General features: G+C 42.8%; 7 protein-coding genes across 8 annotated transcripts; 4 read left to right on the plus strand and 3 right to left on the minus strand.

The window, feature by feature from the left end:
* The first annotated feature begins 9,088 nt into the window (after nt 1–9,088).
* Nucleotides 9,089–19,324, plus strand: mpp1 (membrane palmitoylated protein 1). The gene is made up of 12 exons (XM_041951990.1): nt 9,089–9,470; nt 13,397–13,525; nt 13,617–13,695; nt 14,227–14,312; nt 14,427–14,495; nt 15,796–15,992; nt 16,140–16,243; nt 16,326–16,406; nt 16,662–16,742; nt 16,836–17,038; nt 17,333–17,407; nt 17,493–19,324. The coding sequence occupies exons 1-12, from the start codon at nt 9,348–9,350 to the stop codon at nt 17,667–17,669; spliced, it is 1,404 nt and encodes a 467-aa protein (XP_041807924.1). The 5' UTR covers nt 9,089–9,347; the 3' UTR covers nt 17,670–19,324.
* Nucleotides 19,325–21,191: 1,867 nt separating this feature from the next.
* On the plus strand, nt 21,192–32,848 carry vamp2 (vesicle-associated membrane protein 2). The gene is made up of 5 exons (XM_041952068.1): nt 21,192–21,455; nt 26,285–26,387; nt 26,677–26,835; nt 27,437–27,488; nt 27,767–32,848. Coding segments are annotated over exons 1-5 (333 nt in total). The 5' UTR covers nt 21,192–21,453; the 3' UTR covers nt 27,784–32,848.
* Nucleotides 32,849–37,183: 4,335 nt separating this feature from the next.
* Nucleotides 37,184–42,902, plus strand: pcolcea (procollagen C-endopeptidase enhancer a). Its single transcript, XM_041952541.1, has 9 exons — nt 37,184–37,448; nt 39,681–39,789; nt 39,884–40,142; nt 41,265–41,389; nt 41,493–41,629; nt 41,721–42,043; nt 42,130–42,210; nt 42,286–42,456; nt 42,559–42,902. Exons 1-9 carry the CDS (start codon nt 37,360–37,362, stop codon nt 42,687–42,689), a joined length of 1,425 nt encoding a protein of 474 aa, XP_041808475.1. The 5' UTR covers nt 37,184–37,359; the 3' UTR covers nt 42,690–42,902.
* Nucleotides 42,903–44,583: 1,681 nt separating this feature from the next.
* On the minus strand, nt 44,584–47,876 carry tmem88a (transmembrane protein 88 a). The gene is made up of 3 exons (XM_041952549.1): nt 47,365–47,876; nt 45,731–46,051; nt 44,584–45,131 (listed from the first exon to the last, which is right to left on the minus strand). Exons 2-3 carry the CDS (start codon nt 46,037–46,039, stop codon nt 44,844–44,846), a joined length of 597 nt encoding a protein of 198 aa, XP_041808483.1. The 5' UTR covers nt 46,040–46,051; nt 47,365–47,876; the 3' UTR covers nt 44,584–44,843.
* Nucleotides 47,877–52,109: 4,233 nt separating this feature from the next.
* Nucleotides 52,110–70,846, minus strand: kdm6bb (lysine (K)-specific demethylase 6B, b). Its single transcript, XM_041952300.1, has 22 exons — nt 70,761–70,846; nt 68,351–68,475; nt 65,857–65,913; nt 65,125–65,248; nt 63,754–63,810; nt 63,423–63,642; nt 63,053–63,298; nt 62,777–62,932; nt 62,417–62,695; nt 59,462–62,103; nt 59,236–59,362; nt 58,141–58,246; nt 57,131–57,336; nt 55,759–55,910; nt 55,598–55,666; nt 55,371–55,519; nt 55,182–55,296; nt 54,907–55,094; nt 54,624–54,765; nt 54,407–54,533; nt 54,146–54,316; nt 52,110–53,193 (listed from the first exon to the last, which is right to left on the minus strand). The coding sequence occupies exons 4-22, from the start codon at nt 65,241–65,243 to the stop codon at nt 53,170–53,172; spliced, it is 5,295 nt and encodes a 1,764-aa protein (XP_041808234.1). The 5' UTR covers nt 65,244–65,248; nt 65,857–65,913; nt 68,351–68,475; nt 70,761–70,846; the 3' UTR covers nt 52,110–53,169.
* Nucleotides 70,847–75,405: 4,559 nt separating this feature from the next.
* LOC121617731 (endonuclease domain-containing 1 protein) lies at nt 75,406–76,619 on the plus strand. Its single transcript, XM_041952950.1, has 2 exons — nt 75,406–75,733; nt 75,838–76,619. Exons 1-2 carry the CDS (start codon nt 75,434–75,436, stop codon nt 76,444–76,446), a joined length of 909 nt encoding a protein of 302 aa, XP_041808884.1. The 5' UTR covers nt 75,406–75,433; the 3' UTR covers nt 76,447–76,619.
* Nucleotides 76,620–84,770: 8,151 nt separating this feature from the next.
* Nucleotides 84,771–117,558, minus strand: nlgn2b (neuroligin 2b). Of its 2 annotated transcripts, XM_041953058.1 has the most exons (8): nt 117,042–117,558; nt 109,210–109,263; nt 104,163–104,312; nt 91,469–91,654; nt 88,791–89,056; nt 88,486–88,639; nt 86,620–86,986; nt 84,771–85,686 (listed from the first exon to the last, which is right to left on the minus strand). In XM_041953058.1, exons 1-8 carry the CDS (start codon nt 117,556–117,558, stop codon nt 84,771–84,773), a joined length of 2,610 nt encoding a protein of 869 aa, XP_041808992.1. The 2 variants fall into 2 exon arrangements, with proteins under 2 accessions (XP_041808992.1, XP_041808993.1); XM_041953059.1 differs by lacking the exon at nt 109,210–109,263 and having other exon boundaries at nt 117,042–117,215.
* Between the last annotated feature and the right edge of the window lie 26,621 nt (nt 117,559–144,179).

The following is a 144,179-nucleotide window of genomic DNA, read 5'->3' on the forward strand; positions in this document are numbered from 1 at the left end:
CTCTCTGATCTGGCAGTGGATGGCAGATGGGAGACAACAGATGAGACATTGCTCGCCCACTGCCGGATTTCGAATCCTCCCAAAGCTAGACACTGCCGCATCTTGTCCACAAGGAGCTTAGCAGACTCTGGTGTTGGAAGACTTTGGAGACAATTGTCCACATAGAACGACTGCTCGACGGACTGCAGGACGTCTTCATTTCCCTCTGAGTAGTCTTTGACGTGCCTTTGCAGTGCAAACGTTGCACAGCATGGGCTGCTGGTTGTACCAAATGGCAAGACCTGCCATTGGTAGATGTCGGGTTGCTCCTCCCTTCGCAGGTTTCTCCAGACGAACCTCAGCAATGGACGGTCCTCAGGTAGGAGATGAACCTGATGAAACATTGCCCGGATATCTCCACTGATAGCAACAGCGTACTGCCGGAATCGCAGAAGGACCCCGAGGAGTGACGGTCCGAGGGTTGGACCCGGGAGGAGTTGCTCATTCAGGGAGAGACCACAGTAAGTGAAGGAGCAGTCAAAGACCAGACGATCCTTGCCATTGTGATGGACGAGGTGATGGGGAATGAACCATGATTCATTGGAATTGTCAACCTCCTCTGCACTGAGTTTGATGACACACCCTCCATCGATGAGCTTTTGGATTTCTGCTTCGTAGATTTTAGCTCTGGCTGAGTCCTTCCCTAACCGTCGCTCTGTGCTGCGGAGCATTGGCATAACAGCGTCGGCTTTGGCATTTAGCAGCGGAGCATCTTTAATGCGGAGTAGAGGTGTGGCGTATCGAAGTATGTCAGAGACCTTCACCCTCTTGGTTCGTGCTTCCAGGATGCTCACAGCTTCTTGGTCCAAACGGGATCGCACTGCTTGCCGTTCACTTCGAAATGGGAGCACATCGAGCTGCCAAAGACGTTCGACATGTTGGTAGAGATCGTCTGACACTGGCTTGAGAGCAGTGAAGTAGCATGAAGTAGCTTGGGATTCGAGACCATCCGGACCCTGGAGTGCCCAGCCAAGTGCTGTGTGAACGGCTGCTGGACCACCTCTGGTGCCAAACCTGACGGGCTCTTTGGCTGTGATCAGGTGGGTGCAATCTGCACCAATTAGCAGTAATGGCTGCACCTTACTGAAGTTCTGTAGCTGGAGGCCCCTAAGATGGCGATAACGCCTTTGAAGTGCCGTCACAGGGTAAGATTGCTCTGACAGGGCTAGCCTACTGGCTGTAAAGGCACCCTTCAACAGGTGTTGTTCTGAGGGTTTAGTGAGTGAAGCCACATGGAAGTCAACTGATGCACCAGTAAGGTGTGTCGTATCCTGACGGATTGTCCGCAGAGTGAGGGACTCAGCATGGCCTGTGAGTTCCAAGTGTCGAGCAGCAGCTGGCAGTACTATTGTGCGCTCTGCCCCATCATCCAGGATCGCGTAGGTTTCTAGGGACTTGCTCCCATGGCTAATAATAACTGGCACGACCTTGAGGTATACTTTCCCTCCTTGCTTAGAGTTGGCAAGTGAGGCACGATCTTTTGGCGTGATGAGATAGACACGAGGACCCGGCTTGGCATAAGCATGGAGGACTCTGAGGTGAATCTCCTGGCATTCACTGCATGGTTTCTTCAAGGTGCAGGCCTGCTGTTCATGGTTGGTGCGACCACAATTCCGACAACGCTTGCCATCTGTTAACCACTTCTCGACCTCTTCTGGTGAGCGCTGGACGATGTCTGGACATTGTGACAGGTAGTGTTCAGCACTCTTACAAAAGAGGCACATCCGTTTGGACTTCTGCTGCTTGACCTCTGACCGGAGTGTCCCCGGAGGCTGGCCGTTGTCAGATTTTGGCTTGTCGGAGCCGTGATAAACTGATACGGGCTGGTTACGTGGCCTGGCTGCGGGAACCTGTCTATCCTTCTTGGGGAATTGTGCTCCTTCCGTACGATGGCGCTGCGCCATTTTAGCAGACAATCTTTGAGCTTCTGCCTTTACCTTGAGCCAGTCAGAGAGGTCCCGAAGGTTGTATGGGTTTAGACTGTTAGTGTTGAGGCGGCCATGAGCCTGCAGGTGTTCCACAAAGCCGTCCCTTAATTGTTTGGGGAGCTTGCTAAGGAGCCGATCAACGTGACCAGTTGACATCACTTCCATCCCGTTAGGGCCTTCCAGTGATGTCAGCATTCCCACTAGCAGGTCGACACTAAGGGCGAAGCTCTGGAAGGCTTTGGAGTCCCCTGCTTTGAGGTCGGGAGCGTTGAGGATTGCTGCAATCTCACTTTGTGCAAGTTGGTGTGGCTGCCCATATTGCCGCTGAAGAGCCTGCATCGCGGCAGTGTAGGGTGTAGTATAATGCCTGCAGGACTGAGCTATGAGCCGAGCTTCATCCAGGACCAACTGCTCCACAAGAACACGGTACTTGTAATGTTCAGAAAGTTCAGTGTGGGGACTAAGTAGGTAGTCTAGTGCCATCTTCAGGTCGGCAAATTCCCTCTCGCTGTCATGGACCAGCTTAGGCAGTTCAGGTACTGGAACTGGTTGCCTGGGAGCCTGGAGTGTGTATGGTACCTGTGGTGATGTATACTGAGGCTGAAGGGCATACTGGACCTGCGTGGGGGGCACAGGCTGATACAGCGCTGGACCAGGTGTTGGAGGCGCTAGGTGATAGACTGACTGGGTTGGTGGAGCAGGCTGGGGCTGGAATACCACTTGTGGATGATGGGTCAGCTGGTATGAGGGCAGTTGATATGCTGGCTGTGTGGAGATGACAGGGGGAGATTGATATACTGTCTGGGGCACAGCAGGAGTGTATGGTGGTTGATAGCTAGACTGCCAAGGTGTGCCTGCTGGGTGTTGGCTCACTGGCTGAATAGCAGCTGCAGTGGATAGCTGGTGTGCAGAACATGGGGTTGTTATGGCCTGTGTTTGAGATGCAGGCTGTGCAGATGTATACTGACATGTAGAATATGTTATTGGCAGGGATTGATACTGGGCCTGTCCAGCTAATGACATGCTGCCATGTTGGATCTCTACAGGCGATGACACAACTTGGTTTGGTTGGTAGGCTGGCTGGTACCCTGATGCTATTGACATTTGTTGACCCATGTGACCCACTGCTTGCATGGCTGGGACATTAGATGGCACCACGGTCATACCTGTCACTGTTAGGGGTGGTGGCCTGGAAACTGCTCCGAACCGTGGTGCGGAGGTTAATGTTGGTGGCAGAGACTGAGTTAACAACATGTAGTTGTCCTGCCTTTGGCTTGGCATATTTGCTGAAGTTGCTTCAGCCTGTAGTGCTGCAGTTGTTGTGCACAGCAGCGATGTTAGCAGCATATTATCGTGAAGCTGGGTAGACGGTCCTGGCTGGAGGGATAATGGCTGCTGTAGACGGGCACTGCTGTCTGTTTGAGTGTTTGTCCCAGGTGAATAAATCAATGGGATGCTCAAAGTATGGTGTGGTGATGGATGTGACGTAGGAGGATCAGATCCACTTGTGTTGTAGTCGTAGTCTGATAGACCTCGACTCTGGTAGCTCTGCTCTGAGGGGGCTGGTGATGGGGGCCCTTCACACACGTTCAGCTGTCTGGGCAGATTACTAGCGTGAGATGCTACGTCCCATTGAGTTGCCTCATCAACTGCTGCTGGCAGGGAGAGACGGGGAGGGTGCCTGAACGCAGTGTATGGCTGGTCACCTGTAGCGGCAGAGTCGGCCTGCAGGCTAAGTGACCGCAGCTGTTGTGCGCTGGTGCTCTCACCGTCATCCCTGAAGGGGGCAGCATGAGGCATGAGGGACTGTGGTAGACTAACCTTATAGCCTTGCAGATATGCTGGAAGCTGTCGTGATCTTGCTCCTCCCTGTGCTCCACATTCACCTGCTGCAGTTCTCTGCGTGTCCATGGCACCGTCGTGGGTGAAGTGAATCCGGCTCGAAGGACCAATATTGTAGATGTTAAGAAAACTGTGACTTGTTTCACTGGAACCACTTTATCCACCACGGCAACTCCGGTCAGAGAGTAGACACAGACCCAGTGAACAGTTCAGGTTCTTTATATAGGATTGAATGGTTGCAGCATTACAGGCAAATCTTTAGTCTACTGAACTGACTTTTAGGATAACGTAGGATGTAGAATGTAGAATGTAGAACGTAGAATGGTTTCAGAATGGTTTCTGTAAACAGAATAAAATATTCAAATAATATTTACTATATTGAAATGCTGAATGCACTGTGCTTACTCCTCCAGCAATTACATACAAGTGCTATGTCAACAGAAATGGCTAACAAATTAGCTGAGTTGGTTTTACACATACGCACACAATAAGCAATACAACACAGCTAGCTGGCTAGCATTAACTCCACTGGTTAGCGAACAATAGCTTAGAGAATGACTCTGAAAATATACATCAGCCTCAGCAACTTAACAGAACATAATATGGGCTTCACATATTATTTATCTCCCATAAACTACCAGCAAATACATTCTTTTAAGCAATTAGTAACTTACTTTCTTCATGAACGCACTCTGTGGGATGAGAAGCAGCCTCAGTGCAGCATGTGCTCGTTAACTCCACACGCACACAGGGTAAACATTATGAGGACCCTACAGCACACCTGAGCTGTCCAAGAAGGTGCCTGACTAAAATAAACAACATAACACCCTGGTTTAATTAAATAACATGGAATTTACAACACATAGAGTGTTCAGAATGAGTAATGGAGACAGATATCTGGAGTTTACCCAATTAGGCCGCTTGTTGCCACACCTATTCAGTGCAGACATTGTTGGAAATATCTGCACTGAATAGAGAGAAAGAGATGGAAGTACTGAGGGTCAGGTCCAAGAGGGGGCAGAGGCATGAGGAAGCAGGAAAGAAAAGGTTCAAGAGGTAAGGGAGGACAAATCAGTTAGGAAACATGATGAATACTGCTTTTGTAAGGACAAGATTGAGGTCTTAGCATTTCTGGCTGATGGTGATTAATTGTGCTGCTGAAATCAGAGAGAACAGAAATAGGTGCTTTGAGAAGGCTTATGAGGACTGTGGTCAGAGAGGCTTTCAGGCTCCCTCAGCCGAGACTGAGCGGGCTGTTAGAGATGGGGGGAGTTTTCTTCATGTCTTCTTTTAAGATATTTTTTTTGATCCAGTGGTTGGCGGTAATGGAACATTTCGGATGCAAACTGCCTATAAATACCAACGAAGAGAAAGAATTTAATGTGACATTCCTGACACTTTGCAGTCTGAGACCTACACTCATTGGCCAGTTTATTAGGCACACCTAGCTAAAGCTAATGCCACAGTCCTGAAGTAAATCCTGCCTTCATGAAGGTTAGAATGTGTTGAAGCTGCGTTAAAGAGCTGCTTATTCAGTTGTATGATTGTTTTGGAGGCTGTAGTTTGCGTTTGTGAACTGAGTTATAGTGAGAGGTGTTTCTGCCATTTAGCCTACCCTCATTTTTACAAATGGAGTAGACAAAATAATGGAAACACCTGTCAGTAGAATGTGATACAATGAATATGTACCTTCCCACACAACCCAGTGAGGAGGACTAATCAGTCAACATAGCATGTGTACAATAGGTATTGAAGTTGTGCTGTTGAGCTCAGACAATGGGATGCATGAGTGGACCCAACAGACAAACAGTGGAGGATAAACCAGCCTTTGCGTGGTGTAAACTCAAGCTGTCATTCAGCAGCAAAGAAGTGGACAGGCAGGTAACGCACACAAGCCGATAGGTGACAGACGTGCTGGCAGGTGAGTGACCAGGTGACTGCAGGGTTTCCTGTTCAGCGAGGGTGGAGTACTGCTGGATCAATTATATTCATCAACTCATGATCATTGTAGTTTGCAGATGAGAGCCTAAACAATATGATCTGTTTACAGCAAATTTAATGTGTCATGTCAGCGTTTCTACATTAGGTATCAAAGACCTTAACCGCAGCACTGTCGAGCATCAAACTGAAAAAGAAACGTAAGCTTTAACATATCGCTGGTTTGCAGAGATGTACAATACCAACCTTTATTCTGGCCATTGGGTTGTGACTTGTCAAAGCAGGTCACAACATTAACAAAAGCTCTGTTCTATTCAAGTGTCCCAGTAAGCAGCATGTAAATTACCTGGACCCTGAAACTGAAGCAGCTATATGGAATTCAGCCATCATTCATTTCATTAGTTGCACCTATGTGACCCAGGACTACATGTATTAAACATATGCTCTAAAAATGAACAGTCAAGAAGAACTTAATTTGTCCCCAGAGGGGGAAACTGATGGTGCAGCAGTAAAAACAGTAACACAAACAATATGAATGACAGTCAGGGCTAGTAAATACAACATATGATTAGAAGCAAAAACAGAGTTCATCAGGACTCTATGTTTAAGTACTGAGATTAAAGCAATATCAACCAGGTGTGGTTGGGTGGCTGATATTAATGGAATGGCTGAGGGTATGACAGAATGTTTGTGTCTGTTGTTGTTGGCTCGTGGGTATTTGAAGCAGGTACCTGAAGGCAGCGTCTGACTCTCTAGGTGCAGGGGAGGGTGCTGTCAGACAGGATGAATTCTGCTATCTTTATTGACTGTTTGTTATATAAGTCAGACTCTTCTGCTGAGTATCTGTGATGCCGCTGGAGGCCTTGATCACCTTTGTCAATGCACTTCTCCTTTTATGGGAGAGGCATAGATACAAAAAGAAAAAGTAAAGATTAGCTCAGTTACAGATCTGTAAAACGAGGTCATCAGGGACCTGGCAACACCGATACCTGTGCTATCACAAATTGTCACAGCTTCCACTGTTTAGGGAACTAATTTCAACGCTAACACTTTTCTTGAGAAGATCGGCTCTACCAGGCTAGGTATGTTGTCACATGTTATTGGTGAATGGCTGATACAAACCTGCATGCTGGCTCCCTCTGGAGTCCCCTCTGGAAACTGTCTGCTTATCAGGGAGCTGGCACTCATCACCTGGCTAACACCTCTTCCCTTTGCCCTCAGGTATCAGCCTGTTTTCTCAATGAAGAGCAGTGGGGCTCAGCTGCCTGTACAGCACAGCCTCAGCCTGACTGCTTTTCCAAGATTAAAAAAAAAAAAGAATCATCCAAACATCAAGGAAGGGACATCCCATGGTCATTATTTCCACCATGAGTCAACTGCTCTGATTTTAGATGGATAGATGAAAAGTATTGTACAAAAAATAGAGTATATACAGCAAATGGCAGTGTGTAGAAAATAAAGTGTACCGTGACTGTAAATTATGACCTGAGATTTTTTTTTTTTTTTTTGGCTGTTATTGTACAGTGTAATGGTATGTGGCAGGAAAGATTTCCTGTATCTGTCCCTTCAACAGCGGAGCTGTAGCAGCCTGTGGGAGAAGGTGCTGTCTGTCTACTGTGTGATGGAGAGGGTGCTGATCATTGTCCATGATGGATAACAGTTTATTCAGCGTCCTCCTCTCCACCACAGTCTCAAAAGACTCAAGTCTGAGTCCAAGTACAATGCCAGCCTTCTTGATGATCTTATCAAGTCTGTTGGTGTCGCTGGCTCTGATGCTGCTGCCCCAACATACAACAGCAAAGAAGATGGCGCTGGCCACAACAGACTGGTAGAAGATCTCCAACATTTTGCTGCACACGTTGAAGGATCTCAGTTTCCTCAGGAAGTAGAGTCTGCTCGTCCCTTCTCGTACACAGTCTCTGTGTTGGATGTCCAGTCTAGTCTGTTGTCGATCACCACTAGTCCTCCACCTCCTCCACCACCTCCCCTCTGATCTGTAGTGGCTGTGAAGGCGTCTTCTTCCTCCTGAAGTCGATCACCATCTCTCTGGTCTTGCTGATGTTCAGCCTCAGGTGGTTTTGTTCGGACCACTCAACAAAGTTGTCTATCAGTGTCCTTCTTATGAAGTTGTCACATAAAATGAAGGTTATGCAGATACAGGCTGTGTAAATGTATTTTTTTTTTTTGGTTATTTGTATCTGAGCTATACAGGAAAGCGGACTGGAACCATCAGGGAAAATAAACTGCTTTTTATATGTAGCCTAAATATGTATCCACCTACTAACACCCCTGTGGACTTGCTGTCAAAATAGTGTATGCATGCTTTCTAATGTTATACCTGTACACATTAGTATACACAGGCCCATGTAAAAACCTCAGATTTATGACCCTGTCGTTGACTTTAATGTTGCACTTCATCAATCTATCAGTCTTAGAAAAACACAGCTGTGCACGTTGCGACAGTGTTGCCAGCTGCCCAAAACGCCAGTAGATGAGTGATGTGATCGAAGTGCTCTCCCTCCCGATGAATGTTGCATCCGTGCGTGTGAATCAGCACACAGACACCGCGTATGGACGCCTTCTCAAGTGATGGTGCTGGGTGCACCGTCAGTAGGACTACCGCTATTCTGCTTCCTTGTAGCCTGTTAGCGCAGACCAGCTGAGAGAGCTGCGGTAATGCTGCATTCAGGTACAGTCGAGATATTTTTTTAGCGTTTGCTTTGTGCGAGAACGAGCGAGAAATACGAGAGCGGAATGTACAATGATTAAAACCTCATGCGACATGGTAGCGCTTTAAATTAACGACGCAGATGATGTATCATTGTTCGGCAATTCTTATGTATAATTACCGTATTTCGTCATTATTCCTTGTCGGCTCGCACACTTAAAATAAGATAAGTGAAAAGTTTAGTTCAGCGGGGCAGATTGTGACCTCAAAAGGAGAGGATATGTGCTACAGATACACAACAAAACAATGTAAAAACGTAAAATAAGACACGGTAAAAGACAGCAAAGCAATCAAACAATAATGTATGTATTTGCATCCAAGGTTTCTTAGACTACAACAGTCTTAATTACTTTATTGATAAACACAAAGAATTAAATAGACATGTACGAAGCATTAGCGAACATAAAAACAAATGCTAGGTTACAAAATAAGCACAACAGTTTAGCTAGTCTATAAATGCAGCCCTAACTAAACGAAATATACACTGTAATAGGCAAAAACACGTATGTTACACGGTCTATTGTGCTTTAACTTCCGTGTAGGAACAGTTCGCTAACGTAAACAACTGTGAGCGCTAATATTTGGGAGCTTCCAGGGGGCGCATGAACGCAGCATGAGCCTGCCCCTCCGAGCAGCAGTCAGTTACATGTTTACTTGCTTTGTCAGCGGTGTCCCCGCAGCAGATATCTCATGTACCTCACCTGCTGATGAGCCAAACCTTGGACTTTTATCTCCGAGAGAGACTTATCACAGCGTCGGTGCTCCTTATCAGCCGTTTCCTCTCTCGCAACATTTCGTGGCCGGCCTCTTGCGGACCTTGATCGGGGGCACGTCGGGTTCACAGGTTCATTTTTTTTAGCTAACAGGGAGAGATGACGTTAAAATCCAATAAAAACGAACCGGCCGTCATACTGGAGTCTGTCAACAGCGTCCGGACAGCCCTCTCCGATCTGTACCTGGAGCAGCTCCTTCAAAACAAACCAAAGTCTGAAAAGGTAGGTGTGCTTTTTACCTTTATTTATTTATTTTTTTCTTTGCCCCCCATATTTTGGTGTACTGCATGTTTGCTTCCGGGAAGCAGAGATGGGACACATGACCGTTGTTTGTTCCACGAGCAGATCTCTAAAAATAGACGTAGCTGCCTTTTCATAACGCAACTAACAGGAGCTGGATGTGTTGATGTGTTGATGTGTTAAACAAAGAACTATACATGTAGGTCTTCTCAGACCAGCAGCTCTGTGTCAGTAACCACTGTGGTGCTCAGTCAGCCTGATTTGGGAGCCAGTAGACGTTGCATTAGCAATTTCACTTCTGCATTCCCTCAAAACTACACATTTGACAAATTGGGGGAAAAGGCCGAATGATCACATGTCACACTTTCCATATTTCTAGCTGTGATCAGGAGACCGTGATGCTGGAGGTCAGTGGCATTGCATTGATCTCATGCTGTGGCAGTAAAATCATCTTAAAGTAAAAGAAATAGGCCTGTTTTCTGGGGCGATGTTATGCAATGTAAAAGAAGGCAGATATGTGGGAGATCGGTCACTGTTAGCACAGTGTTTAACAGTGCTGTGTAATACTGCCTACAGCTACTGCAGGGCCGCCGCTGGAGAACAAGTGTCAACAGTCAGCTCAGACCAGGCAGGCTGTTTACCACGACACACTGTACCAGACTGCTGTTACAAGCACAAACTTCACATTAACTCCAGATTATGTCGTGAAACCACCGACCTCGCCTCTTACATATACAGCACGACCACAGAGCAGTTAAAACAGCTCCCACTTAAATCCTCCGCGACCTCCAGGCCTCGGCTTGGCAGCCTGTGATACCGGGGGAACTCTTTGTGCTAAACTTCTTCTCTGAAATTGAAAAGTCAGCACTGAGCGACTGAGGGAAATGGTGAAGGGAGGAAACTCCTTTCCTGACATCAGCAGTTTGCCGATCAGTCGCCTCGAGCTACAGTCTTGCCAGTGTGCTCCTTCGCTCAACGCTGATTTGTGAAATCAGTTTCTTTAAGCGAGGTCACATGGGCCATTATCTGACTGTGCAGACTGCTGTGTGTAATGTTGGGCACGCTGTGGTGTATGGGTGTGTATTTTACATGGCATCTGGCTGATTTACTGTATCTTATGGATTCTTTATCTTGAGCTTGGTATTGAGTAAAGTGAGCAGGCCTGTTCCCGCTCTGTGCATGTTCCAGCTCAGCCTTACGTTGAGTTACGCCTCTCTGGAGAGCCTCGTCCAAACCGGCTCTACATAAACAGCCATTCATGTGACTCAAGTCAAGGACGACTGCGCTGCCTGTTATGTTAGCCACACTACCTCGGGCTTGAAGCTCAAATGTGAAGACCCAGACAAGTTTAGGCAAATCAGAGAGACGGAGGACTGAGCGTCGTACTTCAGGGCTGGTTTTCAGCAGCACCTCCAGCTCTCTCTATAATCTATCCAGATTCTGTCCGCCTGTGCTCAAAGAGGTTGTAGTTGTGGTTGGTGCTGAGTTTGTCTGATAGGCTCGTTACCTACACTGTTTCTTTTTAAAAAAACGACTTTCATCTAGGTCAAATATTGATCTGCGACTGTGCTCCTCCAAGAAATCAATACTTCTTGGCCTGTTGCCGGGAGATCCACCCTAAATCCAACAGGGGGAAAGGATTAATAATTAATATCGCTTGATTGAGAGGCAAATCATCTCACCAGAAAGAGCAGATGAGGAGGCAGACTGTATTGCAATGTAATCAGTCCTGTTAGCTCACAGTGCTGCAGTAGATGGAGTAAAGCAGGTAGAACAATAGGTACTGATTTGTGTTATCAGGAGATGCACGTGTCACACTCTGATTGTAAATACAACCAAACCTCGTCTTCAGATGAGCTGAGCAAATGTCCACAACAGGAAGTGCTCTCATCTTCCGTGAATGCCTTTTTGCCCTCCACCCAGCTCTTTGTTTGTCCTGTTGCTTCTCCACACCCACAACTGGCATTCAAGTGTTCGAGAGGGCTTCCTGACCCCGGTTATGGTAACACGTTAACAGTGATTAGGCCAGATTGTGACAAACCAGATGAATAGCTTTTAATCATGCGCTTATCTGTTCGCACTGTAGTGTGAGTGATATGAGGTGATGATGAGACGCGTTTAATTAAAAAATGCCTTGTGGTGGCAATCCAAATCTAATCATTTTAACATTTAGTGGGAAGACATACTTCCTCTGTTACTCAACTCTGTTGTTCAGAGGCAGATAATCTCAGTAATAATGTCTGACCTTAACACTGAACCTTTTAGCACTTGGAGAGGAAATCAAGCCTCCTGCTACCCAATACTTGTGAATATGGGCCCACAAAATAGTCTCCCTAAATTGGGAAAACCAATAAATGTCATTATGTCATCGCACAGCTGGTACTTTTTCTGGCACTTTGACGCACTTTCATCAAGTTCATTTACACTAGTCATAATATCACAAACATAGAGTTTCACAAAATTAATTTCCTGTTGTCCTTGGAGTAGCTCCAGGTGGAAATAATAACTATAAGACCTTTGGATTTCCGAAATAAAAATGAGTATGTGGTGTTTCAGGATTAAATGTGTATGTGGTGATTTTTATCTGGAGCAAAATTGCTGTCCAGTTTCCTTCCCTCAGAGGATGTAATTTCATCTATTCACCACAGGACGCCGTCCAAATACTCCTCCTGGTACTGTACAGTCCTGGCATGCTGTATTACATCACAAGGCTGGTAAATAATGATCATGTTGCACAGAAAAACAAGTGCTTGACTTTCATGACTCATGCATTCAGTTGCCTTTGACCAGCAGTCTCTAAGAGTAAGTACCGCAATAGGGAAATAGTGTTATTTTATGTATTTCTGTAAATGATTCTTAAGTTTACCAGAGGAGGCATGAGTCAAAATAATGTGAACACAGACATGTTAAAGAAAATAATCCCACCAAGAACACATGTTTTTAATTAAGTGGACATAAACTAGAGAAATAAAAATGTAGTATAAATTCCTGCCTGTGTTGCACACCAAGCTGCAGCTCTGCACAGTGTTTTAAGGCTGAGGTTATAGGTGAGGAGGAGCAATAATGATATTTATTGGTTTATTGTAGTGCTGATGCTGAAAGAAAGATAGGTATTTTTTTTGCTGAAGCAGCACTGATGTGTCACTTTCATGCAGGAAGTTTGTGCTGACGCGGGTAATCGTGTCCCTGATGTCAGTTTAGTGACCAGCTTATGTGCCAATTTGATATTGTGCATTCATTGTTCCTAATAACACATGTGATTTCTCAATGACAGTGATGTCTTAGTCAGAGGAGCTCTTTCTCATAAAGCTTTGAGAAAACATGGATCTGTCTCTGACGGTGATCTGGACTAGAGACCATCTTTGTTGACACTATGGAAGTAGGCTGGAAATTTCCTGGGGATAGGGATTTCCTGCATTTGAACTCTTTGGGTTCATTTAAGTGTAAAAGCACAGTATGAATCAACAAAGCCAGCCTTTTGTCTGTTCTTCGCAAGCTTTGAAAATTCACTCAAGCGCAGCACTTTGAAGAATCGTCGTCCTTTCATTAATGCCATTCTTTGACGTGATCACCTGATGAGACTGGTGGTATCCATGACCACATGAACCTGGCAGACCAGATCACTGGACGTGGTTAATGAGGTGTTATAGCACTGGGTTAATTTTCAACCTTGAACATATGTTGAAACTGCAAATGAAACATAGCTGTTGGCACACATTAGCAAAAAGCTTTCACTGCAGGTATTGGAAAGCCCAGTGTGATAATGATCCGATCCGTCCCTACGGACCGACCGTAAGAACAGTGACAATTCTGTGCATAAAGGAAGGTTTAACCTTCATTTTGAGCAAAGCTGATTTCATTTGGTGTGAGATAAAACAATAAATGTTGTCTTTTCTTTCTTTAAACAGGCGGCTATGCAAACCTATGAGAATAAAGGAGCTGAGGTTTACACCAATGGTAGTGCTGGACACATGAATGGTGCAGAACTGACCAGGATGAAAGAAGTAGCCTTTGAAAAGAGTCCCTCAGAGCCAATGGTACACCATCTGCCTCCACACACACACACTTTTTATATTTTTACATTTGTGTTGCCGATTCCTCCTCATTGACTGCGGTGTCTGTCTGCAGGGGGTCACTCTGAAGCTGAACGATAAGCAGAGGTGCACTGTGGCCAGAATATTGCACGGGGGCATGATCCACAGACAAGGTAATTAATCACATTTATGTGAGTGTTAGTGGGAAGTGTGCTGACCTAGTGTGTATGTGTGTGTTTGTGTGTGTTAGAAAGAAAGATTTCTGCTCAAAAGGTCAGTTTGTTCCAGTGGCATTGGAGCTGTCTTAGCATTAGCATCTGTGTGTACTGGAGGAGGTCTGTCCTCATCAGTGCCTGTTGAGCAACACTAAAATGTATTTCACGCAACAAATCATCCCATACACAAGCCATACAATGATGATTAAACTCAAATCAAACTTAAAATATTCCCAACACATTTAAATCTGTAAAAAAAAAAAAAAATCTGTGTTTACTGCAGTGGTCATTTTGATACATGGCTCGCGTGCATGTCTGATTTTTAAAGGGGGGGTTTGTCTATAGCTTATCTCTCAGGAGAATGAGTGTTAGCTAACTAGGTTCTAGCACATGTTAGGACCTCAATAAATGCGATCCAGAAAGTGAGCAGGAACACAGAAGAGCACATCTGGAGTTACCACACGTCTCCTGGTTTCTTCTTCTCTCCAGGCTCCTTACATGAAGGGGACGAAATAGCAGAAATCAATGGAAAAAGTGTGTCGAACCAAACTGTGGATCAGCTACAAAAGATCCTGGTAAGTTGATGGCTTCTACCTCAGATTTGTTACTTAAGTCAACGAGAGTCTTCTTGTACTTATTGAATTGGTACTGCAAAACATTGATCAAAGCCGTGTCATCCGTACAAACAGAAAGAAACCAATGGAGTCGTCACAATGAAGATCATTCCCAACCTGCAGAGTCGGTCCCAGGCCTGTGAGGTAATACCATGAGCGGCAGAGTGTGCGCTTATTTGCTCTTGTGCTGCCTGGTATTTCTGTTCTGAGCAAACTTAGTGTGTCATATTTGTTTTCTCTAAATTTGCATGAGTAAACGGAGAAAATTAGCCTTTCATTCAGATCAGTTGTAACTTCTCGTGATGTCATCTACAAATATGGGTTTGATTGCATTTCTTTCCATCTTTCCCTCTACAACTTACTTCTTAAAAGGATTTTGTTCTTATTAGGTGAATCTTCTGTTAGTCAGTGAACAACCCAGGTGACTATACAATTAGCTTAAATCTAAAGAATGTCACTCGCATTAGTGTTTGCTAGTTTGACTTGAAACACTGCGGTAGTGTGTTTCATTCTGCCATCTACTGGCCACAACGCGTCACACCTTCTCCGGCGGCCATTCATGTGCCATAAAAATGGCTGCTGGCTTGTCAGGTTTATACACTTTATCTTTGCTGTGGTCAGCGATGGCAGTCTACTCAAAAGCTTGTAGTCCATTAATATGTAGGCTTAGTTAATTTGCTTTTCATACTTAATGCTCAAAGAACATGATTTTTGGTGACCCAGACCACTCCAGTAGTACACGTTCTGTCTGTGTGCGGCTACCACTGGAGTATGTTGGGGAAGCCACAAATGTTCTTCAACTCTACTAACAATAGTCATAATTTACCCTCGGGAGAATTTACACGTGTTCCTGCTGTGATCTTTGACAGTTTAGTTAATGTCTGTATATAAACTGATCTCATAAATGAAATCACAAGTCCCAGGAAGAGGTAGTTTTCTAATCTTGAGTTTGAACAAACTGTATTTTCTGCAGCTTCTCAATTGGATGTTAAAAGGACACCATTTTCCAGACATCTGTTCTGAAGCTGAACCTCTTTTGGGCTGATTTTTAGCTTCAGTTTGCTCTCCTGTATGTTTTCTGCAGATCAGCTGCAGGAAGTAAATTGATGATAATAAATTAATAAATTAGATCTCATGCCTGGATATAATATGAATTGAGCTGTCCAAGATCATATCATGAACTTGTAAATTCTGTTGAAGGGTAAAGTTTACCAATTAACCTTTGCAGAATCTAACTAAATCCACTTTTTAAACCTTAAACAATAAATACACAATTGCCAGAGACTGATTTCCCAGCTAACGTAGGTGATGGGAGATCACATCGGTAAGGTCTGCAGGTTAGCAGTCCCGTCCCGTTACAAACACCAGACACACGCTGCAAATGTTTATGAGCTCTGTCTTTTCTCCAAAAAGCAGAATCAACATATATTCTCTTAATCTACAGATGTACATGAGGGCCCAGTTTGACTATGACCCCACCAAGGATGACCTCATCCCATGCAAAGAGGCAGGCCTGAAGTTTCAAACCGGTGACATCATTCAGATCATCAATAAGCAGGACCCGAACTGGTGGCAAGGCCGAGTGGAGAGCAATGTCGCTGACTTCGCTGGACTCATACCCTCCCCAGAGCTCCAGGAATGGTAAATAGCTCTGTCATGCCCTCTGATGATAAATCCTGCAGCATGAGGTCACACTTCCCGTGACATGCCAAAGATTGACATGATGTGCCACATCAGCATAGACCGCTTAAATGCTCCCAGCTTGACCGAAATCTCCTTTCCCCGCAGGAGGGTGGCGAGTAAAAGCAAGGCCAGAGAGGGCAGTCAGTCCTGCAGCCCGTTCGGAAAGAAGAAGAAGTGCAAAGACAAATATCTGGCCAAGCACAGCTCGAGTGAGTGCATCCCTGGAATCATGTTTCCTGGAAGTTTCCGCAGTTGGACTGTTTGTCTAAAACAACATTTCTTGTTTTGCAGTTTTTGACCAGCTGGATGTGATTTCTTATGAGGAGGTTGTTCAGCTCCCTGCTTTTATAAGGAAAACACTGGTGCTTATTGGTAAGCGGCCTAGCTCGTCTACATTATGAGTTTGCTGTATCAAATTCTTAAAGGTGTAATAAGACAATTCTCATCATCCATATTGATGTACAGTAAGTGTTCAGAGAGCTGCTGGAACGTCCTTCTCACAATACGTCTCAAAGTTCATGTATTTTAAGTGTCCAGACAATTTAAAGGTAGTTTAATTGTGTATATTTCTCTGCAACTTCAAACCTCAGACATCAAAATTAATGTTTGATTAAAATATCTGTGTAGGTGCACCTGGTGTAGGACGGAGCCATATCAAAAATGCACTATTGACTAAATACCCTGAGAAGTTTTCCTATCCTGCACCACGTAAGTACACCTGCAGACTTTTTTTTCCCGTTTCAAGACAACAGCCAAGTTTTCAGAGTTGTCCTTTGGTTAACGCTCCATCCTTCTACACAGACACCACCAGGCCCCAGCGTAAGGATGAGGAGAACGGACAGGAATATTATTTCATCTCCAACGAAGCCATGACGAAGTGCATCTCCGGAAATGAGCTACTGGAGTACGGCAGCTTCCAGGGAAATATGTTCGGTACCAAAATTGAGACCATCCAGAAGATCCACGAGCAAGGCAAAATCGCCGTGCTGGACGTGGAGCCACAGGTTAGCAATCACAAGTTGACAGGAACATTTGAAATATATAATTTCTTTCATTAAAAACAAATGTGTAACTAAGCAATATGAATTCATAAATTGAATTGTGTAGGTAAGGTACACTGTCTATCTGTCTGTGGTGAAATAAAGTGTGTATTCACCTCCACTGAGCTGCTGGTAAATCCTTTACAATTAAAGATGCACCCGCTGTAGGTTAATGTTATCCTATACAAGCTGTTTCCACACAGTTAATCATCTAACTCATTCTACATTTCTTTCTTTCTTTTGTTACTATGCATACAGACCTTGAAACTCTTGCGGACTGCTGACTTTGCGCCTCTCGTGGTGTTCATCGCTCCGACCAACACAGCTGCGCAGGTGCTACATCTTTACCTGAATCCACACGAGTGCTTTGAAACACCAAACTCCATCAGCCGCTAACCTCCTCTGTCTTGTCTCCTAGACGGAAAACCTGCAGATGATCCAGAAAGAGTCGGACGCCATTTCGACCACATATAGACACTTCTTTGATGTGGTTCTTGTCAATAACGACGTGGATGAAAGCGTGAAAGGCGTGGAGGAGGCCATGGAGCGCGCCACCTCCACCCCACAGTGGGTGCCTGTGTCATGGGTGTACTGACAGATGTCCGGCACCACTATAATACCTTATGTTTGTTGAAAAGCAGTGCAATATCACTCCTTACACGAAACCAGTTAGTGATGTCCCAGGTGTGTATGGGTTTACTTTTGGTTATTGTTAATTATCACTGAGATTTTTTTTTGCACAAACGCATCCAAAAAAAAAAGCAATATGTAGAAAGGTTTATTTTACAAAGTCCACAACCTCACCAGGGCTGTTTTATTTGGTTGTTTAGACATTTGTGCTTGAGGCTCTCGAGGGACTAAGGGATAGTTTTGGTGCCGCACACCTTTTGTGATTGTTGGAACGTGAGCAAATGCAAAACAGGACCACAACTGTGAATGAAATCCAAACTTTTACATGACAGAGTTTTATCATGTAAAGCATCATTTCTGGACTCGCTGTTCTTTTTCTCTGCTCTCACCAGACTGGGCCATGAAACTGAGATTCTGAAACTGTTTGTTCGTACAGTGAGTGTAGCTCCATACAACCATAATGTCTTGTACACAAAACCTTTCGGTCGGTCGTTAAGAACCTCACGTCTCATCTCATCAAAACTGTATACCTCATGGGGTACTGTAAAGGCACTTTTAAACAAAAAAATAAATTTCCCAGCTCTGTTGCAACCGTTTCTCTGGCTGTGTTTTATGCGGGAACCTGTTCTCCAGAGCCCTCGAGGAAAACTGGCAGTTTTATGTCAGCAGGAAATCTCTAACTGCACAAAAATTCCTTCCACTTGATCCACACAAGACAAGAAAACACATGGCGATGTCAAGAAAGAGCAAACCCTCGAGACTTAACTGAAATATAGAGTCGATATTTCTACTTTTTTATAGTTTTAGGTAATGTTTTGCTAGTTTGTCCAGACTAGACTTTATGTTTTATTTGTTTCGTAATGGCTGAACAGAATATGCCACACTTTATATGTCTCTACTTCAGGAAAATTGTGGTGGCGGGGGGGTCATGTCTGCATGTGTTTTTTAGAAGAGGTCACGGCTCAGGGCTTTGATCAATTATAGATCAAGGCTGGCGTGTTTGAGCTGCACAATACGAGTAATATACCTGTATCTCCACATTACAATTCTTCCCTCATCCACCGTGTGGGAGAAGTAGTAACAGGTTATACATGACAATAAATTTGTTCACAGCTTCTATCCAGAACGGCTTTCCTGGTCGCATCGTCGGGATTATGTACCGAATGAAATCAAAATATATCAAGTGAAAAACGTTTCTTTGTGTTCTGTTAATTCCTAATGACAAGTACACAAACATGTAAATCTGCAATCATTTCATTTGTAAGAATTTGAGATATTTAAACCACATTTTGAATAGACTGTGGTTTAAAAATGTGCATTCAATATGGCACATTGAGTAATGGAAGTGAAGACATCATAGAACGACTATACATGAAAACCTTGGACAGGTATGAAATGACTGTGATCATTCTTTTATTAGCATTTCTTTTTTGTCTCTAGATTTCTCGGCAAAGAGGGGTGATAAGGGGAAACTACATAACTGGGAAAAACATCAATATGGCCCACACATTTAAGCTGTATTTGTACAGACCTGTTTGGACGCAAAGATTTGCAGAATAAAAAAAGGAGTTAAAGGATGCCAGAAATAAAACATTAGAAAATGTTAACTTTGCATAGTTTCACACAATGAACACCATGTTTGTATAAATAAAAAATGTCATTTTGCAGTTTCAGAAACACTGGTCTGCATTCTGCATTCACTCCTTGTGACTTCTCTGCTCCACAGAGTTGGAGTATACTGGGTTAGGGCTCTGCAGCTGAATAATATAGATAATATAACTCAGGGATGATAACCGACTAGTATGCCAGCTGTACATTCTCCAACATGTTGAGGCCACAGCCATTAGTGGGGGCAGCCATCCCCCAAAGCTGTCCTATTGCACCACCGTGTGGGCTCCAGGAAAACACAGCAAGTCCACACCGCCCTGCTACAAGATCGGACCTACGCCCTGAACGGAACCACACATTATATACAAGACTTCTGCAAACAGTGTTCAGATGACAATCTGTCACCTCTGTGGCAAAATGATTTACCCTGCAACATGTTTAGTAAATAACTGCAGTGAAGATGTGGAATTAAATGGGTTATATAGCCTATCATCACCTTCCTCTTTGAATGTTTATCTTGATTTGACCAGCATGTGAAGCAGCTGGGAATGTTGTTTTGCAAGCCACTGTATGAAGACAATGTAATAGTGTTTTTAGCATTAAATAGGTAGGGTGTCAGGTATATATGGGCATACGTGCTGCGGTCTAGCAAGAGTTCAGTGCTGAGACTGAGTGGATTTACAAACTCACATGAGATTTCAGCCGGTGTAAGTTGCTTGCACCTTTGGAACTAATGCTGCAGAGAAAGCCAATTGATGTGTCAAGTGCGGTCAAGTTGGGTTTAGTAGGTTCAATATTTAACTGGACGTTTGAGTGATTGGACTGATCCTGATTAGAGGTTCCTTCAGTGTTAGTTACCAGCACAGCAGTAAATGCTTGAATGTAGAAAATAAATATACGCTGTAAAAAATATCTCCCAACATCCCTGTGACTATAATGCAACATTTTTTATGAGAGACACTGCAATGATGCGTTTAAAAACCTCTCTGAACAATGGACTTTTTAATGTATCCTTATTTATTCCTGTTACATATGTTGACCATTGATGAAACCCTGTACTACGTGACAAAAGCTTCCACTCTTTTTGGATTTATTTACACTAACAAAGAAAAAAAACACTAGGTAGCATTTGTGTGCATTTCCTTGCTGGTTTAGCTGAAAAGATGCTGTTAAGGGCCATCAAATACTTACCATAATTTAAAAAAATTCAGCTTTATTTGTTTATTGTGTCAAAAAAGTGAGCATCAGTCATCTAATTAGAAGCAAAATGTTCAATCCAGCCTTTGATCACTTTGTAATGACACATAGATTGTGTTTTTACTGAGTTTGGGAAACTCCAGAATCCCCTTTAGTCAACAGGAGGGGTCTCTGGGGCCTTCACAGCCCCCATCCTCACATTAATTATGTAAGATTTATACAACAGTACCATACTGAATGCAGTGCAGCCTGAAGTCATACTGAAACCTTGCTCTTCAAACCAAAGGCTGGTGAAACGCTTTCAGGTGGGTTTCCTCTCCACTACATATTTACTATAAGTGATAACCAGGCACCTACTGTGAAGCTCGCCACACCCCCTCTCGTGGAACGCCATTTTGTTGACATACACACGTACAATCAAAATAATCTCTTTTAGAGGAGCTTTAACCCCAAGCACGGCCACGACATGTAATGCCTGTGAGTGAAACATGCTCAGGGTGCCAAAAGCAGCGTCCGCACATAAAAACAGCGCCGTCCCGGCCATTAACACGGTGTGTTTGAAGTCTCCGGCCACCCATTTCAACATGAAACTCGCCGCGATTGACGTCACCGAGCCATCTTTGTCCACCTAATCCAGGCGGCTGTTTATTACACCTTCATTACTGCGCGGACTCCGACAGCGCCCGGCACTAGTCATAGCCTGCAGGTGCCGCATCGCCGTAGAAGTAGGACGAAGAAAAAGCGGTTTTGTACACCTCGGTGGCAGAGACGAGCCAGAGTTCCTCCTATAGAGGCAGGGAAACGCCACAATAACCAACCAAAGGGTGCCAGAGGGTAGAGAGGAGCGCAGAAGGCAATCCACATCCATCTGCCAGCCACTTAGTACGCGCTAACATTTCCAGCCCGGATTTCAGCACAGCTGTCTAGCCAATACAACCAGGAAAATGTAAGTACAACATCGTTTAAAAGCTGTTTGTTTGTTTTTTTAATCCTGACTTATTCATGAATTCTAGCTTCGCCCTCACGACTGATGTTGGCAGGCTATTTGGGATTTATGTGGTCTCTTGTGTATCTTCGCCATCAAATACTGAGGTTATTTCGCTGCTGTCACGTTAATCAATATATCACTGCTATATATTGCTTGTTGGATTTCATTTTACAGCTGTCTTTCGCTGTTAATGTGACCCAAACGTAAATGTAGAGGCTAACGCGTCGGCCTAACCTTGGAACAGACGGAGGCATCGGGTTCATCTTCTTATTAGACACATAATCAGGCTTATTTTTTGCCGTTTACACGATAAACGAGCTCCGTGTCCATCGCGTGCCTCTTTTATTCAATCGTCTCGTGCGCCTCACTGGAACCAGCACGCACGCATTTTTTTTTTTATTTCCAGTTTGGACTGGTTTGGTTTGAAAAGGACGCCGTCTGCGCGATCAGGCTAATTAAAAGCACATTAAAGAAAACATCATGTACATTAAAGCCCTTTCGTCCTTCCTGAACGTTTGCCAGGCCTTCATTTTTGCGTCGCTGAAGCGCAGGTGACGACCAGGCTAATTCTAGAAACAGCAAGGACACGATGCTGAACATTTAAAGCGTCGAAATTATTCGACGAATACTCTACAGACCTTCTTATAGACGATGATATTATTAGCTCTGAAGTAGGCTTAGGCCTAGTTTACGTGATATTTGCAACCTACAGCGGGGGGTGGGGATAGCCTAGCCTCCTACTGTGTGTCGTCGATTGCCGTGCGAGGGCGGACAGCTATATATCTCACTATATTTCAGGCTGTTTGCGTCTTCAGGGGCAAGCTAATCCTGTAAAATGTCTTTCTCCCGCTGCCTCGCTTGTTCCTTTCTGTTTTCACATGAAGGAAACATTTGAAAGGTAGGCTAAGGAAAGATAGCCGCGACACCCTCGTCTGCCAGTTTTTGCATAGCAGGCAGGTAAAACGGTGAAATAGCCGGGTGCCAACGCACGACATGACACTGAACTGTGGCAACACGTTTGCTAACACCCCCTCTGTGGGCTATAAGTTCCATGTACCACCCATATGTTGTTATAATTGTGCATCCAAGTGCCCCCCCCCCCCCCCCCCCCCCCCTCGCCCTCTACGTGGTAGACTCTCGGTGTATTTACAGGCCCGTCGTGCTCGTCGTGAAACGTGATGTCTTGCAGGACATGGTGCAGGCCTGCTGTGTCGGTGCATACGGTCAGTAATGAAGGCAGCGGTGCTGAGGGTTAGGCTCCAGCCCAGCAGCATCAAACAGAACGGGGGCGGCGAGGCTGGGATCTCCGCGGCTGCTCTGGCGCTGTCCAGTGCTGAAATGTCGCTCTCCAGCGCTCAAAGTCAGACAGCATGCCTCTCCATGACTGAGCAAACAAACAGAAATCCATCCTGTTCGTGGTTTAAATCAGATGTGAAATGATGTGACAATATTTTATCTCATAGGGTGTGAGATGGGTGTTGAAATGATTCTGCATTTCATCAGCGGCCCCTGAAAACCTTGCACAGAGCCCCTCAGAGTTGCTGGAGCGCTCTTTGGAGACCACAGGGCGAGACTATTTTTATAAGCTTGAAGGAGGGTTTAATATATTTAGCTTTCACAGCAAATCTGACATTAGCAGTGGACTGTAGAGGGAGGAATGTGATACCTTACCAAGCCAGCGTTTTAGGTTAGCTGCCTTTGTGCATGTTTTGGTTTTTAACACACTAATTAATCTACAGGGAAAGACATTTTTTGTCAAAAGGATGAAATTTATAGGCTTACGGTGTCTTTTTTGTGATCTTGAGACAGGTGAAATAGGTTCAACAGGCTACATTTACCACCAGCACCTGTTGACTGTGTCAATGAAATCAAGAAATGCAATGTATCTGGAAATAGGATACTATTATCCCAGGTGTCACAATCAGTGGGGTGTTCAGAGACCCGCTTCAGTTTCTAATGTTTGATTAAAAGTGACGATTGTGCACCAAAGTGGCACCGATCAGAAACACTTGCCCCACCTGGGTGTGGAGCTTCCAGTTCGTCGCTTCATCGAACACAGTGGGCGGTGTTCACAGGACGTGGAAGCTGGTGAAAAAATCTTGTCACTGCTCTCGCAACTCTTCCTGGTTGGTTGGAGTGCCAGTTCAGAAGTGATGATAGCGTGAACCTCTGCACACATTACAGCTCTGCGGTGATACTCGTCGCTGCCAGGTGAAAAGAAACATACAGTAATTACATAGATGGTGTATCGTTGTTGTTCAGCAGTGAATGTGGACAAGTCTTAATTAGATTCTTGCACCAATACAGTTGCTGATTGCTAAACATACTGTAATTGCAGAATGATAATCACTGTAATCTCAAGTTATAAAACAATACATATTTTCAACAAATCTATCTTTGTTTAAGACACATTATAATAATAATAATTCACCATTGCAGATATCACAGGTAGCACTGAGTGTTATATATTTGCCAGTTTCTGTTCGGGCTGTTTAGCAGCTGATAGGGACCACCGGCACCATCAGGGCAACTATTCAAAAGGATTTGTTGTTGCTGGAGGATTAGTCATGTGTGAGCGTGTAAAGGTGACCTTTATACAGAGTTTGTCTCCTACTAGTACTGTGCTTAGTTATAACTAAGGTATATTCATCAGAGCATACTACAGCCATAGCTTTGTCATAGTTTAGATAGTTTACAATTTTTCCTCAGATTTTATTGCATTATTTGGATTGATAGATAGCAATAAAGCATGCTAAATTAAGCATGTTGAGTACTCCACACCACATGAAAAATGGAGGCATTTTAATTTGCTTTTTTAATGCATCTGCCACTACATACATTTGCACAGTATTTAAGATTTAATTTTCAGACCATGTTAAGACTGTTAAATGATATGGGCACATGTTATTATATAATAATATAGTAGCAGGTTGAGATAACATGTCTCAATACAAAATATCTGGCACTGGCTTGTTAATTTTATTATTATGGTTGACAGATCATACTGTTTTTGTGCTCGCTTTGTTTGTCTGTAATTGTGCCTGATGTCCATTATGCATTTCCGAGATGATATCTAACTGTAGTTGAGCCTGTATTTTAAAATTAGACTGTTTCCCATAATTTCCCTTGTGGGAAATCACAGAAACAGAATGAAATAAATTAACTGGAGATATTTGAAAAAATGTCCTTAGAAAAGAGTTGAGCTTAATTCTTGTGCTAGAAACAGTCCCAGTAGGTTTAGGCATTACCATGAATAGAAATCTATAGATACCCACTTATCTTTCAGCAACTTTTTGTGTTTAAATGAAACCTATGAACCTATGAAGAAAAACACATTTAAAAGTGCATTTCTAGGATGTATTTTCCTTCCTAATGTTAAAAAGAATAAGCTGTCAGAGAATTAGGCAAATAATGCTTTTACATATATCTTATATATATATATATAGATAGATAGATATATATTTTGACGGTTCTGTTTGTTTAGGTAGGTTGTGGCTCAGCCGTTACATGGCGCTGTGCTCTATGTTTTTAATGAGTCTTGGATCACTGATGGTTTGTCTGCATGAGGTACACTGTTGTTTTTGCTGTGTATCCTCAAGCCATCACTCAGCATTATTTGTTCATCTTTCATTGTTCTTCATTCATTAGGATTAGATTAGAATCGAGCTTGCAAAACAAAAATAAAGGAAAAAATTGATTTTGCTTCCTTTGATCTACATCAAGTTTTTTGTGAATATTCAATTAACATTCATAAATGACTGCATTTTTTCTTTTTTATTTGTGGTTTATTTGTTTCTCCTGCTGCAAAGAGCATTTTTCATGGAGCTTTCATTTTCAGGGGTAAATGACACTCTAAACTGGCTGTCTCTCACTGAGGTCATCATTGGTGCATAGTGCATCCAAAAGGAGAGGTCCATGTAGGTCACAATACAGCATGACAGGACAAATCAACTTGACTTTGACAAAGCCAACAGTCGTTAATTCTTTGTGTGATAGAAGGTAATTATCTAGACTAAGAACAACATCTGAGGGAATTAACAATAACAAATGCTTCCCAGAATGATACAGCATATTTATGAGCACAACAAATTAAATATTCCTCTTTTTGCTAAGCCATGTTTCTTGTTGTTGTCACTAATTAACTTTTTTTCTGAGACAACAGAATGAGACACATAATTAGAGCTGCGACAATTAATCCCTTAGGAGCCAGTTATTTAGTTAATTGTCAACTATTTTGATAATTGATTATTTGGTTTAAGAACTTTTTAAGAAAATAATCATTATTCTCAGATTCCAGCCTCTTAAATGTGAATATTTTCTGGTTTCTTCACTCCTCTGTGACAGTAAACCGAATATCTTTGGGACGAAACAAGACACACAAGGACGTTGTTTTGGGCTTTCGGAAACACTGATGGCCGTTTTTGTTTGTTGTTTTTTTTTGTTTTTTTTACCATTTTCTGATATTTTTTTGACCAAACAACAACAACAGCTACATTGAATATGGTTAAAGCTGCAGTGGAGAACTTTTGTCTCCCCCCTCTGACAGTGTGCATAATCACACAAATACTGTTGACCCATGCTTAAGACACCATAGACTCCGCCATACTTTCAGTTGCTGTAGTCTACTCCTTTGCTACGGTTGCTCCTCCTTCAGCTCTGGCAAACCAATCGTTGCTGGTTAAAAGGTATCACAACTGTTGTGCCAGAGTGTCGCGACAGACGTCAGATTTAAAAACCCCAGTATTTTCAACGTTGTGCCAACTCTGTGTTTGTTTTTTTGTCAATAGGTCTGCCCCAGCCGCTGGAGCCCCTGCAGCAGAGGGAGGGAATCAACCTCCCAACCTCACCAGCAACCGTCGTCTGCAGCAGACACAGGCACAGGTGGATGAGGTGAGTGCTCACCTCACTGCAAAGCCAGAGCCATGTTGTCAGGCCCAGATGTAGACATTTACAGTCTCTCTTTGCTTGCTCACATACTGTCCAAATTTGAAACAGAAGAGTATAAATCATTGTTAGAATGGAGTTTGAAGTCTTTTAGTAATGCTTGAAACTACGATTTAATAAACGTTCAGTCGTATTCCATAAGAAACAGTTCAGCCCCATCCTGCCGGACCCTCACACACAGTCATTCTGTCTTAATAGCTGATTACGCTACACTGCTTTGCATGTCTTTTCCCAGGTGGTGGATATCATGCGTGTAAACGTGGATAAGGTTCTGGAGCGTGATCAGAAGCTGTCAGAACTGGACGACAGGGCTGACGCCCTGCAGGCTGGAGCCTCTCAGTTTGAGACCAGCGCTGCAAAACTGAAGAATAAATACTGGTGGAAGAATGCCAAGGTGAGGACATGCAGACGTGCACTCAGATAGCAAATACATGTGTAAAAGGCTGCCTTAAACTGTCCCGTTTACAGACGAATGAACAAAATAAAAAGGAACACCTCTAGGAATGTGTTGCCAGTCACAGCTGTCAAATTCTGCTGTAGGCTTTATCACGCGCATCATTTTTCTGGGACGATATCACTGTGCGACTGGTTGTTTTAGTGTATAAATTCAACATATACTGCCTACATCATCATTGGACTACACAATGGCATGTCGCTTTAAGAGTCATTGTGCTTACATCATGGCGTTCATGCTGTACAGTAGTGTTAAAAAAAACGGAGGCTGCTGGACTTTGAGGTCTTTGAGGTTAATTTAGCCGGGGATTACGCAACAGTTGAGAAATTCATTATATGTCAGCATGATTAATAATACAGAAAGGAGCAGGTGGAACTTTGGTGGGATAGTGACATTTTGTCTGGGCTACAGGGCATTTGTTTTGAGAATTTTGTGCTTTCACAAATTTGTTATACAAATAGTGTCAGTGTTGTCAAACTGAAAAGAGTGACAAATTTCACTGCTTCTCTAATGACTTTTTCTGCAAATCCACTGACTACAGATGATGATTATCCTGGGTGTGATATGCGTGATTGTCCTCATCGTCATTATTGGTAAGAATCCTCTTAACTTTATTGTACACATAGATTTGTATTTGTTATCTCAATGGAATGAATCAGCTGTGAAACTGAAAGTCTTTCCCATATTCTACATATACACAGTATATATACTGTCTGATATAAGGCAAGTTACTCCAATATTATATTCACTTAAAGAAATCTAACATCTAAGTTGTTGACAAATGCTGGTTTGACAGATTTTTATGCTGATGCATTACTTTAAACATTATGAATGAACATCACATTTCCTTTTCCTGTCTTTCTTTCTACAGTGTACTTCAGCACCTAAGAAGAGTTGCTCCTACCCCAGTCTAATCCCAATTTCCTTGCTACAGAAAAAAACCCTCAAATTGATTTAAAATTTAACCATGAGAAAATAATTGATTCTATATATCTACCCGATTAGCTTCGATATAACACCCCTAAATCCTTCAGGGCCCCATGGCTCCCCCACTTCTACCACCTTGCCTCTGGACCCCTGTCAATATTTGTCCTGTGAGTGTGTGGCCCTGTCTCCTTTCTGGGTACTCTTGGCTTTTCTAACCTGCCATACTGAGAACCAAACACTTGTGACGGTGCAACAACAGAAAAGGAAACAACGATTGGCGATAATTGTTACATAACTGATATATATAGTTCTTTGTAGAGTTTTATTCTGATATATACTGTTTTGTAGGTGTGTGTGCGTGTGTGTGTGCATTTTGTATTTTTTAATTTTTGTATTAATTTTACGTATGCTTCAGCGTTAACTACTGCCTATTAATCAAAGTGTGTATCTTGCATGTTATCATCATCTGTCTGTCCCCTGCTTACTCTCTCCTTTCGGTGTGTTTTTGCACAGTGGAGTTAGCCTCCATCTAACTAATGGATACCAGTTGATTTTCAAGTCCATCTGTGTTACTCGTGTCCACTCAGACAGCCCAAAATAAGCCAGAGATCTAAGACTTGTACTGAAAAAAAATATCATCAAGTTACAAAAATGTGAGCTACTGCATAGACAACCCTGCCCTTGAAAATACTCTTACTTCAGCTCCAGACTTCTGTAGCTTGATGCCGTCAAAAATTCAAGTCTTAGCTTCTTTGCTGGCTTTCTGAGAGAGTTAATACTCACTGATATTGATCAAACACACAAAACAATGCATGAATTGTTAAACTAATCCCTAGTAATCATCATTTCCAGTCTTTTCCATCTGAGTGTCATTTCTCTTTCTCCATTTCTCTCCCCTGCTCTCTTTCATCTGTAATGTCTTTAACGTCCCAGCCCTCTTCTGTCTCTCAGCATGCTTGAACACCTCAATTTCTTCTGATAATTTCAATACTGCCATAGTACAGTTGGACCAATGTCTGTAGATGTTTCTTTTTTTATTTAAATATTACGTAGTGTCTTATTTCGAAAACATTCCTTCATTGCAGTCTAGTGCAAATGGTCTTACCGTAGCACATGTAAGTGTAAGTATCTTTAAAAAAAATACACACAATGAAACTTGTGTCGAAAACGTCAGTCATACAAACCATAGGAGAAAATAGTTATAGTGAATAGCTGTAAGGGTAAGTTTTGGATAGACAGGATTAGACTCTCAATCTGTCCAAATTATTTTCTTTTGTAATATTGACGATGTTATCCTAACATTACACTTACAGTATACTGTGGAGATGTCATTAATGTCAAACTGTGGATATGGGCTTGCAAAACAATTCTAATGCCAGGTGATAAAATAGGGCCGTTGCATAAATTTGATGATTAATTTCCATAAAGCAAAGCTTAATTCTCTCTGGCCCGTTACCAACATGGTCACTGAAAAGCCTTAGTCTTCAGTCACTTCTGCTAGTTACTGTGGAATATTTCCAGTCAAACACACCCTCACACTTGATGTCGGGGGAGTGGCTGACTGCAGAAAAGGAATCTGTTTAAAATGCACAAACAACCTTGTTTTTGATGGCGCTGTCTGGCTGGTCAATAGCCTGGCCAACGGAGATCCTCGTGCAGCAAAACCTCTCCACACGAAGAGCACATACAAAAAGAGACGATTCAGCCTTATTTTGAAAATCCAGGAACAAAGACGGAAGCTAATGAGGAAAATGTCAAATTCACAGTCGAGTTTTAGTTCAGCAACTTTGGGGGAAGGCTAAGAAATTTACAGGTTAGTGACAAGAGACGTGTAAAGCAGTTATTCAGAAACTAGAAGCACTCCTTTGAAGAGTGTTTTGCTAGCGCAGTGGTTCTGTCTCAGTGTTTCTCCCTATAGTTAAGGCCTTTTTCTTTTTTAAATATAATAGATTCTATTTTTTATTATAGTATATTTTTGTGTGAAACAGACAGGTAAAGAGGAAGTGTGCAATCAGTACTGTTTGCTGCCAACAGCGGTGAGCTCCTCTTTACCTCCGTCTGGTGTGTTTTTTGTAATTCAGCTCCGTGCGTTATACACTGCCAAGCAACTAGGGAGAGGCTTCTCTTGTTATTTCTTTCATTGGTGCCCTCGCTGGTTCGGTCTTAAACAATTCTTTTACATTGTCTCGGCATCTGCTCCTGTGCATACTACCCTTTTGGCTACTTCATGAGCAGGAGAGCAGGGCAACACGATGCACTTGTTTTGTAATGCTCTGTCAAACTAAGGCCTTGTACACATGAACGTGAGATGACATAAACCTCAAATTCCTTAAAAGTGCAAATGTCACTTTTGGGGATTTGGAACGATTCTACCTTCAACTACAGAAGGAGAGTTTTACGTGTGGTCGTGGTAAATCTCAGCCCTAAAGTTCAGTTAGTCAGTCAAATCTCTGCGAAGACTTTTATGTGTGCAGAGCTGCATTAACAAATGCTTAACAGGAAGTAACTCAGCTCATGCTGCACTGCCACTAACGCCATTGTTAATAATCCTAAAATGTCTGAATTTGGCTTTACAGTTGGCTACAGTCACTGCAAAGAAATAGAGACCACGAAAACACCTACAATATGTCAAAACAAGTGTGTGTAAAGCCTTAGTAGTCTTGTCTCTTTTAAACATGACTTTCCCACCAGCTGAGAAGACCAACCTGCCCCCCTTTGCTAAACTCACTGATTCTGAATCCTACTGTGTGTGTGTGTGCGTGTGTGTGTGTGTGTGTGTGCGCGCGTGTGCGTGTCTGTGTGTGTGTGTCTGTGTGTGCGTGCAGGTGCATCGATGGGTGTGTGTGTGTGTGTGTGTGTGTGTGTGTGTTAGAATAGCTCTGTCTTGGGAATATCCCCAGTTTATCCCGACAGATTAGGCCGCTTAAATCTCAGAGTGAGGGCACGTTGTTTCCTTGACCACTGAAGTACACAAGCAGAGAGGTTACAGATCTGCCGGCCAGTTCTATTAGCAAGGACCCTGACCCTGACAAACCCACTCCTCCCCTTCCCCTGCAAGTTTCCCTACAAACAGAGCAAAAGTAAACTGCAGAAGATTACCAAAGACCAGATTTCCATGCTTATGCTGCCAATTGCCATCAAAAACAAGTGGAGACAAACAGGTTATCCAAACTATCCCAGTCTGTTTTAAATAGCTTATACCCTTACCCTATTTATCCATGATTACAGGACCTTTTAATTGTCACACACTATTTCCACGGTGTGTCCGTTTGGCTTGTGAGTGTGCCAGTTTAACATATGCAAATTAAACCAAAACATAAGGACCGCATGCTTCAAATCTCAAATACAGACTCCTCCACCAGGTGTCTCCAGGTCTGAAGAACCTCTTTAATCGGCAACAAGGTCTCAGACACATGATCCTATAACTAATAATAGCACAACTCTTCTTTTTTCTGTGTCTCCATAGTGCTGCCAAGTTCTAAAATGAAAAGACATACACTAACTATAGCTATTAGACATAAACGAAAGAAAATCATTAAAAAAATCTGCATTGTTTGGTGTTGTAATATGGGGGTGTTTTGGGGAGTAGGGGGTCCTATATCCTCAGGTTTAAGGTATTAACAATTTACCAAAATATATATGAGGACAAAAAATATATCATTAACAGTAAAATTGGGTTTTTGGCAATAGAAAATCATTGCAGGGTTACAAAAGTGGTCCTTTTATCCACCCTGCAGGACTTAACCACACAGTGGACTGAAGTGAAATAACACTACTGATTGGGGTAGGACTTCTGTGTGTTCCATAAATCTAACTGTTGTGAGTGCTCAACCAATTTGATCACAATAGTGAAAATGAAGTGAGTGCTCTCTTTTTCTGTTGCTTTATTGTCTGTATGAAAAGAAGTGCACATATGTTTTAACACCGTGGCACTTTTTCTGTTGTGGTTCGTTCATTTTGGTGGGACGGGAACATGATTCAGTGGAGAATATTGTCTTATGTCAACCTCAAGAATTGTTCAGCGATCTCAACTTACCGCTGTGTTCAGGTCTTTTGGGGGTGGTCCAGAATGCAAGTTGCCAACACGGAAAGTGTGTTCAGACCCTCTTCCAGGTTTGGAATATAACTTGTGAACTTGTGATTCAAACTTGGAAGGAAACAACATAAAGAAATTGACCAAGAGAGATCCAATTCTTCAACGAAGCATCATGTAATACTGTGTGTACAGAGCGGGGGATGCTCCCCCAACATTTACATTCACCCCCAAATGCAATGAATGCAGCGATAGGAGGGAACCTGAGTCTCTGAATGTTCACTGGATGGCTATAAACATACAATATTCTACTTAATATATGTTAACTTGTTTTATTTTTGAACCAAATATTGTGTTTTTCTTTTGCATCAATTTAGTAATAACTCCAGATGTCACTGAATTATTTGTGTGTAAGCACTGATGGGAAAAGGTAAAGAAAATGGGAAGTTAATGGGAAAAAAAAGTATTTTTACCTTCAATTGTCCAGAATGCTTAGTATGATTCTACAGTTTACATCAGATTGCCGTTTGTATCTACAAGATATATTTTTTGTTTAAATCGGTTTATTTTTGAGGAAAGATTTTGATTTCTCTTCGGGACTGGGGTTTCTGGGATGAAGGCCCATATTGCCCCTGGTCATCTGGCCTTACAGGAGGGACAGGACTGGAGGATCATGGGCAATGTGCTCAGTTTAATTTAATCTTTTTCTTTTCCTTTGCTTTTATTTATTGATAGATTTATTGTGCTGTCATTTGGTATGGGATTAGAAACTAAGCAAGGTTGACTCAACATGAAGGAGAGGAGACTGAATGAAAAACTAAAGTACATAAAATAATTGTAGTGTAAATCTATCAATGTCTTATTATATTGATGAACATCATGAAATATATGTATATTGGAAAAACAGTACCTATGACAACTTGTACTTTTGTGTGTGCTTTATGTGCTTTGTGGGTGTGCAACAATGGGCAGATGCAATTTTGACTGCAATTCTGGGACCTTATCTGACCTGTATGAATAAGCATAAAATTTATTATCAATACAAAGATAAACCTCCTTCTTTAATGTATCCTAGTTACATGTGTTTCTAAAATACATGGAGACCTGGAGCTGTGAAGGTGCACATCTCTGCATTCATCCAGAGTCACTTCAGACAGTAGCTGACCTCCACATCCTCCCTCACACTAACACACACACACACACACACACACACACACCCCACTTAAGTCTACACGTTCATGCACACAAATGGCATGTGCACTTAGTCCCATCTATCAGCTGTTAAAACCGCAATCCCCTTTCAATGAGTATATGCAGAGCCATATGTTGGAGGTCACGATAACAATGACACTTCACATTATCATTGAAATCTGTAAAGCATTCACACTGTCGTACATTTAACGGTGCATGTCATCAACATGTGCATGCAGGATTTTCACATCACTGTGAAACTGCAGATCTCACAGAGAAACATTATTAAACCTCTTTTGTGGCTCATGCAGTACATTAAGGTTTTAAGCACTCGGTGGGTAGTTATTAGAGGACCATATAACATTTCATCGACCCACAGTCGTGCAAAATGATGGAGCAGTGTCCTTGTTCATTCCATAGTTCACCACAGTGTAATGGTAGTCGTTTTAAAGTCGTGCAGCAACAGTGGGGAAAAGCGTCTTATCTACATTTTGTTGTAAAAGGAGCCACTAGAGAGAGTCACTTCCGGCGACGTTTATTTTGAAGGGCTCCTCCCTCACCAGACTTCCTCTTCTTCTCTCTTTACGTTGAAGTGAGCACGGGCGGAACAGTATAATAGTATAATGTGCTAGACAGTCTTAGCTCTCAGAAATGCTAGTAAACACGAACTGGAAGAGCTCATTTCTTTCTTTATGAGCGATATTTCGTGCTTCATGAAGGGCAGCTGACACATTTCAGCGCAAAACACTCTTCCCCTGCGCCCACCAGTGACGGACAACACTGGCCTCAGATCAAATCACTTTGCGGGCCACAGCTCACCGAACCACCGGCTAATGCTACATGATAGTAGCCCAAGCCTGATTAGCTATCGTTGCTATGAGCACTGATCATGTCTGGTCCGGTTATATCACATTGCTGCTAGTGTGACGGGGAAATAGGTTTGTGTGTGGGAAATAATGAGACAACAGTGTAAGTCAGGCATGTCAAACTGATTCCAGAAAGGGCCATGTGGCTGCAGGTTTTCTTTCCAACCAAGGAGTAGCACACCAGGCTGGAATCAAATAATCAGCTGATCTCAGTCTGCAGCTGATAACTAAGTGATCCCTTGATGTTGATTGGTTGGCCTGCTGTGCTCCTCGTTGGTTGGAACAAAAACCTGCAGCCACACGGCCCTTTCTGGAATCAGTTTGACACGCCTGGTGTAAGTTAATGTAGTGAAGTCGCTGAACCCACCTCCCGCAGTGCAGATCCGCCGCCCACGCTGTAGTTTCAAGTTTCCACCACCAGGCGTCACCATGACGACAGTGAGCTGCTGTATGAACAGAGCTGTGGCCTTATTGGCACGAGCCTGTCTGTCACTGTCCAGACAGAAAGATGGCAGCTAATTCATCATGAATACATATCACATAACGTCTACATCACAAAACAAAGCTGCATAGAAACATTTTCATTCTTGATTCGTTATCAATCAATCAATCATTAGTGTGTTAAAAAGACATTTCTCTAAATGCAAAGTGTAAAAAATAAGAATGATTTTCGCCTTTATCACTGTGGACTGTGGAAAATGCTCCTTACTTTTGAGATGGTAGTTTGTAGATCTGTTAGTATTAACCGCCACTGCACAGACTATATACAATATACAGTAAATAGAGAGGGATCACTCTTATCTACATTGCTTTTTAGGTATGTGCAAGCAGCAAAAGCATATCAGTGCAACAACAATTCCTTTTCTTTTGCCACAAATTGTTGGCCTATTAGTCATCCATATAGTCAACAAAGTGGCGGATGTCTGTGATTTCCGCTGTGCTTTTCATTTTTGGGAATACAAAGCGTGTTTGCGTCTATTGCTTGAGAAAAAGAGATGCTTAAGCACTGTTTCCATTGTGAAAGGGCTTTTTTTTTTTACTCGGCATGATATTGTCATTATAATCCTTGGACTTACTGGCAAATGATGATGTGTCTCCTGAGCAGTTGCCATGAAAAGTGAGGCAAGGCTCACAGCAGTAAGTGTGATACTGTACGCTGTGGTTTAGGGTGCTTATTATGAGATTTCACTTCAGTGCAACATCCCGTTAATGCCAAATGAGGTGCTGTGAGCTTTTTTAGCACGTTGTCCATCGGCTGAGCGCATCGAATGTTCTCACGGAGCGCACACTGAAGTGTATTGTCGAGTGTATTGACTTCCCTCTTTAAATCTGAGAGAAGCAGCTCTGCTTTTTGTGAGAAACCGATGATGCACGTTGATGTTGCATACTTCATCCTGCAGTTTGGAGTCTTCTGGTGCCTGGCTCCATCTGTGATGCACTTGAAGGATTTCTCTGATTAAAAGCAGGATCGCATCATTTCTGGTCGAATCTTTATCTCTGTGCTTGTGCTTCTATTTATTGCTGAGGTCACATGAAATTTGGCCTGCTGTGCCGCGCTGCATAATTGGAAGACAGATCTATTCTTCTTTTTTTCAAACTGCAGGGAGTGAGTTTGAGAGGAACCACAACTACAGAGAACAGATGGGTCTGTGATTGTTATGAAATCATCAGTTTCGGCCCGTCACCTCAGATGGATTCACACATTTCTATTCATTGTTTTCCGCCTCTCCAGCGCATTATCACATTTAATGGTGTTTTTATAAATTGACGCGTTTATCCTGGACAATAGGAGAGTCATTAGCAGAGGGAATGTGTGGTGTACACTCATCTGCTGGCTCAGGCAGGCATGGACATGACCTGACTCCAGGGTTCATTCAAAAACAACTTCTCACTTTCTCAGACTGCCTCTCTGTCCGATCGTTTTAAGTTTGTTTTCCATTTATCCTGATTTCTCCAACCCCTCCCCTCCCTACCCATCTGTCTCCCATCTCACAACAGTCATCCACTCCCCCACTGCTTCCCTCTGACGCTCCGCAAAGAATGCGCGCCCAGCTCGAAGGATTCATCGGGAGTTATTGCAGAAACCTACACCCTCGCTGTGGATTCCTGCTAAGTGTAAAGGTCGCTGTTACCCCCACACATAATGGCAGTGGCTGCAGAGTTGAGCGCACTCAGACGCTGTCCGCCCCCCAGCAGCCTCTGCACGTCATCGCATTCCTGCTTCTGCTGCCTGTTATCAGGACTTTGGGTTAACACAAACACAGCAAGACCGGGGAAAGCTCATTTCTCCTGCTCACCATGAGCGCCAGTCCCCCTCCTCTGTGGCACCAAAACTACTGCGAGCAGCCTGTAAAGCCTGAAAGAAGATTTTCAATTCAATCACAGTGTAAAAGTCGTATGCCACATGTGACTGGAGACACGGCCTCTGTGGGGAAACTCTGCTCTGTGCTTTCATGAGCTGTCCATTCTGCTCGCCCCAGGCTTTGATCAAGGTGTTGCAGCTCTGTGGTCTGTAAAAGCGGCTGATTTTATAGTATTACTGCAACAACGTCCCCTCCACAGGCCTCAGTAATGTAGGCCAGGGGGTTTGAAAACTCCCCCCTCTGCAGTGTTATTCTTGCCTTGGTGGATTGTACGGGTTATAGATGCTCTCTGACTCAGATGTTATGGAGCCAAAGGAGCCCCTGGGGCTTGGGGAAATACGGTGAGAGGAAAGAGATCATTTGTTTTGTGAGACTTCTTTGTTTAGGTCTTACTGGAGCTCCTTTTGGATCCTATTTTGTTTTAACTAGATGGCTAAAGCTAAAACATTGAGAAAAGATTCTGCTGAGTAGATTAAAGGTCTCACATGTTGTGGAATGCAAAGATTTATGGCTCCACTAGTTGAGCGTTACAGCCCATAGAGCCTCGGGCTCTGGCCCCACCTGTGCACGCTGCATAGGGATCAGCCGGTCGGGATGGATGTTAATGGAGCTAACAGCCATCCGAAAACAAAATAAAAAAATTCAAGCTTCTTTTACCCGAAGTTTCAACCATGTGAAGACGCAGAAACACGCGCTGTGAAAAGATGCACTCTGTCCACAGAGCATCAGCCACAACTCCTGCCACACCTCCTCTCTGCCCTTCTTTCCTAGAAGTCAGGGTTATTATGGAGAAACATCTGGCTCTAATTAAAGCCTTCTCCTCCCTCCCTCCCCACTCACGTCACCCCCCTCATGGCTCTTTGTCGCCGCCGTTGTCCTTTCAGCATCTTTGTCCGTCTCCATATCCATTCTCGAACTCTCTTCCCCCTCTGATTCCTCCCCACTCATTCATTCTCTCCGCCCATCCCGAGCGGGCGGCCTCCTTCCCGTCCTACCCCCCCCACCTCAGTCTTACACCTCTTGCTTCCTGCTACTATCTCCCTTTCCTGCAGTCATCTGCTTTGCTTTGTGTGCACGCTGCATCATGATGCATGTGGGCTGCATCTGGGCTCTCTCCGTGTTCCTGTCTCTGAGTTTAGGATGGACAAAGGCTCAGCAGACCAATTACACCAGGTGAGGTCGCAGCGTGTGCGTTTGAGAAGTGTGTCTTCTTGAAATGAATGATCTTCAGTCAAGTGACTTTGTTGATGTGAGGATACTGTTTGTAGTTTTAACAAGAATGAGCTAATTGAGTTCACTACAGCCTGCAACTCTCGGCTGAAAAACATTGAATTCTTTCCTGTCTCTGTAAGTAAATTCTTTCCACTTCACTGTTTGCCTGGGCACAGAGTTGTCCTGTCGGTTTTTGGCTCATGATGTGAGGCACGCTGACTCTGCAGTGGCTGAGCCAGATGTTAATGCTTTGGGTTCTGCCTGTGGGGTCGAATCAGAGCGACTTGGCTCCGGCTCTGGACATCTTGGCTCTAATCAGCAAGCGTCTGGCTTTGCTGGGGTTCTGCTGTCTGAGCTCATAGTTTGTGGGAAGCATTTCCTCTGTTGCATCTAAGTATATGTTTGCTTCTTCAGGACGGGGGATGACGAGGGTTTTTCTGACTTTTCTTACTTCTTGCGAATTGTCATGAACAACTTGAACGACATAATTTTCACAAATGAGCCAAAAACAAAAATTTTCAGACAGCAAAATGCCAAACAATAACAACTTCATAATAACAGGCCCATTCCTCTTGGCTCGAGCATACAGATGCGTCCCTGCTGGCAACAGCAGCCTGAAATAAGGACACTTCCCTTCTGTGGAATGAGCTCTGACATTCAGTGAACTCTGGATGTTTGGAAAGCGGCAGAATTTATTACATGAAGCGACACAATAATTTTGAGGTTCGACGAGTCTGTCAGCTGTAAAATGTGCCCGTCAGCTATTTCTGATTTTTTGTTCATGCTTCCGTCTCTTTGTAACTCTGTGACCCATCCAGACAGATCTTTCTGCTGTGAGTTGTGGCTTCACTTCAGTCTTGTAATTCTGTCTGATGATTCTGATGTTTATTGCTAAGACACACATGTAGTAACAGTATGCAAAGCTTCATTTTTAATGTGGTGAAATGTTATTAAAATGTGAAATGACATCAGTAACAGAACCACTGCTTTAGAGCATTATCATGGATTAAGATGACGCTATGAGAAGTCCAGTCTTAGTGTGCAGGCCAGATCAAAGCGAACATCTCACATCACACATCAACTCGTCATGATATTCTGTCAGAGGTTTGCTGTGCATTTCAACATAGAAACACAAATCGTGGATGTTCATGGATTCAGTTTGATTATATTTGTAGTGAAGTTTGCAACATTTTGCTTTAGCTCATTGTTGATCCCTGAATATCAGGATACAAAATAATCAATAATGTGATACTTCTGACAATTTGAAACAGTTTGCTGCTTCTCTGTAGACTGGATGCTTCACCTCAACCAAGCCAAACACTACACAGGAAAAATGATTGTATAGTAGCATCATAGCTATAGAACCCCATGAATGAGTTTGAGAAATAACTGAAGAAATTATTAGAATTCAAGTCATTGTTATAAAATTGCTATTTATTTTCATTGTAATAGTGCTATTTGTATAATTTTTATTTCATTATAGATACTGTTATTTCAAGATGCACTTTTTCAAAGTCTGTTTTTGTGTCATAGTGTCACAGTGGTGTCAACAGTCATGTCACCTTTCAGTTACTCAACACTGAGAACAAAATGTAGCCAGTCCTCTCCTGTTAGCCAACAATCCTAAAGTCATTCTGAATGGAGCAACCAGAGGCTGCTGCTGTAAATAAACTGCTCCTTGCATCAGTATCAGCACTCGACTTTTCAAATAAAGTCTATTTTAAGGCGTATTTCAGGATTGAAATGGATGAGTTGGCCTGTGAGTAAACAATCACCTTCATCTAAACATGTTGCTGCAGAGCTCAAGTGTCGGCACAAATAACTTGACTGTGGTTTGATTATTTTTCAGTTTGTTTTGTCTTTACGTGCCTTCGGTCTTCGGTCATCCGACTGCAGACTCGCAGTTTGCATTTATGCAAGCATAAACGTAGCAACGCCCTGTCGAGGCTAATAACTTGTGGTAAGACAGTCACAAACTGAGAATCCTTGTCTATTTACAGCACACTCAGCTTTTCCAGTAAATCCTACGTGACCTCAGTGGCCCAGAGTGGTCTAAACTTACAGACAGGCCTCTGAAGAAGTCAGTCAAAATAAAGTCAAAATAAAAGGAGTCTCAGTGAGCTTGTATGAATGCATTTGTGTTGTCTCATAGACCTACAGTGGCATTAGTATGGTCCCTGTCTCTCTCCACAGGCCTGTGTTCTACTGTGGAGGAGACCTGGTCGCAGACTCAGGCTTCGTTGGCAGTGAGGGCTTCCCGAGCTTTTACAAACCCAACAGCAAATGCACCTGGCGCATCACCGTGAGTCACTTACCCCGCAACATGTCTAAATACTGACTCCTTCCTCACTCAGCCATTCAGCGTCTGACTCACATGCAACCCCTCTGGGTTCCAGGTCCCGGAGGGAACCGTGGTCATGCTCTCCTTCCGCATTTTTGACCTGGAGGCTGACTCACAGTGTCGCTACGACTATCTGGATGTTTACAACGGCCATTCCAACTTAGTGCAAAAACTAGGTCGCTTTTGTGGAACTTTCCGGCCCGGCGCTCTTATTTCTACCACGAACACCATGATGCTGGAGATGGTGTCGGATGCAGAGACGCAGGGCAGAGGGTTTGTGGCCTATTTCAGTGGAGCCAAACCGTATGTAGACGGTATGTGGTCAAGTTTTTGCTCTTTTATGTTATATCATGCATACAAATGTGCAGCCTGCATGGGCTTACAACATACCACAAAGTATACAGTAAAGTCAAAGGGATTTTTCAGAACATGGCAACCCAAAATTTGTCTCATTATTGGTTTAGAGAAGGATTAGTGAATTATTCAATAGCTACAACTTTTTAATCCTTTATAAATGATGCATTATGTGACTGCAACTGACACACTTAAGTGACTGTAGTGTATACAAACAAACTTGCTGCTTCTCCTGTATCACACAGCGTGCACAGGGCTGTAGTAGTGAGGGGAGTAGTGGAAGTAACTACCCAGGACCAAACATGGGGAATTCTGCATATCTAAGACGTATTGGAGCTTCTCAGGACTGCACATGGTTTAGTCCACGCCTGCAATCAGTTCGTACTCAAGAAAACTGCACTGATGCTTTTGCAGCAGAATCAAAGACTTAGAAGAAAATATAGTTTTTTTTCTCCCTTTTCTTATGCCTGTGGAATATCAAAAATCAAAACAGCTATCAAGGAGATATGATATTTGTTTACAAGATGTAGAAATTCTTCCCTGCTAATAACCACTACTGATGCATGGGTGCGGTTGTCATGAAGTTATTTATACATGGTACGTCCATGTATAAATAACTGGTGATCTATGGGTTAAGAACCGCAACATACCTGGCTAGAGTCCACCTCTCTCTCCCCATGTTCCCTGTTATTCATACCTCTACTATGTGCTGTGATAAATGCATAACATCCCCAAAAATGACAAAGAAGGAAAATACATGTATTAAAGTGATGTGATGATAGGAGGGCCAGGGGGCCCACTTTGGTTGAATGTGCAATTTGCAGCTTACGTAATGTATTTCCCTTGTGAATGCTTTGGATTCTGCCAACATTAAGATTACCAATCCTTAGTTGTGCAACTAAGCTCTTCAACTTCCAGACAAGCATGACTGATGCAACATACTGAATGATCAATAACTCAAACCTAAAAATCAAACAGTAGAAAAAATGTTAGTGAACAGAATCAGTGCTTTGATACATGTTAGTATTTTCTACTGTTATCTTCATTCATTGCCCTCATGGAGTGTGGACGACTTGTTTCAGACCAGCAGTTCTGTGGGGGGAAGATAACAAAGGCCCAGGGAGAGATCAAGACGCCCAACTGGCCTGACAAGAAATACCCACCTGGAACCAGCTGCTCCTGGCTTATTACTGTGGAGCCTGATATGGTGGAGACTCTCACTCCCAGCATGCAGACATTTTATTTTCCAAACTCTTGTACACAGCCACTGACCCTTTAACGTCATCTCTCTGTTTCTGTTTGGGTACCAGGTCATCCATGTGAAGTTTGATAAGTTCGTCTTGGAGGCTGACAGCTACTGTCGGTTTGACTATGTGGCGTTCTTTAACGGTGGAGAGAAAGATGATTCACGCCTGATTGGAAGATACTGTGGCGATCAGGTCCCACAGTAAGTGACAGATATCTTTAAAGCTGTTTGTTGGCTTTTAAAGTCATTTTAAATCGACTACTCTCAACTTTCCTACCTGTCTCCCGTCCAGGCCCATTACTACCACCGGCAACGTGCTGCTGGTCCAGTTCGTGTCCGACCTCAGTGTGACATCTGATGGGTTCCTCGCTCACTATACCAGCATCCCAGCAGGTTCTCAGATACCAACAGTTGACACAGGAGCCGGGACAAGGTCCATCCCCCCAAAACCTGCAGTCAAACCTGCTGCAACCACTGCAAAGCCGCCTGTCCCCACCCCCAAATACGTGCCCACTCAGAGACCCAAACCAGTCAAGCCCACGAGAGGCCGTGGGCAGGGCACCACAGGCCAGGACAGGAGGGTGGTCGCCACAAGGCCTAATGGAAAGAGGCCTGGTGGGTGAACTTATGTGCACACTATCTTTGTGTGTCACCGTGCAGAAGATGTAGATCTAACGCATTTTTTTATGCGTTCCTTATAGCCGTCCCTCAAAATCCTCTGTGCGCCAAAGCCTGTAAAAGAGATGGAACCATCAAGTCCAGTTTCTGTGCCAGTGAATTTGGTAAGTTTCCACCCCTTCACAAATGCAACAAGTAACCAAACCGACGTTGTGTTGACTGATCCCTCCTTTTCCCAGTGATAACCGGGAAGGTGACCTCTCTGGCCCCCGGGCCCAGAGGCACTCTCCTCGTTAGCGTCTCCCTCATTAAAGCCTACAAGTCAGGTCGACTAACGATCACGCAAGTTGGAGAGACCATGTCAGTTAGGCTGGTGTCACAGTGCAAGAAGTGCCCGCTGCTCCGCAGAGGTAACGGCGCCTTGGACACACACTCACACAGATTAGCATTTCTAATTACTCAAAAATATAATACTAATTGACCTTTATGGTCATTTTTTTCCTTTCCGACAGGCCTCAACTTCATTATCATGGGTCAAGTGGATGAAGACGGACGTGGTACCCTGGAACCTGGTGCATTCACTGCTCCATACAAAGCCCCACATCACAAATTATTAATGAATATCAACAACCAACCCTGCTAACCTCACGTCTGTCCAGGCCAGGAAATTCAGACATATCAAACATACAAATGCAGACATTACAATGTGAAATACATATCCATTAAAAGCACAATATAACAGTAAAACATAACTTTGAACATTTTATCCTCCATTTTAAAGGAATACAAATTTATTCAAACACATGCCAAACCTTATATTTGTAATTTATATATGAATAAAGGTTTTATATCTCTTCCCAATGATTTGACTTCATGCTTATTCGTAGCTGTGTCTCTGGTACCACCTGGTGGATTTGAAGGGTAATAGCAAGATGAGCTCTTGCTAATCCTTGCAACTGTCCTCCAAAGCAGGTCTAGATTTAAAATCCTGTGATATGAGTTGAGTATTGGTCACGTGGTCAATCATCTAAATGTTAAGTCTTCTACGGAGAATAATGATCCCACAATGTTTGTTTGAGTTTTCCAATCTAATTCAATCAGGAATAAAATGAGAACAGTAATAGATATTAGTTTCCAGAGCTGCAATTTACCTGATGACCCATCCAGGATCTGGTCTGGGATCTGAGCCGGCTGATAATAAATGGTTTGATGTTGCTCTGCTCCAAACAGACCTGAATAGTACAACGTGAACAAATTAGAAATAACACATTACGAATGAATATTATTACAAAATATCTATGATATCACCAACAGTACACTAAACACGTATCTCCTGAACAAACACAGGCCAGACTTACAAAAGCAAAAAATACAAAACATATTTTGTCCAAATCGAATCCTGTAATATATATGTATATGTATATGTATATATATATATATATGTGTGTGTGTGTGTGTGTGTGTGTGTGTGTATATATATCATTATTATTACACTATGTTAATATCTATGAAAACAGACATTAGCAGATGTATAAATGTGCTGCACTGTGGCTGTGGAGTTACTGTATTCTGGCCATTCAAGATTATCCAAAAGGCAGAGTGCAGTATCTGCAAATTTAGGTATTTTTAGGTATAAAATAATCAGCATTACAAACTTTCTATCTGTTGTACAGTTTGCTGTCCAGCATTTTACTCAGCTTCACTGCTGTTGTAGTTCCTGCTGTCTGTCTTTGCAGGGCCGAACAATAACGGCTGATCATAAACATTCATCACAAAATAGATTTCTTTATTGAACGTCATTTCAAGATACTGCTCACAAAATGTAACCATTACAAAACTGAAGACATTTTTCATGGAGTGCATCCAAAATGAAGACTTTTTGTTTTACTTAACTATATTTACCCTTTGAAACATTTTACATGGAAAAATCTGTAATTCCTAATAGTCACCAGTAGAGGTAGATGCAGGTCCAGAATGAATTCAAACTCCTTTGTTTGGGTTAATTTCTCAGCTGTTTGGTCTTACTTGAAAGTCACAATTACTTTTTAAGAAATTACTGTTTGACAAGAACACATTTTTAGACAGTCAAATGAACAGCACATCAAATACATATTAATTCATCTAAGATTTGCAGAGGTCAGAATGAAGCTATTAACATTAACATGCGATATATCTGCTTACATAGACAGTGAGTTTGCTGGTGTGACTAAAGACATGATCACCCATGAGCCAGAAAGCACATGTGCCTCCATGTTACACAGTCATTAAAATGTTGGAAAGCTAATTAACACCTGAGGAAACAATGTCCCAGAAGTGTCTGTGGAATAAAATAAGACAAATGTTATGATTTTACACACTGATGACTCTGATCACATACGCTAAAGTCTAACCCGTGATTAATATGTATGGAAGTCTGCTTGAGACACACATCTTTTACCCGTTTAGCCCATTCAGTGTATTTCACATTTCTTTTAACTTCACCTCTTAAATAAAATTGGTTCAGTCCATCATGCTGCAGGTGTGAAACACAAAGCTCGGCAGGTCAAGTGACACTTTATTGTAAAAAGGTATAAAATACATTCAGTATATTGAAAATGTATGCAAAACAGCAATATTGACTTCAAAACAATGACTATAAATGATTAAATATGATGGATTTTTACAATGGTTTTAGAAAAAAGAAATACGGCAAAAATTTGCTTTCGAAAAAAAAAATCTGGACTCAAACAACCCAACTCTGATCATTAAACTGGAATACATAATATAACCATACACAATTCTCCTCTCCTCTCCTGCCCTACACCCACACACTACCCTTCCCCTCCCTCTCTGAGCCTCCCCGCTGGCCACAGCAGCCTCCTGCACCAGCCCCCCGTTGGCGTGAGGCGGGCAGGTTCTTGTAGACGGCGCGGCTGTAGGGAATGAAACACATGCCCAGCTGGAGGTGTCGGGCCAGGCGACAGTAGGCAGCCAGAGCCAGGACCAGCAGAGGGGTGAGCAGCAGAAAGCCCACAACCAGCAGGGCCACGCAGCCGCTGTCATCCAGCAGGTCCGAGCAATACAGAGACGTTCCGTGGGGCTGCACCTGGAGAGCGAGAGGACAGGGATGTGAAGGCAGGATGCAAAAATCAAGGAGTATACAGGACACACACACAGAGCTGCCTCTAGTTCTTCAGTATGCCCCCAACTCAAATCCCAACCTGTAGTCTGTTCCATAGCACAAGCAAATTCTAGCGAGGTTTTGAGTGGTGTGTTCACATTGGAAAAGTGAGTAATTAAGTATCCAATGCTCAAAAAGTCATTATGCACTATATGCTGGACTTTTAAAATATGTGCAGTTAAGGTACACTATCGTCCCACAATGCATTACACAAAGAAACCAGAGCAGCTTCCTGCAAACAGCTGCAACAAATTAAGAATTAAGCTCCAGAAAGATCCAGGAAGACCTTGGAAAACAGTATCAAATCTCTGGAAAAACATAACAGTGACTTTCCCAAATTCACAGTTTGATTGACAGTCGCCATTATTTCTTGTTAGTACAGAAGATTTCTCTACATGCTTTTTATGACTATATACTAAAGGTGTGTAGAATGGCTTTGGGACACAGCACCACTCTGACCAACTACTCTTCAATCTATCAGTCAAAAAAAAAGGGAGCAAAAGGGATTTCCAGGAGATTCTTACTGTGGAGTGGCAGAGGAAGCCGAATATGATCATGGTGAGAGCGGGGGTGAGGATGGTGCCGAACACGATGCTGGCCAGCCCGGCGTTGATCAGAGCTATGACCAGATTCTGCGCGGTGACCAGCACAGAGCAAGCCCAGCAGTCCAGAGAGCCCCTTAGCTCCAGGGGGGTGTCAGCGGCTTCGCTGCCCCCCAGGGAGTATGGAGGCGGCACCACGACCCCTGACCCCGCTCTGGAGGGGGAGCCCCGCTCAGAGTGGGCCTGCTCAGACACCGTCTTCTCCAGCGTCCCGTTCCGTGACAGACTCATGTTCCTCGTGGTCTATGCAGGAAAGAAAAGCACCGTTAGCCCGATAACTTCATTTAATTGATGAACCTAACCAATATTCTTTATTTTAACCCTGCTGTTAGGACTGAAAGTTTAAATCTGGAGAAAATCTGAATAAACTCTATTTGTGTTTCACAATATTGAGATAATGTGTGTATAGCAGGGTGCCAAGTATTTTAAGTGTCTGCACTTGTGTCTGATGTTGAAAAAAGTTCTCAGTTGCACTGAACTATTCTCTTCTGGGCATGCCCTGATTTCTACACCCCGAGGCCAAAGAATGTTAATCCATCAGGCAATAAGTTCCTTAAATAACGTGGTGAAAGTTGTGGAAAGTCAACACAGATAACCGCGCAGCTCTAAGTGCGAGGAAATGGGCTCCAGTGACCCCACCTTCAAACTCCAGCATAACCACGTCTAAGAACAATGAGCCAGGAACAGCTGGAAAACTCTGAAAAGTCCCACTAATCGCTGATCTGAGTGTCACAACCGTGTTATGACTTTGGTTTTGAACAAATATGTCGCCACAGCTTCTACAGGCCGAAACATTTCCACAGGATAAATTAAAAGTGAGGAGAAAATGACAGAGGCCAGTTCCACCATTTCCCCCTTGGCTGTGTTAGCAGCTACTGTGATTCCGCCAAGCGCCGTGTGGACACGTGTTTTACGGGCAATCTTTCATTTTTCTTCCGTCTGTCAACATCTTTTTAAGTAAATTACAGCTCGCTGCGTCTGCGCCACACGCTTCCATCATCAGCTCACTCTCTTGTGATGCGCCGTAAAGAGAAAACTTAAACAGGATTCATACACATGTAGGATTTTAGACGCTTAAGTGGGTTTAAACATGAAGAGACACTGAGGATGCATAAACCCATCACAGGACGTTTTTGTGGTTTCTTGTCTTTTCTTTAGATTGTATAAATATAGAAAAAAATCAGATCATTCAGATTTTTCTTCTAAGAAACATTTATAGGTGGCCTAAAGAACATTTTTAAAAATTGTTTTCTTTTTGAAGCGGGTCTGTTTGTGAGTGAATGTCATTCAATCAGCGAGCAGCTCAAACACTTGCCTTCTGATGAAGTCATCAATACAGCCTTCTATCTATATCGTCTATTGATCAACTTCAGAAATCACAGCTAACTCCGCCAGAATCACAGAGCAACATTAACATTCAGAGTGTTTCAGTCAAACAATCCACTGCATGTATTTCAGTGAACTGAGCCCCTTTGTTGGGGTCAGATTAGCATTTTTCTTTATGTTCAGCATGGTTTTATTAAAAAAGAAGCTGTGGCGTAGTTTGCCGTACTCACTGTGTGGCAAACCTGACGATGTGTCCTGCTGCAGTTTGATGGTGGCGGCAGATGATGGGACTGTGAAAGACCTGAGCAGCAGAGCGGTCAGAGACAAAGAGAATTTGAAGAATTTCCTCCTGATGTACGTCTTCTCTCTTTGAAAACCCAGATCTTGAGGGTGGTATCCAAATGTAGGCTGACTTTCTGCTCCTTAATTAAATCTAAAACCGTCTCCTTTTGTGTTTCTGGCTGATTTCCAAAAATATCATCAGATATTCGCCTGTTATGAGTGTGAACTTCTCCCTCAGACTCCTCATGGGTCAGAAAAGAGCTCTGCAGACTTGAGGCAAATTCTGCTTTCCCACTGGCTTCAGCGCTTCCTTCCCTGACATTCTGTTTCCTCACTGCGACTCCAGTTTGCGATATGATTGAGTGGCTACGAGTGTGTGCATGTGTGTGTGAGTGTGTATCCTGTGTTGCCTCTGATGCGAATGCACAGAAAGCTGGCTGGGCTGTGTTAAAGGCTGCTGTTTGTGTCTGGGCAGGGGAGCAGTGGAGGGTTTCTGTGATAACCCCTGGAACCAGGGGGAGGGAGGAAGACTGTTTATTTGGACAGATTAGAGGAGTCAGGGTATGCTGCCCAATCCACAACACTTGACACCCTCACTGAGGACTTTCTCCACTCCACTGTCAAATACTGATAAGGTGGGTTTCTAAATCCAAAACAACTGAGCTGTTTTTTTATTGATGTTCATGCTAAAAAAAAGTCACAAACTGCCAATAAGCCCACTTTGTGGCTTTAAGGCTGACTGTTACATAAGATATAGGCCATGCTACAGTCCCCATCACGCTATACTGTACTGATGGGGGTGTCAGCGCGACTCAACTGCTCCGCAGAAACACACAGCGCTGAAAGAAGAAGGTAAAGGGCAGGCCAGAGTTGCTGAAGATTTGCCTCCAAAGCAGGAATGACAGAGAATTGGCCCTTGACCTTTTGATGAAAAACAGAGCTCTGCTTTCAGAGAGCATAAGGAAATGAGGATGGGGAGGGGGAGGGGGGAACGCTGACTAATTTGGTGGGGGAGAGAGGCTATCATGGGACTGATAAGAAACCAGAGGGGCTCAGTTCAAAGGGTGAAATTAGTATTTTGATATGAAGTCTCATTTTTTCTCCCACTCTGGACAACTTTGTTTATTTATTTCTTAGATATATACACTCCCTGGAGTGAATAAGGGCATTTTAAGAGTCGGTACAGGGGAAAACGATCAAAGAGTCCATGGCATTAGGACTGCGAGTAAAAAAATGTGGGAGCATGGGGTGGTTTTGCTATTAACTGTGCCACAGTGTCCTGTTTGTATGTGTATGTCAATGTCTGAGGGGGTTGGCGGAGGAAGAGCGGTCTTCCTGTCCTTGGAACCGGGATATCCGCTGCTGTGACCACGCTCTACGATGAGCTGTCCCTGCATCTGCTGCTTTGGCATTCACATGTCCTCTGACCCTGGAGAGTAAGACAGGAATATGCAGCAAAAATAGCAACCAGAGAGGTAAAGCCTCTGGTTTACACATAGAAAAGGGTGGAGGTTCACTGTGAGTGTATGTCCCACTTTGGTCACATGATCCAGGCCACACTGTTGCTTATAAGGACAAAAATGAGATTTTATACATTTAATGTGTTATTGAGATTGCCTGCGGTTACCTTTGGATTACTGTTTCTTAACTAAACGGAGCAGCTGAGGCTTTGAGAAGGTGGTGTCAGGAAAATGTTGGAGGGAAAAGGGAAAAAGAGGGAAGCTCTCTCCTCCTGCAGCATCAACTCTGACAGAAGCCCTAAGCAAACTGGGCCAGTGGAGCCACCCGGCGGCCTGAACTACGACCAGAGGAGAGCTGATGAAATATCAGCGCTGGGATCATACAGTCCTGAGATGCAGCATGACTGAGAATAACAACAACAAAAGCCAGAAGCCTCTGATCTTTGAGATTGGCACTGTTGGTGGAAACCCACAGAGGACTGCACAATGCAGGCAAAATGCACAGTATGCAGGCTCACTCACAACCATGAGAACAGACAACAAGACTAAGAGTATCCTATACATGCTCAGGACAACAATGCTAACATGCTGATGCTAAGCAGCTGCATTTCCCATTGATCACCATTTTAGTATAGCTTACTGACATGCTAACATTTGGTATTTAGCACTAAACACAAAGCACAGCAGAGGCTGAAGGGAACATCATTAGTTTTGCAGGTATTTAGTTAAAAAGTATTGGACAAATAAACATTTTGAGCTGGTGATGGTGCATGATGAGCAGTCAGAGGATGACCAGAGTTATTACAACTCATCCTGAGCGGGACATGAACACGTGAACCAAATTTCCCGTCAATCCATCCAACAGTTGTTGAGACGTTTCTCTCAAAATCCAAAAGTCAGCCTCATGTTGGCACTGGTGGAAAAGTCAGGGATCACTTAAGTCATTTGGGATCATCCTCTGGGGACCATGATTGTCTGCTAATCCGTCAAGCAGATGTTGAGATATTTCACAAAGCAAGTGAAAACCTTGATGTGCTTTCTCAGAACACATTTCCCTGTATGAGAAACAGTATGGAAAATGTTTTGAATCACGCAGTAAAGGTTTGCCAATGAAACAGTGACAAAGAACAAATCTTTGCATTTGATGGCGAATCGCTTCTACTTCCTGGAGAGCTCAGAACAAATCAAAGTCATATTCAGCGCATCATTTTGGACATCTAAGGGAAGCACACATACCTGCATCCCTGCAGAATCAGTCCAACTCTCCACACCACACAGCAACTGGTGCGACCGCAGAAAGAAAAATCAAAGGACTCATTGTTGAATAATTTATCAAAACATTTTATTTTCTCGAACAACAATACAATATGTCACAGAAAAATCACAGAGGGATTTAAGACAGGTCTGGCTCAGGTTTTCTTCTATGTGAGTTCTTTTTGAAACAATGAGTGCAGCATAAATCAAACAAGTCAAGAGGAAAAAGAGCATCATTGCATCCTTCAAATAATACTAATAATGAGGACAAGACACAAAAAAACCGAAACCTCGACATCATCAAAAGTCACATCCCTAAAAGTCTCTGCAAAAGTGTCAAGAATTACAACTACTGCTAATGCTCATCATAAAACCACTAACGCCTCACAAGATTATGAATTTCATACAATGGAAAAAGAAAGGAAACATTTGAAAAGATCTTGTATTTATCTGTTAGATACAGTACAAAGACATCATTCCATTTCTGTTACAAGCAACTGTGTTGAAATGGTTCTAAGCACCAACCGGTTGGTTTGAGTTCTATCACTGACTTGTGTTCATACATCATTATATGCTGTTTAATGAGGGGGCATTGAGGCAAGGAGGGGTCTAGCACCATGAAAATTAAACCGCCCTCTGATTGCACTTCCCCTATCCACACATTATGACCATACTACATTTTAAAATACCTTGTAGCCCCTTATCAAGTGAAGTACCCTTTGATATGCAATAAATATATAAGAAAACAACCATGTACAGTATAAATAATGTCACAATTTACAATTTTCCATTTTCTCTGTAATCCAAAAAACAGAAACTGACAACAAAAAGAGGTATAAAAGTGGGAAGAAATTCCCATTGCAGTAATTTAAACTAGAGTGAAACAGGATATCTTTATGGTGTATTATAATATAGCAACAACAAAAACAAGTGACTGAGGTGGACACATCTGACCATATACAAATTAGATTTTTGATCGCGAACAAAACTACATAAGTCTTCTAGTAAACCTGAAAACAGATACAGTATGTACAGTAAATGGTGTGCACAGACTAATGAGGGCAGGGTAAGATCTGAAAGATGTCATTTGTGGGCCTTTTGTTAGAGTGCTTATAGAGCTGTGACACTGAACATCCATTTAAATGATGATGAAAGAACAGGCCTAACATACGCAACCAAATCACTGCATGTGAATACAATCCAGTGTACTTGTATGTGCTAATCAAAGCTTTTGAATGTACTTTGAGGCAGAGCTAGACCGATAACATCCAGGCCAGTATATCAGCCCATATTATCTTATTGCAGGTACGTGTGTGTAGGTCAGTTAGAAGAAATTGCTTGAGGTCATTTAGAAGCAGTGTCTCCATTACAGAGTTTGTGCACCAGAGATCACTGACAGTCATTTTTACACTGTCAAATGAATTTATGCAGCTTGGTCATGATTCTTCTTCTTCTTCAAAAAGAATAAAAAAAATCCAAGGGATCTGTACCAGGATTATTTATGTTACGTCTTTGTTAAAAATATCTTCTACTATTGCTCAATATGCCGTTACAAATATAAAAATCAGCCTCAAAAATCTAGTATCGGTCGGGCTCTGCTGCATAAATTTTGCATTATAATGACATTTAAAGCCAAATGATGGAGCGTGCAGCCTCAACAAAACAGGCCTTTTATTTTGAAGGAAGAAAATGTTGACTGGGCCCTTCTTATCATGTGTCAATTCATGTGCTCTTCAGCCTGTGAACCTGGAAACTGGCAGTGCATGGAGGTGAACCTCATCACGGTGGATGTTCGGGACAATATGAAAACGCTGAGGTGCCTTTCAGTCCGGTCATCTGTTCGGCCTCATTGGCTTTTGCATCATAGGATTGTGATTGTGTGTCTCTTTGGACCTTTTTCAGACTGTAATGGGCACTTCACTGACACAAACATCAACGGCGACCCCCCCCCCCCGTAGCCCGTCTATGCACACCACTGTGTATCCCATAAATTCATTCACAATTTACAATTATTTATTTTATCTGTTATCTAGAAACAAGAACATAGCAACAAAAGAGGTATAAAACTGGGATCGATTTCCCGTTCCAAAAATAAAAACAACACTATGTCTGTTTTCTGGGAGAATCAAAGAAACCACATCAAAGACTATTTAGCTGAACTTAGCTGGAAAGCAAAAAAAATTGAATTTTTCCATCTACACACTGGATTTCCAACTAAGAATGAAACCATATTAGTCCTCTAGTAAACCCGTATTTTAGAGAAAATGATAAAAGTTTTTGATTCACTTTTTTTAAATACTTACATAAAACCTTATTTGTGGGTGTTTAATCCTCTAATTACCTCTCCTCTAAATACAGTTCGCAAGGCCAATGTGGTGTACTTCTAGGCTGGTAAAACTTTTTAAGTATCTAACGAGAATAAATAAGTTTGGAGTAGCACCTCAAAGAGTATACAGACAGGAGTTACAAATGTCAGAGTTTACCTGAATACCAAACAAAAACAGGAACCAATACGATGCCAAATGTGACAATCAGCTACTTCTCCTGTGAAGCCATTCCCCTGCTGGTACAACAGAATCACAGCAAATTCATGGACATATAGAATAACTAGATTGGTGTAAAAAAGTTCTACTGAATTTGCATAAAAGTACCTGAATTAATACACAGAACCGGCTACTTGACGCTTTTGAATCACAGCAGTGTCCGTTGAACATATAACCTGATTTTCAGTGCTAGCAGTGCTCACATTTCTTTTTTTTTTCTTTTTTTTTGTACACATCTGAAATGCTTTTCATAAGAAGTACCAGTCTAGTCATTCTATTTCAAAACACACGTCCAATCAGCAGCTGGTATGGGGAAGACAGTGAGCTATAGTTGGATTGGCTGAGTATCCATACCTTACTGTGTGATGTAAACAATACTGAGTAAACGTGATTGGCTGATTCAGAGAGTGTTTTTCAGGAATAGATTGCCTTGAAGACAACATTTGTGCTGCCATTAGAGTTTTGGTTATGGCTGAAAGACACCAGGGAGGAGTCCTCACTTTGAAAAGGATGATGGAGCCTGAAGGGGGGGAAAAAGAAGGAGAGACAGTTCAGCTGGCCACTTCACAGAACTGTGTGTGTGTGTGTGTGTGTGTGTGTGTGTCTGCACATGAAGTTATGATTAGGAAACAATTAGGGACCAATTGGCAATTAGAAACAATTAAAGTGATTCATCAGAAAAATATCAAATATGCAGAAAATACACTGTATAACTTCTGATCATTATGTATATTTTCCAGTTTTTTGTGAAATATTTCGTGTCCAGATGTTTGAATTTATTTCGTGTTTGTGTTGAACAGTCCATGTGAAAAACACCTGTGCTCAGTCTAAACAAATCTAGACTTCATGATATGAATACAAGCTCAACGAATCACATTTTTCCACACATCACTCTGGATGATACAGTATGCAGTGTTAGAATGGATGGCATATATACTGCTAAGATCATGTAAGTTTTGAAGTATCTTCCTCTGCACCAACAAAGGGGATTTTTTAAAGCAGTCCCTGCTCGCAGCTACAGAACAAGACAATGATGATACGAACTGGAACAACAAATACACACACAGCTATTCACTGGAATGCTTCGTCAATTGCAGACAAGCTTCAAGACTTTTAAAGTTGATTTTCATTTTATACTGACAAGACCTGAAACAGTGAAGACTGGAAATCAGTCTAAAATCCTAATGTTTGCTTTGGAAAATGGTGAAGAGTAACTTAAAGTGAACACAAATTATATACAATGAGCTGAAACATGCAAAAATCACTGTTCATAAACTCATATGATTTCAAGCTTTTGGCACAGCTGATATGTGTTTGTGATATGGCCCTGCGCCTCTGCACTGCAGAAGAATGATAAGGCTATATGCATGAAGCAACATGGACTCCGATTCAAACTGACTGAGCCTCCGAACCCTCAAAGTCAAAACCTCTGGCATCACTGTTAGCGTGCAAGTTTAGAAAGTGAGACTGACCAGCGTGAAGCTGTCGTAGGTCTTCATCAGGTCCTCCACCCGATACTGTTCCAGCACCACTACTCCTGCCAGCGATGGGCTCTTAGCTCGGGCGCAGTCCTCACAGTGCACCACGTAGCTCTTCTTACTGCTGTTCTCGCTGGTCACAAACAGCAGGTCAAACACCTCCACCTGTACAGAAACAGAAACGTTTGCAATGCATCCACAGCACATACACAAACAATGACAGAGAGCGAGGCCGGGGGAGGAGAAGGGACTCACGTCACACTCATTGCAGTAGTAGGCTGGCTCGTCCTTCACGCGACTCTGGTAGCAGATCTTCTTCCCTGCAGCCACCAGCTGCTCTCGCAGAATCTGGATGTGCTTGATGGACTGCATCAGGCAGTGTCTGAGGGACAGCGAGGAGCAGACAGCGAAAGACGTAAGCAAACAGACGCTCGCACACACAAACGCAGATGCGCACAGAAAGACATCTTACTTGATCATCTTGAAGGTATCCTGGTCGCTGATCTTGATGGTGCGAGCCACATTCCAGGAAACGTGGATCATGGGAACGATTGACTTGACCTTCTTCACCTCGTTCCACTCGAATCGCTCCAGGGCGAGTTGATACTGGTACGCTGGAGGAGCAAAAACAGAAAAAACACAAACAGTGGTGAGGCTGACAGCAGGCAGCATATTTCATTCACAATTCAGACAAGGAACGTTGGACCATCAAGTTTTAATCTTTCTTCTTTGTTTTTTTGGTCCTTGTAACTTACAGTTGAGTGGTCCTACGTTCCAGGCGATGTTGTTGCACCAGCCCACCGCCTGGACCCAGTGCACAGTCCCCGCATTGATCCACACCAGGTCACCCGGCCTCTGAATGAAGCGGTACACAGGGATGTTGGTGCTGTAGAGGTCTTCCAGGACTGGCCACCAGGACCCTGTCAGGTAGTCTACCCCATGCCTGAAGGAAACAATCGATCACATTCACGCACAGATACTGCGGCTTCCCGCTACACCTGCTGTTAAACCAAACAGCCTCTTCACTCACTTCTCACAGAATCTGTTGATGGACTCCCAGTAGTGCTCGTGGACAGCGAACCACTCACAGTCGCCGGGCCCGATGTTGATGTTGACAGAGCAGAAATTATTGTTCTCTTGATGACCTGAAGAGAGATGCAGTCGTTTCATTCACCCCGACCGTCCGTCATTTGTAACATCAGTTCAGACGCACACTGACCTGGCGTGCGGCTGCCTGGCACCTTCATGTAGAGCTGCACGGTGTTCATGCCCAGGATCGTGTGACCAACGTGGCTGAGCATGTTGTTGCTGGATTCCACGCGCATGAAAGCTGGCAGCTTGAGCAGCTCCTGCAGCTGGGGCTTCCACCTGAACACATATGATGAGTAACGTGAAACGACAAGGCTCCTCAGGTAGAAGAGGCAGGATTTCATGACGTAATCTCACCTTTTAGGGTCAGAGAGATCGATATTGGTCCCAAATTTGATGATCTTTCCCACTGTTTTCTGCTCTGAGCTGGGGAGAAGAACAAGGTCTGAGCTGAACGCTGTCAACGTGGTGAAACTGTGAATTTTTTTCGGGCAAACTGAAGACAGATTTGTGCTAACCTGGGTGTGGCGGTGGCATTAACAGGCTGGGCTTTGCTGAAGACGGAAGCAGCTTTACTGTTGGCTTGTGTCAGCGCAGCTTTTGTTGTGGCCGACGGGTCTGAGGGCTTGGCCTGCTCTCCTTCCTCTTCATTCTCACTCTCCTTCTCCTCCTATAACACATCTACATGAGCTTAGCTGACAGGTTGGCCAACAGCTAAAAATACATCACTACACAGTTCACTTACAACATTAGTCCTGGACACACATTAAGTGAAACAGATGATTATTTACCTTCAGTGTGTGGGGGTTTCATCAGGCCATGCACTTGGCTTGCTTACTTTGCTTTTCTATAGAGATCACTTGAAATGAGCAGGATTATGGGAGGACTGTTTAGTAATGGATCACTGGGGTGCAAAGGGCTGAGCTAATTGTGGGAAAATATATGTATCGATCATACTAAGAATACTGTACTAGACTGTGAGATATGACAAAGAACTATGTTTCACACTGGCAAGAGTAAACAGAGCTACATGTACTTCCAGTATGTACAGTGTACTATAGTATAGATCATGTACCATTCTCCTCTTCCTCTCTTTTCCAGCAGTATCAAAAACAACTTACTAAAACCTGCTGAAAGCTCAAGAGTCATTGCACACCAGAGATGACACAAAGAAAGGCGGAAATCAATTTTCTCATCAGAAAGACATTATTTATCAAAGTGAACCAACAGTTAGTGTTTATTCTAGTTATTCTCTGGTGCTCATATTGATGAGCCTCCTGCAACAACATTGTATTCTTCTCCTGCACCTCAGGTTTTTGTGGGGCTTGCTGTTACAAACTCTCTCAAGTGGACACACTAAACCACTTGTTTCAGTGATTCAGATGATGCTACCTGTTCATAAGGTGATCACAGGCACGATCAACACCCCTAACACGGTTGTATTAAGATATGTGTTCTGCTGTGTTTGTGGGTTTCATTCATACAAAGTTACAGAAGAGCAAAAAGAAGACTTTCAGAGAAATAACGACAGAAATAAAGTCAAAACATCATGCAGTTTGGTGCTGTAGTAGGTGATGTTACTGAGGATGACACTGAACCCGGAACTGCATAAAGAGCCTAAAGCAGCTGACGGAGTGAGAGAATCTTCTAAACAACTCTGCCAAAATTTTCAGACTAAAATCATAAAATCTAAAAACAACTTTTAGCAAATTGGCCAGCCATGGTGACTGGGCTATTAATTAATAAAGTTTGTCTTCATTATATATTTTGTGAGGTTGAGGATGAGCGCTACAATACAGGACAGCTTAAGTCAGTTCATGATGAATCCATATCCTCTGAACATTAAACCATTTATGTTCACATGTGTGTGCCATGTGGGAAGATGTCTACCTGCAGGCTCTCCTGGAAGCTGGAGGCCTGGTACTGGGCGTATTTGGCAATAGTGGTGTGTGAGCGGCTGCTTTCGCATGGCCACGTCTGCGCCGAACCACTGGGATCCCAGTTCTCATCAGCGGGCTGCTGAACCTGAGTCCTCACTTCCACAGCGTGGTCTGCATTGGCCTCCACCAGAGATTTGGTGGAGAACAGACCAAGGTCTCACATAGGGAAAAGAAAGCAGAGATGATTATTAGATGAATCCAAATTTACACAACTGTACTTTTTTACATTTTTGAATCATTCTTAATTTTTGATTTCACAAGGCTTTGGGATTTTTAAACACTCAGAACTGTTGTTTTCCCAGTTCAACATAGTATGACCTAAAGACAAAAGAAGTCCGAAATAGAAATGATATTACCTTATCTGTAGGGGATGATTGTAAAGAACATACACCGAAATAAGCAAATGCATTTAAAGCAACAATGCTGGATCATTGCGGCCCAGCATCACGTCATGCTTGAGCATACATGGTCTGCATTCAAATGGGTACCATAAAGAACTGCGATTGTGATGTGACTGTGAGAACGTGCCACTGTGTGCTGCCCTATTAGGTTATACACACGGCACCTCTTATAACTGAAAGGCTTCGCCTCATTTGTCAGATCTTCACCCCCACAATATTTGCATGCTGTACTCCGACGATGACTGGGAAAGATGCAGCATCCATAGACTCAAAATGATTAAATATTTAAAATGTCATGATTAAAATGTTTATTACAGCTGAACCCCATAGTTGTATGATGTACTTCATTTCTAGCCGAAGAATCAATGCCTCAGTCCCGTCTTTGTTCTCTTTCCCTGCTGCTTGCATGACAATTTACACCAAACAAATGGCTCTAATTAATGGCAATGTGTTATTAATCATCAAAAACTTTAGACTGAATGGAATCCGATCTGTTGGGCCAAATAGAGTAAGTGGAGTAGGATAAATTAGCTGTGATGAGTGTGCTGTATAAACTTACTAAGGCGGAGAGAGCCAGCAAGGCCTCTGATGACTGTAACAGCATTTTTGGGATCAGTGCAGAACTGGAGCAGAACTGGAGAGAAGGCGTCCCTCTTGCTCTCCAACTGCAGAGAAAATACAGAGTAATTATGAACACAGCAAAGGAATGAATACTGACAGTGGGTTGGATATCTGTACATGTCTTGAAACAAAGTATGACAAGGCAGCTCTCTCTCAAGCCATCCAGAAAATGATCCAAGAAATAATTCAATTCAATTTCAAATAATTCAGTAGAGTTATGGTGGAGATTTACAGTCTTTTATTCAAGTAAGAACAAGGGTTGGAGCTGCAGCCACACAAGGGCCTCTGTGAGGCAGCGCTTAGCTTATGCTAACATGGTCCTGATGCTTGCATGCTGATGTTACATATCATTTGTTGACCATGTTCATCATCTTAGTTTAGTGTGTTAGCATGCTAACATTTGCTACTTAGCACCAAACACAAAGTACAGTTAATGCTGATGGGGATGTCCTCAGTTTTATGTTTTACAAGTATCTAGCCACAGTATTAGACTAGTTAAAATTTTGGGGTAACTGAACATTTATGGCATCACCAAAGTTCATCCTGAGGGGAACACGAATGTCTGAAATTTTGTACCAATCCATCATGTAGTTACTGAGATATTACAGCTTTAAGTGATGGGCTGACTACCTATAGGCTGACATCGCCATCCCTAAACCAGGCTGCTAAGCAAGGCCGATAGAGCTACAACAAATTCATTGATTAGTCAATTGAAAGAAAATTCTATTTTGATAATTCATTTATCGTCATTTTTCAAGTAAAAACATCAAAGATTTGCTGGTTCCAGCTTCTTAAATGTCAGGATTTCCAGCTTTTCTTTGCAATTTTTGACGATAAATGAAGACTCTTTGGAGCAGCAGACGTTACTGTGGGCTGTGATGAGCATTTTTTGACTTTTTACAGACTAAACAATGAAAACATTAACCATGAAATTAATCAACAAATGAATCACTACCTAATACTAATACTAATTACTGATTACTAATAGCTAAAGACATGTTTTTAGGATTCGATACAGCTGGATTGGACTTACGTAGATGCTTGGCGTAGGGGGGTTAAGTTTTTCTCGAGGTATGGGGATCTCAATGGAAATGTTTGGTTTAACAGAGAAGGCGGGAAGCAGGAACGACTCCTTGAATTTCCCCTTCACCCTTGTCCCCCTGGAAGAAAATGACAAAATGCATCAAAAAGAAAAACCTGGGTGTAAAAGCCACTCATCAAAATGCTATTAATCACAGTGCCTTTGTCTGAGTACTCACTTGCAAGCTCTGATCACTTCGGTGGCCGTGTTTTCGATGCTGATCTTGGAAAGTGGGATTCTTTGCTCCTCGACCTCGGATATGTTGAACGTTTGTCTTCCAGCACTCTCCACTTTAATCAAGAGGATCTTCAGCTCCTTAGACAAGCCCATGGACAATGCTTTCAGCTTCAGTGGGTCGACTGGGGCTAATGAGCAGGGAGGTTTGCTTGCAGGTGTGGACACACATAGTTTGGATGTGTTGATTGTTACGGTTGACGCTGAACTCGGGGTCTTGGTATTTGTGTTTCCGGCTGCTGAGGGTCTTACACTTTCTAACTCGCTGACGTGCTCCTTCTTCTCTGTAAGTGTCTTCCTCTCGGTGTTCTCAGTGTCCACTTCCTCTCTCTGGATGTCTTTGCCATGCAGGGTTTGGTTTTCCTGAGGAATCTGGCCCTTCGTACTATCTTTGAGAGGTCTGGATGAGTTACTGGAGATGACGAGCACAGAGGATGAAACATCCCTTTCGTCCAAACCACTTATTTCATTTGCTTTGTTTTTATGACAGATGACACTGCTTTCTTCTGTCTTTATCTTTATCTTGATCTCTCCTTCTCTTCCTCCATCCTTAGCCTTTTGTTTTCTCTTCCTGTCTGCACCTATGCGCTGTGTCTCTTTGCTGTTTCCTCTCTCTTCCTTGGTGGAGACAGTAATGAGGCCGGTAAAAGAGGCTGTATGTGTTGTGGTCAGCCTCAGCTTTGCACTCAGTGACCCATCCAGAAGAGATGCCTCTGTTCTCTCATTGAGGAGTTCTGTATCTTTGCCCTCTGGTTTCTCTTTTCTATCATTCTCAACTTCTTCCAGCTTCTCCTGCACTGGAGCGTCTGTGACAGCCTCCCTCAGATCTGTCAAACTGTGGGATTTCAAATGTGTATCTGAGGTAGTGTGAGTTGGTGCTTGATTAGCAGGTTTGGAAGATGCTGTGGGATCTGATTTGGGGGAGAAATCCTGATGCTCTTGACAGTGGATCTCTGGCCCCAGCGCAAGAGAAGAGGAGTACTTCACTCCCCTATTGGCACCAGCCGGAGGGCCCCCAAACGGACCGCCTCGGCACGTGACCCTCTGGCCTCCGAGAAAGGTGGCCAGGCTCTTGAAGACATCATCCAAACCAGTTTTATGGTGGCGAAGCTCATGAAGAAGTGAGCCAGAGGTTTCGCCACCGCTGTCCTCCTCTTCTTCCTTTTCATCCTCAGTAACTTGTTCCGTTGCACAAGGCAGATCACAGAATTCGGATGTGGCATTCCTGGAACGATCGGCCGGTGGACTTTTTTCAAGATGCTCCTTATTCACATCATCAACACTCTCGCCGTCAACAGGTGGAGGAGAAAAGCACTGGGTGGGGCTGGGCTGGAGGACAGGTCTACTCATCACTCCGTTTTCCAGCTCCTCCTCATCCTCTCCCAGAGCTGATACTGGAGAGCCCTGCCAGCTGAGAACAGGAGGAGTGTTCGCAAGGTTGTCTCCCATTTCATGTAAGTTTCCCATCGAGGCCACAGGCTGTAGGTCTGGGGCGCTGAGGAGCCCTCTCTGGCCTCCTTCTTTGTCATGCATGGGCTGCTCTAAGCTAATAGAGCATGCTGTAGTGAGTGGTGCTAAGGCTTCAAATAGAAGGGAGGGGAGTGTATCACTGGGCTTTGCTTTTGGTCCGTCTTCTGATTGAGATGAGACGATGGTGGGCTTCTTGCTGGTCTGGTTGGGACTGGTGTTCCTGGGAAGAGTCTGCATTAGTGGTTCCTTAGTGGGAGGTTTTGGGGGGCTGCTGTTCTTCTTGGGCATTTTGTGGTTTTCAGATTCGGAGGATGGCTGTGGTGAAGTGCAGCTGGGATGAGGAGGTTTTGTGGACGGCCTGTGTGTCCTCTCTGCTCGTCCGCTCCTCATCCTGTGCTTGTGTTTGGGTGGTGGCTGGCTTTGATTCTCAGCAGGCAGAGTTGTAGTCTCCATTTTACTCATTTTGGCGTCTCCTGAGGAGTTGGAAGTAGAGATGGAAGTAAACATTTCCTTTTCTGTGACTTTACTTTTCAAGCCAAGCTTTCTTTCCTTCTTCGTCGCTTTATCCCTCTTCTTTTTTCTCTCAGCCAACCTCTTTTCATCTTTTTTCTTCCGCCTTTTTCTTTCTTCACCCTTTCTGTTTGTCTTTTGAGCTTCGCCCTTTCTCTCCTTTTTCACCAGCTTATCTGTTTTTTTGTGTTCTTCGAACTCCTTCTCGGGCTTGTTTGCTCTTGATCTGCTGTGGGGTGACTGTCGTGAGCAGAGGGGCTGTGAGGTCTTTCTGTATTTGACGTCTGAAAACCTGGATTTTGGACCAACGTGGGATGGAAGAGACGTGGTAGATGTCAGGCTAGGTCTCAGGGTGTGATTAGGGCTTCCCTGGAGTTTCTGCTGTCCACTGAGGCCAGGACTACATTGATGAATGACTGATGTATCTTTTCTGCCAATGGCCGCCGTGTATGAAGAGGGACTGGAAGGAGCACGTGGACTGCTGGCAGTAGAACCTCCATCCTTAGTGCTGCAGAGGAGGGATGAATAGGGAGGCGAGTCTGCACCAGAAGACTTGGAGAGGGCCAGATCCCTTGAAATGACCCTTTGATGAGTGCGCTGAGGTTCCTGCAGAGGTAGTAATATATCTGTTTAGACATGTGTTCAGGGATCGGACACTCAAAGCCACATATATGTATTGTTACACCGAAATTGGTGATATCAGAAGCAACTTAGGCCTGGTGACAGGCCCAGGTTTTAAAAAGGAAGAGATGTGTAGAGCTTTCACTTCCTTCATTTGTAATTTACTAGCACCATGTACTTGATTAATCAACGAACACTGACTTGGACACACTCTATTTAGTAAGAGCAAAGAGAGGGTAATAGAAAAAGCAAACATATGTGTGTGTGTGTTCATGCTATTAAAATGTTTTATTCTCACTGTGCTTTGTTTGTGGTGATAGCTCCGTGAGTCCTCAAGAGGGTGTAGCGACGGGTTGTGCTGTAGGGCTCTGGGGTGGCCTGTGTGCCGTTGGTAGTGGTAATGATGGTTTTGGTGGCTGTAAGGCACACGGGTGTGGTCTGCTGGTGAAGACGAGATTTTCCGGTCGACCTTCCCTCTGCTTCCGTGATGCGGTGGTCTGCTGCCACAGCTCTGACTTAGAGCTGCGAGGTTACTGTTACTGAAGCCATGTCCTCCAGCTCGCAGTTTAGAGGTTTCCTGCAACACAGTCAACAAAAGAACTCAACAATGATCAACGTGTTTGTTTTCAGGAACTGTGTATTCGTGACACAAGCTTACCTGTTGCTGTGTTGTTGAGGTCCTGTGGTCAGAGTGGTGGCTAGGACCCCCCCTGTCATTAAGAGGCTTCCAGTCGTCTTGGCTGCAGCGGTGGTGGCGAGGTGGTGATGGGGCATGGGCAAGTAAGGGTAGATGCCTTGATCCAGGATGAGATGGCTAAACAGAGAAGCATGAACATCCTGTCATACTGGATGGGATTTGGTGATTTGGTGCTCCTGCACAGAAATGAAATGCAGTGTAGAGATAAACAGGCTCCATTAAGGAAACAAACTTTACCTGATCAGGGCCAGACTCCCTTCTCCTCTTGGCCGGACACTCTTCCCTAGGGGATAAAGGGTGCTGTGGGGGTGGGCTGTGCTGGTGCAGTTGGTCTCGCCTCTGGTGGAGGTCTGGCCGTTTCCAGGGTCCTGGTCTGTTGTTTATCATTCTGCCTGGAAAGCTCCTGCGGCAGTCTGAGGGGGCCCATCTCTCCGGTGGGGACTGGACCTCTCTGTTGTTGCGATGCAGGCGAGGACCCCCGTGCTATCAGTCAAAGAGAGAGAGGGGACAATCTTAAGCAAAAAGTCTAAATGATGACACGCTTTTAGCTCCAGTGACAATATGAACTCCTTCGAAAAGAATACGGTTCCACATCTGCAGGTCTCACCACAGAGTTGCTGACACTGCTGTCCCAGTTTGCGTAGCGGTCTCCTGGTCCTGTTAGATAACCGTTGTTGGTGCCAGCTCGGTTGTGGAACGACCGCGTGGAGTTGTGATGCCAGTTCTGGCCCTCAAACGGTCGCTCTTTGCCATCCCAAAGACGTAGAGGCTGTCTGTGCCCCTTAGAGATGCCCTTGTCCTGGACACGGTTGACTGTTCTCTCCCCCCTAAGCAAAAGACCAAATGAACCAAGAAAGAAGTTTCATGGTGTAGATACCGGATGCAAAATGCACAGTTACAATGAAGAGTGTGATTGTTGTTTATACTGCTTTACTCACCTATTATAAAGACGACTTGACGGCAGATTATGTGATTGATTGCGCCCTTCTTGGCATCTGCAGTAGCAAAAACAAAACACATGAAATCTATAGTGTCTCAAGGTAATAATGCAGCAGAGAGTTGAACAAAAACAGCTCATGTATGAATATAACAAATCTGGGAGCTCTGAACCTGTTAGCTAGTGGCCAGAAGTCAGCTTGAAGCCAAACTTGCGTGTTCTCCTTGACTGACATCAGTTTCTCTTTGCAAGTGTTCGCTTTGCACGTTTGCTCTTTCTTTTGAAATCAAAGGTTTCTTGCTTTGCATCATTTAAAAATGAGCTGTTACTGCAGGTGGGTGTCTTTTTCGTGCCCACTTTCACAGCAATAACCTTTGACCTCACAGAATACAAAGTAAATTTGCAAGGCTGGGTCAGGGTCACTGAACGCCATGCAGAGGGTGATGTTGTTATTGTGACCCTATTGAACTTTTTAAACGGCCAACTGGATAACCCAATAATTGATATTTGTTCCTTTTCTATTACTATAAATAAAAACACGCATCATAAATACTGTCTGTAATTTCACCTTGAAAGGAGACTTGTGGTGTTATTTCTCAGCTGGATTGGATTATAGTTTTTTTTTTGTGTGTCTCTTCGGCAGTCACACCTCTTTATCAGAGTCCCAACTGTTAGTACTGCCAAAACCTCAACTAGACGACACATACAACCATATTCATTAGAGCCAACCTCAACTGCTGCAGCTGAACGGCTGCATTGAGGCGTCTCTCAGCTGCAGCTGGAGAAGTTATACTTTCATTCACCAGAGTCCCGCTTGTTTAAACTGCAGATGGGCTCATGCTCACAGCTGCAGCTGAAGTAAGAGCTGTTCATGAATATGCTCATCACAGTTTCAGTTAATCAGCCAGTTCCTTAAAGTGGTGCTTATCTTGAATCAACCCAGACAACAAAGGCTGGAGTCCCACCTGCTGGAATGACCTTTGTTGGGGAAGTTCAAGCCTCAAGTTGGTCCACTATCCACTCCCACTGAGTTGAAATTCTTTTCAGGTTGACTTTTCTTTTATTCCAACTGTCTAGGTGTGCAAGACATTTTTATTGTATCTGCTTTCTTAACTGCAGCAGCAACAATATCCCCTTTGGTTGCAATGAAGGTTACTGTAGCCTTGTTAGAAGTCTAGGGTGTGCATGACTATCATACTGCATGATCACTTAAGAAATGAGGGGAAACCTACACTACTGCACAGTACAGTATATGCACAAGATATGTCCTCTGCATCTGTAATGATGTGTGCTCTGAGAAAGGACTGCTGCCCATTTACAAATAAAAGATAACACTGTAGACACAGCGAGTGTGAATGAGGGTGCTGCTGACCTTTGTGTGTGGCTCCAGGGGCGACCGTTTACAGGAGCCCATTGTCCTCTGTTAGGTCCTCCAGCTGGATAGGAGTCCCATGTGTTACGGCCAGAGTACAGCTCTGCTGGGTGATACATGCAGCCTGAAACACAGATGTTGTTTAATGTGTACGAGGGCTCAGATTTTGAATAAATAAGTGAACAAATGAATAAATATGAAGCCTCTTTTAAAGAAACTGCTTTAAAACAGACAAACAACTTTCAACCAGTCAGATCAATGACAGCACCCACCACTCTGCACTATTTTAATTTGTGAGTACTTCCTTCATTTACGCAATATGACACAAATTAAGGGAAGATTTAGTTCCCTGATGCTTATTCGCAAGACTGCTCGACACACTGATTCATTATTTGAAAAGGCCTACAGGAAGTGCTCTGTAATCGAGTCAAGTAAAATCCAATTACAGCAGCAGGTGGAAACAACATCAAGGTGCATTTCTGCATCTCCATCATTCCACTATCTGTGATGTTTGCCGTAAATGCTGAGCTTTGTTTTCACACACAACACCACTGACAGTGATCTATACCTCCACATAGCTGCTTGATTGGACATTCAGTGCCTCAATACAGTCAGTACTACTGTGACACTAGAAAGCGCTGCAGTGGTGCACATGCTACATGTTTTCATGCAAACACGCACACACACACACAAAGTGGCACAAAGAGGCAGAAGCAAATGTTCTGTGGTTACCAGTCTTGGTCTGTGTTTGGGAGGCCCTCCACTTCACACCTGAGGGCAAAACGCAGCCTGCAGACAAGACACATGGATGAGAGATGGAATCAATATATGACTAGAGAGAGAGAAACATAATTCTATAGCATGTCTGCACAGTAATTGCTGCAAAATCACAAATAAGCTTTTTATCCTTGTGGGTCTGTGATTTGTGTCAAGACCAAAGTGTCATTTTGTGTATCTCATGCTGGATTTTTCTGCTGCACTGTATGTGTTGAGCGCTCATATCACCAGTCAGCCAAAGCTGCATTGTGCATTCAGCCCCTCTCTAATCACTCCCACCCAGCAGTCACCACAGCCAGTGGCCATCCAATGACAGAAAAAAGTACATGGCACTAAGATGATGGACCACTGCGACCTCGCTTTCAGAACAAAGAGAAGCAGAGAGGAAAAACTGGGTGGGCTGCTGTACTTCTTCTCTCACTGTGCAGTAAAAGCTCTGATTCTTCGTTCCTCTGACAGAACTGGTGGTGACTGCGTCTCGGATCGACAGCACTCATCTTCCATCCGATCCATCAGCTGCTAGTTCAGCCATCTATGGTACAGGCACAGAGAGCGCTAAAGCTACCTGCTGAGTGCTGGACCACTAAACCAGGTCAGGTGTTAGGCTGCTTGTGCCTCTGCAGAATTTCAAGTTGTTCATGTACTGTCTGATCACAATTTCTAATCCTTAGCCTCCTCTGCACATTTGGATTTTTATTGGCTTGTTTCACTTTGATTAAAATAGAGTTGCTGCATACAGCCGTCTCTTTTATCATAGACACAGAGGATCTCTGACTGTCTCTGCTGCTGCTGCCAAACACGCTCAGTATATTATGTTGAGGTTAGCTGACCTTGTAAAGTTCAGCTCTGCACGCTGAAGCGATCGTTGCTCTACTGGAGATCAACGCAGGCTGCATCTCTCTATGCATTCATTTCCCTCAGCTATTTAGAAATAGTATGAAAACTGCTGTGCGACATGTCACCACTTCCCTAGTGGTACATGTTTGTTTTATACAGGTTTGTTTGTGGTAAGACTGTTGCAGCTGTGCTGCAATAACCTTTCTGTGAGTGCTGAATGGGCTAAGTGAGCCACCTCTTCAAGAGTCCATTTCCAACCAGTTGCTAGAGCAACTGAAGCCAGACTGTTCTTACTGCTGTGGCTTCAGGCTTTGTAGAGTCAACCGCATTTAGATTTATTTTTAGAGTAGAAAGAGGACACAAAAGTCTTTCATGTACATGTTATATGACAGAGTATGCCGTGTTACACTGCTAAAAAACAGTAAAGTATGATATCATACCTTTACGCTAACATGCAGCACTGTATGCCATCATGTGCAATAGACACAGCATGTCTGAGTATATCCACGCTAATCCTCAAATCACCTCCTGTTCCACTAAAATCTGCTTTCTGAGCTTCTGCGATTCTCTGCTGCGGCTGAAACAACATCTTCACCAACCGCTTCCTTTTCTTTGGATCTTGGTTGTATGACTTTATCCCCAGACTTGCCTGTCTGGGTTTGTGTCCCATAATAGGAATTTATGCTAATGTCACAACATTGTCAATCCTGATTGGTAATAAATAGGTTCAGTGTGTGCTCAAATCATGGCAACAACTGTAAACTGTGTTTCACAGTTTGTGCTTCCCTGCAACAGTTGTAACCAGTGTTACAGTTTTCCTCTTCCTTTGACATAACATCTTACCGTGCATTCAATCCTGAGCTTGCTAACATTTGAGCAACATTACACGGACAACAGACACAACCATCTGCTGTAGACCCTCCCTGTTGCACACTGGGATACATGTAGCAGTGTTGTAGGGGGAGCCGTCAGTCAACAGCGGCTTAAATTTGACTCTACACAACAATGGCTCTGTGCTTCCAATATTAAACCCATCTGTGCAGGGTTAATTCGAGACATCTGGAATTTAGCTCCAAGGCCAAATGATGTCATGTGCAAAAGGGGTTAAGTTGCTGTTGGGGTACACTCTCTGCTTCGCAGCGAGATAACTTAAAGGCAAGAATGTGCAGTGCAAACAGTGCAGTACAGGAGTGTTAAATGTGGGCATAATGTCATAAAGACATTAGGATTCTGTTCCTGACTTATGGAGTGAAATATTTGTACACACATGATGCTTTACAGGTAAGAATGTGTATTTATTATGCTGCTGGCGATTTAGTTGACAACTACTGTAAGGTTAAACCTGCTGTCTGCACCCTTTGGTCTGCTTCCTGTCTACCTCCGTTACCAAGGAAACCCTGGTCATGTCTCTGTCACCACAGAGGGATAGCCATGCATCCCTTCACATCTAGGCTGTCTAACCTTTTGCAATTTCACCACACCAACACTGTTGCTAAGTGTAAATTGGAGGCATTTATCTAAAACCTGATAGCATATATGCGCATGTGTGTGTGTGTGTGTGCGTGTGTGTGCATGTGTGTGTGTGCATGTGTATCCTTGTCACCAATCTTACCTTGCAATGAGTACTGAGAGAAAAGGGGACACAGACTCTGGTCTAAATTTGATGATGCTGCCAGTCAGGAATAGCAAGACGGCAGACTCGGATCCCTTTAAATAGACATGCTCATCCTCCGCTCACTGGCAAACACACACAGACACACATAGTAGAGAGAGTGAGGAAATACCACAGTCAGTCGGTGCACAGATGTACAAGACAGGAAGGTTTTATTGTTTCAAATCAAGGGCAGTGTCTCTCCTCCATCCCTCAGGTATTGCTGCCATTCTCTTCCTTTATATTCTCGTCTCCCTTTTCATACAACACATGCTTTCTCACACATTTGCAGTTTTGCAAACCTGAGCCTCTCCAGACAAAGAAAGAATGAAATGAGATGAAAGAGAGAGAGGAGAGGAAGAATGGGCCGGCAACCTTTGACAAGCTGGTAAGCTTTCTTTTCTCTGTCTTTCCACGTCATGGCCCTGCCCCATTACCTTTGCTATCTTCACTACTTGTTTCAACAAGGCTCCTTTTCTTTCTTGATACCCAATATCCCAGCCTCCTCCTTTCTCTTTCAGGCTATGTGTATGGCTCTGCCTATGCCTCACCCTCCCTTTTCTCTGCACGCTGTGTCCTTGTATCCCTGGCAACCGATGATATCATTTAGTCCAGAGCTGGGAGCAAGGCCTCAAGCAAGGAGGGGAGTGTTTGCCTGTGTGTGCATGTGTGTGTGCGCGTGTGTGTGCGTGATTTTGACATGGAGAAAGAGAGACAGAGGGGGGTGAAGTGCAGACAGTCTATAGGATTTGATGTGTGCTTCCGCATTTCCATCTTCTTTTCTCTGCTCACTCTTCTCAGATGTCTGCAGCCTTTATACACCTGCTCTGTCAGCTGAATAAAAAATTCTCACTGTGGAGTGAAGATCTGCTGCAGCTCTGCAAACACACTCCAATTTGTGTTCTCATTTGGACAAATCAACAGTCTGTCACATTCTTGAATATCTCACAATATCTGGAGCTGCTTGCTAGCTGCAGTGAACCACTGCAGAAATGCTTCTCTTGCTGAGACTTCATGTGTGTGTGAGTGTGTGTGTGTGTGTGTGTGTGGAAGTAGTAAGGATACTGGTCCTATACCATAAAAGGAAGGATGGGCTGCACCACACCAGGCCTGTCTCTGGTGGCTCCTAGGCTAGCTAACACGAGGAGCAGAGATGTGAAGAGAACAGATGGAGGGGAAGTGTGAGGCGACAGCGTACAGACAGACCCTGAACGCACCGCACATGCAGTATTTTATTGGATTCAGGCCTGAAATAGTGTCACGATCACAGAGAGAGAATGTACAGTATGAGCCGAATATCAATCACATTTCTAAAAATAACATCCCCGCAGCCCCGCTTCCCTCTGCCCTATCCCCTTCTCCCTTTCCATAATAGCAGCTTCTCCCGGTGTTTGCTCCATAAAGCATAGCCCTCTGAGGGGTGCTGGAATGTACCAAGGCAAGGTCAAGAACAAGAAAGAGGGGTGTCTTTTGCAAACAATGCAAAATGTACAGCTGTTTGCGAACAAAGACAATGAAGCCGGTTAACAGGTTCGAATAAGGCAGTGGAGGCACGTGTGTGTGTGTGTGTGTGTGTGTGTGTGTGTGTGTGTGACAGCTGGCTTGTGTGAGGGATGGTAACCTAGAATCGCACATCCAGGTGGTTGCCTAAGCTGGCAATCATACCAACTGATAGCATACACTGGGTGCACGCCGTACATTAGCGATAGCAACCATAGATACTGGTTGTTTATTCTATTTTCAGTCAGAAATGAGACATTTGAGCCAATTGTTTTACAAGAGCACAACAAAACCAGATGGTCTCTGTGTGTGAGAGGTGTTTAACAGACAGCTGAACTTTCAGCCAGGTAAGAACTCCATGTGACACAGTTTGGACATTACTCTAAATGGAGATTAATCATCACACTTGGTCACACTGGTGGCTTCTTACTACTGTACACCTCCCACTAACACACACACACACGCTGATATTCAACAGTTAAACGTTCCAGAGCACAAATGTAACCACAACACAAGTGTAACCGCAACAGCCCCCCTCCACTGCTCATCATTTCACATTTCTGCCCCTGCACTCTGTCTCTGCATGTGAGCATTGCATGTGTGTGTGTGTGTGTGTATGTGTGTGTGTGGGCTTCATGCATGAACGTGCAGCAGTCTGCAGACACACGCTGCAGTATGTTCAGCCAAGGCAGATCGTTCAGAACAATGACACACGGGCAGCACAGAGAAAACCAACAAATGTGGACAAACACTGCACAGAGAGGACTCAGAGATACAAGCTCGCACTGCTTCCACACTGCATGTAGCACATTCACATTCAGCCAGGAGCCAGCCCAGCACATCCAGCTGCTCCTCTGCGCTCCCCCTTTACCTCTCTTTCTTTGTGTCCTGGTTCTCTTTGGTCCACACACCCCTCTGCTCCCCTATTCCTCTCTTTCACTCCTCGCCACCTTGTCTCACCCGATCCTCTCTCCTCTGGCTCCTTTCTTTCCCCTCTCCTCCTCTTCCTGTTTCCACTCCACTCTCTGATGCTGGGGCTCTGGCAGCAGACCGATCCATGTACAGAGACCGGTGAGGCGGGCCCAACGGGCTGTCAATCACAAGACGAGAGCCAATGAGAGGGGAGAGCCTCTTATCTATCACATTTTGCAGTGAGCTAGAGGAGGCAGGAGGAGGGGAAAACAGCAGACAGAGGCATGGAGGGGCTCTTTATTTCCCTCTTCCTCTGTGTGTGAGTATACAATGTGTGTGTGTGTGTGTGTGTGTGTGTGACAGAGAGTTAGTGAGAGTTGGAACATGGCCAGTACAGTAGAGGAGATATTTTAAATCCCTCCACAGCTGTAAAAGAATCTTCTCGAGCTGTTTCCTCCCAAAAAAAAACAACACTGCAACTGGTTGACACTTATTTTACGTTAAATGCAACATTCTCTGGCTTTTTGCACAAATCTTTACAAACACACACACACACACACCACATGCACACTGTGATGCTGCTATAATTTTTCAAAATAAATTCATTAACGAGGAAAAGGGCCGTGGAATCACATTAGGCATCACAGTGTCAGTATGAACAATGCACAGGTTTCTCTTGGTGGGGCAGCACAGTCAGGTATCTCTCTGGATGAATCGAGGGAGCGAGGCCGAGGGAAATGGTGACAGAAGGGCCGGGGCTGCTGGCTGAGCTCAAATGTCAAGTGACACGGGATAACCAGGGGGAGGTGGGGCTACAGCTCTGGGTTCGTGAGGGAGGGTCTAGCCTTTGTGGCTCACAATGCAAAACCAGCACTCACTCCTCTGCTCATTTCACCCATCAGCGACCAATAAAAGCTAAGCAGGCAGAGCCGTGGGCCCTGAGTGCACAGAGAGAGGCAGAGGTGCACAGGCAGCGAGCTGAGGAGGAGGCTCACCACTGTGAGACTGAAATGGTGGAAGCATACTGCTGAAATATTTTTTTTTTTTTTTTTTTTTTTTTTTTACCTCTGAAGTGCCTTAGCAACAGCCCCTGATCAGCCCAAACTCTATTGGTCAATGCTCAACCCCATGTGGGTATTTGGACCAATCAGCAGGCTTTGGTGCAGAACTAAGTGGGGACAGCTTCATGGCTTCAGAATAGCTGCTAAACTGAGCCCCCTGGTGGCGCAGCGAAGGCCTAGACACTGTCTCCTGTAGTGTACAAGCAGAGGGAGCATCTGTTCTGTCTCGGCAGCTCCTCTCAAAAAGCTGTCAGGCTTTAGGATGTAATGACACAATAATTATTCTCCAAATGTTTCACAATGTCCGCAGAAGAAATGGTAGATATCATTCTAATGTAGATTTCTTTGAGTCAAAAGTTGTATGACTAAATACTAGTTTCAATGTCACAACAAATAATAAGTAACAAATGTCGAAGTTTTATTAAACTCATTTGTTTAACTAATAACTCAAATTCTGACTTTGAATACAGATCTGATAAAAATCCTACCGTGGCAAAGTGAGTGACACAAGAAAAGAATAAAAACAAAGGAGAAAAAGTTAAGAGAGGAAAAGGAAAAACAGACCTGCCCAAAACAGGAAGATATGATTAAGCCCGCTTTGAACACAGACTCATAAAATGATTCATATTGAGCAGGAACAAGGAGATCTGTATCATAATGTTCAAAAGTGAAGTACATTGTTTCAGAAAGATTGTTTTCACACAATACTGTGTGAGCCCCACGGCGTGCTGATGTGGACCACCTCTCACATTAAAAAAACAATTCTAAATTGGATTCAAGCTTCAACACACACCTCTGAGGATTTTTTAAAAACAATTATGTTTCCATGCATTTATCACAAGCAGGAAATGGGAACAAGCAACAAACAAGCCTACATTGCCTCCATGTGGGCAATATATGTAATTGCATGCACATACTAGAGTTTATGAACAAGTGGCCCTGCTAGAAACTTTTTTTTTTTTTTTTTTTTTTTGGTTAGTACTCTAGAGTGGGTGCTAAAAATACAGTAGAATAAGTCAACAAAAAATAAAGCATGTATTGTAGTAAATTGTCATACTGTATTGATTATATACTACATTTTAACTCACTACACACTGTGTGGCTCCCAGCAGCACAATCAATCACAATTTCTTTCAGTTGTCATTAAATCTCTAAACATCCTGGCACATTCATCCTCATCTAATGATCATTGTCATCCAACATCGATACTGGCTGAAGAAATCTGAAATGTGTTGCATGGACAGTGGTGACCCGCAGTCACTTTCCCTCCTGGTAACAGTGAAGGCAGCAGCAGTGAGGACTGTCCCTCTCCTACCGGAGCTGAAGCAGCAGAGGGCCGCTGCACTTGGTGTGAATTTATAATTCTAATTGGCAAAAATGCTGACAGCTGAAAAATGTCTGTCCACATAACTGCATCATCGGCCCCAGCTACATAAGTTATGATTGTCATAACTCAAGATTAGATCAGAGAGGCAAGCCGGTCCCTCGACGAATAACCACGCTCGATCGCTCACATTCACATTGACTTATTAGGGCAGTGAAGAATTGTTGTTCCGGCTAATCTGACAAACAGTTGCCATTTGCATGAAACAGACTTGAGAAGAGGGCGGCACAGGACTGCACAAGAAGCTCCAGCCGCTGATATGCAGCACTGTTTTTTAATTTTATTTCCTTTAGATTTCAGACATCCAGATCAGTGGCTTCCAGTCGTTTGTGTCAGACTCCCACAGCCCTGTCAAGTGAGCTCGAGCACCCCTTCCTCAGCACCATCAGTCGTGTTCCAAATGTGTTCATTTCAATTAGCGCTTCAATTAATAGCTATTAAGAAATTATTTAAACTCAATGATAAAAGAGGATGATCTGATGGTAATTTGATGACATTGCAACATTTATCGAGTCTAGTTCAATCATTTAATCCATTTATTTTAGTTCATCCATTACTTTTAGCCGTTTCAACCATTTATCCACTACTTGTTGGTTGCTCGCATGCTAGCTATTTTTTAATCAAATCCTAATTTCTTTCTTGTTCATTATTATGCTCGCTACTCCACAATCTTTCCGCGCACAGGTACCACCACCTGGTTGGGAATCAATGATTTCAATTTCAGAGCATGTGTAATGAGATCCAGGACACTGACAGGACGTGCGGTTGCAGGGTGGATCAGTCAATGACCCTTCCACTACAGGAAGGTCACTGCAAAACCACAAACCACATGATGCCACTACTTGCAAACTCAAGAAACACGCGAGTGCACCTTGCAGTGCTGGAGAGAGAAAACTGCGCTGTGTTTAATGTGTTTAATAAAAAGAAGGAGAATTTGCATAATGTGTCCAAGCTGTTATGAAGGACTGAGGACAAAAAAAAAAAAAAAAAAAAAAAAAACTTTGGAGACAGGAAGAGAGTTTCAGATGGATTAATTGCTCTGTACAGAGTGAGCTGCCAAAATAGGTCAAGCACCCATTTTGGCAGAACATTGAACCACTTGCTATGAAACACTCACTCTACGTCACGGCAAATTAAGTTTCTTCAATTGCTGTGGAGTCCTGGATTACTGTCTTATTTTGCCATCTCGTATTCATCATTATCGTCGCAGCTGGTTGATGTACGACCGGCCTGTTAAACAAAGCGCCCGCTTTTCAGCTGGATCCTTGTCTTGAGCACACATACGCTCTTTGTCGCCATGTCGTAGTTTAACCTCCATCCTTTATCTCCGCCATTCACTCGCAGCACCAGCGTAGCACAGTGCCTCTGAACCACACCGGTCACTGTGGGCCTTTTGTTCGTCACTGAGGCAGATTAGACAGTTTTGCATTTTACCATTTCATTGATAGCACGTCTCTGAATATCCCATTTCAATGGCCTGTGCCCCATTACACACACGCTCAGAAGAATTCAGGCTTCTGCGAGAGCGAAGCAGGACTATGCTTACGACACATCTTGCAAGGTCAAAATGTTTTTTGCAGGAGGAAGGCTGTTTGGGGTTTAGCATTTTGTGCCAAATGGAGGCTTCACGAGCACAGTGGTTGCTGCTTGTTCAGAATAGGTGTGCTGCTTCTTGCACCATTAAGGTGAATTTAATAGAATAATTGCATGGAAAAGATGTGGCATACGGCAATGCAAAGATATAGAGGAGTCATTATCTACAAGCTTGTTGTGTCACCATTGAATTGCACTGCTAGTACAACACATGCATGATATGAATCCATCCCAAAGCCAAACCACAACTTTTCAGTTTAGCTTAACTGGCCATGGAGATGATGCACTAAACGTAACCTCAGTGCATCCACACGTTTGTTGTGGTGACTGTGCTTCAAAGAGCAACTGGCTGCAAACTAAAATACAGAAAATTAAGGGTAATATTCAAGAGCACAAACACCTTTTTATTCCCTTTTATGTTAGAGCTGTAGGTTAGATCAGCGCCATGGCCGCCACATCCCTGCCCACGTGTCTCCTGGTCACACTCCACTCGCTTTGCATATCAGCTTTGTGACATTTAAATCATAACTGCAAACTTTTTCTGCCGTCGTTTTTGCAGGAGTCAGAGCAGGAGACACACGGGAGAGCATCACCATGAACATGTTAACCCCTTTACTTCTCTCTCTTCTGATCTGCTTTTTGCCTCTCATGTCAGCGACGGTTGTCCTAGATTTTAATCACATAGAGAGATGCAAGGACTCCCTGTACATGGGCACGCCGCCCCGGGGCTTCATGGACGTCAGACTGAAGAGGATCTGCCAGCGCTACGCAGACAAACCTCGCTACGTGACCCTGTATGACCCCCAAAAGAGGATCCCAGTGTACTCAGCCTACACCTTCAAGAAGACGGAGGGGGACAGACGTGTGGATTACCCCTGGATGTATGAGCCACAGGTCAGAGATCTGTCTTCCAGTCTTTCATGCAGGTTTCTGTGATTCAGTTCTGTGTTGTGTCCCATCATATGACAGGAAGCTGTAAGTGCTGTTTGTGTCTCCAGCTGGCAGAAATCGATGGGAATGGAAACATGCTGCCCTTCCCCACCGGCTACCTGCACATGAAGTTTGAGGACAGCCAGGCAGTCCTGGACGACTACTCTGACGTGGTCCTGTACGAGAGGGGCCACCTGAACCCAGACCAGCACCAGTCCACCCCGCACGACCGCGCCGCCACTTACACTCTGACCAACGTGGTCCCGGAGATCCGCGAGTTCAACATCGGGCCTTGGCGCGAGTACGAGGAGCGGATCCGGGTCCGCCTCAACAACTTCTGCCGCGGCACGGCCTTCATCGTCACCGGCGTGACCACCAGGGGCAACATGATCCGTCGCAACAACCAGGACCGCGTGGCCATCCCCGAGGACGTGTGGTCCGCGTACTGCTGCACCGACTACGACCGCAACGCGCCGCACGACGTCCGCATCCGCTTCCCGTCGCACGCAGCCATGGCCAAGAACGCCAAAGAGGGCAACAGCGTGCACGAGATGCCGGTCCAGGAGCTCGAGATCCTTCTGAAAAACAGCATGGATGTTGACCAGAACCTTCAGATCTTCTATGACAACTGCATCTCTCCATCACCCCTTCCTCTTTACCTGCAGCATACCATCTGAGAGCACGTGGCCCCCTTCTTACTGTAGTTAACTGGGATCATGGTAGAAATGTGTGTTTCTTCCCCTCAGGAGTGATGAAAGATCTCATAATTCTCTGCAATGTTCCAGCTCCAAACAGGTGTGCCAGATGAAATTACATTTATTTACATTACATTGATTTACTGGGAGGTTCTGCAAACTACCTTTAATAAACTAACTCAGTTTACTGGTCTGGACTGTGATTGTGTCTTAACATGTTAAATACTGAACTTAATAAAGGGGCTGAGCACAGTTTGTAGTGACAGAGGTGAAAAATCACAAATGTGCGATGAGAGTGAAATACAAACAAGAATAGCAAGCATCTTCTCCTAAATCACCTGCAGTCAGTCCTTTAACTTCCTGTAAACCTGAATGTGAAGCTGTGCTGAGCTCTCAAACAGCTTCGTGTCTTCATACTCTGCAGCAGAGGCGAGTTTGAGTGTTTGGCAAAGTTATAAAAATTGGATTTGACTTTTAAGACTGTCTGATGGGTTTCAGTGTCTTTAATAATTTAGTTAATCTCTTAGTCTTTTGAATATAATAATAATAAAAAAAGAAATCCATGGAAAACTGCATAGAGTTGTTGCAGAGCTATTTAAGTTTTTTCACATAAAACCAGCAGGATTTGAAAACCCCAGATTTACCAGTAAGAGTAACGTTTGTGTATCCAGAGGAAAATGTCTGAATATTACCTCTGTGAAAAATCAGATCATAAAAGCACACTTCACTCTTCATAAGTCACGTGACGCTGAAGAGCGTCTTCAAGCTTTTGACAGTGACTTTGGCATTTGCAATTCTAAAGAGGACGAAGCTTTCTGAGCTGTCAGAGCATCATCAGAGGACAGAGGGAGCAGAGAGGCTGAGTTCAGTTTCAATGGCAGTGCTCGCTTTGTGATGCAGCAGCCTCACAGCTGCACGCTGCCATCTAGCGACAGAGGAGAAGTACTTTCTGTGCTCGCTGCTCACTCTGCAGAGGTCACTGCGCTGAGCACAGAGGAGAAACGCTGTGGCATTAGTGTGTGCATCACTCATCTCAACAATCTGTTTACAGTGAAAAAAACAAGTTATGATGAAGATGATTTGGATTAACACAGTGAGCCATAAGAGTTATTAAAGCCAGTGGGGTTTAATAACTTGCTTCTTATTGAAGCAATAATTCAAGATAGATACTTTATTCATCTCCAAAGAGAAAATTGCAGTTCAAGCCAGTTATTCTAATCTAAACGTGAGAATTTGGTGTTGCAGATGTGGGAAACTATTCGAAATTAGTGAAAAGTTTTTTTTAATGAATGCATAGTGGCCCAGACTTGGCGTTTAAGGGATTCTTGTACATTAAAAGAAAAAAAACTATTTGCAACGCAGCTGCAGGTTGGCTTATTGAAATTATCTCTGCCTGTGATGCTTATAATACTAATACTAATACTAATATTAAAGTTGGACGTTTATGATGCAGGATACTAATACTACTCTTCTCGCTCTGCCAATAGGAAGAGAACCAGGAAGTTTAGATAAGGTGGGGGTGTGGCCAGCTAGAGTCTCTCTTTGGGACCATGCGGCCTGTTCAGGTGAGTTTGCGTGGTAAGACACAGAGTTGGCTTGTTTTTTGATCTTTTTGGTTGTTTTCCTGTTTTGTCTGCTTCTTGAAGGAAATGTTAGGGTTTGTTTTCCTGCTCTGTTTGCTTTTTGAAGGAAATGGTAGGGTTTGCTGCTTCTTGAAGGAAATGTTAGAAGAGGCTGTTAAATCTAGTCTGTGGTTTAGGCCTCCACCTTCAGCACCTTCTAAATTTTCCACCCCCTACCCGAACAAGGGTCTGTATCCAATCCCTACTTTCATCTTTTGACTCTACCTCTTTATTTTCTATCCCCTACCCGAACGAGGGTTTGTATTCCCACCCCGCTTTTTCTTGGTGCAGTTGGTGAGAGGCAGGGGTAGATGATGGTAGTGTGGCAATCGGCAGTTACATGTGGCATCTAGGCCTGTGGTAGCATTGTAGCAGCTAACAATAGCTAAAGCGGTGAGAGTATGATAGTATCTTAGCAGTTAGTATTGGTAGCTAGCAATTAACATTAACAGTATAGGTGAATCTAGCGTTATTGTCTTCTTCTGTTCTTCCTAGCGGTTAGCAGTAGCATTAGCAATAGTTAAATGGTAGCATCGGTACTGGCCACTACCTGGAGCATCTCTGGGTCAGTTGAACGTGGCGGTGCTGTTTGGATTGTGTAGGAGCAGTGTGAACTGGCACTAGGGGGGGTGACTCTGGGACGCCGGAGTTCACTGCCTAACCTCCTGGAGGTGTAGTGGGACTAAGTAGGCGAAACACTGTTGAAGGGAGGTTTCCACCTGATGACCCCCAGAGACGTGTTAGGAATCACTGCTCTTTGGCAGGTATAGAGGCAGATTAGAGCTCCAAGGTTCTTCACTGAGAATGAATCCTCTTTTTGAGCACAAGTATCTTGTGTTTAAATTAACTAAAGATGCAGTCAGGAAATTAAAAAAAAAAAAAAAATTTTTAGAGCGTAAAATGTGACTTTGGAGAGGTAAAAAGGGGTGTGAAGTGGTCTAAAAGTGCTTATGCACCACCACAGAAAAATATGCATCAAAATTAAAAGTGTTCATTTATTTCCACATCTTGAATGAATGGAAAGCCGTGCATTAACACAAATACTTTACCCAACAGGAGCAGTGCATCAGGCTGTTCCACAGTATTTGCTGTAATATTGATTTATTGAGTACAACAGCTGAATAAACAGAGATCAGAGGACGGTTCCCTTCATAAAACTGGAGCTGCCAAGTTATTTTAGGCTTTGAAATTCAAATCCTTTAGAAAACTTGTAGACCTCGTGGAGTGAAAGAAAGCCCAGCTTTAAGAGGCTGTAGCTAGAAAGCACCAACAGCAAAGCTGTTCATGACATCCTCAAAGCTGTACCTCCACCTAGAGAAATAACAGTTACAGAGACCATGATGAGGGATAACTGTGTCAGTCTCACTGTGTGCATGTCTTCAGATGTTCTGAGCAGCTACACCATTTTCATTTTTCTTCAAAAAAAAACCAAACAAAAGAATCATCATCACTTATTCCAAGCTCCAATAATCAGCATTTTAAACACTCAGACGGCTCTGACAGTCCCGCCAACCAGCTCCACAGACCTTTTAGCCTCTTTAATGCCTTTTTAAATTATATGTGAACAAAGAGACAAATTAACTTCAAACCTCAAGGTCTCCGTTTTCAACCCTCCCCGGCAGCAGGGGGCAGCAATAATGAGCGAAATGTTTTGATGTCACTGTTGTACACTACCAAACAGCAAATACATTGCTTATAAATAAATTATAGAAGCTAGCTCCAGCTGGTGAAACAAGTCGAACACAGCAGCTTAGAGGTATATCTCAGGAGTTGGTGGAGACCAAACCAGAGCTAAAAGGTAACTTTGGACTTTCAGCAGGAGGCCAGAAACACGACTCCTAATTAAAGTTGGACGTTTATGATGCAGGATTTTCCTAAAAAACAATGTGCAGACTTATACAAAACTCATCCCTCTCAACCATTAAATCCCACTAGAAATGTGTGGCGGGGTCTTTATCTGCAGAGACCCTGCCCTCTGCCTGCATTGTCTTGCTGTGTTTGGGATGTTTCTGGGCGTCGACCTTTGAGCAGTGGGTGTGTCAGGTAATGTTGCTGTTGGCTTGTTGACTGCTGTAACTCAGCAGATTACTAGGAATTGTAATTACGTTATTATCACAACAAGTAATTAGTATCCACTGCTTTGCCTGTTAGTGAGCTGGACTGAAGACAGCTAACCTCCCTGACTAATTAGAACAAGTCATCCAACTGTTAGCATAGCTGTTCGTTCATATACAACAACCCCGCCGGTAACACACAATAAACAGATATTTGATAAAACATTTGCAAGACACCGCATCGCTCATTTTCCTGCAGGTGGTCAGCGCTGCTGAGCACTTATGCAGGTATGTGATGCTGCAGGTGGTGCAGGGGCAGGGAGGAGGATGTTCAATATTCCACAATTCCCACAAAGTATACCTTAAAAGTCGTTCTGTATCTGCAGGCTGTCTAAATAAGGAACTGCCTGCCAACCAGCTAGCTGTAAAATGTTAAAGGTTGTGTGTGCCTGCTTGTTGTGGGGTTCTTCTGCCCCCAAGTGGTGAGAAAATGTAACATAACTTACATGTTGCATCTCTGACAATGTGACAAAAATGGCAAAGCATTTGTTTAAGAATGTCTTTTAATGTTTTCCAGTTCAGATACACAACATACAGTGTGTAATAGCCTCTATTTGAAATAGAAATATTAACTTTAATTCTTTCAACCCCTTCTGGTCATTATGCTCTCTCACAGTATCTTGAGCTTCAAGCAGGTTACTGAATCAGACTAAATGAAACAGACAAACAGGTGCAAGCCTTCACTTTACCATTCCAGCAATAAATGTTGTAAGAAGATATTTGGATCCTTGTAATGCTTTTTATTTTTCTTTTTTCTTTTCCTTACCTTAAGCCAACATCAACTGTGTAAACAGGTAAACTTAGTGAGTGTGCTTCCGTTATCTGTTGGCTGTCCAAACCCTTGTTTCAAAACAAACAGACCAAAAAAACAAAAACACTGTCTTATTAATGCTGTTTTTGGAAGCGTGTGCAACTCAAACTCACATCAAACAGCTGGGTCAATAATCTCAGAAACAGAATGAGCAGACAAAATTGCAAAAGGTAGCAAAACAACCACCGTGATTAGAGCCTGAAATAAGCCCAAAAGAGTACAAAGGATTTCACGACCTCCCAATTACGGGTTATACTGCATGACAATGCTCAAGACAGCGTGAGACACTAACAATTAAATCCAACAGCATCACAAGTAAAATTCCTCGATTTGTGGTTTGTTTTGAGCACATTTGAAACATCCGCCCCGTCTCGTGTTTCTCAAATCACCTCCTTGTTTCGTCCGTACCTGCAGCTGTTCTTTGGCTTTTGAACCAATCAAAGGACTCATTTCTCTCAAAAGCTGCCTTCATGATGGATGGGACAGTGCCAGGTGTGTAGGTTATCCTTTAGACAGCCATATATGCAGTAAGAGCATTTTGATCACCACAATATCGAGGCTAACCTGAGCCGTAAGCATTCCTTATCGTGTGTATGTTGACCTCAACCATGCTGTGATTTATTTATTTATTTTGGATTATTCATGTATGTTATCAGATGTACTCGTGTGCCCATAACCTATTGAAATTTGTCCTTGAGATCTCGGAAATAAAGGAGAATCAAACATACGCGTGAGTGCTAAAATCACATAAGTCGTCTAAACTTGCACCTGTTGTCACAAAGAAAAGATCCGGCCAATCACTCAAAACCAAACGACAAACATAATATTTACAAATTCCAGTTTTGTTCTCTTACACTTAAAAAATGTACAGTTTTGTTTCATGTGTTGGTTTTTGTTCTTTTGTCCTCGCAGCTCGCTCCAGTCCAGCGTGAGGGATGGCAGTCTGGCTCCAGAGTGTCGTAATCCTGAGCAGACAGGATACAGAGCGTCGCAAGGAGGCGGGACCAATCCCGCTGGCCTTGCTTTTGTGGTATGTGGTGTGTGAGTAATGTCTGTCTGTAAAGATATTCTTTTTTTTTTTTAAATCAGGTGTTTTGAACGCATCCCCTGTGCATCGACAGATCATACCGAAGCTGACGAGCTATCCTGCCACTGAACCGCCGTCAGCGTTTGTCCAGTGCTGTCCTAATGTCACTGGCTTGTTTTCAGAATTGTCCGTAGTGACGAGACCCGTCTGTGTGTTCAGTTGTGCGAAAGATGTGAAATGCGAGGCTTTCTCACCTCTTGACCGTCATAAATATATCTCATCCTTTCTCCCACCTGACAGAGGGGAGAGCCATGAAACAACATAAGAGCAGACGAAAAGATAACCGTCAGGCAGTCTTCAAACACTTGAAGCATGTGGTTAATGTCAGTCACAGACAGAAACCTTATTTAGACTATTCATGTAAAGTAGTTGTTTCTTCTTTTTTTTTCTCATAACTCAAAAAAGTGCTATCTTCAGGTGAGTTGAGATACAGTGACTGCAAACTTGACAGTTGCAAAAGATAAAGAGAAACAGAGCGAAAAGAGGGAGGAAAGAAAAAGGCTTTGATCAGTCTCTGGTAGTTTTGCGGCACAGCCTCAGTGTTAGGAAATGAAAAAAATAAAGAGGAAATATTTACTCTCTTTGTTATAATCATAGTTTTACACAATATTCATCTCTTAATACTTTAATACCTTTTTGAAATACCACAAAGTGCAGCCGATATTAAAATAGAAACTGAAAATGATTTTCAAAATAAAAGAGAAAAAAAAAGAAAATCAATGAAGAACAAGGCAAATCATCAGAATGACAAACAAACTTCTCTGTCCACACGCTTTATAAAAAAAAAAATCATGCAAATATCCCAGACAGCAAAGTAGTTAATAAAACTCTATATTCTTTTTTTTTTTTAAACGAGGATATATTGAATCTGATTTCCCTTTAAAGAAGAGACCAGCCACAGTGCAACATTGAGTGTAATTTAAAAAAAGTGTGTGGATCAAAAAGAAAGATGAAGGGGTTGGCACTTTTTATGATGGTAATTCCTTTTGTAAGATACAGTCAGGACAGACCTCTCCGGGCGGTCCACTGGACGCCACTGAAAGAGGAACTTTATCACAGTACTTGGCACCAAGAATGCTGGTAAAAACGAGATATCAGAATATCTTTTTTTTTCATTCATATCCTTACAATTTATTAATAATACATCATTTACATTTGTGTTTTTGTATAAAAGACTCCAAAAGGAAAAGAGAGTCTAGAAGTGATTGCGAGAAAGAGGAAAGAAGTGGAGATGGAGATGGATGATGTCAATGCTTTAATAAAAAGGGCTACAAGGGCAGATGCAGAGAGAGAAAGAGTGCGAGGCAGCGGCGAAGAGAGAAGCAGTTAAATGGGCTGAGATGGCGATACAGACAGAGAGATAATGAGAGGGAAACAAATAAAGTAATGGACATGATTAGAGCCGAGATGCGGCGAGTTCTAATGGGCAGCCTGGATTCCAGGTTGCACCCCGCAGACTGAGTATGGTTCAGTTATTTCCTGTACCGCCACAGTTGAACAGTTGAAGCCCCAATCTGGAAATGTTTTCAAAGCAGCATTTGCGAGCATAAGGACTTTTAAATAGCAGGGCTTTTGGCATTTAGGTCGCATCATAACTGAAAACAGGAGAGCAATTTGTAAACAGCAGAAATTAAAGGTACATACACTATGCAGGATTTTCCCAAAAAAACAACGTGTGGACAAAGATAACTCCTCTCCCTCTGCCTGTATTTTCTCCTTATTTTGCTGTGTTTGAAACATTTCTGGGCTGCAGCCTTTGGGCAGCGGGTGCGTAGCCCCCAGTCGACAGCTTGCAGGTGAGGTCGGGACTTTATAAAAAGGTAGCGAACAGGTACCAGGATGTAAGCAGCACGCATCCATGAAGAAGCCACGGAAAAGGCGGATACAGCGCCGAAAACTGTTTGTTTACAAACAGCACGCGACAATTCCTGCATAGTACACCTTTAAGTTTTCAAACTCAAGCTCGACTGTCTAACAGTTCCTCCTTGTACTTCCTGCGCTGTCAGTACATTTAACACTTAACAAAAAGCCTCCAAAATCAGAACGCAGAGACAGCTGCTGGGACATAGTGCTCAATACAGGGCGCCAAACTCCACTTCCAGATTGGGCCTTTAAAGCTGCAATTTGTAAGTTTCCAGAAATCACCGCTTTATGACAGACAGCTTGTCGGGGCATATGCCGCCTCACACAAAGCTGCTCGCTACTGTGTTATCTTTTCACTAAATGAATGAAAATGAATATATGCATTCTATGTCAAACATAGTTTAACACGGACACAACAACACATGCGCAAAACAACCAAGCTACACGTAAGATGCCTGACTGATTGTGGTGAGCTCCGTACCCCTCAGAGAGAGAGCTGCGAGCTTAAAGCTGCGTCTGGTGGCTCGCCTAAGCAAGAGATATCGAGGGAGCTGTAACGGTGTGAAGCAGTGCGTACCTATGATGACGGGCTTTTGGCAAAGGAGCCTCTTAATCAGCTCCTCCTTGATTTATGATTACACTTTAGAGGTATTTCACTGCTGAAAATCTTACAAACTGCAGCTTTATTTGAGGGCTTAATGAGAAAAGACAAAGTAGTAAAGAAGAATAGAGGGCGGTGAGGGTGGCGTTTGTATGGAGCAGTTTGTGTGGTGCGCCTCTGTAAGCCCAGAGTGGGGTTGTGCCTGGTCCTATACACGGGTGGTGGAGTGTTGGTGTGGCAGGGCATTGTTGCTGTGGCTGGGGACAGGTGTGGTGGAGGGGGCCGGGACGGGGGGATAAGTGTTGAAGGGGTGGAGGGGCTGCATGCTGCTGATGGTGCTGGGGATCATGGTGATGGTATTGGCTGTCATCAGTGGCACGTCCTCCGGCGCCCGGCGCAGGGCCAGCGTGTAGTCAGGTGGGCACACGGGAGGCCGCAGGGGTTCCAGGTCACCGTGGACGCCGCGGGAAGGGAGGGGTGTGCCGTGCTCCAGCTCCACTCTCTGCTGCTTCATCTGCAGCGACATGAGCTCCTCCTCCTGACTCAGCGCCAGGTCATTGTGCGGTGGGGCCCCTACTACTCCCATGCCGACACCCATGCCCATCGTAGTGCCGCGTTGCGGGGACAGTCGGCGGTGACGTCTCTGCATGAGTTCATGGCGCTTATCCCGTTTGTAGTAAAGCGCGGCAAAGGCCAGCACATTCAGGAAAAGAAGCGAGGCGCCCACTGCCACTGTCACACTCAGCTCGGTGGAGTAGTCCCTAGTTTCACTTGGGAAGGGAGAGTAGCGGGGCCTCTCTGAACCATCGGGCTCGGGATCAGGCGGGTAGGTGGAGATTACAGGGTGGCGCGTGGAGCGGGGGGGGACCTTCCAGCGGTTGGTGCTTCCGGGCGGCAGGTGAGTCGTGATGGGGATGAGTTTGTGGAGGCTGTGGAGATGTGGCACCAGCTCCAGCCAGAAGGCCACCTTGTTGGCCCGGTAGTTGTCTCTGACACGAGGCTTCAGGCCGATATGCAAGTACTGCTTGTCTTTGGAGCTGAACTTGGTCCAGATGACCTCCTCAAACCGGTTGGGCTTGGTGTGAATGAAGGTGGTGTCCTGAGGAACAGGTAGGTTTGGATCCCTGGGAGAGAGAAATAACTGAATCAAAATGTTTTCTATGTTAAGAACTATTATCACCATTAAATGATTAACATGTGTTAATGGTAATGCAATAATAATTGCTAATAAAGCAATTATGGTTCGGAGTTCAGCAGAAAGAATGCCTCAGGAAGTGCAACCCAGTCCCAACCCAGATGTTTAGACGTACAACATGTTCAAAAGATCAACAGATCATCCCCAAATTAAGACTAAACACTAATTCTTTCTTCACCTTCAGCCCATAAAAACACATACTGACTTCACTAATAGGCTGAAGGGACACTGGCATTTGAAAACAACACTGTTAAGTACGAGCTTGTAAATTCTGTGAACTGTGAATCACTTATGTCTATATATTGCCTTATTCTATTCTGTGTGTTACAGTGACCTGGAATAGAGGCCCAACTGAGCGAGGCAAGGTGGAAAACAGATGTCCTGTGATGGATATGTTCTGTGTGAGTGATTTCCTTCATGTGTATTAAGGAATATGAGATGATGTTATCACTGTATGTTCAGAACATGACTGTTATTTATCAATGCGCTAGGTTATGGTCAGTGCATGCATACCTCGCGGCTCCTTGCCAATTGGTTAAATGTTGGGTAACTTTGGAAAATAATCAGATCAGAAGAAAGTTCTTTGTTCTGTATTTTTTTGGAAAATTTTTGGAGTCGACTGCCTGTGACTGAATTTTCCTGCTCTTAGTTTTTGCTACAGTGTATCTCCTTATTGCAGCTTCAACAATAATAATAATGATGATCACAATCTTTTTTGAACCATCAGTGTGCTTGTGCATTATTTAATGTGTTAACGTATTTGAGTGCTGTTAGATAATTGACATAACATATTGACTTGACATTTAATAAGATAATGCACTTAATGCCAGAAAGTAATTCTTAAATTTGACATTATACTAACCCCGTCTTCGCAAAGTTGGTCCAGTAAGTCATGACGACAGCGCTGAGCATGACATCGTTCTTGGAGAAGTTACAGGGAAACAGGTCAGTGGCTCCCACCATGGGGATCCCAAACACATAGGGGATCTCATCTCCGTGGGCCGCGTCCGCCCAGTCTGGCCTCGCCTCGGTCTGACAGTGGTGGTGGAAGGTATAGAAAAAGACAGGCGACTGGAACTCAGCGTGCAGTTTAGCAGTGGCGACAGCCGGGGCCACCCACTGATGGTCCGTGAACAGAGCCAGGAGGGTCTTCCTACGCATGTCGCTGTTGTCCCTGTCAGCCCAGTCTGTGTACATGAACTTTATGGTCTCCCTCAGGATATCTTTACCTTGCAGGAAACAAAGGGAACATGAGCATGTATGCAGTCATGGAGAGCTCGGTTACCTGCAACACTGGGTGAAAGGATTTAAAGCTCAAATCTGTAACTCTTTTGGCTGTATGTATGTGGCCTCCACAGTGGCGTGTTGTTAGCTGTTCTTTCCACTTCCTGTCTCACTGCGTGGACTTTCATGGCACACAGTGTCATAAACAAAATTTACTGTGACTACAGTTTTATACTGCAAAATCAATGTCATCCCATGTTACGTTACTGCGAGTTTCATTGCAGCAAATAATCTGTTCAATCAATGACTTTTTTCAGCTACACAGCAGTTCACTCAGGCGAGACAGTGTCACAAGCTGGGGACTCTCCAAGGCAACGCCATGCCTGCAAGGCGTGACTGACCAAGACGGACAAAGGCGTCAGCCGGCTAGTTTTTGGTAGCCTTGCTAGCTTGTCTCCTTACAAGGTAATCCGTGAAGAAGTGCAAAACACAACTGTCCCTGCAAAATGAATCTACTCTCCAGCAAAGCTTGCTACTCAACCTGCTGCATTTCTTTATTCACTGCCTTCTATTTATTTTGGACGCAGCAGTGCTTTATAACTGAGACTAGAATACAAATCTGCCGTTCTTTAATGTGTGGGTGTGTGGCTAAGCACAAGACTCCCACCAGCTCTGTTCAGAACGTCTGGCTGGAAAAGCGTCAGATAAGAGGAAACAATGCAAGAGCACATATAAGAAGATTTTCAAATGTCAACGCCCAGCAGTAAACACGCTAGCAGATTAGCTTGCTAGCTATAGTGCGGGATTGGCTACCCCAGCCAGTCACCTGATTATTACCTTGCAGCCGTGGTGGAAAGTACATTTAAGTACAAATACTCAAACACTGTGCTAAAGAACTAATTTGAGGGAGTTCATTACATTTTAATTAAAATTTTCTATTTAAGGCTACATTATACTTTTACTTCACTACAATTCAAGGGGAAATATGGTACTTTTGACAGTTATAGTTAACAAATAAAGACTTATACCTATTGAAAGCCTATGCAGGCTGAGCATAGTTGTATGCATGACATAATAATATAAATTTCATTCAGTTACATGGCGAGTTTATAAAATTCAATGCACTGATACACATTAAACCACCCAACCACAAAGCAGTATGCAAAATAGTTCAAACTATGTTGCAGCTCCACTAAAACAGAAAAATGCCGCTTTCACGTTAGTTTATCAGTAATAATGATCAAATAACAGGATGCATTTTCATGCTACTTTTACTTTTTATACACTAAGTACTTTCAATGTATATGAAGTTATACTTAAATAGAATTTTCACTGCCTGACAGAGTTGTAACTGAGTATTTATACTGTGTGGTAGTGCTACTTTTATTAAGTAAGTAAGAAATCAGACTTTTCAGCTCTGTAGAGGCCAACAATATGTGGATAGTTAAAGATCTGGGCTTTAAACTAATTCAGAATCTCAAGGTAAAATAGGGATGAATCTGACCATCTGGGTATCCATACAGATTGTCCACAAAGTTGGAGATGGTGTAGTCAAACGAGGCGGCTGATATCCCGTCTTCTCCTTCACTGTCATCAACAAATTTCAAGCCCTCTCCCTGGTTGACACCCAGCAGTATGTCGTAGTTCAGGAACTCGCCCTGGTGTCACGAAGAGCACACACAGCATGACATGCCAGCACAGAGTGCAGCAGCAACGCTAGAGCAGCATTCACACACCAGATGCAAAGACATGATCCGCAGACACAATGCAATCATTCGCTGGATGACATCCAGAGAAATCAGCTCTGACCTGCTGCATGAGGATCTCAGGGTCATCGGGCACCACATCCCCGTCTACCACAGGTCCGAAGGCGATGTGGTAGCGTGCGGGCTGGATGTCTTGGTCCACTAGCTCCCGGAAACTCTTCCTCCTCAGGCAGTCCACCAGCTCAGCCATGTCCCCCAGAGTGCAGCCAACCTTCTTCGCCAGGATCTTGGTGTACATCACAGGCCGGTAGTTGACTGCCCAGCTGGAGATGGCTGAACCACTCTGAGCGATGGCCCTCTGGAACAGGCCTTCACAGAGACCAGACCATATACAGCAGATATAGCTTCAACAGAAAACATACAATGACTTATTCTCTCTCAGTACAGCACTGTTTTTTTTTTTTTCCCCCTCTGACACACTTTTGTTAGCAGCTGATGGGGCCTTCAAGGCCTTACAGTGTGAGTTCAATAATGCATATGTTGGAGGAGGAGCAATTGTAGAGTATAACATACGAAGCAAGATGAAGTAGATATTCTGCTGCTTTCATATCTGGAGAAAATCTTTATGAACATTTGGGCAGGAAAATAAAGTGCTTCCATTATACACAACGAGAGACAGCAGCAAGAAAAATGGTGACAACTCGACGCACAGCAGTGGGCTTGATGGCTGCGCTGTATCAAGCAGGAACGACAGAAAGACAGACAGAGAGAGAAAGAAAACTGTGCGCACTGTTGCACCGCTGCACTGTTATGTAAAGTGGCTTGCTGTCCCTCTGTTTTATCTGCAGATTCTGTCATTAATAATTAAGCCCCCCCATATTCTGCATGTGCCCCACCCCCGCTCCTCTCCCTGTGAAATCAATTAAGAAGCCTCTCAGCTGCAGCTCCAGCTCCACTCCTCATCTCATCTCTCCTCCGCACACACACACACAGTACCTTTAAAAACGGCTCACCCTCCAACTTTTTCTGCACTTTCTGTTTTTACTGCCTGACTTCAAAATGGAGCAGAGGAGCATTTTTTGCCAAAAATCTTTGCATAACAACCCATAACGAGAATGTTGATGTTCATCGTCTATTTTATCTTTCATAATCTGGACCAAAATACTCCGACAACAACCAAAAAAGAGCCACACTTAAACCAAAAAAGCAACTGAAAGTATACTATATTGAACTATATTGTTCAAATACAGCACCATACAAAGTGTGTGAGGCTGAAGTTTAAACCCGGAGTTTAATTTGAACAGCCGTCTGCTCATGTGTGTATTTGTCTTTGTTTTTGGACAGCATGAAATACAGCAAACCTCCTGAATGTTTTCCAACTCTTAATAGACAAAGAGATGTGTGTGTACCCATGCAAATATTAGCCTGAGAATCTCCTCCATACAGTACAGATAAAAATGTTTTTATTTGATCTGTCCTAGCTTCCTCTGTCAGTGTGAAGGTTAACAGTTTAGTACCGTAATAACATAATCTGAATTCTTGGTAAAGTATAAAGTGCCATTCATCTTCTGGCTCTATCGAACAAATCAAAGGATTAGTGATCAAACATCTGGTGGGTATTTTAGAGGTCTGTCATTCAAAAACAAACAAAAGAAATACAGTACAGTACAGTACCGTCCTTCATGAGCAGTTTACTGCAGTGGTTCCAGACGTGGGGCCTCGAGGACGTACCAAGGGTGCCGCACCATTTATTATCATTTTTTAACTGGATATTTTCACACATGGATTTCACATGAACTGCATTTTTATATTATGCTTTCAAACGTATCAAAACAGAGCAATAAATGTCTCAATTGTTGAACTGAAAACAAGTTATCCAGAAATAATGGTTGTTCGAGCAGTGACTGTATAGTTAAAACCAGTTTTTGGTGGATATGGGAAGCTAGCTGTGCCACACTTGAATCCTTTATCTGAAATCTTGAAAACCTAAAATAAATGCAAAAGATACTAATGAAGAATGAAAGAAATGAATGTGACCAATCAGCACACTTAACTTTAATTCTTTGCTTATTCCAATATTTATCTGCTTTTTTTTTGGAACTGATTGAGAACAGGCCTAAATAAACCCTCAATCAGCTTTGAACTACTGATGTCTTCATATTTAACGGGGAGCCATGACAGTGGTGGGTGCCATAGAAAAATGTACTATAAAGGGTTGCCATGGTTTACTGTCCACTCCTTGCTGGTATCCTATTATTTTTGAAATACAAATGGCAAAGACCACAATCACCCATTCTCTGCTTAGGGTCACCAAAACAACAGTATTCAAATCAAGAAAACAATATAAAAACTATGATATATATACTATCCATTCCCAACGCCTTGTCCTGACAGGATTACTTTTATTGGAGAAGGACAATTTTGTCAGTGCAGTCCAGTGATCTTAGTCCCTTGTGGAATTATGTTATTTGGGATTATTACAGGGCTTGTGTCCCAAGGTGAGTGATGGTTTTATGGTACATAGCCATCTGCGGACTCTTACACTGTCCAAACTGGTTTTCTTGCAAATTACTGAATCTTTGAAGTTTTTCATGTTTATTGAAAAGATATATATACTAATATGCTCATATTTCTGAATATTGCCATATATTTTTTATCTAGTTTAGCCTGTTCATTGAAATAACTAGCATGCTCTTTAAAGAAATACACTACCCACACTGTCCTGAAATGTTAATTTTCTTTGAACAGGCCAATGTGACAATGACAGTGAAGGAACTTTACCCTCTGAGTGGTGGGAGAGGATGAGAAGGTTCACACAGGCGGCACCGGCTCCCGAGCCAAAGATGGTGATTCTCTCTGGGTCGCCTCCAAAGTGACCAATGTTTTCATTGAGCCAGCGCAGGGCCTGGATCTGGTCCAACAAGCCATAGTTCCCCTTAGCAGACTGGTCCCCTGTGCTCAGAAACCCTGCAGGGTAAGTTAGAACAAACACAGAGAGGAAAAGAGAAAGAAAGTCCAGATTATGCGCGGAAAGAGGAGCAGGCCAGAAATTCGGGGACACAGGATAACATAATCGTGTGTGTTTATTGCTTTTGTTAAAGGAAAAAATATCCCACATAAACAGAAGATGGCATCCTGTCATTGTCAGGAGCTTCTCAGCCTCCAACTCACTGCAAGTCTGAGGAGATTTCACACAGAACGCTTGCCAAATTACTCATTTTTAATACCCACGCTGGAAATACAACACAGTTAAGAGAACTTGTCAGAGCAACAGAAGGCATGTTTCACCTACTTCCAGGACACACATTTACACAGCAGGTGCACACCCACAACAAGATAAAATAAACTGAACAAAATGTCATACATACACACACGCGCACACACATTTACCTAGGTTACTGTTGGCGATGTTATATTGACCTACATTCATTTCCTGGAGACTTACCCGAACACTAACCCTAACGACTGCTTGCCTTAGACTAACCCTTAACCCAATGTTAACAGCTGACCCAAAAATCTGCTTTTTCCAGATTGGCGACACAGTTTTTGTCCCAAATTTGACAAGACATCCCCAGTTGACTGAAATGTGTCCTTGACAGCATCCTTTGTCAGAAAAAAAAAAAAAAAAACGCATACAGACACATGCACACAGAATCCTTTGTTCTCATGATAGTGGATTACAGTACTTCACATGACTTGAGTACTTCATGAAGCAGAGCTTTTCTCATTTCTGACCATTTGGATGACTTCAATGCCCAGGAAATCTGAAATGATTCTATTAAACAGCACGCTCCTCACATTAGTGGCTGTAGGGGCGGAGGCATCAACGTGGCCTACTCTTGAATTGGTCACATTAACAGCGCTGCTCAGTCATAATTTTTTTTGACACTTCTTGTGCATGAACAGAATTTCTCAGCAGTGCCCATAACTGTTACTGGAACTAGGGATTTTCCTAGTAACTAATTTCCCTGATGATTAAACAGAAGTTTAAACTTTGACTAGTTCACTAGTCCTAAACTAAAAAAACACTCCGAAAAAAGTCAAAATTCACCACAGTTTAATATGTAAGGTTAAACATTCGTACACACTTTGCACCGTGCGACAGGGTTTCTATTAAGTGTGTTAATCCACACGTCCGGGTCAACGTCCAGGAAAAATGGGAGAAATTACGGCTTTTTATTTGTTTTTATCTAATGGGGTCAGCAATTTTTGAAAGTGGTCCAGTATTGAGCCAGAGCACTGCATCCAGCAGCCATGCAATACTAGTAGAATAGATTAAATTAAGTATACTATATATATATCAAGTATGTTAAAGTAGATTAAGACAAACCTCTATCTGAATGTGTCTGTGCCTTTATCTGGATGTCCACCTAGGGATGAAAACACCTCGGAAGAATGTTTTCATGTCGGTCCACACATGCTGTGACCTGATTGTACTGAATAGACACTAAAGGCAGCCGTGTTTGCTTATAGTCTTTTACATTATGTCAGAATCACCACTAAATCATCTTTTTTATCTTGAGAGAACAAATTCACATTTTAGTAAGTCTGACAGTCGGACAAGACGCATCCACAAACAGTGACCCAGTCTGAAGAAAACAATTATCTTTCTTCATACCTGATGATTATGAGATAATGATCCTCAGCAATCCACTGCTTGATTAAATTGTGATCTATAGATAATAGGATTATAGCATTTATTGGAAACCGCAGCTGCTCTCAGCTTCCATAGTGCAGCATTTAGTATTGGATGGGTTATTAAAGATATCACCTTGGAAGGATTACTCCTGGTAATCAAGATATAGTTTGCATGTTAATGTGTAATTGTATTATCCTTAGATCACCCAAGCAATTGACTGGCTCTTAGCCTGACGTGACTCTGACCTGGTAATGTATCAGTGCTGACCTGTGCCGCTTATCAAAACCATAGGCGTGTGTCTGCGCCGTGGCTGCCCGGCCGAGTGCTGAGCTGCCTGCCACAGTTGCCTGGCAACTGTCCAGATCTTCAGGCAAAATGATATGGACAGACACTCGCAAAAGCACTTGCATACACACAATCGAGCAATTCCACATTCAAGTACACAAGCAGCTGCATGCGTGCGCACATGAGCACAAAAACAAAGTTGATGCAGACACGCAGTCGAGGGTGTGAACTAGCATGCTAGCTTAAGTTAGCGCCTCCTGTCACTCTCTTTGCAAGGACAACATGAAGAGAGGAAATTTGGTTTATCTTCCACCACTGAAGTTAAGTCAAACAAGTTTCCTCCTCTCTTTCTCTTTCAGTAAGTTTCTTTCTGATCCCCCCCATCTGCTGAGTTGGGCTTCCTACTGACTTTAGCGCTGAGAGCAGCAGTTTATGAGGCTGAACTCATGCATATTCAACACTTGCTTTAGGTAACGGCCAAGGAACTGTGGGGAGAGTCATCAACCTCCAAGTAAAGATACAGGCTGAAGACAGTGAAACGAATGGACGACAGAAAATTGAGGAGCAGTGAGCAGACGATGGAGGGAAAATCTACAACAGAAATATTTACAGTATATTGTATCACGCAGTGTCCTATAAAAGTGTTGCTTCCGCTCATCCCTGTCATTCTTATAAAAATCCTTAAAAACTGTCTTTTAATGAAATCATGACAGTATAACGCACACTACCACTGAATGCAAAAACACTCAGTGTTTCTGTACTCTGATGAGATGAGTCATGGCAAAAGCCATTAGCCCTTCCTGATAGTGTATTGTGTCTCCAACAGGAAGATGTAATATAGAGAAACAGACATGTATCAGGAGTATTTTTTTTTTTGAGAAAAGACAGGCACATTATCCAAAAAAGGGGCAGCAGCTTCACATCAAGACAATGTTTTCAGTGTTTTGTGCAGCACGACTTTATTCAGTACATCCACTGACTGTTGTCAACCATCTCTGTGAAAGTCTGGACCGTTCACAAATTCACAGTCCAGAACTGAGGTGCAGTCAGTCATCTGACCGTTTGGAACATGCATCTGCAGAACAATTTTTAGGACTGAACAGAAGGACTGCAGTGGGTCACTGATCACATTTTTGTGAACAGAGAAGAAGGAATAAGAGGAGTGTGTGTGTGTGTGTGTGTGTGTACCTGTATTACTCATGTTGTGGGGACACACATCTGTTTACACATTGTGGGGACTCGTCTTCCTTATGGGGACATAACACAAGTCCTCATGAAGTGAATAATTCAATTTTAGGGTGAAGACTCTGTTGAAGTTAGGTTTATGTTAAGGTTAGGGGAAGGCTTTGGGCTAGGGGGGTGGGGGGGGTTGTTGGAGAGGAGAGAGCTGAATATTGCCCAAAGCTCCTGTCAGATCCTAAATGACAGAGAGGTGAAAGGAATGTATTGAAGGACATATTATATAATTTCACCGTGACGTCAAAGAGGGGATGATGAGAGATGTCAAAAATCAGAGGGAAGATTTTGTCTTTTTATAAACACAGAAAAGGTGATTGAAGAGAGGAAACAAAGCAATGTTTCTGTATGTATGAGTCACTAAATTAATCAAGGAAAAGTAGAGACGCTATTATAAAAAAGGGAAAAAAAACAGATGGTGAACGTCTCCTGCACACTGAAGACTAAAGAATGTGTTTTGATGATTGGAATAGAGTGGATTTCATCATTCAACTTGAGGATGAACTGCTGTTTATGAATGTAACTGTGGATGAATATGACCTTTCCCTGTGCTGTTTGCAGTACGTACTGATAATTCCACATCTAATTCTATTTTTGAAAGTACTTGTGTCAATAAAAGCACTGACTCTGACGTACGAGTTAATGAATCCTATTACGGGCATTGTCACAGAATGTGCAGTGTAATGTCACATTCTCACCAGACTCATGCAAACCAGCTGCAGTTTCAATTCAAATGAGATTATATATAAAGAGCTTGAGAGTAAAAGTCAAAAGCGTTGCTAGCACCCCCAAGAGGCTGTTTTTTCTTTTTTTCCCATAACATATAAAACAGCTATATGATGATTTCCATCCTTTGATCCAGAGATCTGCTGCCGTATTCACCTCTTGCACATTGGATTATCAACATTGTTACACAAATCTGTTAAGTCTCCTTGTTGGCAAAAGAAGTTCAATCTGAAGACCTGCTGGCAGGTCCATTTCAATTGTGTCACTTTGTATGTCAAGTATACCCAGAAATGAAATTATATTATAATTGCACTTCCTCCTGCTGAACTAATGTCATTTCAGTACACCGCCCATAGGCTCCCAGTGTCACTGTATTTATTACCTTACTTATCTCACTCAATTTTTACTCTCAAAGGCCCATTCAAATGGTACCAAGCTGTGCTATAAAACTAGGCTGTCATGCAAATTTGAAAAGCAATGCTTCAAACTTCACACTGACACAAAGACGTTTCAAAGCTTTTCAAAGAAAGTTTCAGTTCAGAAACAACTGATTGCTGATGAGAATCACAGACAACGGGAATTAAAAACTGAGTGAAGTGAATTAAATCATAAAACAGAGCCTTGTTTACAGACAGAACCTCTAATCGCATGCCAATGATGGACATAAAGCTGCTTTAATCATTGATATAGACTAGATTAATCATATTTGGCCTTACATGTGTACATTCAACTTATCATGTGATAGCTAATGTGCCATAACTCTGAGCAAAGTATGATGTAATTGTATGTTTTTTACAGTAGATTAATGGCACATTTATTTTAGTGTTATACCGTGTCCCTGTTTTCTGGCTACACCGTCAGTTACTGGGGAGGCACATTGAGGACTTTCCAGTGTGTAGCCTCCATGGATGCTGGCATAGTATTTGAGTAGATCATCTGGTTACAGTTTTTCTCCTTCAGAAATATTCTGGTCAACTAGGTTTGTTACATAGAAATGCAGAGGTAGAAAGTCAGATCTTTGTCTTCAGCAGTAGAGGATACCAAATAATGCCTTGAAGGTGGTTGGAAATCTTTGAAAAGCAAAGCCATTAACCAAGAAATCGGGGGTTTCCAATGCCAAATTTGCTGTTAGCAGCTCCTGTTTGCAATGTATCCATGGATGTTTAGACAACTATGGATTACTTTGATACTCAAGAAAATCTGTAATGAATCTCAGGCAAGTTCTGGAGTTCTAAAGAGAATCTTTTTCTATTATTTCTAAGAGGATTTATGGAGGTTTATTTGCAACAGACATTGGGTAATGACTTACATGAAAGTGTAAGTCACTCTAAAAACATGTGCATCGTGTGTTAAGATTTGGCTTTTGGTTAAGAAGCACTGAAGGAGTACAGTTTGAAAACCTGTGATATAAATCAACAGAAGTCGTCATGAAGGACGGAACTATTCGGTGGTGTGGAGAGTGCAGTTGATATCTAAGGTACTCTGGAGACCTCACCATTTTTAATTTGATTTTGACACTTTGATGTGGAGTGTAAGATGTTGAGCATCGACTACGATTACTGCATTAATCATCTTCCTTGTATTTGACTGGTCCAGCTGTGCAACTGGCTGCCAGCCTGGGAGGCAGATCGCTGTCAGTTTTGGTCAATACACCTATAAGTCATCAGTGCTCAATGTGAACTTAGCCTATATGATGGATGCAACTTGGTGACACTTTTATTTCTATCAAGAACCTGAAGCTTCCAACACACAATTTTACCATCACATTCATCACACTCCCTCATCACCCTCTACACAATCACACTTGCAATGAGGCCCAGATTGCAGATTAAGTATTGAGCAAATTGTTGCTATTTCAGCAAAGGGAATAAGTCATTTCTAATGTTTAAATTGAATTTATTGATCCAAAGTCTTGGTTTGCACACTAACCGAGTCACAATCAGAATGACACGCAAGCAAAATGATTAGGTTTTTTCTGTAGGCAAAATGTGGGGACAGAAGTGTTAATGATTGCTTGCAGAGTGGGAAGATTGTGGCTCTGTGCAGGGAGTGGGAGGTGTGTTTCATTTGTATTTAGGGACAGCTCAGTTGTGAGAAGGTAGCAGGCTGAAATTAAATGACAGCAGAATCTGTCCTGGCTAAAAATACTGTTTATGTCATATTTAAAGGGATGTTTTTGAGAGCAATGGGCAGCACAGTTTGAACTGATGCCCAAGGCTTACTGAGCTAAGTAGTATTTGTGGAGGCACTGATACTGTTTGACTTGACTTATGCCAAAAAATACACTCATGTGAATGGCCTTGTAAAATTTTATTTACTAAGCAACGTATAAAATGGTATTCACTCATGTGTCATGACAGGGTGCGTTAGCACATTATTTTTGAAACAGCATTTTTAATTGATTGATCTGTATTGGACAACTGGAGAAAATACAACAAGCTGAAGTGAATACAATAAAGTGAAGACAATAAAAAAAATACATATAAGTATTAAATTACATTGAATTTCATAAGGTTTACAACAAATGTAAGACGATAACAGATGAGAGGTACCACGCAGAGGCATGCACTGTAGTCCTCTACAAAAGTGTGCAATGACCTGTACTCTTACATCAGTTAGATGTCAGATCAGATCAGTTAGTTATATCAGTAATATTATCATATTATTAGGTGTTATTAGGCTTTACATGTTGACTAGTTGATGGCTAGCTATAGATTGGAGAAAAACTACAGTTCGCTATGCCGCTCAAAGGCTACAGGCAGCCACCGGCAACTTTTAAGGTGGAATGTTTTCTTATAAGTTACTCAATACATGAGTTCCTTAAATGCCAACTTTGACCATTCCATTTGTTTTATTGGTGCTCTTGCATAACATAAGCTTTAGTGATGATTCAAGTGCTTAAAAAAAATGATAGGAATTTTAACCAGATCATGCAAACTGCAAATTTTCTATTTCCTCATTTGGAGAACAAAAGTGGCCAAGCATCGTTCCAGTGGGCTCCGGCCCACTCCACCCGTGGTAGTGATGACCACGCAGTGAGTTATCCTAGACTCTGCAGAGCTCTGGAGAGCTCATTGGTCTGGTTGTCCAGCCTGCAACTTTAATGTTCTGCTTCAGTCTTACGGTTGTCATCAACCGTGTTTCCAGGTGCAGCAGGCAGATGCTTTCGATGAAAAAGGTTTGATAAATTCCCTCTACTCCTTCTGTCCAGCACCAAATGGCAGACAAACAGAGTGACGACTAGCTGGGGAACATGGTGGAGCATTTAGCAGCTAGAGAGCCAGTTATTTTTTACAGCAGTTGGTGGAGATCAAACCAGAGCTAAGACTTAATATTAGACAAACATTTGTAGGATGGATGATAACACGACTCAAATGCTAATGTTGCTTTGTGTCTGCAGGACATGTAAATAAGCAATGCCCTGCTAACAGGTTAACCACAAAAGAAAAGCCTCTCTGTCTTGTGAATGCTAATGCTGCTTGGTGAAGAAATGCTCTTCCAAATGAATGTTAATGTTGCTCAGTGTCTGCTGGATGTGTAAGCGAGCAGCTGTTTGCTAACACATTCACCACAAAAACAATATCAGGTGACAGGAAGTCAGTGCTACTGCTTTTTGCACTTTGCTCAAAATCGTCCAAAAAAAATGTAATTAATAGAACACAAATCAAATAGAGCCCCAGTATTGATCTAGTTGGGTGTTAGCACATACAAAACTTGACTTATTTTCAGAACGCTGCAAACAGCAACAACAAAATAAGTTTGCTTTGAACTTATCAAACGCCTGTTTTTATCTTTCTGAGCCAACTGAGTAACTGAGTTATGTTAAGTCACACAGTATCATCCAGCACAATTGTAAATATAAAAAGTACATTTTGGCAGGATGATAACCAAACAACTGTTAAATTCACAAGTCCTTTGATTCCATATGAAGCTCTGTTTATCAAATGTGGTGGTGTTCACTACCAAAGAGGTTGCTCTTACTTTAAAGTAGAAAGCTGGAATTGGGTAGAAAGCGCAGGGAAACGTTTCCAGAAGAAGCGTTTCATCTCTCTTCCTGAGGTGAAAAATGTTCTCGCTCTCAGAGCCCACGATGGTGGGCCTTTCCCCAGAGTTCATTAATTAGTTAATTAGTTAATTAGTCTGAACAGATGGCTATGTAACACAAATCAGAAGGCACTCTGGGCCTGAAGCAGGAGGAAGGTAGGAGAAGGTGAGCCGAGCAGCAATCTGGAATCTCGACTGTCACCAAACCTCTGAACCAGGCTGTGTGCAGCAGACATTTTCTTCTCATTCACCCATTTTACTCCACAACGGCAGGGCATATTATGAATGCATCTGAAAAATCCAGAAAGTATATCGCTCGCTGGAAAATTACATGTGTATGTGTCGCACTAGAGTGAAAACGTAAGACGTTAAACCATATGGCTTAACGCAAGGGCGCCGTGGTCACTGTGCAGGAGCGTTTATTCGAATACTTTGCATCACTGCAGATTTAAAAAAGCATTTCTGACGGTTTATTTTTAGACTGTTCCCATCTCCCCCCTTCTGTTTCCTTTTCCCTCACTGCCTCTCTATGATTCTCCCTCGCTCATCTGTCTCTATTCCCAGCTCTCTCTTCTTCCCTTATTCCTGACTCCCTATCGCTCTCTTAAAGGCGCAGGCAATGTATGAGACGAGGCTGGCATGTGCAAGCTCCTGTGTGTGTAAGTACAGGATAATACTAAAGATTAGAACACAAAACGAGTAAAAATATGGTATGCCTGTGTTTCTCACTTTGACTCAAATTCAGTGTCAGAGAGGAGCGCTATTAAAAATTCAGATGGATGGTGCATTATTCATTTATATATTTTACGCACAGCACGCAACCAACTAGCGCACTCATACACTCACACACAGCCACATGCACAAGAAGATCTCGGTGTGCACACGGCTAAACATACATGCTTATGCTACACAACCATACAAACACACATAAGGATTATCGCCTTAGTACAGTAACCCATTTAAAGCATATCTGAGAGAGGGAGAGAGAGAGAGAGAGCACATTCGCCCACATACCAAAATTTTCAACAATGTTCAAGGAATCGAGGACACTGCGTCATCCCTCATAATCACTCAGCAGGATCGCTCTCCACCTCTGTGTGCATGTATGTTTGAGGTTCGGTGCAATAAATATACTGTGCAATGCACGAGTGCACTTCAAGCATCTCCCCACTGGAATCACGGCAACGTCAATGTAAGACGGCCGGGTTACGGTTCGGAAACAAGCAAACAAAGATACCACTGAAAAGCGTTTTGATCAGCGTGTAATTTAACACTACATTCAGCACAACTGATTTCAAACTGTGAGCCGAAGCTCACGCTCAGTTTCTTAACGGTCACGATTTGTCTGCCAGCTGTGAAAAAGACCACATAACGAGCTGAAATGGAGCAGCGTGAAGCTGCAGGTCCAGGTCCTCATTTCACTAACTCTCAGTTTGTCCTTGTCCCTGTGCCTCTCCATTGGCACTGTCAATAACGGTCTGGATCATGTTACCCTCTGTTAATACTCACTGCAACTCTTGGACGCCATCCTAAACTACTCCCATTTCTCTGTTTATCATTATTCTGATATGTTGAAACAGGCGTGATGCAATAAACAAGATCTGATTACCCAACCTGGCAACCACAATGACAGTCACAGATAGTCTGTGTGCAAACACCTCCAAAAGATGATGGCGAATGTAAATACTTGACTCCACTGATATCCAGCAGCACAAGGGCTGGGTACACACACACACACACACACAGACACATACAAACACACACAGCTCCGCTCACACTCATAGGCCAAGCAAGCACAGCAAATCTCCAACAGAATGGACAAATAGAATACCCCTTAATCCAAAAATACACTGAAAGCGACAGACACACATTTCAATTCTGTTTTCAATGGCTGAGTGTACACCAAATCCACTAAGTGGTCAGTGGTCACTTTGAAGTATAGTGAGTCAGATCCTGGTCGTTTTTTCTGCAGAACTGCATATTAGTACAAAAAGTAATTAATACAATTTTAAAAAATTCATGTTAAGCTAACACAGCCAATATACCTGTTTGTGCTTTAATTCAAATTCAAGAAATAACTAAATAAACAGATAAAAGTCTAAGCAACTTTGGTAACAGAAATGAGAACTCACTAGACCTCACTGTGCATGACACCAAGACTATAAAAACACTTCAGAAGTTTATTCTACACAAATTTGTTTCTTGGTCCCAGACCAGTGATACAAACTAATGTAATACAACCTGCAGCTGTGGCCTAGAGTTTGGAGAAGCGGCTTGTGATTGGAAGGTCGCACACAGACTATCCCTTCTCCCCTCCATTAGCCGGCTGATGTGCCCTTGAGCAAGGCACTTAACCCCCCATAGGCGCCTGTGTGGTTCACTGCATGTTGCATGTGTGTGTTTCAAAAACAGTGATGGGTGAAATGCAGAGAAGAATTTCCCAGTTTGGGATCAATAAAGTGAACTAACTATCAGGTATGCAGAAGACGACCTCTAACCGACGTGAACTTTGTTGGGACATCCCAGGTTCATGTGGGGTTTGTTGCATTAAAGTACAGGTTGACGTTTGGTTATTTTCAAATGCGACGTTTCTCTCTTTACTCTCTGACTGTGCCAACAGTCCAATCCAGCATCTATACTATGTCTCCTGTGGGAGAGAGAGTGTAGCCACTGTGTTGCATTAGCCTTGCGAACTAATGGTCAGCAATGGATGAAAAAAAATACATGATGATGGTTCAGGTCCTAAATTTTGCAGCTCTAACCCACTCCTTCCTCCGCAGACCTCAAGAATCTGTGAAAAATCTATGACGTTCTCTGTGACGCCACAGCCCAAACTACAAGGCAACGTCAGATTCATGAGAGTCACATTATGTAACTACAGTTCTATGAATTCTGAATCACTGTCAGGTGAAATATCTTGGCATCAAAACAGCTGAAAATGGCTGAACTGGTGAAGAGAGTCTGGGGAAAGATAGAAAGACACAGGAGCAGTGATCTGACAGAGATGTCAGGGGGTGGGAGGGTCAGTGGCTGCAGGGTCTGGGTTTCAGTGCATTTTTTGGATTGTGTGAAGCAGGTGAGTTCAAGTGAAAACAGGGTGTTGAGTTGTTTTTAAAGGCTGAGCATAAAAATATTTTTTATTTTTTTCATTTTATGAACTTTCTTTCTACTCTTAAAAGGTGTTTCCCCAATGAATGGTAACCCAAGACGCTCTTAGAAATGATGGTACCTCCTGCACGCTCCTGAACTCAAGACAACACACTTCACCAAAGTTTTTATTGTTTTTGTTCATTTTGAAATCTATAATTTTATCCTGACCCCTGATGACGACTAATGATGTTTACATGAGAACATAAAAATAACCGAATTTTGTGGAACATGGAAGATTTGATTTGAGCAACTGATCTCCCTCGTTTTGTCTTCTATATTAATCTCTTCTAGCTGACATGTCACGTTCCTCTTTCTAGTTTCCATAACTTATCTTCCCTCTCTTTATTTAGAATGCGTTGTTTGCCACATGCTTATAAACAGTAGCTCTAATACACAATAGATGACAGGGACATGAATGAAACTTATGGGAACATCACTGCTTGATTGTAGCTTTAATTAGTGCTTGACAGCATCTTCATACCAAACCACGGCACCAAAAGAAAGACTGAAACATTCCTAAACATTTATGCTTCCTGATTTATGTATTTTTAACATACAGCACAGTACATTACTCTAAAGTGTATTTAGAATACTCTTCAGCACCGCAGCCTGCTGATGTTAAAAGCTAATAAGGGCATGCCATGCACCCACTCTTCATTGCTGCTTTGGAAACCAGGTGTAAAAATTTAAGAGCATCTGTAGAAACCTCATAGAAAACGCTCTTCTGCACTACTACTGCAGTTAGATTGATGAGCAACCAGGGCTTCGGTTGGGGTCTCAGTTTTAGGTCTGCTCAGGATGTGTACACACTGACAGCTACAATATATGCTTTTTTCACCATTGTATTGCCACACCATATGCTGTAGACAAGAGAATAGAAAAGAAAAAAAGAAGAAAAGCATGCATGCTGCCTGCACTTTCTCTTACATGTTCTCTCTGCTGTAGCAGGTCAATGCTGCTGTAATGAGTGGCTGCTTTATGTAAATAACTCAAATATCTTAACAGTATATGCCATTACAGGTATGAAATGACAGTCATATGCCTGTGACACTATCTCAGACTAAAAGAATATAAGACCAACTTGGACTACAGGAGCCTGCAGAAGGAGGGGTTTTAATTTTCATTCTTGGGCATTCTGTGCTCATAGTGATTTATGATTTGATGGGGACATAAATCATAACACCTTAGAAATGGCTATTTTTCAGACAGTGCTATTTTTCTTCATATGTGCATTCTACCACCATTTCTACATCACACATTTTGATAGACATTGACTCTCTGACACACACGGACTGGTCAAGGTGAGAAGGCACATGGCAAACAAAGTCTGCAAACATTTACTCCAAATGCAACCGTGCCTGACAACGCCGGCCAGATGTGCCACGCCAAACTTACCGAGCACACCGAGCCGATAGTTCATGGTGACCACGATGACATTTCCATAGGCGGCAAGGACGCTGCCGTCAAACATGTTCCCTGAGCCCTCCATGTAGGAGCCTCCGTGGATGAACAGCATCACCGGCTTCTTGCGACGATCCCGAATATCTGTACAACACAGACAAACAATGCTGTCATGCGCATTCTTTCTTTGGTTAATTATATAATAAGCTCTCTCCTCTTTCCTACTGAGCTTCAGTGTGCACCGGCAACAGGTAGTCTACCAAGTTTAAACCTACAGCTCTAGATATGTATAGCTGCAGCAGTCGTTTAAGTAAAAATATTCACATGCAGCTTGTTCTAACCTCCTACAGCCATGGATTCATTAGGAAAAAGTAGATAAAGATACTAAGTATGAAACATTTTCAGTGGGTTGCCTTTAACTTGGCAGCAAGTGTTTCATGTCTGCCCCACTGGGCTTATCCTCTATATTTTATTCTATGACGTCTGTTTCCCCTGTCCTGTGTAGCGATGGTACCTTCCTAAACTGCTATTCCCCTCCATGTGTGGAGCAAATGGTGCAGCCAGTTCTGATGCCCTCTCTGTTATTGGTGTCTCTGTGCCCATCAGTGTGTTGCTATGGTTCCCCCCCATCACCACCACCAACACCACCTCCGCCTCATGAAAATCCCCTCTTGCAGCGTCTGTGGTACGGTCTGAGTGTCTGAGCGTGGATGAGGCTGAGAGAGCTGCCAGTGCAGCCCATTTAGGCTCAGCGTCTGCACTGTGCAGGGCCTGTGGATAATTTGTATGAAAGCCAGATCAAGTGGAAACATAAATAACAGCCACAGCATCTGTTTACCCTGATGAGCTTCAGCACTCAGAGATGGGGTAGACAGAGAGACAGGAGGAGAGAGAGAGAGGGTGATAAAGGGGGGTAAGACGGAGCGAGGAAGGAGATGAAAATAGGGCAGTGTGGGAGAACTGACGGGGGTAGAGACATGGATGGGAGGTTCAAACCAAAAAAACATGATAGCAAGGATGAAAAAACGTGAAATGTTACAAAGCAAGTCATACATAGCGAGCTACGCTAATGAACACTAAAATTCACACAGGATTCACACCGTATTCATACAGACACAAACACATTCGCGCACGCACGCACACACACACACACACAAACTCTTGCATAGGCAGCTGCGATGTTGAGTCGCTATGGTAACTGCTTCTCGCTAATAGAACTGCACCAGCCATTCCACTGCACCGACTCACTGAATGCCTGTTGCCTTGGTAACAAATTCTACTCACGTATTTGCACACCCGCCTGCATCACCACCTGAATCTCAGGTTACACATGCACTTGGGTGCGTCACTCACAGTCACACACACACACACACACACACACACAAACACGCCAACACACACAGGTGAACATGGAAAAACAGCACATGTGGCTTCACACATACATATGACACAAGCAGACTGGCTAAAAATAAAATATTTCAGTCGTACACTCCGACGCGCTGCTCTTTTTCATCTCTTCTCTGGTGTATTCTGAACCTCTGTTGATTTCCCAGAGGATATGTAAACAAGTTCAATTATCCCGGCATTACCAGGACAGTATAGAGGAGTGACATATCAGCAGGCAGTCACCAGCCCCACTCACAGCAACCATAAATACCATAAATTCAGTCCTAAGAGATAAGGGATGTAGGCAGTGGCTCCCGTTTCAAATCTGTACTTTTTAACTTTTTAAGTACTATTTTACTGCTGTGTTTACAGAGATTATTGATGTAAACATACGTGATGCAAATGCACCTGTAAAGCAGCCAAACAACATCAAACAGAACAGCACCAACTGAGCATTGCACTTCTATAAAAATGTCAGAGTCGTGATGGACAAGGAAAAAAATCGATGCAGCAGAATCAGAGATAAGATCTTTTTTTCTCATCAAATTGTTTATTTGTATCACTATCATCCCTCTGCTTGTCAAAGCCTGGCCTTCTTTACCTCCAATGCAACTTGACTGCCGCCAATTGGGTTTGAGTATGGGGTGTGTTATGCTCCACGGGCAAGCAGAGGTGAGGAGCGGGCTACAGAGGTCTGATGAGCTCACGTCCTTCTAACTCCTCACCCCGAGATCTTTTTCATTTTCAGCCCCAACTGACGCGATCTCACGTGACATCACTTGAGGCAGTTTATCAGAATTCATGCAACTCCCTCTGGAGCCACAGAGGGTGGAGGCTTTTCTTGCGTGTGGTTGTACTTCCCCTCTAATTTCAGCAGTCGTTCAGTGTTTAGTGTCCTGCTGATACTTTGGTAGGTTTTGCTTTTCTTTGTAAGCTGTAAAGCATTTTGGATCAATTGTATTGTGTATGTTACATAAATAAAGTAGTGAGAGGAGAGTTTTCTTTGAGGTGGGGGGTGATTCTTTTCTTTACATTTGGATCATGGATTGTGCCTTTCATAGTGAGGCCCCTTTTCAAGCTAGCCTCTGCTCCACTAGCCTTGACCTGAAATGCATTTTTCCACTGAGGCTTTCTTCCACTGTTTTTTCTACAAGGCTGAAACATGACTGCGTTTTTGTCCGAGTTAAGTGGATATCTGTTGCTGTGTAAAATTTGAGCAGCTTGCAATTTTAACTGAGATAGATCTACCAATTATTTTAGCATTTACCAACGCCAGCTCTGCTGTGGTTTTCATAGTGCACCGATGCATTTAAGCTGTTTTACATCTGAGAGTGCAAAGTCCATAAAGTACTAATACAGTGTTACAGGATATCAAGGTCATTACGGCATGGAGTGTATAACTATGAAACTAAACTCAAACTGTGATCTCTGACTCCAAAACTGACACACTTTCAGTTTTTGTACACTGTCACACTGTGAATAAAAGTGAGTGAAAAGATTTTTTTTGTCCAATAATTCACCTCAGAAAAATGAAGTTATAACTGAAATATTTGCTAAGCCCAATAAAGGGTGTAAGGAAATAAAAATCTGTTAATTTCGTAATAAGATAAAAAGCTCATGCATACCTACAATGCCTTAATGAAAGGTGGATAGGAAAAGGTCCAAGTGGCGTAAAAGAAGAAAACTTTTGCAGTCTATCTCATGACTTTTAGTTGGGTAACATTTCTAGGGCATTAGACTTTAATCAGGTGAGCTTAAAAGCTAAATTTATCTATTTTATATTGTATAAAATCTGGACACATGGTGTAGGTAATTTGGTGGGAATACAGGCATTTGTCTGACAAGGTGGCCTCTGGTGATAATAACAAACCTGAAAAAATCACACCATTTGCATGAAATAAACAAAAACAAGCTGAAAACAGAGTGGATGTGTGTTGAAGGGAGACAAATGGTGCTATGATTGGAAGGGGCTCAGCATAAACAGAGGGGTGATTAGGGGTGCAGGGTCGCGGGGTGAAAGTGTTTCACTCAGCCCAAAATCCAAGACCTATATGGCCAACAAGGAGCTCACTGTCTCTCCTGCCGGCCTCCAAAACACAGGCACATTATTCACTTCTCCCTTTTCAACCTAACCTGATACTATCCTCCTCAATATCCAACCCCCCTTACATCTATTCTCAATGTAATGTCTTACCTCCCAAAAGAAACTGCCTACTTTCTACTTTTCCATTATTCTGGTTCTTTCTCATTCATTCTCTCATGGAAATCTCAATTGATTTGGGTGGAAAACTTTTAGCCTGACTCAGCACCTGAATATTGTTTGCGCCCAAACCCGTGCCCAGGCAATGCAGTTTCTTCTAAATAACTTTCAAAAAAACAAGATGCTAATAATAGTATTTTCCAACAATGTTTGGGAACCTGTGTCCAATCCACACCTGAGCAATTAAGTGAGGAATTCAGCCCTACCCGAGCCCTCCCGATCCTGTCAAGATCCATCAGAGGTCGGCATAAATGTCAAGCTCTACCAGTCTCCTGCTCATCCACCCTCTCAATCTCTCTTTCTCTACATCTCTCTCACTTTCAAAGCTCTATAAATGTCATTTCATCATGCACTTGTCTTCATTATGACTATTTTTTCCCTTCTCTCCCACTCGTTGCCCTCCCCTGTGCACTCGCAGTGCTCAGTTTTTCCTTTTCTTTCATCTCTATTCTATCATTCTGCTCCTCTCCTAGGCAATCCTGCATGAATCCTTCCTTCTGTTTTCACCGTTAAGAAACCACACAATTGGATTAGCTACATCTGTCTCTTTTTAAACCATAGCAATTAGAGATGCAAGGGAGAGAGAATTCAATACCCAAATAGCACAGAGCCCAAATACAAAAAAACCCCACACACACTGGCACAAATTGGAGCACATGCACTCAGGCGTAGACTTGCACATGCACCGTGCTCGAGCAGACGCACATGCTCAAATGGAAATGTAATGCACTCTGTGTGTGCGTAATGCTATGTAATATACAGTACGTCTGGGCACATGTACAGAAACAGATGCACACACTGTTTGCATAGACTCTGGCTGCATCAGTGAAGAGTAATGAGAGCATCTCCATTTGACTGCAGTGAACTTGAAAATGTATAGCAGTAGCAGAAATGTGCAGAAATCCTCCAGTTTTGAAAATGAAGAATTGCAGAAGGCCCAATAACATTATGGAGGACAATAATTTAGCAGACCATTTCATAAGGACTTTAGTACAAGAATAAAAGCGCAGGTGAAAAAGGAGTGAATATTGATTTTCAGTGATGCATCACACAGGATAGTCAGAACATCAGCGTGTGGTTGATCAACCACATAGCAACCGAGAGTGGAAAGTAAATTAGCTCCCCGTGCAAATACCCAAAGAGCGGCACTTGTAATGGAGGGGAATGAAGAACAACTATTTTTGTATGGAGCTCTTTATGTAGTTTGGCTAAAAGCATGCCTGTGAGAAGAAATGACAGATTTGTGTGGTAATAAAAGCAGTTAACAATGGACAATGTAATGTGCTCATAGAGTGATGAGTCTAAGATGATTATTAATACAGATACAAACACAACATTCCCCACAGAGTTGAAAAATGGAGCACGAGGAGGGAAAAAAACATGCAATTAAAATACCTTCATCCCTTGGTCTGTTCATTGTGGACTCATCGTGTTTTTTTGTGAGCGGACCTGAGGTTCAGAAAAACACGGGGCAGGGGGGTAGAGACAAAAGACAAAATTCAAAAAGATTGCATTTGTAAAAAAACAAAAGATTAAAAGAGAAAAATAGCAAAAGATGAGACATTGTGCTCTATCGTGTTTCAGTGACTGTACAACAAAACGTTTACAAGGATTACACACTGTTTTCTGAAAAGATAACCCCACACTCATCTGTTTTAACTGCTTAGGATCTAGTCACGGACCGCCTCGCAAATGACCCCAGGGGCCACTTCTCCTCGACCCTTCTCCCAATCAGTCCTGACACACTGCTGCTTTGTAAAGAAAAATCAATGAGCAGAATCAAGCCATCACTCTTTTCGGTCAGAAAAAGCAAAGGAATGCCAAGATACAGCTCAGGACAGTGGTGCAGTCCTAAGGCGAAAGTCCTGGCACGATCCAGAGAGACCAGACTGTCAAAACACAACAGTGAACACACACACACACACACGGGCAGACACAGATACTCATCCTACATGTGACCACGTACGCACATTGTGCACAGAGAAATGCCGGCATACAGCCTGAAATGTGAGTCTTTCCTACCAAATAAGCAAAGAGGAAGCTGTTTTTGATATTTACATCACCCGCGAAGGCTTGTGACAGGATTCCCCTCACCAAGGTCAAAGAGGAGCCCCGCATTAAGCTTTAATGGTCACGCCAGTTAAACGCTTCATAGGGCACAGCCAATAACAAACATTTATCACGGTGACCAACCAACGCCCTGGCACGTCAACCTCTGTAAGTCTTAACTGATAAGGATCCCATTAATTTGTTTTTTCTTGGTTTCTGTTGGTGGGGCTTTCCATCAGCCGACAATTACAGCTGTGTTCTGTGTCGTTCTCAGTCACTGTCTACATACGGACATCTTAGAGAGAGCCATTAAAACACACTCACGTTCACACACACACACACACGCAGCCCCGCACACATTAAACGTCCACACGCTACGCAATGCATGCTAACAGTGCCCTTATCATCTGTTGCTGTCCTCCTCGTACCCACCCGGCAGCACATTCCCTCCTCCCATCCTCCGGTGGGGAGGCGTTGCAGCCATTCATTTTAAAGAATATTCTACGTTGAGATGCCAAGTGGCTTAGCACTCTGTCAGTGTGCTGCTGACATGTCTGTTTTTATCATTGTGCTGAAAACCTCACAGTAGGGTGGCAGTATATCCATATATATATATATATATATATATATATATATATATATATATACACATACTGTATATACACTGCATATGCACAAAGGAGACACCACATCACTGCACTCCACCATTACAATGCTGCATTTTCACCCATTTCTCTGTATAAATGGTTTCCTGATATAAAATATTTATCTTCCGTCTAAATGGAAAAGGATCAATGCTGAATGGATTTGCTGCATCCTCGGAGTACCACCATGCAGGCGCCTGATCCAGAGAGTACTTCCTGTCGATGGTACAGTAGTTGGTCCTAGACTACGGAGCAAACAGGTAGATAGACCGGTAATGGATAAAAAGGCACATTAGTCCACCATCTTATCAGCACTTCCCCACTATTTAGCGCCACTCTAAAACCACACCTCACCGCTTAATGGAGACTCTAATTTCATTCGTTTTCTAATGCCTAATAAAGAGCTAACCTATACAAGAGGATAAGTGCCACTCAAACAGTCACACTTCGTAATAGACCATCAGATTTCACCTAAACAGAAGTTTCTGTTCTGATTACTATAAAACTATAAAACGCAACCATATAACTATGTCAGAAAAAAGTGCAAAGGCACATCAAATTTTCTGAGAGAGCCCATGGTGAAGCGTTGTTTTGTCAGAACGGTCCAACAAGAGTCTACAGCCACGTTAGCAACTCTGTGAGGTTGTACTTAGGCACAGCAGTGCTTTGAGCCAAATGCTAACACCAGCAGGCTAATGTGCGCGCAATGACAATGTTAAGATGCTGATGTTCAGCAGGTAGGATGTTTCACAGTACAGCACAGCACAGCAGCGGCTGGTGGGAACGTCACTAGTTTTGCACGCTCTTGAGTAACCACTGGCATTCCAATAGCCACAGGTATTCAATTTACAACAACATAAATCTGTGTGAAGCAAAGCTTCCCATCTGAGATTTGAGCTTGATGTCTTAAACAATTCATAGATTATCACGTTTTTTTTTTTCAGTTATATTTCCACTGACTGACAGCACTAGTTGTTAGTATACCGTGGCTAACTTCGTACTGGCACAGGAAAGACAGCGTTGCTACATGCTAATGTGGTTGCTATTTGAGTGTATATGAATAATAGAGAAAGACAGGATGATAAATACAAACCCAATTTACCAAATAAAGATTTGCATTGAAATAAAAGCTTGTGGCAGGATGACTGCCACGAGCAGATTTGAAAAAATACTACAATACATTAGGCAAAAAGTAGGATGTAGCCAAAGGGAAACGCGCACACACACACTTTTCGGGTCAAAAAACATCTTTCCCATCTGCCTCAGTAGAGAAGCCTGCCAGTAGGTTGACTGTCACATGATGTAATGGGCCACTGGTCACTGAAATGCACTGGCCTATGCAGGAGAATTTAGCTTGGATTGTCCCAGTACTGTTTGACCTAATGCAGCTCCATCGCTCAGTCAACAGCGTTTCTGTTCGGTTCAGTGAGCTAGTGGCCAGAGCGCAAGCTGTCTCCCGTCCCTCTCCATTTCCTCAGTGCAGTAAACGAGATGAAGCTGCAGTATGTCATGTCTATGGTGGCCTGTCTGCTTGACAAGGTGTCAGACACAGCTTTGGTTCATCCCCCTGCATCCAGGCAGCAGCTTCCAGCACATGCAGTCCTATCCCTCTGCTCTCTGACTCTTCTACTGTGCCTCCAGCCTCTAGCTCCATCCTCGCCTCCACTGTCCTGCCTCCTGAAATATGGTTTTTAATAAAGAGCACGGTAAATGGCTGCTCTAGCGGCAATAAAAATGAAGGATCTCAGGCCCTTGGCTGAGGGGTGTCTTGAGGAAATAGGAATGCAGTGAGACAGTGCTATTGCCTGGAAGCCTGGCCACACAGGACAGTAGAAGGAGGCAGGGAGTAAGAGAGAGACAGAGGGACAGTCTAAAAATCATTGTTCAATTCGCAAGAACATTTGTGTTATTTACATTACTCAAAAACTTATTTGAGTTGAAGAAGCAGCAGGCTACATAGTGGCCTGGTGGGGAAGGGCACAAAACTAATTTGCATTCAGAACAGTGACCCCTTCTACCGCCATCTGCATAAAGATGGAGGAGAGAGGAGAAGAGGCAGGGATGATTTGAGAGAGGAGAAAGCAGGAGGGGTGAGCAGATGCAGAAAGAAAAGAGAGCTGTGAATTTTCTTCTGTCCAAAGAATAATGCAGTCAACATGTTCAGTGAGAGTATTTGTAGGTCTGAAACAGATATATCAGATAGGGCCATGACTTAAGGTAAAACGGGAGGATAATACATAACGTTGTACTCTGGAGATTAAATGTGTCAAAATCAAGTTGTGCAGGCCAGGTTTGGCACCAAAACATTTTGATCCAGGCTGCCGATGAGTCTGCGCTGCCAGTTCATTTTGGCCCACCTACATCCGCCATGAGTGGGAATGCAGCTGCTCGCTGCCAAACACAGCACAATACAGCACCGACATCCTTCCTTTAAACATGCTTGACCATCACTCACTGATACCAAGTTAGCAGGAAAGCCTACTAGCTGAGTCAAATCAAGTCAACTTTATTTATATAGCCCAGTATCACAAATCACAAATTTGCCTCAGGTGGCTTCATAATCTGTACAGCATAAGGCACCCTCTATCCTTAGACCCCGGATAAGGACACACAGCTACAACAGCAGCTCTCTGAGGCTCTACAAAGGCACAGCTTTGAGCTAAATACATCAGCATAAATAACATCAGCATGCTAATATACTGGCACTGACAATGCTGACATTCTGATGTTAAGCAGGTATATAATGTAAAGCATGTTCACCATCTTACTTCATCATTTTAGCATGCTGACAAATGCTGCTTAGCATGAAACACAAAGCACAGCTGAGGCTGATGGGAATGTCAGATCAACATTTGGTCAGAGACCGCCAAATCCATCCATCCAATAGTTGTTGAGAAATCTTACTCCAAAGCACAAATGCAACCTCACCGTGGCACAAGAGGAAAGCTCAAGTGATCGTCACAGTCAATATCCTCTGGGAACCATGAATGTCTGAACAGAATTTCATGGCAATCCATCCTACAGCAGTTGAGGCATTTCAGTAAAAGACAAAACCTGCTGGTGACGCTAGAGAAAAAGTCAGACGATCACCAAAGTCAGGGTGGTTTATCCTTTGGGGACCATGAATGTCTGAACAGATTTTATGTTCACCAGTTGTTGAGATATTTCAGTCTAGGCATTGCTATCCCCAGAGATGCGTCACCAGTGTGGCTAAAAACATAATGCACATATACTTCTACGAGCACAGACTGTCTGAGGAAATGACCAGTTGCATCTAGCTCCAAGAGGACTGTGCTGAGGCTTAAATTCAGTTGTGGTTCATATCGATGCTTAAAATATGACTAGAAATGAACAGAACACTGCCAATCACAGTCCTGATAGAGCAGACAAGTCAAGTTTTTGAGTGCTAAATCTTAATAAGCAATGCCACAGGAGTTTTTTTCCCCTACGAACACTGATGTTGTTGTTTATTTAGTTATGAAAATTTAATGTCACAGCAGAATACTTTAGTTTTCATTGGCTTTTAAAGCTCATACTTCTGACTGAATCACGAGTCTAACACCAGCCACTATTTGCAGGATTGTGACAGCAGTTAGGTGCAAACTGTGGTATGTTTGATTTCAGGGGCATTTCATTCTCCTTCAGGATCTACTTCTCTCTCACACACAAGGCAAAACATATCCCTCGGGACGGCATCAGCCTTGTGTAAGCAGTGACCCCTGACAATAAGTGACAGATTCTGACAAGCAAACAGGGCTACATGTAAAATCAGTCTCACTCATTTGCACACCTCCTCCCCTGGGAATAACACAGGACACTCTACATCATCCTCTCAGAGAGTCTGTGACATACATGCATGTACAATACAGCATAGTTATTCTAACTGCAGATTCCACTGATGTACGTCCACGTTGTTAAAATAATTGTTTTAAATCATTTTTTCAGTCCCTGCTTTTATACATACTGCATTACAGTAACACTTCATATTTTCCACTTGCAATCAATCTGCTTCCATTTGTTGGGTAATGATGATCATTTATCACAAAAATAAATCATCTGCAACACTAACACACTGTAAATAAGCGAGTTTCTGTTTTCAGCTTTAGTATTAAAATACAATAATGGCTTCATATATGAGCAGCTGTACTAACGCATAAACACGTGTTTTCTCTAGTACTCTGAGGCAACTCTCAGGTGAGCCCATTAATCATAGACTTTTAAACATTTTATCATTAGCCTTGCTTACAATCACCAGTAGCATATGCTTTGCCTCCAAAGTTACACTTTGATCCTCTGTTCTGTTCTTTTACCTGCCCATCTGCTTTCTCAAACGCTCTCCACTGGATCATTAATGCCAGAAGTACACCCAGATAGCCCATGAAGAGGTGGAGGTTTTGCCTTATAGTGATGTTCAGTTTTTGACTAATTTCACCCCATGAGGCCTGAACAAGGTTGTCTTTGGCATTGTATTTGATATATTTTCTTCTAACCTAGCTGCTACAATTTTATTCATATTCTAACCACAGTAACCACAGTGGCCTGGAAAAGGCCTCATTTAAGTCAAACCATGTAACCGGCATGTGCATCCCACCAACATGGTCACTGGCTTCAAACCAGATGCTAAAAATACCAAAAATACAGTTATAACACTTTGTGATTAGTTTGATACAAACCAACACACTACAAATGCAACCTTGGTAGGATAGTTAGTCGTTAGTGGCTAAAATCCTGTCATGAGCCGTAATATAGGAGTCTTCATTCATTCCATACAAGTTAGTCATTCAGCAAACTGAAATGATAAAAATGTGCATGTTAGTCCCTTACTTGCCCATGATTAAAAGTAAACCATGTCTTTTCATACACTCTCAAATGGTCACATGGCCATCAAGAGACACCAGCGTGCTAACCTGCTAGCACGTTCACTGCTGGCTGACCACTCCTGGCTGTATGAGCTCTTACAGTTTTATAGGACCACACACACAGCCTGTTGGTTTGATGATGCTGTTTATCAAATTTCAGTCATGCTGGGAACTGATTATTGAGAATGACGTTTAATCTCTTTTTTTTACTATTCGGCGGCATCCTCTTCATTATCTGACATATCTGTAGACATTTTGAGCATAGTTTGTGGAGGTCTGTACCAGGATGACAGAAGACATTGGAATATTTACATTGAAGGCATCCTTAACGTCAGCAATGGAGGGTGTTTAAGTTTAAGTCACTGGTTTATCAATCAAATTGAGGAAATAATCGTTTCCCTTTGCTGTAGACAGTTTCAACACATTTTCCAAGGGCAGTTATGTTATGAAAGTTTTCCCTGATGTTTAAGCCTTCGAACGATTGAAACAGACGAGCTGGGCTATTGCAAAGTTTGTTCTGCTTACTCGTTGACCTAATCAGTTAATTCATTGACAATTGCAGTTTCAGCGTGTTAGGGTTGGTAATGTTAGTTAGTTAGTGTAGGGGCTTTCGAGACAACACCGTCTATATGAAAACCAAGTAATGTGGTTACAGTAGACAGACAAAATTTCTAAACAAGAAATTAGTAGATTATGAGGAACAAGGTTGTCTTTGGTGATGTCCTTGGCACGGTATTGGCTGGATGTTCTTTTAACTTGCTACACCAACATTAGTTTCTCTGCCATTATCACAGCAGTACAGCATCCATGTCCATGAAACAAGTTATGTTGCTCATGCTAGCCAGTTACTGTCAGGCTTTCTAGACAATAATGACTGTGCAAAACAAAGCAATGTGATGAAGAAATTACTAGAATATCAGAAAAAATAGCTGTTTTCACAGCTTTTGGAAAACTTTCTCAATGAAGGGACTTGTGTGTGTGCGGGTGTGCATATAATTTAAGAAATGTTGCTCTTCTGCTGGTTGAAATAACAAAATGTTAATGGTGTCAGTGACTCACTGATTTATTACATCAGTGGTTCACTTTGTTCAGTCATGAGACTTATTTTGCATTGCTCATGCAAAAGGTCAATGCTAGCAAGTTAACACAATTAGCATTATGAAGATATAATGCTCATGCATGGTTTAAACAAATGAGTGTTAGTCAAGCTAAAAGGCAGCATGTCACAGTGTGGCTAACTGGGACAAAAAGCAGCCACTTAGTAGAGGACGTTCTGTATGAATTTTGAATATGTGATAAAAAGTTTGATTAATTAAATATGAGCAATAAAAGTTAAATGTATCTAATTACTTAGCAGAGTATTAGCACAATTAAGACTGCATATGTGACTCTGCTGCAGGAAGCGATTAGACTCAATAACCAATAACAATTGAGAATGGCATTAATACAAGCATAGAAGATTATAAAAGAACATATTCTATTCCAGGGAGGGCTGGGCACAAGTAGGAATTTTGAAAGTGATCAGAAAAGTACTAGCTGTTCTTACACAAAGAACCTGGGATTTCACTCTTATCCTGACCTTTTTCACACCCATTATAAACAACCGAACAGTTTAACAGGTCAAGACTAAGTTAATTTCCTCCTATATCCACTGTGAGAATATTGCCTCACTCACCATCTTCAGTGGGTACATAGATGTTCAGGTAAAGGCAGTCCTCACTCTGGTTCTGAACATAGGTCGCCGCGGCATCCAGGTTGTCTGTGAACCACACTGGTAGCATGATCTCAGGTAAAACCCCATGCACATTCTGGGGACACACTGGAGCAAACTGGGTGGCATTGCGAATCTCTTGCCAGGAGCCCGGAGCTTCTGGAGGCTGGAAGCGGCGCTCCCCGATAGGTGCGGTGGCATATGGTACCCCTAAGTACTGTTCCACAGGGCCCAAGATCTCATTGTTGAGCTCCCTCCTAATACCACGTATCTTTCCATAGCCTGTGGATACTATAGGGTGTTTCAGGTCAACCCGCTGACATGTAGAAAGGGTGAGGTGTAACACTAGTCCCAAGAGCCACAGCAGACAGTGATTAGCAACCTGCTGAGAAGTATAATGACGCTTTCCACCATAGCCTTGGTGGCTGGCAGCATTCAGAGGAAAAAACAACATGTCCAAAGTAAAAGCTCTTTTAGTCATATCACTAGGACTTCAGCTAGGTGTAGAGAGGGATCACAAACTCAGTGGGCTATGGGAAATAACAAAGGCAAAAAGAGGATTTGTGGACGAGGGCAAGTTAACAGTTTTCCTAGGGTGACATGGTGAGGCAGAGGGACAGGTAGCATTCTCAGGTAGACTCTGCGGTCTCATCCGCCTTCCTCTTTGGAGCTCCTGATGGGTCCAGAGCCGCAGTCAGGAAGCCAATTACACCTGCAAGACACAGACAGGTTTTAAATCAGTGTGTGTGAATAGGTTTGCTCTTTAAGTGCTGTCAGCCTGTTTGAAAAGGCAAAAGAGGACAACACGTGCAAGCTGATTTCACCTAGGATGAAGTGTCTGGAATAACGACACTTGACTGCAGATGACTCCTTCGTCGTACATTTATATTAACCCGAGGCTAAAGCCTGCTATTCTTTCAACCACACCAGACACCAAGTTTGAATAATCAATCCATGCAAAGCAATTCAAAACTTAATATGTGGACTGCAGTAAAATTGGCCCACATGGTTTAATTTACCTGAAATTAGTGAATCTTCTAATGACAGAATACTTGATGATTTAAAATATTTCAAAAAGTGACTGAAGCCTAATATGCACATGATGTAATGCATTCCTGCGTCGCAGCAGATGACGAAACAGCAATAAAGGACATAATCAGTGTTAGTGATGGGATACTGGATCATGTCTCCATCTTAATGAAGTTATTTATGTCCTAAAGTGTTCTGTATTATGTAGTTACACAATGTTTTCAGACAGACAGGTGACAAATAGGTGTGTGTGAGCTGCAGTGTTGTAAATATCTCACCAACTTCTGCAAACACTGCCAAATTTCCTGTGAGCTTGAAATCTGTATTCCTGCAAATTCCTACCCTATCTCTCCAGTCATAGGATAGGAGGATTATGTCTTTTTTTGCCATACTAGAGGCCTGGCTTTATGGAAGGCACCGTCGGTCTGTCAGTCTGTTGCTCCACCACCTTGGTCCCAACTGAAATGCCTAAGCAAGTGCAGGCACCACTTTGGTTTATGAGCAAACACCTGCAAAACTAATGACATTTCCCATCAGCCTCAGCTGTACTTTGCGGTTAGTGCTGACCAGCAAATTTTACCATGCAAACACGCTAATCTAAGATGGTGAACGAGGTGTACATTACACCTGCTAAACATCAGCATGTTAGCATTGTCACTGCGCGCATGCTCGCATGCTGATGTAAGCATTTAGCTCAAAGCACCACTGTGCCTAAGTACAACCTCACAGCCGCTAGTGTAGCTTATAGACTCTTAGTCGTGTCTTCTCACAGAGTCCAAGTCCTCTCTGAATTTCAATTAAAACTTTGTCACGCTATCTTCCAAATTTAATTGGTCTAATTACACATTTTCTGCTCGTCTTCGAGAGGTTACCAAGACTTAATTCTAACAGTTCATTTAAAATTTGTGCCATTTCACAGACCTCACTGCTGCTGATACAGTAGCAGAAATTGTGTCTAAAACAGGAGGGACAAATCTCCAGTGAACATGAAACCATCGGAAAACATGCTGTTGTTATGCTGCATTCCTCTTTGTTCCTCACAATGAACATTCACTGTGTCCACTGGTGTCTCTCCACATTACTCACTGGTTGCCACTGTTCATTTATGATTAACTAACAGCTACTGTACCATTGAGTCATGTGCATGTACTTTTTGTTTTATTTCTGTTTAATTTGTAATGCCATCTGACTACATTATCAATTTTGACACTCATCTTTAGTGACATTTGCAGGCTGCATGTTATCACCACTTTTTATGATCAGCGGCTTGCTGTTGGCCAGTCAAGGCTAAGCTCTTGGTCTTAGATTCAGATTGGGTCGCGTGCATTTCACAACTCGAATGTCTCTTGGATTCAGCTTTCGTCACATCTCACGTCCTTGCCCAGTATGCAAATAACCACGGACGTCACATTTGCCAAAGCGACTTGTGTGACGCCTCCCCAGTGTATTGCGGGTGCAAACACACAGCTGCATCTAGAGTTGTAAACTTGTCATCACATCACCATGGGGCACACTGGGGTGCAAGACGTGGAAAGAGCCAAAGGTGACATTTGAATCTGCCTCATGTCTCCAACGAGGAAGAACTTGAATTTGGTAATACAAGCTTACAATGAGCATGTGAAGGCAGGATGAAGGATCTACGACTATTCAGCCTGGTTGCAAAAATTTAATTTGTAATCCAAAGGGAAATTTTTTCAATGACCATGGTGTAATGTGGCCCCTACTTCCTATTTCCATCTTGCAGATAATTACAATATTTTGAAGTGTAAAAGAACACTTGTCTTGTAATCAACTTGAATCCACAGAGAGCACAAAACAAATAAAGGCATGTTCGCACATCATTCTGAGGAATGAACAAGCAAACCCCCACTGGCCCTGCACCCCTTTCAGCCATCCACACTGTGTCAGAGTTAGCCTTTCCCTCTCAACTCAGTTCAGTTGGTTCTTGCTTCCACATCATTACAGATGAATGGGCAGTGCTTATCACACTCTGGCTTTGGGAGACGGAGCCGTTTAGGTGTGATAAAGGCTTTATGTGGCGCTAACTGTTGGTTGAATGCAGGCTCATCCCTCCACCCTCAGCCCTGCAATATCTACACTCCACTGCTAACCAGCAGACACTAGGGATGACAGTAAAATATAGCAGAAAGATGGCATGCAACATTACAGGATGTTAAAAGTTAGTGATGTGAGTGGCTCCTTAAGGACAAAATAGGAATAAGTTGTCTGGAAAAATATTCAGTTCATTAAAGCCCTATGAGTGACTCCAGCTTATGACAACCCTACTCTTTCCGAGGAGGAGGTAAGAAGTGTCAGGACACCCTGAATTTTCATCAAAAAACTTAGTGTGCACACATAGTCAAGCTGAAAATCCAACTTAGAAAAAAGATTAATGTGAATTATACACAGTACATGACTCTACACGCTGTTGTAAAAGACTCATTGTGAGGGGGCAAGATTGCGTGATTTAGAGAAGCCACTAGACTTATTTGGAATGAGAGGCAGAGAAATGAGGTTAAAAATGCTCCTTCTCCAAAACTGTTCATCTCATTTTTGCTTTAACTTTATTCACCCAGCCAAGTACATTTAAAGGAGTAGTTTGACAATTTGGGGAAATATGCATTGCTTTGATTTGTTTTCTTGCTAAGAGCTAGATGATGATGATCGTACCACTCTAATGTCTATCTGTTAAATATGCAGCTACATTCAGTAGTCTGTTATCTTACCAAAAGACAACTAAATACCAGCCTACCAGCACCTCTAAAGATCATCACTTGAACTTTTTAATCTGTACAAAAACTAAAGTTAATCATGTTAATCTATGTCTTGTCTGGGCTCATCTTCATCAAGAGTTCCACATACAACCTCATGTAAAACCAATAATTGACATTTTTACACTTCTTACACTGTTTTTGTACAGATTAAACTGAGATATAGACATGCTAATTATCGAGCTTTAGAGGCGCTGTTTAGCAAGTTTTCAACCTTCAGACATGCCGAGTCGTGCTAGCTGCTTTCCCTGGTTTCCAGTCTTTATGCTAAGATAAGCTAACAGACTACTGGCGGTAGCTACATATTTGATGTTAAATGCAGATATGACAGTAGTATTGATCTTCCAGCTACAAATGACACGAAATCAATAGTAAGACTGAAAAAGATACAAACACAGGCTGAAGTACTGTAAGTACAACCACACGCTGCACTCACTATGCAGATACTACACAGATCTATACAATACTGTATAAAGTCTGTGGTTTCAAATACACTGAATTATACACAGCTGCTGTCACTGCTCACTGCTTACATTAGCTATAGTTACATACCCATTTTGATTTTAAAACAGCCATCTGTGCTTGTATTCTGTCAATAAATGTGACTTGACATACAGTACAAGGCCAAGGTCAGAGCATATTCAGTATGCAGGGCAGTTCCAGGGATGCACACAAACAGTATGTCCTTACTGGCTGGAATAGCCTAGGTGTGAGTTAAGTATCCGTGGTCAGACTGCTGCTCTGTAATGCTCACCTCCCTGCATGTACTACCAATGATGCACACACACATGCGTAAAATCCAATGAGGCATCAGATGTTGCATGTGAGCACTGACTCTACGGTAAGCAGAAATTGCTCTGTTCTCGACCGCTCACGTGTGACTTGCAAACGGTAGTACCCTAACAGCCCTAACATCTGTTCACGTCAGCCATCCGTGAGCTGAAACCGCAGTGAGTGTGCATCTTCACGCACAAAAAGGGATAAATTGACACACAAATCACCAGGGCTGATTTAAGCTTTTTTCTGTCCTCGTTTACGTAATACGTAGCCCTGTCAGCTGAAGCTGTTGGGGAAGGTAATGTCCCTCCGCCAGTGGGACACTTTTATGGGCATGCTTGAAAAGGAACGGTCAGAGTGGTTTGTGAAAACTTCTGCAGGGTGGTGGTGTTGGGGAAAATGCTTGCCTTGGGATTTAATATTGCTTTGTTTCCACCTTGAGCGTTAAAACGACATGCAACACTTCAGCTGTCAAGCTGTTCTCCTCTGCTAGTCAACATCTGTGGATGAAAAGCAGCTTAGCAAACCAGAAACAGACTGCTGAGTTTCTGACTAAACTTGGGAGTCTGCTATCTACTGTCACTGTGCCTTAGAAAGAGGGGCCCTTTAATTAGAAAATAAAATAAAAGTCTGATGGCTGTATATCGCATTCTTCTGCAACTGTGTCGAGGTATAGTGATCCATGCATTGATATCAGATGGAAAGAAAAATCCCTTTGGCAAAAGACATGTATGCAATGCAAATCCACCTTATTCCAAGCCCCATGATAACCTGAATTATGGGCACAAGCTCCGGTTGCTTCTTTCACCAAACTGGCGTATGTCAAAGCTTTGCAAAGTTTGCTACAGACGTCTTTCTTTTTCTTAGACATCCTCGGAAAATAACTGAAGTGGGAACACAGCCTGTCACACCTTAAACTGAATAATCTGATCATATCTCTGCCTGTCTGGTTGGGAGACCTACTTGGCCTTGGATAACATACAGTTGCAGATTTAGCGACTTTTGTTGCTAACAAAGGTGAAGGCACTTCCAAAGTAACAGTAGGGCTTTATTAAAGCAAGAGTATGTAACATTTGACAGATATTAGAAGTATGCTGGTTAGGCTTTAGGGGAATAAAACAGTGATCCCAGCTTCTGCTCTTCAGTATGTTACTTCTGGAAATATTTATTCGCTTTCTTGCTGAGAGTTAGATGTCGGTAAAGTAAATATGAAGCTATAGTCAGCTTATTTATTGTAGCACAAAGCCTGGAAATAGGGAAACAGCTAACCTGTCCACCTATCAGCACCTCTAAAGACTAATCAACACATTACATGTCATTTGTTTAATCTGTACCCAAATATGACATTATATAGACTATGGTGTTGATGGGCAGGTTTCAAGTCTTTATGTTAAGCTAAGTTTGCTTCATATTTGCTGTACAGGCATGAGATTGGTACCATACAGCTAACTTAGTGGGTCATTTTAACTTAAAGGAATAACCAGAAGTTGTGCTCCAATTTTGCAAAAGCCATCATGGGACAAGGAGGGAGGCAGGTTTGTTCATCAATTGCTATGACGTAATTGCACAGGTTGTAAATGTGTATTTCATGCGTGAAAGAGTTTAATACATGACTGTTAATATCTGTAGATTTGGCAGATTTCACTAGAAAGTTTGACTTTCAGGGAGCAAACAATGCTGGTGAACATGATGTAAATGTCAGGGGCTGCCCGTGGGCGTCGTGGCTTAAAAACATGGCGGTCACACCTGCTATAGGAAGATTAAGGGTGTTCCTATTAGCAGGTGTAGTGAGAACGATTTATGCGGTTTTGATTAAAAGAGATGTTTAAAGGCCTTAATGTTCCCTTAAATCTTTAATGGACTGGGCAGGATGAATAAGTCGTCTTGTTGATGAAGTGAGAGGCTAACAGAGGAACTGGAGCTAAGATTAGACTTGTCAGGCTGCATATGTAGGCTCAGCCAAAGGGCCTCATCCTCTTTTCACACTAGACATTGAAGCTATCCAGAATCCGCCCCACTGCCTCCATGTACAGACTGCCAGGGAGCACTGGGTGATACAGGAATAGGAGATGAGGGAAGAAATGGCTGCCACTCCGGGAAAATGCAGCATTATATCTGGATTCAAAAGCCACCAGTAGAAAATTCACTTCCTCTCCTTCTGTAATGACTATATGATGCACCGATGATGTTGAGGCAATAGGGCGGAGTGGAAAGATCTGAGTCCTACAGTGTTTGGTAAATTAGTTCATGTTAAAATTCGATACTCACAGGGCAGTTTCAGTTTCATCTCTATTAGGATTATGTGTGATTCATTTGCTTTGAGAGCCAACCAGTCAACTCAAATTTAGTAAAAATAACATCCAAGCGATTGAAAAAGTGTCTTTGAATTAGAGAAAACAGTAAATCCCCTAAAAGATTTTTGTCTTTAACTATATGACATGTCACATAATGAAGAGTGAAACCCCTGAAGACAAGGGGAGGGCTGCAGAGGGTAAAAGGCAGCGATTCAGCAGACTTTATGTCAATCGAGCTTTAAACCATATTAGGATTATTGTAATAGGATCACTGTTGAACCTTCTAAGAAGATAGATATTTATTTTGTAATGTATTCTTTCAAACCGTGGAGATGAAAAATCACAGCCGACTTCAACAGTGTCATTAAAGCGGTGGCGTCATGTAGCTGATAAAAATGTCTGTAACATACAGTCTTAACCAGGCAGGTTGATAAGAGGTTTTAGCAGAACTCAGTCGCACAAATCACAGAAACATTTCTGTAATTTCGTAAAGCCTTACGATTTTAGTCAGTCAGTTGATTTGGACTGACTGACTAAAGATTTGGGGTGTTTCATGTTTTTTAACCTAAACAAAATCTTTCCAATCTTTCCAGACTAAAACATGATCAAAATATTATATTTTTAAGACTTTATGTGCAAGACAAGCAAAAATAAAAGACCTGTACCATCTGCAAGGATGTCATTCTTATGCATAACCAAAAATACGGTTTATCCAATACAACAGGCAACACATCATATCTTCAGACAGCTGGTTAGCTAGCGTTAGCAGCCCAGCAGATCAGAACAGACTCGATAAAGTCAAATCCACATGCTGTTTGGCCGACTTTTGGTCTCGTAACCAGATAACACAAACCAAGTGTTTTTTACAGTCCCTCTCATAGACACTCGGCTCTGTGATTTCTGTGACGCAGAAAACACGGACAGAATGGCGGAATTTGATAATTAAGATGGAATCAACTGTATTGTCGAAATGTGGATGCAGGTTTCTAAAAATCAGGATCATTTTAATCGTTTTTCCCAGTGCCTAAGCCAAATGGATATAAAAACATATATATATGTTGCTACGCACAAACACAGAATCAAGTTGAAAACGCCCGCTAAGGAAGAGAGAGGCAGCTAGCAAGAGCTCATCACTTCAAAAAACTCTCAGAAGTGCAACCACACATCAGCAGATGAAGACTTTGGCTGTAAGCATGGAGTTAGATACTCCGGACGAGAAACCTACGTCAGTTTCAGGTCAAGTGATGTCAACAAGCAGGAATGTTGTCCGAACAGGAGAGTAACCTCCGTCAGGCCCACATACCCGGTGTGTTGGAGCTGCATGTGGAGGCAAAATTTCCACTAAATCTGGGATGAATATTCATTGTCCCCATCGTCAGTTTATGAGCACATCACCATGAAATAAAGTGAGCACACTGTTTGCTCACCAGAGGATGAACTCCTTGCATTTTGGAAAAACACCAAGAGGTTTGCTTTGGCTCCACCCTCAGGCCAAATGATAATTTTGCAACCATGCTAATGTTGAGCGCTTTGATGTTGCCCAGAGGATACACCCTTCATTTTTAATGATCCCATGGCATTTGCTCCAGCGCTACCCTCAGGACAAATACCACCTTTTTATCAAATTGCAAAATCAACACCATGTTGTTTGCTGCAAGCTAAATTGCATTGATTTCTCCATTATAGCATGTTATAAAGCATTTATTAAACCAGAGAAAATAAACATTTTGGATTGGATTTCATTGGCGATCCCGTAATTGCGGAGAACCACTTTGCTGTTAGTGCTGATGAAGGCCATGAGCTTCATCCCACAATTTATTCTATTTACCATAAGCTCTCCAGACTCAAAGAGAAGCTCAATCAGATACCATGGCTGCTCCATTTGCCACAGCTTTCCCATCCTCATAACACTGCAGCCAGAAAAATGTGGGACTTTCCACAAGGAAATATCACTTTACACTTATTATCATTACAATTAACCCAAGAAATGACTGCAAACAAGGGATAACGGCTTGCTGGGCAGATCCTGACTGAGCAGCAGAGGCCTCCAGCTCAATTCGAAAGACAGGTCAAAACAGATTAAATGTAACTGCATTTCTGCACTACACTGCTGCATGGATTCACCCCAGTAATTAGAAAAAGTTCACAAATTATCAAGTAGAAGCCAATTAAAGGGGTCTTAATGAGGCATCAATGCAGGTTATTGAAGCAGCAGCAGGGATCATAAAGCAGCAGGAGCTGATCGGAGATGTTAGACAAAAGGCCCTCTGTCACTGCTGGACCAGAAAATCAATATGTTGCTGTTGTTTGCCACCTTTCTTTCTCCTTAATACCTGTAGATCACATGGAAAACCCTTTACTCCTCACACCAGCACACAAACACAGTAAGATATCGTGACAGCTACTGGCCAGACACTAAGAATTTAGTGTAGATGAACATCGCTGCCTCTAGGGGGCTGTTATTTATCTGTTTGCTTAAGTGTGTTTGGTAGTTGTGAGTGGGAGAATGTGTCATAATGAAACCAAGTGGTGTACGCAATCTGGTGACACACTAATTAGCGATGATCTAGGTGAAATGCTAGCTGCGTTAGCGTGCGCATAGGTGTCTGTGGGCGATACACACAGTTTGAGGGAGCAGTCTGACAGCTGCTTTGCCTCAAGCTTAAAGCTAATTTAAGAATAAAATGGCCCACTAAGTTAAACAGAGAAGACAGCTTAGCCATGTTAAGACGACTGCCCAGTCTCATTGATATACAGTTAAATATAAAAACTAAAATAATAATAATAATGATGATGCTGATGATAATCTTTTTCAAATCTCCAACACAGAAAAAATAAAATAGAGGAAACAGAAAAGGTGGTTGCAAAGATGAAGAGAATAGATAAAAGCATGTCTAGAGGGGTGCAATTTAAAAGGAGATTTACAGGATAACATTGAATTAACTAGCTTACGTTCCTCAGGCAGGCACGTTCGACGCTAAGCCCCCCTAGCGAAACTGCAATCAGCTTTATTCTCAGCTCTAGACGGAGAAAGATTCAAAAGAGCCCGAGGATCTCAGGCTGACAGGAGACACCAACGTCTGAATGCAGCCACGGGCCAGACGCTGCTGCAGCCTACTTTAAATGTGATCATTGAAAAGTGATGACACCAAGCCAGAGCCCCGCGATCTCGCACAAGTTTACATCATGCCGCAGCCTCTAGCTTGAAGGAGATACGCTGGTGCACTGGAGGACAACTATATACAGCTCAGTATCCCATTTGTCCGAGGACCCCCAAGTAATGTACTATCAGTGCGTGTCTCAATGTTCTTGATGTGTATGTGTTATGAACATTTCGCTGGCAATGTGCAAGTCTGACTAATTCATTACCGGCTGTGACAGCTCACATCCAACTGACAAGCAAATCCCTCTCCCTTTATTTGGAGGACGTCTGGATAGGACGTGTTGTAAGTTGGTGAAATAAAAGCCATGGGGATAGGTTATTATACAAATCACTAATGATATGATAATATAATAAGACTGCCATGAGAAAAAATACCCCAAAATCACTGCTGAGCAAAGGGCTGCAGAGCAAATGTACAGTATATGCTACCAGACACCCTAAGACTAAGGAATATTTTACAGGATGTAAAGGATTGGTTGGATGTAATGAAGAATATACATTAGTTTCGTCACTGATCAATGTGCAAACTAATGTTGAGTTTATTGTCATCAAACACTTCCAGGGTTGCCAAAGAGATTATAGTTGACAGTTTTCTGTTATGTTACGATGCAAAAATAAATAATTTTAAAAAATACTCAAAAATACACGCCTTTATGGCTTTACTTTGACATATACTTTGTATTTATCTTAAAAAAGCCTTGTTCTCTGGGTTGATAGCATCAACTCAAACATGTGCTTTCCTTTTCTTAAAGAGACACCAGAGAAGTTGATTTTTACATCCTTTGTTTAAATGTTGTTATATATTTAAGGTTTACTCACCAACTTGTGTCTGTTTCCACAAGCTAGTCCTAAAGCAGTTTCTGCATATGTGTCTTTTGGGTTGTCAGCTCAGCCTGCTCGCTGCGCAAAGGTTTCGGATCACAGGAAGGAAGAGAAAGTGTACAGTTGTGAGGGCGTATGAAAAGAGTGGGAGGTCAAAACGAGGAAGGAGAAGAGGATGGCTCACAAAAGGCAAGGAGGAGTAGAGACCAATGGCAGGAAACAGCTGCTATGGCTACTACACAGGCAGGGGCAGGTAGCAGGGGTGACATGTGTGGTTAAGTGGTTTGCTGAATGTCAAGTTCCAGCTCATCCTGTAATCCTATCTCTTAGAGCTCCACCTTACTGATAGTTGGTGGCGCTAACTTGGCAGCTAAAGATGAATCTTGCTGTAAACTCCAATAGAATGTATGCATTTCAGCATGGAGACCATATTATGTTGAATTGCATTAAATCTAATGCTCCTGATTTTCTGAGATATACTTACAGCACATGCAAGGCACTTTAAACACACAGTGCAATTAAAAAGACAAATGTAAAGGACTTCATCACTAGTGACCTCAATCCTACTGTGTGGGAACAATGACATGAAAGAAAACATAATTCTTTGAGATCTCTGTCTCTCAGAAAGAAAAATGGCCCTTTCAGAGGCAGCTTGACATCTTGCTTGTTTGAGGAACTTCAGGCTGGTATTCAGCCGGTGCTTGGACGGACTGAGGTCTGACATGATGATGTCTGGCCCAAAAAACTCATTGGTTGCCTTGTCTTCACGTTTAGGATCAATGTCCTGGTGCATTGCTCTACAACTGGAATGTTATGTATAAAAACGGGCTAACCCGTCCCTGAAGCTGCATGTCAGCACTTTCACCTCACGGCCATTGTTTCATTTCACATTAAATGTGCTCGAGTAGAATCATGCCATGTCTCTGTCCCGACACTTTGTGACTGCGCCGTACACATTTACCACAGTGAGCAGCCTTTCTGCTGTCAAGCTGCCCTCGCTACTCGTTTCATACCAGTTCAATTTTAGCAGTTTCAAAAGAGAAGCTGTTTAGTCTGGTTTTAAAAGACACGGCCAAAAAAGATTTGCTTCTAAGAGGCAATAATCTTGACTTCTTGGTACATGTACAGTATGCTATCGTGCATTTTTTATATTTCTAATATTTTCTAATTTGCTGCAGGGCTTTATGGGATTTAATAAGCAACCTACCTTTTGACAGGATGTCAGGAGAACTAGTTTGTTAAGTTTCATAGAATTGAAAGCACATTAGCATGCATATTAGTGGGATATTGACTCTTTACCAGTCATTATAAAGCACTTATTAATGCCTTATTCTGGGGGTTACGGTCAACTTCCTGCCTTACTATCAATAAGCAGTGATGAGGAGGTTATTGAGGGAAACCTCTTAGTTAATGGCCTTGTAGTTGGTCATGCAGAATAAAATATTAATATGTGCTTTATAATGACAAATAAAGAGCCAATATGCTGCTAGTATGCGTGCTGATAAGCGGCTAGTTTAGGATAACTGTCTCCCTTAATATAAAGTGTTGCCACAGAATTAATATCATGATACACTAAAAATATAACCGTTTCTCTTACACTCATGTAAAAAAAAAAAAAGAAGAAAAGTGTCTAGCACATCACATCTCCTGCGTGTGTGTTACATAATGAAGCTATTCTCAGTCGATTAATCATCGACATTGATTTTAGGGGAAATTGACAGGCCCACACTACAGTTGGTATATTTAAGTCTGCAGTAATAGCCCGGTACACTAATTAAGACATTAATCTAGTTGCTGCAGTTGTCATGTTAACGCCTGTCTGTCGATGTCAACAGGAGTAATGTGAGAATGGCCTGATTTCAGGTCGTAATTTTCTGTTCTTAAATGTGTTCTAGCGTCAGAAGGGACATGGGGGAATTTGGAGAGTTTGTTTGCAAGGATGACAAAAAGGTGAGCGGTAACAAAAGCCCACATTTTTGGACTGAATGCTTTTAGCTAACGTTGTGAATAATGAGGCCTCCGTCGACATGTTCTGATAATGTCAAAGAAACCACAACAAAAAAGTACAAAACAATGGCCCGACATTTCTCAATTATTCCTTGTGCCAAATTCTCCTCTATGTAAACTGCCCCCAGTCTAATCAAACATACCCCTGCGGAGTGAAATCACTTTAATTTGAACTGTGTGTGTGTGTGTTTAATTGAACTATTACTGCAATCACTGTTGTCACAGTAACAAGCATGCCCTGGTATTGTTCCTATCATGTAATCAAAACAAGAGTAGCCAGTTATGTTCTGTAAAATTACATGCAAAATGTGGCTGTTTTGGGCTTTTCTGTTTCATGTTTTGCATAAATAAATCATTAGTATCCACTCACATTTGGATGTTGTCAAAGCGTGTTGCAGTTCGGTATTCTGCTACCTGTTATCCCCCCAGTCCCCGGTGGAAAGTGCAATACGCTTTAAGGATAGCGAGTGGCTGAGAGACACATGTCAGCCACACCTGCCTCATTCTTACATAAGATCATGTGAGTGCAGAGAAATACTCGGCTGGAAAGAGCACACATGGTTGACACCGTACAGCACATTTACACAGTAATGCTGTTGTTACAGGAGTGTTCGGTCGGAGGGGGGACAGGGAAGAGCAGCTGCAGTCTGGATACTGCACCAGTGTGGGCAGATAAGGGCTGTGCGGGAGAAACGGTGTGAGATTTAAGATTAAGTGGCATGAATTGCAACCGAAAGGTGGGAAGATAGAGTTATTACATTAGTGACACTGAGAGATATGTAGATGTAATGACACAAAGAGACTGTGCTGCACTTACAGATGTGTCTGCACGGACAATGGCAGATAAGAGGTGCGAATGAAGGGGAATGCACAGTAAAACTAATGAAGAAAAGCAGATGGAAGGAAATGATCATTTGAGTTGTGGAAAATTGAAAATATATGATCGCAAAGGTGGCATGTGCAAAGACAGGGAGATATGGATGGAACCATTATCACAACATTTCTAAGATCGATTAATTGCTGCTAATAGTTTCGTTGATTAAAAACATATCAACTGACAACGCAGAGGACCATGCCGGGTGAACTGCAGTTTTATAGTAGCACCTGGGTGCATCATCATCTTGTTATGTGTAGAACAGATGATGAAATTGTGGGAGGCAGCATGTTCTAAATAACACTGCGTGTAAATGTTGAATGATTTTATATTGAAAGTTCTAAAAATAAGAGCGCATTTTGTGCAGCACCACCTGAAAGTCCATATCACTTCTATAACTTCTCCAAGTATCATCTTGTTGATGTATTTGGTCAGAAATAGTGATGTTGGTTTTGTCAGTGTTGCCTCATACTGGCCTTTTTAGAAGAAACTCTACAACAGAGGATGAACTCCCTCCTTGCAAAGTCTGGATCATTGCCGCTTTTTTCATTAAGTTAAATGTTTAATTGTCCAATATAGAAGATATCATGCATGAGGGACTTAAGAGGTACAATGACTGAGCTCCACTGGGTTGAAAAAATTGCGAGGGGAAGTGGAAAGTTGAATGTGATTGATTTTAGCCTTTGGACTGCAGTGCTTGGAGGTATTTTTGATACGATTACACCAACACGTTACCGTCTCCCTTTCTGATTTAATGCATATCCTTCTTTAAATATCTGGCATTCACCGGGCTCCCTCTGCCGTGGCAATGCACTGTAGTCCAGCAGTATCTGAAGAAATTAATAATTCAAATGTTTTCAGTAAGGCCAGGATAGCCTGCATAGTTTTTTTTTCCTCTTTGGTGACACACCACCCTTTTCCTCTGAAAATAAACCAGAGGAGCTCTCTATGTGTAAATGCAGTTACTCCCACAATATTAACAGGGGATCCCAAGAATAACAAATTCATGTTTTTGTTTTGTTGTTGTCTCTTTTGATATCATTGCAGTAAAAGTGGCCTTGTTGCATTATGGTGTGACCACCATAAAGAGCAGCTCAGACAAAAGCAAGCCCCGACATTTTGATACGTTTTAGAAAAACAGAGGAAAGTTCAGATATTTAAAACATTTTAAACAATTTTTTTTAGAGGATTAGGATTTAGTGACACATTGATGTCATTATCGAAATAACATTTGCCTTTTTATTAATCTCATCTTTTTATTAACCTATTGTAACCAGGAGAATTGACCGAGCATGGTCCGTCCTGCACACAGCTTCAAACCCCACCAGGAGAAGCCTGCCGGATTTTGGTGACTTACTCAGATTTTTCTAATTTGGTCATTTTTCATTTTTCTAGCGTAGGTAAGTAGACTGTGTAGTTGAGTTGTTTCTTTTTTGTCTGGTTTCATTGTGCTTATTGTTGATATCTGTTGATATACGATCACAATTCTGCACAGGGCATTTTCTTTAGAAAACTGACTGGATTTTTGATGCTGTTCCTGTGTCTGACCACTTGCCTGACTCGATCTGCTCTGTGCAGCTTGACGCAGCATCCTTCCACCAGCCGAGAGACTGTTCTGAAACCGCGGTGTGCCTGGTGGAATTACGAGCATTGTCTAGAATGACCGCGATCAGCTTAACTGAGAGATTTCCCTCAATAACCTCCTCATCACTGCTTATTGATAGTAAGGCAGGAGGTTGACCCTAACCCCCAGAATAAGGCATTAATAAGTGCTTTATAATGACTGGTAAAGAGTCAATATGCCACTAATATGCATGCTAATGTGCTCTCAATTCTATGAAACTTAACAAACTAGTTCTCCTTCAGCTCCGCGAACTTAGGGGTAAGAGTTTTAGTTTCCTAACCACACCTGTACCTGAAGTTGATAACAATATTAATTTTCACCTACATTTTTTCCCCATTTTTGTTTCTGGTTGGCATTTTTCTGCAACAGTAATTTTGTGTATTCGCATTCACTACAAGCAGTTTCTATTTGCAGTGGCGACCTCCACCATAACCGCTATGGTTTCAGAATGCCTACCTACAAACAATGAATTCACAGGATCTTGTACTTGTATCTCACTAATAACAGTCTCACTGTTTAGTGTTCACTCTTTACTGCTCCTAAAGTGTTCAACTGGTGTAACAGGGAGCGGCTTTTATTGTGAAGAAGCCACAGGAAATTGCATTTGTCACCACAGTTAGCACTGACAGCAGCTGCTCGTCAAAAATGTCTCTGCAAAACTTTTTCTGACAGCAGATCAGTTTTAAATATTGCAGAGAGTAAGGGAAGAGTCAGGAAAGAAACAGCCACAGTGAGCTGTTAGATGAAGAGCTGCAGGTAACAGACTGCACACCTCCACCTTCTCACCTAGGTAACGCCACGCTGCGCCATGCCCAGCATGGCAGGATGGAAAAAGTCCAATCGCTAACTGGCTTCTGCTGACTTATTACAACAACCTGACTGTAAACAGATTAACCAGTGTTTGGTGTATTATTGAACCACAGGTGTTGCCAAATTAAGGTAACTAGGATTACAACTTTGGATGTTTTAGTTGCCTAACCTTGAATTGTGCCTTAACCACAGTTAATTTGCCCTGATCTTCACCTATGCTTCACTATAGTGCAAGATTTTTTAAAATGCTGGCACTGGATGAATGTAATCAAGGGGTTTGACAAATGGTCCAATATTGATGGTTCTGTCCAAGGAATCATTATCATTAAATCAAAAGAAATCGGATTGGTGCTTTACTATTTACTATGCGCTTTCCTTTACACCTGTAGCCGTCATACAGTATGTTTTACATCTAAATGTCTGCAAATATAGTGGCAAAACAGACAGGGGGATTTTGGCAGAGGTCAGTGGTTACACAGGGCAATCACCATTGTAATAGTTTGTCTACAGCCTTGATAAAGGCCATTTTAACCTCATATAGGTGGGGACGTTGTGCAGACAGGATAAGGAATGAGCAGTCATTATTTGGAAATGCACACCATCGACGAAACCTCGCAGATTTTAAAACAGAGGATCAAACACACATAGAAACCTAAAAGATTCATATGCTATATGTGTGGGAGATAGCAGGTGCACTATGTTTGACCACAGGCAATCATAATAATGGCTGATACAATCATCTACAAGTCATGCAGCTGGTCCTGCAGCTACGCACTGCTCATCTGTTGAGGGAGGGGAAAGCAGACTGGCTTCTTGTTCTAGCCAGAGGAGTTCAGCAACACATCGTGAAACATAAGTCTGCTTTACTGTCTCACACTGGAGGAATTTTGACTCAGGACCATCATTCATTCGAGTAAATACATACAGTTTACTTTGCCGTGCTCTTCCAACACAAAACGGCTGCTGAAATTTAAATGTTGCCTTAAGAGGACTGTCACGTTCAGTGGAAAGTGTACCGTGACAGATGGGCTGGCTGCATTGATGATGTGTAAGTTAGCTTAAGTAGAGCACAGAGAGGAGCTGTATATGATGTATCCTGTCGACATGATCTGTATGCCCTAAAGTGTTGAGAGGATTCCTTACTCCAAAGGTACTGCTCTGAGGTAAGCTGAATGTCATTTGGGTTTCAATGCCAGCACTGACTTTTTGAAACGGACAAATTGTTCAAAATAAGAGTACTTCAAAACACATACAAGAGCTTGCAGCGTTTGCAATGTATTTAATCTTCTTACTCCTGTTCTGTAATAAAATAATCCTTAAACGGTCTATTTGATAAGACAAATACAATGTGTTGTGCAAAATATTTCAATAAAAACTAGACAGGAATATTTTATCAGCACCAGCTACCTATATGAGCTGACACTGAAACCTCAAAGTAAAATTAGACATCACACAGCCTCATTAATCCTGACAACTGAATATAAAAACAGTCCAAAATGCAGCGAAATGGAGTATCATGATGGTTCAGGTAGGACACTGGACTACTGCACGCCATCATCTGATCAGTATCAGCTGATTCTTACTATCACGTATCAGATTAAAACAAGGTAATTAGGCAGTCTTGATAATCTGACAAGCTCACACTCTCACTCCTGTGATTCTTCATGTCACTGCTTCAGTTATGCCACGCCGACTCTCCCATGCTGCTCGGAGCGCCGTCAAATGCAGAGCATTTTCCACCAAGTGCATCCGGACATTTATTTGCAATAAATTGGCCTGAATCCTTTGATGTAAGTGTCTGACTGAACTGCCTGACATTTTGCAAGAGCACAGTACAGTGTAGTGGTCTTAGTAGTCCAGAATGTAACCCCTTGGTTGCGCTCATGTGAACCAGCCTCAGCTGTATGACTTAAAGGACCTCACTACAACTGACCTTGACGTTCACCAAAATCAAGTGATTCGACAAAATGTTGGCTACAAAGGCAAAATGAAACTTTATGACACAATGAACTTTACACTGGGCATTAACTTGCTGCTATGCAGTTTAAACATACAGCAGGCACAACGAAAACACAACAAAGAATTCAAATTGTATTCAAGAACCAAAAGCCATTATTCATGAGATGAAAATACTAAACTTGGTGACACCAGCATTCAAAACTGTGAAATTCGTGTCAACAGTATTGAAACCACAACAGTGGATCTACTGAGCTAATTTTTCATGTTGAGTTCAACTTTAACATGCAAATTCATTCTACTGGCAAACAGCTAGCCGTCCTCACAGCGCCGAACCTTCGGGGATCAGAGCTAGAGAGTCCAAAACAGAAGAAGCTATTGCACCTTATGAACACATTGCTCCATCCACTTCTATTTAACCGTCTCTGTCGCTGTATAAACTGCTCCAAGAGGAATGGCTTTGAGACAATTATGAGTCAGACGTCAGTGGATCAAATATTTGTTCTTGAATAAACTGTGTGACTGCATTTTCCTGTTAACGTCCAAGCTATCTTGCTCAGTGACAGCAAGAAAGCAAGCTCTCTAGCTTGGAGAGCTTTTCCCGTACAATGACTCCTTACTGAATGACATGTTCAATCCTGAAACTAAAATTCCTGGGGGGAAGAAATGGTGCAGCACAGGGAAAATAAAAAAGAAGCTCTTCCAGCTATTATGATTAACCAGGGCAAGCCCGACTAGTGTATTAGCTCACCAGCCACAGTGGTATACCAGCTAGGCCTGAGACAGTGGGTATAGTCACCACATCACCAAGCTTACACTGGGTGTTGTAGGAACACGCATTGGCAAAGATGTGCAGGGGAATTTCGCTGTGCCACATCCGTGTGTAACCAGGCCTTTCAGTCTGCATGTAGTATGCCACCATGGCCAAAGAGGGCAAGAGGTGCCCATACATTTAAGAAGCCTGTCGTGTCAGCGTAACTCCCACCCAGCTGGTTGGCTGGCTACATTTGCATGACCCTCATCAAAGCACAGAAACACTCCAGGCCCCAGTGTTTACAAAAGTTATTAAGGAAATACCGTTATTTAAAAAATCTGCAATTTCAAATGTCTCCTAAATATAAACTGAGCCATTTTTCATAACTAAGTTTGAAAATCTGATTTTCTTAACAAAATTGGAAAAATAAGTAGCACAGTGAGAACTTGCTGGAATGAATTTTGATATGTCATTTTTTAAAATTGTATTGTAGTAACCTGCCTTATTCTGTCTTGTTTTATGATGCTGACATTCATTTCTGAAATTCCATTTTTGAGTCCCACTGTACTATAGCACTAATCTCATGCTGCCTCCCTAATATAATAACGCATTTCACACTTAATTAGAATTTCTTATGCAAGAGGAAATGGATTTCGTGAAATAGGTCATAGGAAATACTGTAAATTAGCCAATTTGAAAGCGTAGGAGGAACATTTCTTTATTTTTAAGATAATATGGACCAATAATTGTCCAGGAAAATCTGTTTTAATCTGCGTTGACACTGCTGGACTGGCTCTACTTTTTTCGTCCACTTGCACCAGCCTCGTGATTCTGCAACTGTCTGTGAAACTTGCAGACCAACCTTTTGCACTGCTGATGAACATTAAGGTTTACCGCCTTCAAACTAGAGGTCTTGGCCTTTTGGGGGCATAGAGTGGGGAGGAGTGGAGCCCAGTTTTTGTGACCAGACACGGAAGTTTTGGAATTAACAAGGGTTGACAATAACGGTCTATCAGATGACCCCACAGTTCTGGGATCATTAAAACCTTTCAACAACATACTGTACTAAGATTATGGGAGATACGCACAACTGACTTCTGATTTGAAACAGTTCAGAAACCACAACTCACCAATAATCCTTCATAAACTACCAAAAATGACTAAGCGGTCCTGTATGTAAGGGCAGAATCAGCAGCTCAGAATCCACAGTGTGTGAGACGATAACAAAGCACAGACCAACAGAAATCACATGGTTAAACCAGACGATGTCAGGAGGTGCTGCAGTACCTCCAAGCAGCAGACACTACATATAAAATATCTGTTGCTTACCATTTCAGTGATTAATTCAAAAAACTGACTATAAAAGCCTTGCGTGATGCCTGTTTTTTGCACAGAGCGTCAGCACAGCAGTTACTTTTGTGTTACGTTAAAGGTCTAGCACAGTACCTGGTTTTACGTGGAGCATCAAACATTTTAATTAAATCAAAACAACAAGAAAGGGGTTGCTATTTTCATATTTAAACACATTTCCAAATCAAGGTTTCTGATGATTGCCATTTGCAGTGACGTGTCAAACCTTGCTATTGAGTGTCTGATTTTCCACAACCACCCCAGGTTTTTTTTTTTTTTCTTCATCTGTCTGCTCACCATGTTTATGGTGATAAAGAATAGCCTGCCGGCGCACCGTCTCCACTAAAAACTGTTCCATCAAGAGCTGACTGGTTCTGAGGTGGATTTGTCCACTTTGGACAACTGGGTGTAATTCTATCATTACATACAGTGAATGTGTTTGTATGCTTGTCTTTGCACCTTTCTTGGCAGTATGACATGAGCTTTTTAAAAAAAATGTTCACTGAAGACAAAATGCCCACCATTTTCAATGTCAGGTAGAATTTGAAAAGCCTTTTCAGGCCCCAGTATTATTCAGAGTATTACTCATTTCAGTGCTTGTCAGTGTTTGCCTCAGATCTATGTCTTAAAATGTCTGTGGATTACGTTGTCTAACATCTTAGTACTTCCAGCCGCGTCGCCTTTCCGTTTATCTTGATAATGATTCAGACAACTCGCGGAGCCTGCGACTGCACTCCACACACTCTCTCTTTTTGTTTTCGGTCAATGTATGTCAATCTTGCCTCACTTTTTGTCCCTAATCATGTCTCCAACTTCATATTAGCTACAGTGAGTTTCCAAAAGGCATTGAGTGCAGTGCCGAGCAGCAGACAAGAGGGACATACTCTGGTGTCTTTATTTCCACTGGGTGACGGTTCGCTTCGGCACTAGGGGAAGAGAGTAGGCGGAGGACATGGTTACTAGCATCTCCTTTAGCACCATATCTCATATTTGTTCCTCACTGTGTCCCAATCAGGTGAAACTTCATACTGTAACATTAAGTGGCTATCATGTTCCTATCTGAAAATGTAGAAACTACAATAAGTGGGCTGCCTCCCCAATTCATCCTCTAGGCTGCCTTTCAAACTGCATATCTTTCCAATTCATGTCAACACTGCACCTTTCTAAAGCTACCAAATGTGTGTGCTGTGAATAGCAAGGTGAATTCTGATCAGTGTAGTTCCGTGATACACGACTAAAGAACACATGCGAGATTTGAATGGCAGCTCCAGCTTGTGTATCACTGCCCAAAACATATCAGAGAGTTAAAATGTTACAGCTGCTTAATGGATCATGTCTGATGAAGCTGAAGGGTGGAACTTTGCGATTCAGGAAAGGTCACGTGTACCGTTTTAATGGGCTTGCGCCTCCGTCACTAATAAAAGGCACATCAAATTACCAGATATTTTAATGGGGTTTGGTGTGATATTCTCCCCAGACTTGACAAGACAGGGCGGCACTTATCCTGGCTTATATCTCATGGATGACTGTTATGTGATATTGTTCAAAGGAGGTTACACAAGATGGTTACCATGGCATTTGCACAGGCGTTTCTCCAGCTTTACTTTGCTCACGGATAATGGGTCAGGTCAAGCTATTCTCCTGCTTTTCTCCTCCTTGGTCGTGATGCGGCTGAGAGCTGGGTCATTTTATCCTCCCTTTTCTCTGACTTGACATCTTCACACAGAAATTAAAATCTTCAAGCCTCCATTGCGGCAGCTACACCATTAACCCGGAACGCAGTCAATGTTTTATGTAAAGATGCTGTAGCTTGGTGAGAAACTAGGCTACTCAGATGGCGAGAGGATGTATGGATAGTAACAGCTGCCAAGCCTCCAAGCTGCTCAAATGTAAGACAATCTGGGCTGGATTTTCACGCTGTTTGGGGCTTTTGCCTAGCTTTTCGTGCTTCCTGATAATTGTACAAACTCAAAAAACACAACATGACAGTGCTCAAAATCTAAAAAGTCACTTGTGATGTCCCATGTTTATGTGTCTGTGTACAACTTTCTGGACAGTAAGTCAATGGGACTTGTTGCTGGTGCAGCAGTGACACAACAGGTTAGGTCCAATCCCAATGGCCAACCTCAACAGAAATGACAGATTGTGAAGAAGGTGCCTGATAAAGCTCTGAGAGCTCAGGAAAGTCCCACACTGAAAGAAATGGCGAGCACACGAGGGCTCTCCTGTGGACTTTTTGAGCCCTTGAAACACACTTTTTGTAAGTGCACAATCATGCAGAGTCTCCTTTAGGGACTGGCACACAATTCATAGTGTTGTAACATGAGAAACAGGAGTGGCCCGGGAACTCCAGGTAAAAAAGAAAAGAATCATGGAAGACACTGGCAAGGAGGCCTGATGACATTTTGACACAGCAGTATTACTATTATGCACAACAATCATTTTTAATTATTACATTACCGATGGGCCCTCACTTTAATCACCTATTAAATACCTTTGCCCCAAGTCATGTGATGCCACAGTGCTATCCTATACTTTATCCCATGAAGTTCCATTTTGTAGCCCCTCGCATTCATGTCATGCACACACACCAGTGGCATCCATTACATTCTGTGGGGTTCAATGTTTCAGCACAAAGTGGACAAACTGGATCACTATTTATTCAAACATCCACTGGCTTCAAAATCCTAGACTGACTTTACTGGTGATAGCTGCAGAGATGGTGTTTGATCATAACAGAAAAGCTCCCCGACCTCCTCTCTGAGGCCCAGCCTGGATCTGCTGTTCTTACATTAAAAGCATGTGGCAAAGGCACTTCAAGTGCAACTGTATTATATAAGAATATATATAATCACATGAGAATTTATCAGATTTTTGCACTTTTCAAAGTGAAAATGTGTCATTGCTTGGAGACCACTGGTTTATTGACGCTTTTTTCAACGTGGCCTCTTCATGTGTCGGCAGCTAAATGATGCTGTAAATTTTGTAATGCATTTGGTATGAGGAGTTTCAAACACAGACTTAGACACAGCTTATTGAAGAGCAGAAGACAAATTATCTGGTAGCAACATAATTTGCGAAGACTGAGCTTTACAGTACTATGGCTTAGCTTTAAAATAGAAACCAACAAAAAACAGCGACAAAGAAATGAATTACACTTCAGTTTTTCATCACTTGTCACCTAAGTTGCATAAAGCACACCCTATGGCTGTAGTGGTTCAGTGCAAGCAGCCTATGCCCATACAGCAGCAGCAGCAGCCTGCAGGGCAGGCAGCTAACACACACTAAGTCCTTCTATTAGCTCTCTCTGTCTAATAGCAAAGCTTGTTGACTCAGTGGAACAGCAAACTTTGTTTTTCAAATGGAACATCTGTATTCATCCACACAGCACTGCAGCATCAAAGAGCAGGCTAAAGGACCATTTCAACCACTGCCACAGTCATGTTCTACATATTAGCTATCCACTGTTTTAAAGCATACTGTGTGCACCTCAATCTGCGTCCATCCACTGCACATTTGTTATATGAGAAGCAAAAGAAACAATGAAGATGCAAACTGACATGTCACATATCACAGTCTTCAAGTCTTTGTTTTACTTGTTTAGATCCATAGTAAGGCAATCAATCAATTCAAAATTAAGCTTTAACCACAACTTTCAAAAAGGCTGGGACAACTGTTTAGCTACTGTCCTACAACAACTGGACATCAACCCTGTCCTCCTTTAAAAAAGCTTTGGTGGAGAGGATATTACTCTGAACACCCTCTGACACGTCGCCTCGCTCACCCGCAAATCACCCGAGCGTACTTCATTAAACACTAACACGTTTTGTTCTGGATTGTAAGTCCCCGCTTCATGTTGTCATTCAATCCATTAATCCGCCGTTCTTTCTTTTTTATTCCATCCATCTTTTTCTATTTTCTCTCTGGAAGCCAAATGACTTGTGCTCACCACAATATTAGCTTTACTGGCCCTTTACTGTAGTTTATTGGACACAGTAATCTGGGATTGGCAGAGTCACAGCATCATTTCTTGGACATTAAAAAAATGCTGGCAGTTAAGGCAAGTTAAAGTACATGTATTACTATTATATACTGTGACTGGTGCTTGGCTGATTATAGTATATGTATGATGTCACTGCACTACATCGTTCGGTACAGCACAGGATCAACCTTTAATATAATTTACCACCTATTCTTCTGGGCCCACTGGCTAATGAGTAACTAGAGACAAAATGGATCAATTTCAGGAATAGATATTCAAATGATTAGCTTGGAAGGAATGAATGTTCTAAATGTTCCCAAAAGACATTTACATGTGGGGTTCTGGGCACAGTTCTGCCAGTTCATTTTTTGCTCTGTACACCGTGTACTTCTCTCTTGTATGTAATGACAACATTTGGATTAAAAATGCACTGAATTAGGCAAATGTACAGCAGATACAGAGTGAAACCCATGCAAGTCTTCAGCCATGTTCTGTTGTATTTGCATAAGTGTCCAAATGCCAGTAACCAGGCTGACATGATGCTGGCCTAAGAAAGCAATCACAGCTATTCCAACAGTACGTGAACAAGAGCCATACCAAATTCTGCAAGAGTCTACAAAGTGACTTTATTGGTTTTCTGATGGATTTTAAATGTCACTCGTCCATAGCTACAGGCACCGTGTGTCTGTGGGGGAAAAAAACCCACATTTATTCCCCTAAAAATGAAAATATACCATTTCTCATCCATGACCTGTCAGAACAGAGGTCCTGTTGTCTGCCATTAACTGAGCACTGCCCAACCACCACTGAATATTAATGGAGCCTTTGCTGGATCATCAGAGTGTGTGCATTTAATTCACAATCCTATCTGCATCTTCTAGGGCACAGGCTGTGTGTGTGTGTGTGTGTGTGTGTGTGTGTGTGTGTGTGTGAGCGTTTGTGCGTACTGTGTGTGTGTCTCAGAGCTGTTGTGGGGTTGGTTCATTAGAGAGGACATCTTCTGAGTTCAAGGCCTGTCACACACTCTGGTTGAGATTAGTTATACTGCATCATAGCAGCATGTGTGTCTAATTACGCGGCAATACAGCCACCGATAAACATAATAACAGCAATGATTAAAGGAGTCTATACCTTCACAACCAAGGGGAACAGGACACCACTAGAGCCCAAGTGAGCCACACTGCTGCTACTAATAATAATGAACAGCCTGCTTGATGAGTTGGTTCCACTTAAATCTCATGAATAACATCTTGTTAGCAGCTAAAGCGGCAGAATACTGATGCAGGATGCACAAAGTGGACCGATCATGTGAAGATGTGACAGCTTATCAACAGGCAAGGCCAATCGAAGGCTCGCGCTGAAAGGAAGAAAATATGTGCTATAGCAACAAAGTGGCACGAGGATTCGCACTGAAATCTCATTCCCCAATTGTGACAGTGCGTCAAGATGGATAACGTGCGCATTGTGCGAAGTCACCAAAGCGTACAGATTGCGCACACATGAAGCCCATGACAGACAGAAAAACCTCCAGTCACGTTTAGGAGGTGGTGGTGAACATACGGCTTACCTAAAGGACTCGATGCGAGCACCGGAATTATGACGATGACGCTGATGATGGCCCGTCCATCTAAATACGATTCTTCAGTTCTATCCTCTGCCGGCGTGTCGATGGTTTTTTAACTAGGCCATTTCTTCCCTGGTCGCAATTATTTCTCAGGAGGGCAACGCGTCGCAGGCTTTCGCACATCGGTACACCTCCTCGGTGTCTGTCTTTCTCTGGCTTCTCCAAAAAAAGCACACCTCATACTGCCCCCTCCTCCTCTCATCCCTCTCTGACAACACCCTGCTCTGTTCCTTATCCACAGATTTTTTTGACTTTAATAACGCTGAGATGCAGCGGCGAGTGGAATTCAAACAGGAGAAGGGGGGAAAAAAGGCGCTCGGAGTAAAATAAATGCGTAACGCTATAGCGTCAAGACTCTGCGCCTTGCCTCAAAACTCAACGCAGTGATCTGTCCTCTTTTCCCCGCTTGTCCATGCTGATGATAATCCACCGTATCTGCCCCACTGCACCGCGAGGGCCTTCAAAAAAAAAAAAGAAAAAAAGGAAAAAAAAAACCAACACGGATCACTTGAGTTAAAATGTGAAACAGCGCTCTGAAGACACCCCACAAAATCAGGTGTCCAAATCTCCTCTGTGCGCGCTTGCGTGGTGCTCTCTCTTGGTTTCACTTGGTATCTGGCGCTCTTAACAGAGAGTGGCGGCTCAGACGGAGAAACGGCGCGGGGATCTTCCGTTTGGCCTTCATGGTTTTACAGTAGCGCCATAAATGCTTTCGATATGAGGATGCAGTGATATTATTTTGAAGCCCGGAGCCTGCACCGAAGAGGATCCCGCGGCTTGTGCTCCAGCTGCCTCTCTCCCTCCCTCTCTCTCCCTCTCTCTCTCTCTGTCAGTGCGGTCTCATCGCCTCTCTCGCTTACAGGACACCACTTTGCAATATTTCAATCTCACAGCTCGTTGTCATGACGAGGAGGTGCGACGCATCATTCAGTGAACCGGCGCTTGCTGTGCTGAAGTCGTCGTGAGAGAGGAAAAAATAAATGTGCGTTTGAAGTACAGGGATGTGCTTTGATCGCTTTTTGACGAGGGTCTGCACCAGGCTGACGTCAGACTTTTTTTTTTCTTTTTTGGCGCCAGACATCGGTGCGTTTCACAGCGTCAGAATATAATAATACTGACTAGCAGTCATAAGCAAGTACTAGCAATAAAAATGTTCATACATGCTACTGCTATTACTCATAGTAAAATGTCATGTTAGAATATAAATTTGAATATTTCCACATAGTGTATGGAAAATACGTATTTATTTTGGTAACATTTACTGG

Source organism: Chelmon rostratus, chromosome 14 (assembly GCF_017976325.1).
Source record: "Chelmon rostratus isolate fCheRos1 chromosome 14, fCheRos1.pri, whole genome shotgun sequence".
Classification (NCBI taxonomy): domain Eukaryota; kingdom Metazoa; phylum Chordata; class Actinopteri; order Chaetodontiformes; family Chaetodontidae; genus Chelmon; species Chelmon rostratus.

Excerpts from the sequence above, each read along its gene's own strand:
- mpp1 (XM_041951990.1), top strand. The coding sequence starts at position 9,348 with ATGACGTTAAAATCCAATAAAAACGAACCGGCCGTCATACTGGAGTCT. Across the intron at positions 14,496-15,795 it reads GTCGGTCCCAGGCCTGTGAG|ATGTACATGAGGGCCCAGTT; the intron begins GTAATACCATGA and ends CTTAATCTACAG. Across the intron at positions 17,039-17,332 it reads TGCTGGACGTGGAGCCACAG|ACCTTGAAACTCTTGCGGAC; the intron begins GTTAGCAATCAC and ends CTATGCATACAG.
- vamp2 (XM_041952068.1), top strand. Across the intron at positions 26,388-26,676 it reads CACAGGCACAGGTGGATGAG|GTGGTGGATATCATGCGTGT; the intron begins GTGAGTGCTCAC and ends GTCTTTTCCCAG. Across the intron at positions 26,836-27,436 it reads ACTGGTGGAAGAATGCCAAG|ATGATGATTATCCTGGGTGT; the intron begins GTGAGGACATGC and ends CACTGACTACAG.
- pcolcea (XM_041952541.1), top strand. The coding sequence starts at position 37,360 with ATGATGCATGTGGGCTGCATCTGGGCTCTCTCCGTGTTCCTGTCTCTG. Across the intron at positions 37,449-39,680 it reads CAGCAGACCAATTACACCAG|GCCTGTGTTCTACTGTGGAG; the intron begins GTGAGGTCGCAG and ends CTCTCTCCACAG. Across the intron at positions 42,211-42,285 it reads TTTCTGTGCCAGTGAATTTG|TGATAACCGGGAAGGTGACC; the intron begins GTAAGTTTCCAC and ends TCCTTTTCCCAG.
- tmem88a (XM_041952549.1), bottom strand. The coding sequence starts at position 46,039 with ATGAGTCTGTCACGGAACGGGACGCTGGAGAAGACGGTGTCTGAGCAG. Across the intron at positions 45,132-45,730 it reads GCTTCCTCTGCCACTCCACA|GTGCAGCCCCACGGAACGTC; the intron begins GTAAGAATCTCC and ends CTCGCTCTCCAG.
- kdm6bb (XM_041952300.1), bottom strand. The coding sequence starts at position 65,243 with ATGTATCACCCAGCAGAGCTGTACTCTGGCCGTAACACATGGGACTCC. Across the intron at positions 57,337-58,140 it reads TGCTGGCTCTCTCCGCCTTA|ACCTTGGTCTGTTCTCCACC; the intron begins GTAAGTTTATAC and ends TCCCTATGTGAG. Across the intron at positions 54,766-54,906 it reads GAACGTAGGACCACTCAACT|CGTACCAGTATCAACTCGCC; the intron begins GTAAGTTACAAG and ends TTGCTCCTCCAG.
- LOC121617731 (XM_041952950.1), top strand. The coding sequence starts at position 75,434 with ATGAACATGTTAACCCCTTTACTTCTCTCTCTTCTGATCTGCTTTTTG. Across the intron at positions 75,734-75,837 it reads CCTGGATGTATGAGCCACAG|CTGGCAGAAATCGATGGGAA; the intron begins GTCAGAGATCTG and ends TTGTGTCTCCAG.
- nlgn2b (XM_041953058.1), bottom strand. The coding sequence starts at position 117,558 with ATGACTAAAAGAGCTTTTACTTTGGACATGTTGTTTTTTCCTCTGAAT. Across the intron at positions 91,655-104,162 it reads CTATCGGCTCGGTGTGCTCG|GGTTTCTGAGCACAGGGGAC; the intron begins GTAAGTTTGGCG and ends CTTACCCTGCAG. Across the intron at positions 88,640-88,790 it reads CTGAGATCCTCATGCAGCAG|GGCGAGTTCCTGAACTACGA; the intron begins GTCAGAGCTGAT and ends TCGTGACACCAG.